The sequence below is a fragment of the Gasterosteus aculeatus genome, chromosome 7, assembly GCF_964276395.1.
Source record: "Gasterosteus aculeatus chromosome 7, fGasAcu3.hap1.1, whole genome shotgun sequence".
NCBI lineage: Eukaryota > Metazoa > Chordata > Actinopteri > Perciformes > Gasterosteidae > Gasterosteus > Gasterosteus aculeatus.
In genome coordinates, this window is record NC_135694.1 from 19,627,867 (window position 1) to 19,744,847 (window position 116,981).

The 116,981-nt window shown below is 44.1% G+C and overlaps 4 protein-coding genes across 17 annotated transcripts in view; 2 read left to right on the forward strand and 2 right to left on the reverse strand.

Moving 5' to 3' along the window:
- Positions 1-10,961, reverse strand: part of ksr1a (kinase suppressor of ras 1a) — a 21,835-nt gene extending 10,874 nt beyond the window's left edge. For 4 of the 5 annotated variants that reach the window (XM_040181574.2, XM_040181573.2, XM_040181572.2 and 1 more), the window contains exons 1-2: positions 10,334-10,961; positions 2,033-2,173 (exon numbers count right to left, since the gene is read on the reverse strand). In XM_040181574.2, coding sequence (XP_040037508.2) covers positions 2,033-2,173; positions 10,334-10,546 — 354 coding nt within the window. In that variant the 5' untranslated portion in view covers positions 10,547-10,961. Of the gene's footprint in view, positions 1-2,032; positions 2,174-4,458; positions 4,661-10,333 lie in introns of all 5 variants that reach the window. The other variant, XM_078107411.1, reaches the window with a different exon arrangement.
- A 12,428-nt stretch (positions 10,962-23,389) lies between these two features.
- On the reverse strand, positions 23,390-35,700 carry LOC120822593 (vascular endothelial zinc finger 1). The gene is made up of 5 exons (XM_040182376.2): positions 35,531-35,700; positions 29,892-30,652; positions 26,968-27,037; positions 26,720-26,882; positions 23,390-25,728 (listed from the first exon to the last, which is right to left on the reverse strand). Exons 1-5 carry the CDS (start codon positions 35,561-35,563, stop codon positions 25,412-25,414), a joined length of 1,344 nt encoding a protein of 447 aa, XP_040038310.2. The 5' UTR covers positions 35,564-35,700; the 3' UTR covers positions 23,390-25,411.
- Positions 34,586-38,875, forward strand: LOC120822594 (gap junction gamma-1 protein). The gene is made up of 2 exons (XM_040182380.2): positions 34,586-37,191; positions 37,725-38,875. The coding sequence occupies exon 2, from the start codon at positions 37,727-37,729 to the stop codon at positions 38,612-38,614; it is 888 nt and encodes a 295-aa protein (XP_040038314.2). The 5' UTR covers positions 34,586-37,191; positions 37,725-37,726; the 3' UTR covers positions 38,615-38,875.
- A 630-nt stretch (positions 38,876-39,505) lies between these two features.
- On the forward strand, positions 39,506-95,283 carry LOC120822112 (unconventional myosin-XVIIIa). 10 transcript variants are annotated; one of them, XM_078107418.1, is made up of 48 exons: positions 47,126-47,267; positions 47,919-47,983; positions 48,120-48,145; positions 48,580-49,410; positions 51,115-51,228; positions 51,408-51,479; positions 52,299-52,325; positions 53,179-53,238; positions 53,911-53,998; positions 54,368-54,474; positions 54,562-54,738; positions 54,822-55,032; positions 55,135-55,277; positions 55,628-55,728; positions 55,872-55,935; positions 56,245-56,389; positions 59,014-59,184; positions 59,978-60,068; positions 60,469-60,661; positions 62,757-62,843; positions 64,862-65,000; positions 65,563-65,722; positions 65,802-65,988; positions 66,542-66,767; positions 66,884-66,993; positions 68,088-68,153; positions 69,604-69,732; positions 74,414-74,557; positions 74,764-74,853; positions 75,002-75,121; positions 75,212-75,329; positions 76,458-76,585; positions 76,764-76,918; positions 78,206-78,323; positions 78,468-78,674; positions 78,918-79,028; positions 79,410-79,514; positions 79,706-79,852; positions 80,063-80,176; positions 81,085-81,201; positions 81,642-81,725; positions 83,673-83,810; positions 84,198-84,383; positions 84,469-84,608; positions 85,255-85,299; positions 89,385-89,507; positions 90,049-91,492; positions 93,265-95,283. In XM_078107418.1, exons 2-47 carry the CDS (start codon positions 47,947-47,949, stop codon positions 91,475-91,477), a joined length of 7,581 nt encoding a protein of 2,526 aa, XP_077963544.1. In that variant the 5' UTR covers positions 47,126-47,267; positions 47,919-47,946; the 3' UTR covers positions 91,478-91,492; positions 93,265-95,283. The 10 variants fall into 10 exon arrangements, with proteins under 10 accessions (XP_077963545.1, XP_077963546.1, XP_077963544.1 ...); XM_078107412.1 differs by lacking the exon at positions 47,126-47,267 and having other exon boundaries at positions 47,754-47,983; positions 78,206-78,329; positions 78,474-78,674; XM_078107413.1 differs by lacking the exons at positions 47,126-47,267; positions 85,255-85,299 and having other exon boundaries at positions 47,754-47,983; positions 93,265-94,195.
- The last annotated feature ends 21,698 nt before the right edge of the window (positions 95,284-116,981 follow it).

Here is a 116,981-nt window from a genome sequence, read left to right on the forward strand (position 1 = left end):
TTAGAATGTAAATAAACCGTTTGGTCACTCATATGGGGTAGAGGGTATGATTTTAAAAAACGTATGTAAAATGTATTCACTGGCAGACCGTAAAACACTCAAAATCCTAAATGAGATACATTAATAAAATAGCAACAAATCCATGGTTGGAATAAACAGTAATACCAACTTTGTATATCTGTAATTTTCAATAAAGAAAAGAGAGAAAGATCATTTAGTTAGGGGCCTGATGAAAGGACCTGTATTAAAATCCCTGGCTAATATGCCATACATGCGATAACATTTATTGGCGTAGCCCCAACCTCCATTTGTAGATAGTACAGATATAGATAGATTAATAGATATTAATAGCCGAGCACAAAGTGTTTCTTGGATCACAGGAGGAAACGGGAGAAAGTGAGTTGAGGATGTTTTTTGGACATGGGAAGGACGCACACGCTTATCAGTCTGGTTAAACCCTTTGCTCCGAGATAACTAGGGCAGCCCCCCCCCCCCTCGTGTGTTCACTGTAAGCAAAAGGAATCACCCGCATGCAGGACGCACAGACACGCGAGGGATCTGATATTCAGAAGTGGCTGCGGAATCCGCCGCTCCCCCACCGACACAATCACGGTAACATAACAATTAATAACCGGGAGCCGCACACAGCTTGCGCACATACTTGCTGCACTGAGGCCTCCTTGACACAGTATTATTTGTATGTGCACACATTAATTAACATCCTGTGTTTATTGAGTCTACACTTCAGCTCGAGTGGTTTTCCGTTAATACGGGCCCATTATAGAGGCCGTAGAATGTGATACTCATATGCAAACTCAAAATAAAAGAGAGGAGAGCAAAAATAAATAAATAAAATTATTGTAACGTGTTGACGGTTGTTCGGGTTAGAACTGGAAAGCAAATGAGCAAAAAGCCTGAGAGATACAACTAAACCGCCCAATTAATAATCAGAAGGCAGCAAAGCTAAAGAAAAAGTGGGCCCAAGCTTGGGCCATATTAAAGAATAACAAGTGCACGAAGGATTTACAATAAGCAGGTTACAGTTAGGTCACTAAACAAAGACAAACAGACAATAACAATGCAAACATTACAGTAGATGAGAGGGATTCAAATAGTTCACAGCAGCACAGGAAGGGGAGCTGAGCGGAAGGGGACGAAGTTACAACAAAATCAAACAAACCCCGCGGTGGAATGAGAATCACGCCGAATGTACGGAATGGGGAAATGATGCATTTTAAGGATGTAGGCATGACAACATTTAGTGCAATGCAATAATAACTTCAATAGTCATAGCAATTTTTTTGTATGTTTAGAATTCTAATCAGATGTATTGATGGTAATGAAAATGTCTCTCGTTAGGATGAGTCCGGGTCCTGCACAGGGGGGAACACAACTCAGGCTCTGAAAAGTCAACTCTTACAAGTCCACCGTGACATACTTCCATGCAAGCTGACTCCTAACAGGGTAGTCACTTTTACAATAGACAACATTAGTAGTCATTTTATGACCACCAATCTGTAGAAATAGCTCCTCTTCCCTCTCATCAACATCCTCAATTACATGCAAAGACATTTGGCATCGGTAGCCAGGGTTTAAGAATGAAACTGAAAATGAGTCAAAATCCTTTTTCAAAATATATGTGAGATTTTTTGGAGAAATTCCTCACACACTTAAATAAAAAGCAGTCATCTCTCTCGCCATTATGACACAGATATTAATTGCAGGAGGTTAGGAACTAGAAGTTTATTTGAGCTACAGGGACCATTCCTTGCCCTCGCCATATTATTTAACAGAAGAAACACGTATTATTCCGTTCATGTTTGGATTTGTTGCCACTGTCTGCAGCTTAATAACGATGGTCATGAAAATGACATAGCTCCTCTTTTAGAAAGACATTTTGATGGTGACCGGTCAAGTATTCCTCATGCTCATGTGAGCAGGGACTGAGTACACAAACTGAAATCCACATAAATGTGACACAAACAAACGAGACGGACAGGCAGAGTGATATTCACACAGAGCAACGAGATACCTCGATGAGCTCCGGTCGCAGGTTGATGGTGCGCAGCCAATCTCGTAGGTGCGGGTAGCTGTCGAGGGCCTCGGGCCTCTCTGTTTCGGGCACTTTCTGCTTGCACTGCAGCTGCTTACAGATGTATTTCATCAGCTTCACCTGCAGGGAGCAATAGAGAACACAGCGCAGACGGGAGGGGCGCGTTACAGGGGAGCGTGCTGAGAGCGGCGGCTAAAGGGCGAGTCTTCGTTGTCATCCGTCTGTGTTGGCATAGCGTGAGATGAGACAGAGAATGATGCAGTTTGGGTGCTTTGTTTTTAATAGGTCATTGTAAGTAAGTAGTCCAGTACTTGATGCTATAGAAGCGACTTACATGATGCCTACTCCATCCCAAATTCCTCACCTCACCTGACACAAACTACTATATGTATTTTTCCTCAACTTAAAAAAGCGTATCATTTTGTACAGTTTTGCTTTCTTCCAATTTGCATTTTGCTTAAGCGGATTTTCCAGTGCCCCTAGTTAATCAGTTAATCAGATATAAACAGCCATTATCATATACAGGAACAACGGGGGCGGTCATCTAATAGGAGCATCTGCGGTGCTGGCACAGCAACCGAGTGAATTTGGAACAAAGACACAGCTCAGTGACAGAACGGCAGAAAGTGCCATACGGCCGGTCAATTTTCCAGTTCATTTCAGAGGCGATGTCCTTTCTCATCCCCCCCCCCATCACCTTCTCTTTGAAAACATGGTTCAATCCTCCAGCTCATGTGTATGCACGCCAGTAGAAGTCACATAAAGCATCGCCTCAAGCATCCCCAGCGTCTCCGATGAAGAGACATGCCGTTGGAGCACGGCAGTGAATAAAGGGGAACGAAGCGCCCGCCCGTCACTCGGGGGTAGTGCCTTACTGACGCACACAACCCCCCCTGCCCCCTCCCCTCACGCACTCAACCGTCCTCTTCTCGAGGTGGTCGTCTGCTAATCATCACATTAATCACTTAAGCCCCGGTGAAGACCTTTACTCTAGTGTCTCATGACGCACCACTTTTAACAATACCAGCGCGCCCTCCCCCCCACCCAGGGCTCCTATGGAGGTGCGAGACAAAACGCCGATGCTTTTTCCAAAGCCCATCTCAAGTGCAGTGGTCTTGTGAGTGAGTATCGTGGTGTTGGTTTGCAGCGGCCCCGCGTTGTGCAGTTCAGTGCAGACGTATACTGTGTCTCCTTATCTGTCGGCCTTATCTGCGAGAGTCCATTACAGCGGGCAGCGCCTTCGGAAAGAACCGTGCAACACCAGCCTGCTCTTGACCCCCCCGGCCACCCCTCAAAGAGAATGAGCAGCAAAGAGGGAGTCTTTTTCTCTGCTCATCCAGCCCAGACAGAAACTCACGCAGCCAAGCTGCCGCCAGAAAGTGCGGCCTTGGGATGTGAAAAAAAGGCCGCTGCGTGGCGGATAACAAAAGCATCTCTACTGAGGGCCGCAGAGATGAAAGAGAGTAAAGTAAAATGCTCTTGATTCTGATGCAGCTTTTTAGCACCGAAGTTACTCAGCTATTATCAGTTGCACTCGATAGTATTATAAAATAATAAAACGGCTTGCATTTTTCAACGTCAGCTGATGACAAAAAAAGTGCTTTAAAAATAAATGCGAAAAAATAAGAAAAGCAGATTTCCCCTTAATGTAAAAAATTGGCACAGCAATTTCCTTTAGGAAGAGTGAACTCGTATCTCATTACAATGTCATTGATACACATCTGTGGCTGTAAAGAAGTATCCATGAGCGCACACATGGAAGCGTTTTCTATCCGGTCCATGACAAGCAGACATTTGGAATGACTCTCAGTATTCACTCTGCTCAGCGAATGCAGTGCTCCTGGAGATGTGCACCAGCAGCATGGCCCGCAGTGAGAGGCCTGTACTCGATGTGGCTAACGAGCTAGCTTCCTGCTTTGCCCCCGCTGCACACCAGAGCAACCCTGTGACGTCAGGTTACCTAGCAACCCCTCTTCTGAGTCGTCAGCAACATTTCAGTGGGATTTTCCCACACATGCAAAACACAGAAGATTAGAAACAATACATCTGCGTATTCAAATGTCACCGAGTGTCTCCGCGGGCCAAAACCTGTGGCAGCGGCAAAACACGACTGACGTGTTCGAATCTTCGAGCTTTCGCGTTACCGATCACCACCCTGAACAAATAAGGTGGATAGAGTTACACAAGCGCACACCCACACACGCACACACGTCCCTAAACCCCGCAAAGATGCCAGTAATGCGCGCTGAGAACACATACAGTCTCGGCAGATAACGACAGACCCCTCTGGAATATATTTTTGGTGCAGAGTGGAGGACGCAGCGTTTGACGCGTGGCCTGGAGGTGGGAGGAGCAGGAGCAGCAGGAGGAGGGGGAGGGGGAGGGGGGATGGCGTCAGAGCCCACCTGTCAGCGGCAGCGCTAAACAACACCATGGTTACGGCCTAATGCGGCGAGGAGAAGAGTGACAGCCAGTGTTTCCGCCACCCAGAGAGGGGAGAGGTGTCCCAGCAGCAGCCTTCCCTGACGCAGCCGGCTTGGAGGAGCAGATCCCGTGGCTCCGATTGTTTGGTCAAGGCTCTCGCTGACACGGCCTCTTTTGCCGCACCTGCGGAGGAGAGCATCTGAGAACTGAGCCACAAGGCTCCATCCCGGCAATTGATATTTGCACAGGAAGGTCGGCTGCTTTCTCCCAGACTGGAAACACTCACAGCAGGGAGGCGGTTCCACGCCTGGTGTCATGTTAGCTATTGATCATTAAAGGGCTGAGCAAGACCCACTAATTATTAGATGTATCGGACAAACATTTGCAATAAATGCAGTTGGAGAAAAGCCCATCTATGCACAATAATATCACAATTACCAACAATGGGAGACAAGGCCATATATATATATATATATTCCTATATTTTTTGGTGGTTTTAGCCTGTAGGCCCCTCTGTCTTTACATGTGGCCGCTCCGGTCATTCAAAATCCGCATGGAATGCGACAGCAGCAACACGATCGCACTGGAGCTGCAAGATGATGCGAATTCAAGGCTGCTTTCAGTTCTAAACGACCCACTTTGTCACTGGGTCCTGCGAGTAGCGGGTCTGTGTTGAGCGCCTTGATGTTTTATGGCTGATGGACAATTTTATCCGCAGAAATGAAAAAGAAATGCAACAATGAACGTGTCAAAAGGCAGAACCACAATGAAGGCAGGCAGGCCGAGTTATACAGCGGGCAGGTCCCATGGACTTCTGAAGGTGGTGGCGGTGTTGGGGGGAGGGAGGGGGGGGGGGGTTGCATGGTTGACAGCACTGGACAATGGCTTGCTACCCCTCCTCCATCATTGTTACTACCAGTGCAAGTTGACCCCTATGCTTGGCTGGGCTGAGCTGGGGGGGGCGGGTTCTTTAGGCCAACACTGGGACATATCTGACAGATACATGTGCCACTCTGACATATGGTGTCAGTGGCCATTTTCTACATTTCAAGAGATACCAAAGTACCAATTTGTAATGCAACTGGAAAAAACAATGGACAACTGAAAACGAGAACAAAAATTACATAAAATTGAAAGTCCTGCGCAGTGCTCTGACGTGACCATTTAAAACCAGCCATCAACCTCACTTCCTCACTTCATTTGGAGCACACAAACTGCCCCTTTTCCAGAAAGGAAGTGCAGCGGACCTCAGAATGACAGGATGTAGTGCAACTCATCCTGAGTTAGATAAAGAATAAACTATAAGGCCGGCCTGCACTCTTCAAACATGCTGATTTCCACATCATGCTGCTCCTTCCTTTAGACTGCACCACAAAAAAAAAGAAAAAAAAGGAAACTGAGACATGGTCGCCGTTGCCAGTCGCTTGAGTTGTGTTTCCTCTGTACCCTCCTGCGAGCGACATTTTCCATTGTCTTCTCCCAGGCCTCACACACACACACACACACACACACACACACACACACACACACACGTTGTCATGTCACAAGAAGCAGCCCAGCGGATTGGCTTTGATTCTCTCCTCCCCTTTCCTCCTTGCTCTCCCCTCTTTCACAGGCTCTTTGAGCGTCATTTGATTTTCTTATTTAACAACCAACCCTGAAAATGCGTAGGAAGAAAGATGTCTAAATATAGATGCAGCCACAACAGCTCGCACCACGAGCGCATAGAAAACTCTCTCCAACACAGCGAGGACACAAAACAGAGTGACGCTTTGCCGTTGCTGGCAGTTACCGAGAGCAGTGATTAGAAGAAATGAAGACCCCTGCGTCGCTTTTACTTTAAGACCGACAACCATGAATAAAATCAGCCGCGCTTGATTTCAGTTTGTGAGATAAACCCAGCACATTCTACCGTTAAGAGGATGCCTTGAGTTCAGCGTCTGAAAGCTCAAGACAAGCTGCAGGGGCGCTGCAAGTGGGTGAGAAAAGGCAAAAGTCAGGATCACATAAAGAGCAGTAAAAGTAACGCAGAGGCAGCACGGGAGCCTGAGTGGGATTAAACATGTGAACCAGTACCAGTTAGCACTCCATTTAAGAGGCCAGCATCATTATCCTCTCACTGGCGAGGCAGGAGAGAAAAAACAACACACACACACACAGTTCAAGTGGAATAATAAAGCTCTCTGAATGAGAGTATAAAGTGAGTTCAAGCCCCTCTCGATGGCCCTCCAGAGCGGTATGGGAGCCTGCGCAACGTTTTGAGACGACGAGTTCGACCCCGCGGGGCATGAAGCGCTAGACGAAACGCCACCCTTCACGTCTGGGCCGCTGCAGAACGGTTTACACGAGGTCAACTGGACAAAGGTGAGTGAGCTCAGCAGCGAGTGCAGGCGTGGAGTTTTGAGAGGGCCGTCGGACACCGCTCACGGGGGTCGGGTCGAAGGTCGGGCACAACGGTGGTGATTTCTCATCGACACCTGGCGCGTGGGCCCGGGATTTGGAACCGCGTTGGTATCGGGGTGTATGAAGTCGTCCTGAATCTTTGATTAAACTTCAGAATCTGCTGAAGGAGGGCTGTGGCAAGAAGTGAAAGTGCAAAACGATGTGGGGACGTGGTTTCAGAGTGGTGTGCCAGTAAAGACATGGGAAGTAAGACTGCCGATCAAGAGAGCGCCCCAAACAAAGCAAGCTCCAATTAAAAAAACTCTGTAATGGTGACGAATACTTGACTCTTACAGCCAGATCAGTAATCAGCAGCTTTTTAGTGCGCTTAAACTCATTTGTGCTAATTCATAAAATGTATTCTACAAGGTGGCCAAATAAAACTGTGCGTTGCCTTATGAGTAAACTACTGTTGTGAACTGAGAGATTCTCTCGTCTCGTGTCCCCTCACACGGGGCTTCAAAGGTCACAGACAGCTAAAGAACAGCAGCTATGAAGCCGCTCGGGCCGACTTGACCACATTTCTAAAACTTTGCTTTAAAATGTCACAACGGTTTGAATGCACTCAACAATAGACAACGGATGTATTGCAACTTCATCTTAGGAGCTGTGCACATTCTACAAGACGTTTTCACAACTCTCCTCTCGGCTGCTTTCTTTAAAATCCAAACTCTTTGTCTAAAGTGTTGTGACTTCTCCCCTTGTTTAAATGACTGGAAAGAACTTTCCAAGAATCTTCTGGTTTGATGATTAAGTGTTTCTGAATCAATGAAGGGTATTTATCCACTCACTCAGTATCTAGCAGACGATCGGAGGGAGAAAAAAAGAAAATAAGAAGCGCAGTGTGACAGTAAAACATTGTTGGGAAACAATGATGTAATTTACACGTCACAACTGGAACCGACAACATGAAAAGAAATTCAATTCAGACCTTGCAAAAGAATCAATAATTCAACGTATCCACGACGACAAATAATCAGTTCAAGGGACGTTTGTAAAGCTCTTGACATTTGCCACTTCTCAGACAGGACGATGGAACTCAATGTTACGATATAGACTTTGGAACACTCCAAACAGCACAAGTTACATATATGCTTTGAAATAGCACAAACCATTGAAAATAGTTAAAATCAATGAAAGCATCTTTCATACAGCAGCAAAAAAAAAAACGTTTCAGAGCCGTTTCAGGTTCTCAACATCTCAACTGCAGGAAGTGGTCGAAATTCAATACCCAAATTTCAAGGATACCAAACCTCGCTAAACCAGAGCCAACTTAAAAGGCAACCAGATCCCCTATTTGCATTTCTGTCTTTTGAGGGGAACCCCCCCCCCCCCCCCCCTCTGTCCCCCGCCCCCCCACCTCACAAAGGCATCAAACTACAGAACAGAGGTTTCAGAGCAGTTCGCAATAGCCTCCGAGACACATGCACGACCTCCTCCATTGGTGTGTAGAACAATGCAGGTGTCAAACACACGTAGAAAGACCTCAGGAAGTACTCTGCCTGATCACGTCCTGTTCCACGCGGTGACGCAGAGCGCATGCGGAAGAGTTTGAAGCTTCTGCAGACCAGGGACGGGCAGCAAAGGGGACTGCACTTTGTGAACATTGCATTACATAACATTCATTGTTTCTTTACTTGAGCGTGTGAAAATGTGTTCCCACACAGCGGGCCAACTTGCAGCTTATGCCTGCCGGGGCCGACTAAGGAGCTGCCAAATTATCATGTGGATATTATGAATATAAATATTTTTTAAACCGCCCCTAAAAACACTGACTTTAGTTGAACTTTTGTGGTGCGTCCTGGCGGATAGCAGATCCGTCCGGCCGACCCACCGTCTCCCCGTGTGGCCGAAACTAAACTCTCTGAGCTTTATGCTACATTAGTTTTTCGTGGGGGACGGCGCAATTGTTCAGGGGGGTGTTCGGTTATACAGGAATAAAACAGACATGGATAATTGATAGCCTGCAGCCAATCAGGAGTGAATGTGTGCTTTTATCCAAGGTATAACGCTTAAATAAACCATGAGCCAGAAAACCCTTTTACCATCTATCATGTCTCGAGGATGTCAGTATGTCTGGAGCACATAGGCGAGTTGTAGGCATTAACCTCGTACTATTCCACTATTTCCCCCAACTCCACTTCTCTGTGGAAGTGTGCTGTAACTGTGGCTTTTACAGCCTCACGTGAACCCCCTGTTCCCATCACCCCTCCCTGCCCCGCTGTGCAGGAAGCCGTGGCCTGATGTCCCCTCATGGCATTGTTTCTGGAGACACCGAGCTGCACTTTCCGTGACATGATTCCTCCAGTCGTCTCGGGGCTGCGAATATATTTACGACAACAGTATGTGACGGTAAACATCCCATGGGGTGGGAAAACCTGCAGGCACCGACAAACAACTGACCCCCACCACAGAATAACGACGTAGGAGTGACCATTTTGAACACGCTTTACAAATACAAAAAAGGCATCGACGATGCGGGTGTGATTACATACAGAATACTAATTATAGCATGTATCTGAAAGACCCACGGCGGTGGTTGAAATGGCTATAAAGAGAGAAATGGCAGGCGACCGGGCACGAATTTCTATATCACGCCGCCTGCAACAGTGCCGAGGCGGCCGTACTGAGCCATGGTCTCCTGCGCCAAGAGATGCCAACACAACTGGCACTGGATCCGCATCCAGATGCGCGGGGGGGGGGGGGGGGGGGGGGGGGATCAGACCCTGTCCGCTAACGCCCGGTACGCGAGAAAAAAACAACAACAACGCAGAACACGTCGTACATTTTTTTGCTTTGTGCTCGTCTCACGCGCGTCTTTTATGCGCGCACGCGAGAGGCATCCCGCGCGGTAAGGGAACGCGGTAACATACATTGGGGCCGAGCGGTGGAGCACATTATTGAATGTGTGCCATTAGGCCAGGCGACATTTGGCAGCGCGGCGCCGTGAACTGCCAAACTGGAGAGAAAAAAGGGGGTCGCGCGAATAACCGGATCGCTCCCATCTCTCCGACAGGTTCAGGGGAGCATCTGTGGGCAGAACGAGGGCATCGACGGGGTGTCATTTTTTTTTGTTGTTGTTGAGCCACCTGCACCCTCGACGCATCGACCTAGTAGTGAGTCTGCGTTGTGCAGCGAAACACAATGAGCACAGCTCGCGGACAGTGGCAGGCAGGGTTGTGCCCGTGCGAGGCGGACATGGTGCGTTAAGGCGGACATGGTGCGTCGGGGCGGACGTGGTGCGTTAAGGCGGACATGGTGCGTTAAGGCGGACATGGTGCGTCGGGGCGGACGTGGTGCGTTAAGGCGGACATGGTGCGTCGGGGCTTTATGACTCTGCAATTTGACTCGCCTGCTCCGCTATCGCAGGACGAGCGGGGGGGCTTTGGCGTGTATATCAGGAAAGCTCGTTACCTCCAAAGTGCGTATTTCTTGCTGAGTGAGGTCGTTGGACGCGGCGCATTTGGTCCGTAGTCCCTGCAGACTGGGGATGGAGATTTCAATCATATTCTGGATGAGTTCGCACTGATGTAGCGCGGCCATCGCTGCGCCACCGCCGCCGCTGTCCCTCTCCGGCTTCTCATCACTCTCGACCATCTTCGCACCTTTAGCAGACGCACTATCCATTCCTCAGCATCGGGCACGGCTGGGAGGGCTGGAGTCAAAGTCTTAAGCTGAAATAAAAAATGAACAAGAAAAGAAGAAGAAAAAAAAGGAATGCAGCAGTCCAGCGACGCAGCGACCTATTGTGGAAGTTAGCTGACAGCAAATGCCCCCCTCTTTCTCTCTCTCCCCCTCCCTCCCTCTCGCTCTCTCTCTCTCTCTCTCTCTCTCGGTCAGGAAAAAAAGTCAGGATGCAAGAGGAACTATTTTTCTTTGGTGTGTGCAGTCAAAGCAACACGCTCGCGGGATAAAAAATGGGGGCGGAGCGGTCCGAAGTCCGGGAGTGCTCGACTTGTGTTCTCGGTGCGTACAGGCTACCGACGACGGGCTACTCTCTCTCTCTCTCTCTATCTCTCTCTAACTCTGTCTCTCTCTCTCTGTGGCAGAGGCTTCCACCGTCTGTCAGCTGTTGGGATGATCACGGGGCGCGAGGCACTCTGGGAAATGAAGTCAGCCGGGCTTACGATAAACTGCACTCGCACGCTACACCACCTCTCGCTCCTCCAACCTCCCCCCACCACCCCCCCCCTTCTCGTTTCGCGTGCTCACCCGCATGCAAATGAGGAAGATAGACCAGTGCTGCGCGCGCACACTCGCTTACTAATTGTTCTTTGAAGGGAATTTGATTTGTATTGTGGCGAGCTTGGCTAGATGAACGAGACAGGAGACTGGTATTAATTTTGCTGCCCTTCCTGTGTTTCATACACCGCACGACCCCAGGAAATAGACACTTTATTAAGGCGTCGAACTAAGAACTTCACCCACAGCCATACCAAGTTGGGTCATGGTGCCCACACTCCTACACATTAAACTGTAACAAAACATCAAACATTTAATTAAAACATTAAACAGTAACATTTGAGCACAACATAACAGACCCTAGAAAACACACATAATCTTAAACACCAGAACATCAACATAACAGAAATGCATCTAAGGATTGTCCCATCATGCAATGCGCCCACCAGCGCCGCCCAACTCGATCCGCCGCTCCGATCGCTACATAGCCCCCACCTGAGGGGTCAGTTGTCCTCAACGACCCCATCACCTAGCACAAAGTCTCTCCAACGTCCCGGTAGACGCCGTTGGCGTACAGGCCGTCGTCGGCTTGCAGAAGGCACATTTGGGGAACCACTTGTACCAGCACATGGTCTGCAAACGTCACTGTCCTCTCCAACCGTGGGCGGAGCTAGGGGGCGGTACGGTGAAAGTCTGTCCCGGTGTAACACCACTGTGCGTCCCCGGCCAGGCATGCGCACCCGGTACACCACCTCCGACAGGCGTTCCAAAATCTCGCCGGGCCCTTGCCAGTGGCTGCAAAGCTTGGGGGAGACGCCCTTCTTCCGGACTGGACAATACACCCAGATCCGGTCCCCGGGTATGAGTGCTTGCCCCCGGCCCCTGGTGTCATAGGCTCGTTTCTGCCGCACTCCGGAGCTGGCCTGGGCCTGGCGAGTATAGTCATGGACCACCTGCAGGCGATCCCTCAATCGACGACAGTAGTCCATCGCTGTCCCTCCGCTGATCTCGGGCTCGGGGGGAGCCCCAAACACCAAGTCGATTGGGGTCCGTAGTTCTCGCCCAAACATGAGGGCAGCAGGTGTGCATCGGCTGGACTCCTGGACAGCTGTCCGGTAGGACCACAGGACCAATGGTAGGTGGCGGTCCCAGTCACGCTGGTGTTGGCTGGTGAGGATAGCAAGTTGGGTGGCTAGCGTGCGGTTGAACCGTTCCACCAAGCCATCACTCTGGGGGTGCAGGGGTGTCGTCCTGGTCTTGCTCACCCCGAGCCGACGACAAACCTCGCTGAAGACCTGGGACTCAAAGTTTCGCCCTTGGTCGCTGTGCAGCTCAGCGGGGGCCCCGAAGCGGGCAAACATCTCCTCCACCAGTCTCTCTGCAGTCGTGATGGCGCTCTGATCCGGCACAGCATAAGCCTCGGGCCACTTAGTGAAATAGTCCATGGCCACGAGGACATAACGGTTGCCAGAATCCGTGACCGGAAAGGGCCCAAGAATGTCCACTCCTACTCGCTCCATCGGAGCCCCCACCAGGTACTGCTGCAATGGGGCATGAGAGCGCTGGGTTGGCCCCTTCTGGGCAGTGCAAAGGTCGCAGCAATGCACATACAGCTCAACGTCCCGTCGACAGCTAGGCCAGTAGAACCGTTCTCTGAGGCGGTAGAGAGTCTTGGTATTCCCATAGTGCCCCGCCCCCACCGAGCCGTGGGCAAGCTTCAGGACTTGGGGGCGGAGTGTGCGAGGCACCAGCAATTGTACAAGGTCGCGTCCTCTTTCGGGAGCCCTCCACCTCCGGTACACCACCCCGTCATGGAACTCGAAGTTACCCCACTGCGAGTGGTAGGCCTTTACCTCGGGCCCCAGTGCTGATACCACAGCCCACTCGGGGCGCTGCCCTGCTTCCAGCCAACTTCTAACTAACGCCAGAGTCCCGTCCTCTTTCTGCTGCTGCTCCAACTGCAGGCTTGTCAGTGGGAACAGGTCTGCTTCGTTGTCAACCGCCTGCACCATCGTCACTGCTGGCATTGATTGGTCCTGTTCCTCCTGTCGCTGACAGTAACGGCACTCGACAGCCTCGCAGGGGCGTCTGGAGAGTGCATCGGCATTGCCATGATGTCGCCCTGCCCGATGCTGAATTTCAAAATCATGCTCTTGTAGGGCCTCCAGCCATCGAGCAACCTGCCCTTCCGGATTTTTGAAATTCAGGAGCCAAGTGAGCGAGGCATGATCAGTGCGGATCAGGAAGTGGCTGCCGTGCAGGTATGGCCGGAAGTGCTGTAGCGCCCGGACCACCGCTAGCAGCTCACGTCGTGTCACACAGTAGTTCCTCTCCGCCCGGCTCAAGGATCGACTGAAGTATGCCACTGCACGTTCCCCCTCGTCCCCGTGTTGGGAAAGGACAGCCCCGATCCCCACATTGCTGGCGTCAGTGTCCACAATAAAGGGCCGGCGGGCATCAGGGTAGGCAAGGATCGGGGCTTTGGTTAGCGATACCTTGAGTTGGTTGAAAGCTACGGTGCAGGTGTCATCCCAGAGGAATGGCTGGCCCAGGTTAGTCAGACGATGGAGGGGACTGGCAATCGAAGCAAAATCTCGGATGAAGCGCCGATAGTATGACCCCAGGCCCAGGAAACTTCTCAACTCACTGACGTTAGCTGGGGTTGGCCAGTCCTTTACTGCAGTCACCTTTGCTGGGTCTGTAGCTACACCACGAGCACTGACAATGTGGCCCAGGAAAGCTGTTTCCCTTGTTAGCAGTCGGCACTTCGCAGGGTTGAGTCGCAACTGGGCATGGCGGATGGCATTGAAGACTTCTTGGAGGTTGATAAGGGCTCTGTCAAAGTCATTGGCATGTACCAGCAGGTCGTCGAGGTACACAACGCAATGATTCCGGGGAATGCCCGCCAGCACCCTTTCCATCAGCCGCTCAAATGTAGCCGGCGCGTTGCAGAGTCCAAATGGCATGACGCGGAATTGCCACAGCCCTTGCCCGATGGTGAAGGCGGTCTTAGGTCTTGCGTCGGGGGACAGCTCTACCTGCCAGTAACCGCTGCGCAGGTCAAGGGAGCTGAACCAGCTGGACCCCGCGATGTAATCGAGAGCATCGTCAATACGAGGTAGGGGGTACGAGTCTTTTTTGGTGACATTGTTGAGACGTCGATAGTCCACACAGAACCGCCAGTTGTTGTCCTTCTTCCTTACCAGTACGGCCGGGGCTGCCCATGGACTGTCCGAGGGCTCAATTACTCCTGCAGCAGCCATCTCGCAAATTTTCTCCTCTGCAGCTTGCTGCTTACTGAGGGCCAGTCGATTGGGCCGCAGACGGATGGGCTGTGCAGAGCCGGTATCGATGGAATGCTGGACCAGCCCTGTCTGCGTGCAGTCTTTGTCTTTTGCCGCAAATATGTCCATATAATTTTCCAGAAGGCACTTCAACTGATGCTGCTGTTCAGGGTCCAGGCCAGCACTGCTGCGCTCCCACAAATCACGGACGGCTTCCACAGTCTCACTGGAGGAAGAGACAGCTGGTGCAATGGAGGCAGCCAAGGTGGCCTGTGGATGTGCAGGGCCACTGGCGATGGACGGCATAGGTGGTGGTGCGGCCCTACCGGACTGGAGTGCCACAACCTCTGTGCCAAGGGTGATGGTTTCTCCTAACACGTTGACACAGGCACCCCAGCGGGTCAACAGGTCCAAGCCGATGATACATGGGTCCCGAATATCAGCAAGCCAGAACTTGTGCACCAGCTCCTGGGCCCCAGCCTGGACTTTCAGTCTCTTGGTCCCTCTCATGCCAGCTCGTTCCCCCGTTACCGTGAGCATCTGAGTGGTGGTTGTTGACCAAGTCTTTGGGAGGTCTCCGCTAGTACCAGGGAGGATGCCAGGTCGTACCAAGGAGATGGTGGACCCAGTGTCGACCAGCGCCCGACACGGTTGGCCATCCAGTTTGCAGTTCAGGTACAGCCCTTCAGTGTGTCCGAGGCGGCCGACTAAAGTGCATCGGCCATGGAGGGGGGCTGGAGGCCGGAATGGTGCACCCCTCGCTACACCATTCCTCTGTCGTTTCCCGCTGGTGAAGTGACTCTGGGTTTCGGAGTTGGGGCTGGGCAATTTCTGGCTATGTGACCCGGTTCGTCACAACGATAGCAGCGGTCAGTAGGCTGGGGGGGACGCCGCCTGGGTGCTGGAGGCCAGGGCTGCATTCGTTGTGGTGGAGGCCTCACCTGACGGACCTCTTCTGCTTCTTCTTCCTCGTCATAATCGGTAAGCCTGACGCATGGCTGTTGGTGGAGAGTTCTTTTCTGGCTGGGCCATGCGGTGAGTACTCCCTCTGCTCGTTCAGCCTCGTGGAGTGCATCACCGAGGGTCTGGGGTCTGATGAGAGCGACATGCTGACGCAACTGCTCAGGTGCAAGTCCTCTCAGGAAGGCGTGGAGGGCTAGTTCTTCTTGTGCCGCTGCTTGGAAGTGCGGGTAACCCAGTCGAGCGTGTAGCTGCACATCTGCTGCGAAGGTACCCAAACTTTCTTCTCCTTGGCGGCGGCGGCTGGCTAGTTCCTCCCGGCTCTGGTCAACAAGGAGCCGCTGTCCAAATCTCCTCTTTAACGCCATTTTTAGGGCCTGTAGGTCCCCTTGTTCCGCTGGAGCTAGGTCACGAAGCACCTGCACTGCCTTGCCTTCTAATGCTAGGGCTAGATGGGTGGCAGCCTCTTCGCTGTCCCAGCCGCTGTGTTGGGCTGCTAGATGGACTTGTGACAAATATGGCTCCAGCTGTGTCGTCCCATCGTATTTGGGTAGTTTGACTGATGTCCTTGGCTTGATTGAGGAGCCTTGTAGGCCAGGGGTGAAGACCCGTGGCTGGTCGGGGGTGTTGGTAGGTAGCAGGCCCTCGCTGGTAGTAGCCGTCCTGGGCAGTCGAGGGTCTTCCGTAGCCATGGGTGGTGGGTGAGGCCTTGAGACGTTCCCCTGCTGGCGTAGCCGTCTGGTGCTGCAGCCATCAGGGAGGGCTAGGCGTTGTCCATCCTCATTAGACTCCATCTTTTGCCGCATCAGGCTTCGCAAGTGGCCCTGGGTCTGCCCTAGGGCCCTCTCCAGCTCTTCAATCTCCATCTCCATCTGCATTCTAGTAGCTATATCCCACTTCTGACACCAATGTGGCGAGCTTGGCTAGATGAACGAGACAGGAGACTGGTATTAATTTTGCTGCCCTTCCTGTGTTTCATACACCGCACGACCCCAGGAAATAGACACTTTATTAAGGCGTCGAACTAAGAACTTCACCCACAGCCATACCAAGTTGGGTCATGGTGCCCACACTCCTACACATTAAACTGTAACAAAACATCAAACATTTAATTAAAACATTAAACAGTAACATTTGAGCACAACATAACAGACCCTAGAAAACACACATAATCTTAAACACCAGAACATCAACATAACAGAAATGCATCTAAGGATTGTCCCATCATGCAATGCGCCCACCAGCGCCGCCCAACTCGATCCGCCGCTCCGATCGCTACAGTATTATTAGACGGGAAAGTGTTCGGCGGCCGCACGAGGCGGCTGGAAAAGCGCGCGCATAATAGCATTGATTATAGCGGCTTTCAATCTAAGAGATGTGGTTCGTTTCCATCATGTTACACTGTTTTGATTGAATTATTCATGTTTATGAACTATTCGGGCTTCTTGCAACAGGAACAGCAAAGGAGTAAAACTAGTATTATTATTTAAATCAACGGTTGCTGAATTGCTTTTCTATCAATTTTTTTTTAAGTCAAAGGTGTCGACACCTTTGACTTAAATTGAATTGTATTTAGCGATTTTCCAGTCCTGGAACTGTACACTCACTGTTACATTACGCCTGAGCATTGTTAATGTCACACCTGCAGCTTTTTCCTATTTCTCTCTCTCTCTCTGTATATGCGCGTGTGTACAGAACAATTAAACAAGTGGGAGGCGGTTCAAGGAGGCAGTGCAATTCTTGGGCCCCAAGAATAATGACCACCTTTCACCTCGCCCACAGCACCATGGAGCACAGCTGTATTTCTTTCGGTTGGGTTATAAAGAAATGCACCACAAGGCCTGCAGCAATGCAACAGATTTTAGCGAGCCGCATGCGGGCTCCTTGTATTTTATTGTTGGAAATCGGTCTGTGATCAGCGTTCCGCCCCCTCTGCCCATCTGCCAGTCCAAGTCCACATAGTTGACATTCTGCTTGCGTGCAGTTCAGTGTACATGGTTTGCATTTAAATGCAGACCCTGCACTTTCCTCAACGCTGTGATGTTTGGTGTGGAGCCATATGCCTCTCGTAGTACATGTATCCGTGTGTTGTTGAGGTTATGTACTCTCGCTCTGTGGAAGTCTCAAGAGTTACAAATGAGACGGTTGAATTTCAACCGATCGCTTCATCCTCCCACTCGTGCTCTTATTATTTTCACACCAAACGCAATGAAGCCAGGGTAAGAGCGTGCGGGCGACCATGAAAAAACAGCGATGTCTTTAAGGAAGCTCGTCAGCGATGGTACTTGTTGCAACTTCAAGAGCAAGGTACACACTTTGTCCTCATATGAGCACAGTGCATATCATGGGGGTGGGAGGTGTGCGCATGGTTTCCACTACCATGAGGCAACAGTACACATGGCTCATTGCTGCAATGAGGGTGTGATGTTCCTTCCTTTTAATATACCCTGATTATACAATGGAACGTGAGTCACTTCTCATAGAGCCTTGTGTTCCTCCTCTCCATCTGTCTATCTCTCTTTCTCACCGGCTTTCTTATTGCAGGGTAAATGATACTGTATCTTCCTGGCCAGACATGCAGAAGTCTATCCATCAGCTTTGGAACATGTGGAGATCAGGGCAAAAACCAAACGGAGGAAGTAGAGACCTTATGTTGACCTCTAATCAGCTGAAATTGTGTAAATACCTTGAGACCAACTCAAAAGTAAATCAGTCTAACGCAGAGGTTCTCTAACATTTTCAGTGGTTTTCAAAATTGTATATTTTGACTTGTGAGACATTTTGTGACTCCTCCACCTGGGATTTTAAAATAATCAAGTAAAAAATTGATATCACTTTTAAGTAAACCACATTGCTCCATCAGACAAAAATAAATAAATTGTACAACCATCTGGTTAAAACAATGCAATGCTTTTACTCTGTAAAAGTCCAACTGAGCAAAAGACAAACCTATACTTGGCAGAAAATTGTTTATTGTTGCTGTCATTAACCAATTCTGCACCAAACAGATTAGATTGTTGCTAAATAGTACACCCAGGTCAGAGCTTTGTTAGTGAAACCTTGCATAATAAGGCCTTCGTATTTAAGCTGGTCTCATACCATCCATCTGTCTTATCCTCTATTGCAGGTCACACAAAGGTGAAAAACAGTGCCCCCCCCCCACCCCCTCTTCCGGGCTACTTGTGGATCATTTTGTTCTGTCGTTAATAATGTGCAACGGGGAGGCGACAAAAAGTTTCTGCAAAAAAAAAAAATATATATATGTATAAAATACTAGATTTGCACGAGTAGAATGTTAAGATAGGCACTCTTGACAGCTTGCCGACGCGCCCCACCCGCCTGAGGCCCTCCGGGGGCCTTTGCCTTACGGTCTGCAAAAACACTTTGCACCATTCTTTCACCAATCCTTTTTGGAAAACCTGGGAGTCACTGCAATCGTCCATAGTTACACGTAGGCACTCGCTTTAACGCTCCGTTGTAACGAAAAGAGAGTTGAGCCTGAAGGCAAAGCTCTCAATCTACCGATCCATCTTTGTTTATACCCTCACCTATGGTCACAAAGGATGGGTGGTGACCGAAAGAACAAGGTCACGGGTACAAAGCGGCCAAAATGGGTTTCCTCAGGAGGTCGCCTGGCGTCTCCCTTAGAGATGCGGTGAGAAGCTCAGCCATCCGTGAGGAGCTCGTAGTCGAGCCGCTGCTCCTTTGGGTTGAAAAGAGCCAGTTGAGGTGGTTTGGGCATCTGGTGAGGATGCCCCCTGGGCGCCTCCCTAGGGGGATGTTCCAGGCACGGCCAGCTGAGAAGAGGCCCCGGGGGAGATGCAGGACTAGGTGGAGAGATTATATATCTGCACTGGCAAGGGAACGCCTTGGGATCCCCCAGCCAGAGCTGGTAGATGTGGCCCGGGAAAGGGAAGTTTGGGGTCCCCTGCTGGAACTGTTGCCCGGGACACCCGACCCCGGATAAGCGGTTGAAGATGGATGGATGAACATTCAATTCCTGTGACAGAAATGATTTAAATATTGTTAGTGAGCCAAACTGAAGGGTGATGAGGGGCAAACGGACCACTTTTGGGCTGATAGTGCCCGGAACATGTTGGTAGCTGCTCGGCTACATGCATCTCAACACTTACCCTGCAGAGGACCACCACTGTGTCCCTAAAAGACAGTGGTTTGGAAAACATCCTGGCTAAATGTTGGGAGATTGTTGGCACTTCAAACACAGCCGTCGAACGATGAAGAGTTGAGAGCACAGCAAAGAGAGTCGCTCGTTCAATCTGCCTCCAAGATGATGATGATGAGTGTTTAAAATACATGCATACACAAAAAACAAACGTTTAATTGCGATTAATCTAGACTAATATCTAGACTAATCTAGACTTATATATATATATATATATATATATATTCAAAGAACTGGATTACCAACTAGAGTCCTTGGAGTCTGAAGTAACAGGGTTACACTCCACCAACGTTTGACCAGCGACCACCAGTTGGAAGTAGAACACAAACTGCTGAAGGCCGAGAGGGATTCTCTGGCTGCTTTACAAAAGAGCCAAGAGAAGACCCACCACGTGGGTGGTCGCTACCAGTTATTTAACTGAGTTGTGCCTGATCTCAAAGATCCAAGAGATGGAGGATACCATCGCCAAAGGAGATCAGATCCTTATCACCAGGATCCAAGATTTATAGGACGACAAAACAGTCCTTGAGAACATTACATGTCATTCAGCAGACGCTTTTATCCAAAGAGACTTACATTACACTTTAAACCCATGGCCTTTTCACATTTTTGCCCAGGGAGCAACTAGGGGTTAGGTGGAACATGGGGCAGCCTGGACTCGAACCATCAACCATCAACCAAGGACGTCAACATCAACGTGCCTGAGACTGCACACCAGTAAGAACACCTTCCTTCATCTCCCACTCCATCCTACCTCACCATCTACCTCCCCTCCCCTTTCACACCCGCGCTTCACAGCGCTAAAGACCCCCCCCTCCCCCGTCCTGTTAGCTTATTCAGACGGATAAGATGACTGTGACATGACAAAAAATACTTTCCTGTAATAACTAATAGCTTAAATCACTGAGACCGACCGCTGTTAGTTGGGGGTTACTGGTTTGAAAAGACGTAAATTATTCAATGTATATGTATGTACAGTATATGTATATGTCTGTGTGTGTGCGTGTGTGTGTGTGTGTGTGTCAACTGGTAGCTAACGAGCATGGCACAGAGGTGTCTTCTTCTCCATCCCCCACCATTCAGCAACTCAAACATGAATTAAGAACGCTTTAATATCCTAAAGAACCATATGAAGAATATGTAGAACCATCTTACCGATATGGTTCATCATATCTTATTGGACTCCATCCTAAGCCCTTTTGATGACAATCCAGAAAGATCTTTATTTTCTATTTTTTTTTGTGATTACAAACAATCTGAAAACAGGGAATACGAGCCTCCTGTAAACTGACTGTAGCTGCACCAGAGAGTAGCCAGAGAAGTTGTCTCTCATTAAGGGACTGGCACTCCTCTAACATTCACTACTTTAACTGCATTCATGCAAGCAGAGCAGGCGACAAAGAGGGCAAACTACTGGTGGCTTCAGTTCCTCAGGAGCACGAGTGCAGTAGCGGTAACGTTTGACTAGATCGTAGCCTACTTACAGTAAGAGCAAAATAAAAGATGTTTACATTGCTGATTTTTGAATGAATGGTACACAATTGCCTCAGCACACTTCTTGGTAAAATGTTACATCACACAGGTATCAAGCTGGTCGACCATAAAATGTCCACCATCAGATACAGTTTTATGTATTTTTTTAAAACTTGTCAGTTGAATAGAATATAAGGACCAGGATGGATAAAATTGAAACTTTTCCATTAAGTAAGTAAAGTGGCTGCTATCGTACATCAATCGGGCCGCACTGGGGACCAGTTTACGAGGGCTGGATACAACTGGAATAAAACAATACAACAGTGAAATATGCATAGACAGCACCATCTGCTGGGAAAGTCTTATTCAGCCGGCAAGAGTGCCTTAAATGCAATTTACAATTGTTTTTCTTAAATTCACACATTAGTGCAGATTAGAAATGTAGAAATAAGACCAGAAAATGACTAGACCTGAATTCTTTAAAATGATGATGTAAAATGAAAACATATTCAGTCAAATGAAATAATCTTTGTGTCGCGTCGACCTAAAAGCCTCCAACAGAACCCATGTTGGGTTGAAGGCGTTACCCATTTCAGTGGCTTTGCTGTTTGGATGCAGCCCAGTGAACATGCAGGCAGCTCACAGGGTTCAACGGTTTTCGATCAAACAGTAGGTGAGCCGCGGGACCTCAGGGACTCTGAATGTGGCGTGATGGTCTGTGTCGGATGAGGGTGGCCCCACCATCTCAGAAACAACTTCCCTCCAGGGATTTACATGGATGCTTAGGACTGATAAATGACAGGGGCAGTAATTGCGGGTGGGAATTAGAACTCGATGGGTGTGGGACAAGACTTATTCAAGCTAACGGCAGGTATTTGTATCCCAGTCTGGCACAGCGTAGAGCTTAATCGTTTGGATTGAGGATATTTTATGCCACTCTAAACACTATAAACAAGGAACTAAGAGGTCCAATGTCGCAGTCCTTTAGGTCACTCACAACAAACACGGTGGTGGGGGACGCATTCTGGTCTTTAACCTAAAGCTACTTTGAGGATGCCATTTTGTGCTGATCGTAGCGGTGCCTGTGGGAACGTCTGTTCCAGAGCATTTCTCATTTTCACTGCAGAAGGGTCTGACAGTGTGTCCCCGGGAAGTGCTGGTTCTCCCCTGCTTGCATCTCCTTCAGAGAGTCCCAGCAATGGTGTCCGTGTTGCCCCCCCCTCCAACCAAAGGGGACAGGCGGAGCACTGAGGCAGAGCCCTTCTCCTGGCTGGAGGTGGAGTCACTGCCGGGGGCCCTGAGCTCTCCTCCAGCTGCCAGAGCTCCACCTGCAGAGTGAAGGGCACAGCGAAGCCGGATCTTTCCACAGGAGGCTGCTCGCTGCCTGAGGCCCAGCTAGAGGCCCACGCATGATCTGGCACAGAATCCTGGCCTGTGCCACCGATGAAGACAATTTTAGAATAACTACGTTGAAATAGCTGATGGTCTTGTTATCATATTCAGAGGCAATAGTATTGAAGAGAGGATGTACACGGTAAAGTAGAAATACCTTCAATTGGAGGTAATAAGATGAGATAATCCGTTCTGAATCCTGCTGCGAAGACTTAGACTCAGAGGATTACAGCAGCAAAGGGTAAAGTGCACACGGAGACGTGGTAAAAATAAAGATCCATAAATGTCCTGCATTCAAAAACGTTTCCACTTAAGTAAAGGAGTATCATCAGCAAACGTTAGCTGCACTATCAAAAGACAAATGACTAGTTCTACAGAAATAGTTTGAGCGTGTGACCGTATTATTACACACATCAGTTGATTGGTCCCACTTTTTTAAAGTCTGATGGCCAGCCCCTCCAGGATCTGCGTGGAGCACTTGCTAGTCAGAGAGGTGCCCCCCCCCCGAGAAGGTCACCCAAGACCGCCCCACCTACCGACTGGAAGTGGATAGTGCTAGAAACATCCCCTGGACTTAAAACCCAGGGTCTTTGTTATTGGTCGCTCCTCCTCCGTAGTCTCCCATCTCTACCTTTGTGCAGTCATGTCTCAGCAATAGGATGGCTAGTTGGTATTCTGTCTCACCTCGAGCCAATTTAAATACACACCGGTCGTTAACATAAGGACGGTTTCCTTTTTTATCAATCCGTTGGAAACTCGAGTTTGCGTGTTCTGAATGCACTAGTTTATATAAAAAGGGTTGATTTTTATTTTGCAGAAAAAGAAGTCAAAAGAAGTTGCAGCGTGGAAGGCAACTCTAAAAACTAGCCACGTGTTTGGATCATGATTGGGAATATGTATAGTCATAATGTACAAATAACAGGCAGCGCGTACATACGCTGAAGCTCATAGTTTCTGGAAATCTTCTGCCAAAGTGACGAGCAGTGATAAACTATACACATTTGATAGTTTTCTTTTATTTAGACAACCCAAATAAAAGGCACATAACATTGCGCATGTTTTTTGTAATAATTTGACAAACATACATTTAAAAAAAAAAAAATAATGTAGGAATGTTTGACCTTTCTGCTAATCGGTAAGCCTAGCCTCTCGTATATACAAAATTACTATGGTTAATGTTCTAATACAAAAGATTTGTAAAAAAAAAAAAGGTTATCTTTCACATCTATTGTTTCTACCATAGCCTCGGAACTAAAATAGTTTTGTACAAAGATATACATTCAACTGCTTTCACAAGGGTCCTGGAATCTCCAATTTTTTTCTTTTCCTAAAAAATAAAGAGATGTTCAATTCCACCAGAAAAGTTCAGTTTTATCACATTATTATTGTATCAAATTTGGCAAACAGGCTATCAGAGTGTATCTACGTAAATGCGTAACAAAAAAAAGAAGCTACACTAACATTTTGTTTAAAACAAAAAATGAGAAACATGCATATTGCATTTTTCAGTATGAACTGAATCAACATCAGCACTGTTGAAATAACATGGCATTCATTAAAAATAGTTCATGTTCAACAGCTACAGTGTTTGGGCTCATGCAACATCAATTATGTCCCAATAATTTTATGAACACAAACTTGCATTTCATTTAACTCTCCGCCACATTACTGAACTTTACTTCAAAAAGGAAACGGTACAGCGTGTATGCCATTGCACAGTAAAAAAGGATTTAAATGGACGGCTATGTTTAAAATGAATAGTCCTTGGACTTGTTGTCCGTGATGGAAGTCTTTTAACACAACTGAGCAAATTATAACAGGAAAAAAAAAATCAAGATACATGGTAGAAATGCATGAAAGAAACCAAATTTCCAACAGGCTTTTACGTGTGTTTCCTGAGTGAAGGGTCCTTAGCATCCATGTGGGGCGTTCACAGAGAAATGATTAAAAAACAAATTTAAAAAAGACAGTGTACAGAAGAGTCAGTCACCATGGAGACGATGACAGCAACAGCCTGAAAAAGCTTCACTGCAGGATTCTGCTCGCTTAGCCACTCCGTCGCCCTCTGGGTGCAGGCGGGCCAACCGGGCCAACACTTAAGACTCCAGTTTGATCTTTGATAATACTGCTGCTTACCTTGATGTAGGATATGCTGTCAGTGCGAGACGCGTTTAATCCCGATTTCATGGGAAAAACGAAGACTACCAACAGGCGAATGAAAATGAACCTCTGTCTTTCGATACAGACAGAAAACAAAGTCCAAATGTGTCATCATCCACGGGACATGAATGACAAAAGTTAAAAATTAAAAACGCTGGCATGAAAATACATTACTATGTCAACTGTACAGGTTAGTCACTGTACCTTGAGAGCATACCTACTATCTGAGAAGAGAAAGAGCTATAGCACTGTAAAAAAAAAAAAAAAAAAGTCTTCAATGCAGATGGAAGCTGCTGTCCCTTTTTCTAGACTCATTTCCTATAACATTAAATAGTGATTAGCAGTCTATAATAATAAAATAAAATATAAAGTAACACCGAGAGACTTTGGGAGAGAACTTGTAAAACATCTAAAACAGCAATTTACCGTTATTGCTTCAGTCTGTTTCTCATCTCCCTTTTACAAAAAGCACAGGTGTGTTTTCCTACAGAGTCCTCAGGGGTCGTCCCCCCTCCTCTGTCATCACACAAATCACAGTTTCATCACTAACTGACTACACTACGTCTTACGGCGGCTGTCGTGATTTCACGGTAAATCCTACTCGATTTCCTACTCAAGTGTTCTGCCTCTCATGTCGGTTACGTAACATTAGTTGGGACGCAGCTGTGACTCGGGGAGCTCCTACCGGCGGCGCAGCTCATGGAAATGTTCACCTCAGGGTAAGTAAACATGGTTCAGGGGGAGAAAGACGAGCTTGAGGTGCAAATGATGAGGACAGGAGTCTTTTTTTTCCCTTTCTCGCTGGCCAATATCTCTCTCTCTTTCTTTCTCTCTCACACCTTTCTGTCTTTCTTTTTTTTACCACGGTGGGGAAGAAGGCAAGACTTGGGACAGAAAAGGCATGCTATCCATTGACCTCATAGCGATGTTTAGCGGACCGGCCATGTTCATTGGCATGGTGGTCGTTATGGCGACCGGGTGGGCGATATTCATGCCTGCCGAGGAAGGGATGTTGACCGACCCGGTGATGGTGACCGGGTGCTGGAGGCTGATGTTAGATGTGATGTTCACCGTGTTAGTGCCAATGTTCATTTGTGCGGCTATGGTGACAGGGTTGTTGATGTGGCACCGGTTCATCGCCGAGGTGATGGGGGCAGAAATGGTCACAGGCGTAGCTGAGGAGGAATTGCAGACTCGGTTAGCCACCGGGAGAGAAAGAAACACACACACACGATCAAAAGTGTATTTAACTTAGTTATTAACGGTGGGGTTGGGCAACCGATATCGATATTGTGAAATTAAACTGGAGTCTTACATTTGATATAAAATGTATATTTTAAACGTTCGAATATTCGCTTAAAAACCCCCACATATTTGAATATCTGGTTGCGCATTAGGCACGTCAATAACTGGACAAATTTATCCAACGAGATATAACTACTTGTACAGGTAATTTATTTTAGTTTAAACATATTACCTACACAAAAATAAGTAAATGAACTAATGGCCAAGACCAAGATCATTTTCTAAAAAAAAGTGATTGGGACGTCATTCCGTTATCTTCATTCAGTGATTGAGACGAATATTATTAACATTAATTGAAGTTTTACAGTACCGACATTGAACGAGCTGTGATGTGGTAAACATGGAACTTTGCCTTGGCATGAAACAGCAAATAATCAAACTAGTGCTTGAAGCCGTTGTAGCCTATCTAGTCTTTTTTCATGCAACACATAGTCAGGCGCGCGCCCACCCGCAAAGCAGACTTTTTTCAAATCAAATATTGACGAAATCAAATATTAATTTTCCCATTTGAATAATTGTTAAAAACAACTATTCGAATATATATTTGAATATAGAAGATTCATTGACATATATTCTTTGCCCGATTTTACAGGTTGCACTACAACATCAAGATGTCGTTTCCTGCAGTTGCCAGACTGTTTTATCTAACCACAGAGTATTCTATATAAAAAATGCTCTTGTGTAAAACATAACTAGGGGAGTTTCTTCTAATCATCCCAGTCCTGATTGTTAGGATCAAATCCAACAGGTCAACTGCCATTCTATTTGATCCAAACGATTTAAGATTGTTCCAGATTTCTGATGAACACCTCGCTGTTGTGGCGAGGGAGGGGGGGGGGGGGGGGTGTGCAGGCTGCTGACCTTTGTTACAGGAGTTGAAGTTAGTCTGTCCGTGAGTCTTCAAGTGGCTGGTGATGTAGGCTGCGCTGAGCATCTTCCCACAGATGCTGCAGGTGACCTTGCCCTCGTGCCTGATCATGTGGGAACGCAGTCGGTCTTTGGTGGCGAAAGCAGAGGTGCAGGCCTGCAAGAGGGGCGGTCAAAGGTCAGCGGAGTAACGCAACAACGACAGTAATACTCGCCCAGTGGAGCACAGAAACGGCTCTTACCGTTACTTGACACTTAAATGGTCTTTCTGAGGAATGCACATGCTTCACGTGGCAGCTCAAGTGGTCTGGCCTGGATTCAATGAAATGAAAAAAAGAAGAAAAAAAACATTTCAGCTTTGAAAAGGACTCCGTGAGCTCTGTGGGTTGTAGATGAGATACACAGCATGGGGTTTTGAATTCCTTACACTCTTTGAAGCACAGTGTTTCCACTTCCAGAAAAATCTGTTAGAAATGCCAATTTAGATTGATTAATGATACAATTTGAGAATAGGAGAATCCATTGAGCATTAAACGCATTAACTACGTATGAAACCTCGTCATTGCTGCAGATGCAACAATGCTGTGCTTCCTAATTACAACGCAAGTATAAGCTACCGGCCAGTTGGTTGACTATTTGGTTAGTTATTTCAGTAACTTTGCATTAACTGCATTTGTTATTTGATATAGATAATAGTTTAGACCGTTGTAATATAGGCCAGATGTACAATTTGAAAGCAAAGGGGAATTTACATCTTTTCCACGCGTTGCGAATGCAAAAGTGCGGAAGCTTATGGACGTGCTCTGTTTGCTCTGGTAATGAGGTGATGTGCACAAAAAGAAAACCTAAGAGTTCAGTCAACAGCGTTTAATTCACTATGATCAATCATGCGTGAATCAGTTTGACCTAGTTTCCAAAACGCACCACACACAGACGCCAGATTTTCCACTTATTTCAGAATAAGTCAAAAGAATAGAATGTATATTTATTCAGTTTATATTCTTGCAGCCTTGATTGTACCTACAGCGATATTAGAAGACTTGAGTTCCCTAAAATTTGACTTTTATCATTTGTTTACTTTTTTCACAAAAACATCCACATGCTCTATGTATGAATGACATGGCTGAAAAACAACCTCACAGGTGATGTTTAATTACTACCGATGACATTCATTTAAGGAACACACACACACAATACCAATAGAGCTGTTGAAGTCCAAATGTCAGTATTCCACAGCATAATTCAATGCTCAGTGCCCATCAGCAGTTGCTAGAAAACAGCTCTATCCCTCATGACCTTTACAGTGCATTCACAAACGTGTCTTGGCACTGATCCTCCTCTGTCAGCTTGTTAGTTCTCTTGGAGCTCGGCGCTGAATCATGTTAGAAGTGCCATATGAGTAAGGGCTACAAACTAGCAGCCCAAACAGGAAAGCTTCATGCTGCTGGATTCTGTTGCTGTTGTTGTTGTTGTTGAATACAATTGAGGAGTCAAGTGGAATCTTCTCTGTGGCTCTATGAACCGGATTCTTTTCTCCTCTCTTTTATTTATTTTTGGCGGCTGACAAGGAGAGCGCTCTCCAGACAGTGCGTGTGTAGCTGAGTGGCACGGACTCAGTGCCCTGTTATTCAGTCCCCATTCTCACTTTCCGGTATGCTGATGAATCCCGACCCCACGTCACCGTGCTGGAGGCCTGCCTGAAACCGTCCTCCGCCGCGCTAATGTTACAGCTTGGCTAGGCTGCGCTGCTGATGTTTTTTGTAGAACTTGTGTGGGGAGGTTAAAGCAACAAACTCAGACATCAAGCAACAAACTGGGCAGAGAATATCGACTCGCATAGATATTCTCTGCCCACTCGTTGCCGGGTTACATATCGTAGCATGTTGAATAAGAGCGCGCGTGTGTTAATGAATTGAAATGTTGAGGTAACAAGAGGCCTTCTTGAACCAAACACTGGTTCCCTACACGGTGCATACGTTGCCCTGGACATTATCGCATAGTTCACTGATTTCCCGGGGGAAACAGAGCCTGTGACACGCTGGCGGGAACCGCAAAGTGACAAGTGACGCCTCTACCCCTCCCCCTGTTAATCCACAACTGGGGCTCTCCCATGTGCGACTGCTTAAACATGTGGTTGAAATGGCGGGGGTCAATACCAGTACAAATCCATCCTGCCTGATCATTAAAAGAAAAAAAAACAGCCCGCTTGAAGCTTCATTGACGATGCACGGCCTTACAATAATACGACATCATGGTGCAACTGAATAATCCCAACAGACAAGTCTATAAGCAATAAATAGAAAAGCAGATCGATGAAAACACGAGGTCATCTTAAACCGGTCAAAAAAAAGTGTGCTTGTTAGAAAATATTTATCCTTGTGTTATTTATTACTTCTTTTTTTTCTTTCTTTTTTTTTTTCCACGCAGACAAGCCAAGATGTTCCCCTTTGACCCGGGAATGGATCTGTTTGAGGGTGAGAGGAATCTAATGAATTAGATGTCAGAGGCATACTTCCTGTTTCTAACAGCCATCTTACTTTGTAAATGGAAGCATATTAATGAACTAGTCTTGCAAACACGTCCTCCACTGCAGGGCCCGTCTCAAGAGGCAGGTTTACCGAAGTAGTTCGATAACGGCGGTGAATAAAAAGGTAATTGCTTCAGTCTTGTCGGAATTCTTCTTATAGCTATCCAATAACATTTTAGTGGATGTTTAAAAAAACAAAAGAGAAATTCCACATCAAATGCCTGTTAATAGGCAGTGTTGTGCAGGTTTATGTTTATACATGATGTTTCTAGTGTAAGAGGGAACACAACATCCTATTCCACCGCCTCAGGAGCTATATGAGGAATGCACAAGGACATTTGAAACGGGTAATGTTATCTCTCCACAAAATCGTTTGCCAGCACTGCTCGGGCTTCGTTCGCCTGACTCCCTATGAAAAGTCTCTCTGGCGACATTAAGTAGGAATATCTTCACATTTGACATGCAATATATTTCAGCCTTTCTTTTCCACTTTTGGTACAGACATTTTTTTCTGGAAGTAGAAACCCTCTTCCAATACCACTGCTTGCTTCTCATTAGCTTTGCCTACAGAAATACTGCAAGTGGCCGTTCTCAACTTGAGAGCAAAACAACCGAAAGGCCACAGAGTGCGCTCCTTACCTGGAGAAGCCTTTCCCACACACCGAACAAACGTAGGGCTTGTGGACCCCCCCGTCGTGCGAGCGGACGTGGTAGGTCATGCGGTCCTTCCTTTTGAAGCGCTGCTGGCAGATGGGGCACTCGAAGGGCTTCTCGTCCGAATGGGACAGCTTGTGGCGGTTCAGGTGGTAGACGTCTCGAAAGGCCTTGCCGCACATCTCGCACCCGTGGTTTTTCTTGACGGGCTTGGCGGGTTTCTTCGGCGCGTTCTGCTGCTGCTGCTGCACGTTGCCCATGGCGGACGACGTCATGATGCTCGCGCCCGAGGAGACGGAGGTGGTCGCCGTGGAGAGGATGCCCGCCACCGTGGAGATGTAGGAAGGGTGGCCGTTGTTCTCCCGCGACATGGTCGATATCATGGGCACCATGGTCGGGGCCGCCTGGGTCGTCGTCTTCTTCGGCCGCGACACCATTTTGATGCCGGTGTGGCTGGACTCGTGGCGCCGCAGGTGGTAGCTGTCGCGGAAGGCCTTGTTGCAGTAGCCGCAGACAAACGGCGTTTTGCCCTTGTGCTCCTTCTTGATCACAGGCATCGGCGGCCGCCCGCCTCCCCCGCTGGCCACATTGTCTTTGAGGAGATCCGCGGCGCTGGTGGGGGGCTTGTGGTCTATGTGGATGGGCAGGATGGGCTTCTGGTCGATTTGTTCGGCTCCCGCGTTAAGCAGTGGCAGCAGGTTGTTCTGGGCCACATGGTGCTGGTGGTGGAGGGCTTCGTTGGCCTGCTGATGAAACCAACACACACACACGTCAATATTGAGGATTGTGATTTCAAAACAGATGGAATACCCCGCTGCCATCCCAAAGCCTGCGTGAGAATTCAATAAATAATAAAAAGGTAATTTTGTCTTGGACCAGTTCTAAGACCACAAACGGTTAAGGGGACGTTACAGAAGACAGAACGAGCACAGCATCCGCCATTAATGAGGTGGACGCAGCATGACACTCGTACAAAAGAATCCAAATACACGGGATGAAAAACGATCCCATCATGGCGGTGGCGAGCATGTGACTGCAAAGCAGGCGTACCAAATTAGAGGCAAAGCAGAGTCCAGTGCTCAGAGGAGCGGACCATTAGCTAAGGAGCTCAGCTAGCAGCCACAGTGGAGAAAAACCAATAAATAAAAACACTAAAATACAGGCACTTATACACTAGACAAACAAAAAACAGTGGCTTTTGTCAGCTTTGGTCATTTCAGCTCTGATCAAGTTTAGAATTGTGTGTCTGCTAACATGTAGATTTAGATAGAGTTGTAAACACAACCAGCAGGAAGATATGTGCACAACAGTTCACATTCCTTGAGGGTAAACTCCTAATGGACCTGGTAAAGACAGCATTTCCACTTCTTCACCGTCTCAAAACATAAATAATAAATCAAAGTCAACGCTAGTTGTTCCGGTAAGCGGACGCAGTCAGGACGAACGTGTCGTGAAACCGCAGCAGGGAAAGGGCACGGTGAAATGCTTGACCTTTCCCTTTGAGGCTCAGTCATCCATCGCAGAGGGCCGGCCCAGAAAAGGAGCTGTGGCAGGGCACAGAAAAGAAAAATGAACCGCACAGTGTCCTCCTTATGTCGTCCAGCCCATTGTGAGAGACACAAATCTGAGCAGTGATGCCTCAGCGGGGGATCTTTGTATGCTCATCTTCATTGATTTAGCTCATCTATTCATGAGACGGGGGTGGGGGTGGGGGGGGTCATTGTTTTTCCACGCACACTACCGCCATTCCCCTCGTTCGCGATGGGACCTGGGAAACTTGTGGAGAATGCCGCTAAGCCCACCGATCCATTTGTCCGAGCACCTGCTCACGCTTGCCACCTTCCAGGATTAGTCATCATCATGCCAATGCAAACCCGTCCGCTGGCACACCAGGTGGGCCTGCAGGGAGGGCCGGGGTAGGGGGGGGGGGGGGATACCAGCCGGGAACCCGCTTTGTGAAGCTCGATGGCAGCAGACACGGCCACTGCAGACGGCCTGCCTCTATGCAGAGGTGCAGGGCCTGTAAGCTGCTGTGCCTTCATGCAGCTCTGACCATTTTGACACAAATGGGCTCTGACAAGCGGGGCTGCTCCCTCATAAATAACATCAAAATGGAGGGAGTGCCCGGATGGCTCCATGGGCCACTGTAGCCTTGAATTGAGCTCATGGTCTGAGTCAGATTACGTCTTTCGTCAAGCCTTTATGTCACACTCTACAGCTGCTTACCGAAATCCCCCCTTTTCTTTAACAAAACTATAATTGATGAACAGAAAGTGAAGGGGATAAAAAGAAATCGCACATCGCAGCAAAAACCAAAAACATGTTGTTTTTTTTCTTTTCTCTTTCTGGTATTCTAACTCTGCGAGTTTTCGTTCTAGGAGGTTCTTCACTTGTTTAGTAATTTATGAAATCCTTGGCTGCTACCCAGAGGGCCGAGTTGACACAAGTTCCTACAAAACACAGATTCTGTAATGTTTGTCATCGTTCGGGATTTATTTTCGTAGCCTCTAAAGCTTTACAATTACGGCAGGGATTCCGTGTCCTGCTTGCTGATGCTGCAGACTGTACATAGAGGTATTTTCAGTTCTGATCGGACTTTTATGCGTCAATTCTTTCAACTGGCTTCTGACTGCATCATGTGAAAGAATGTTACGGGCCTTTTCGAAGCCGCTCACTGCGTCATCCGTCTTGCGAACGCACTAGAACGTAGGTATGCTTAATGTAGCTCGTGTGTGGTGCGCGGCATAGAAAAAGATCAGTTATCCGTTGACGCTTTGCCAGCTTAACCAGTGACAAAAACAGCCCAGTGAGTGGTCTTTGAATCTGTGCTGTGTGGCTCGGCCATCACAATCACCACAATGGCCGCCAACGGGGACCAACGGCGCTATTGCGACATTCTGAAGGCGAATGCGCATTTGCGCGAGCGGACATTCTGGCAATAAAAGCACAGGCGTCTCTGCCAACTGATTGGAATGCAGTCGGTTTTCATTTAGGTGAACATGTTCCGGGATCCGGGTGACGAAGCAGATACACGCCAACAAATCAACAAAATGGCTGCCAACTGCAAGGTGCATCACCCCGGCTATTTTTAAACTATGTTCCCGTGTTTTGAAGTGTTGTGTAAGGGGAAGTGGTATTAAATTCGGATGAGTCAATGAACTTACATTTACAGAATAATGTGTTGCACCTGTTGAATGTTGTTTTCTTTTCGGCATTTATATAGAAATATTTTTTCTGTTATAGCAGTTCATTCAATGTTTTTGTTCTTATTACTACATGTTCAATATATTGCACTGCACATTAATCAGAAACAGGGAGGGGACGGCAGCTGTACTTGGAGCATTATTCAAGCTCATTTACACAACAATATGGATCATTTAAAAACCCTTCGACAAAGTACAAGAACAGAAAAGCCGATGGGCATCTTTTTAATAAGTTGCCTTTCTGTAAACAGCAGCATACTGAACTACCTAAAAACTTGACTGCTGCAAAAACACGGCCCAATTGACGGTAGTTGAATGAAACACCCATCTCCTTACGTTAAGCGCCCCAAATGATAACTTTGCGCTTATTTACGAGCGATTTACCGAGAAACGGCGAGCAGGACATAATGCATGCAGAGCGTCTGGCTGGATGCCAGACGCTCAACAACAAGCCTCACCATCCATCTGCCCCTTTCAGCAGGAGGAGAACGCAAGTAAGTGATCGGTCTCTGACAGCGGAGCGGAACGTCACTACCAATGGCACAAAAAACAACGTGCGACGTGCCCCAACGGCTGTGATACGCAATCGAGCTCGATCGCCAACGCGGCAAAAGCAGCACATACTTTTAACTTTTGGTTTGAGTAGGTTTCCTCTGCCACATTGATGACACAATTTTCCCAACTGTAGTTTCTCCTGGGACCGGTGATGGTGACACACATGAACATCTATGCCTCCTTATCGGCCCTATTATGTTGGTGCTCCCTCTGTGCACACGTGTGACACATTAGTATTAGATTTACTTGATAAACTCATCAGAAGCTAACTGATGAACACGTAAGTAACTATATTTTACATTTTCCACGAACATGGAAAATATGAAGGGCAGCAAACAAAACTAAGATTACATACTTATATATGAAACATGGCCTGAACATTTCATTTAAAATGGGTTTATTTCATAAAAATCTGAAGAAAAAAACAACAACAACAGTTTAAAGTAATTTGTGAATGATGCTGAACGTCTGCAAAGCTGCTTGAGGAGTTTGTCACACCCACTAAAAAAACCCACTGGGTCATAACTTAAGAAACAACCCCCCCCCCCCCCCTAAAAAAAACAAATACCAGACTCGGAAATACGTGAAGGGGAAAAGCTACAACGTGGGTTAATATACTTCTTAGCAAGGCCTAAAAAGACTGTTTTGAGTAAGATATCAGATGCGCGGCAAACCCCCGCCGTTTGAACTGTAACGTCATCCTCGCCGTGAGACCCTGAACGCGTCTCCGAGTCCTCGCTGGCCTTAATTGTTTTTTTTAGGCTGTGTACCGTCAGGGGAATCAAGCGGTTTCATTCATTTTTTATTGAATAGCCTCACATCTCGGCACGCTTTGGGAAGCACTAAACCGTGGCAGATAACCACTCGCGACAGGAGCATTCACTTTCTGCCTGAATAGAAAAAAAAGGCATCACACATTGCGTAATGGCTCGTTGCTCGTTTTTTCGAATGGGCTTCGTTTTCTTCTGCTCCGCTAGTGTTAGCTGCTGTTGTGCGCATAGTTTGAATTCCTCCCCACCGCGGGCTTCACCAAATAAATAGCTCGCAAACAAACAAGAGAGCCGCGCAGCCGCTGCCCGTCGTTTCGGGCAGCGCCAGTTTTAAGTAAATCTCGTTGCGTCAGCCTCGCCCAAATTAAGCTAACGTTAAATTAGCCGGCGAGTTTTGCTGCGGGCAGCCGACACGCCGTTAGCTAACTTGGCTAACGTTAGTTACGGCCGAACCGGCTGAGGCAAGCGGAAAGTTCGCCGCGGGCTCGCGGGGTCGTCGTTGGTTACAAAAAAAAAAAAAAATCACAGCATCCGATAACCGAAGAGCGACTTGTTCAACGTTTACCGACGTGCGCCACTTCAAGTTACGCGCGTTAAGAAGAGAAAAAAACAACCTTCGCCGGCTTTATATCTCATTATCCTACGGCGTCCGATCGCGACCCCTCTGAGGGGAGAAGGATGAGAAAAACAGGTCCGTCTCGATTGTAACGGTGCAGTGGCGTCTGCAGCCTCACTTCAAACCATCCCGCATGTTTTGCTAGCTTCGACTTGGCGAAACAAACTTGGAAGAAAAAAAAACCCGAACGCTGTCGAGTTATTCAACGTCAATGACACAATTGGTCGTAGAATAGAAAAACAAGCCACATTTTTCACACGCACGTTGTGAAGAATAGATTTTTTCTTCTTCTAGCGTCATTCCCGAGCCTCACAGCTGGACGCCTGGATTCGTATACCATTGTTTTGCTTGGTTACTTGATCTTGGCATTAACGTTACTCGTTTAACAAACCGGGTTCGCCGGTAAGGAATCCGGCGCTTACGATTTCACGAGGCTTTTTTACGAGCCGTCCCAGCCCCCCTCCGAAAGAGCCAACTTACTTGAAAAAGAAACGTACTCCAGCTCGGCTCCATTTCCACTCTTACTAATTCTGTAGGAAACCTTGTAGAAGCCTACAACAAAGCAACCAAACATGGCAGCTGAAACAACTTCCGGTAACCTCGAGGACTGAACCATTTCACATACTATTTAGGGGTGTGCGTTATATTTAATACTTAGTGTACGCGTGTTTGCGGCTTATAATCAACACATAAATAGATAACGACGGTTAATTTAAAGTACTTTCTGGAATATACATTTAAATCATTATGTGAGCCGTTCACCCTCTCCTTTCACAGACCTAATTTGATGTGGTTGTACTTCTTGGCACCCTCCTGGGTGTTTTTTTATGGTGTTTCGGTCAGGGGGATTTTTTTTACCATGATTTGTCGAACCGCTGTCGCATGTGGTTTGGATATGAATGTGTTCCGTTATACCACAGTAATTTTTACAAGAAAATAATTTGGAAAGCGATTCGTTCTGCGAAGCAAGCATCTTATCTCACTATTTACCCATACCGGGAGGAGAAATAGAAATAATCTTCGCTTACGGATGTAATTTTCATTCATGTGATGGGGTGAATGAATACGACAGCATCTATACAATGGTTGAATTGCCAAAATAAGATAAATTATGGCCACTCATTGACTGAAAATAAACACCTGAATTGAATTAACAACTTTTATTTATTTTTTCCCCTGTTAATATGTGTTTTCATTTGATAATTGTGAGATGGATCAGTTGCTGCTGATGTTTCTAGGCTACATTTATTAAGATTATTTTCTTTGGCTTTAATGTTAAGGCTGCTCATATGTTAAAAGGTACAGTTGAGTGTTTGGAAAATGGGAATTGACACTTTCAGTGTGTGTGTTACAACTGCCCTCGTCATTTTTTACAATAGCCTATGAAAATCAAATAAGTACACATAACACAGAATGTACTCTGCAGAAACTACCTGGGTGTCACCGCTGCTCAAGGGCTCAGATAGCTTGGCAGCACCAGTCAATGACCACAATATGTACTTGAATGCCAAACGAAGTAAAATTTGCATTATGACAGAAGGACCAGTGTATTATACAGGTTAAAACATAGTTAAAACAAGAGGCCTATATCAAACTAGGTAAGAATTTAATGTTTTTTCAAAATTAAATGCAGCCAAAGAAAAAATGAATCGCAAACTATGAATGGAAATGAAATGCTTACTTCTGTACCTTTATTTCTGAGTCTGATAAGATATATATTCTTTGCTTCAATAAAACCAAAAGTACACAGGGATTCTTCACCTTTCCACAAATACACACAACTTTTGGCTTTAAAAATGAAAGGTGGACACAGGTCTGGCCTTCAAACAGTATTGTGCCCTCTCTTTCCAGTAGGTTCTTTGAACTCTCTGCTCGTCCGTGAATGGCCGTTCAGTAAAGGTGCCCCCATTGTTTATGCCAATCTTTGTCCCAATGTACATTGAAAGCCTTTATTCACATACACTGCAACGAATGTTTCAGTTGGAGGTTGTGAATATGTGTGGTCAGCCCGTTGTCCCCTCATCCAGGTCAAAAGACACGATACGGTCCAGCAACGAGCTCCACTTGAAAATACAGTTATGCAGATTGCTTTCCCTGATATATTTCCAGTTTTGGATAAGGAAAAGTCAGGTTCTCCAAAGGTAAGCTCTTTCAGGACAGGAAAACAGAGTTAATATCCAAGAAGATTATTATTGTTCAACTTGTCTTTTTTTGGGAGTAGAATATGTATTACTTTAAAAAGTAATTTGTAAAAACACATGGTGTCTCATTATGGTGTCTCATCAATGTTGGTAAATTGGTGCAACATCTGAGCGCTTTTTAAAATTTCTTTTAAGTTAAAAAAAGGCATATGATTTGACAAATAATTATCGATTATCTCTCAGTCAGTTTATAATTTTATAGAATTCATAGTGAAAAGTCGACCCTCAAGATTACATGGCATGCCAAATTATGACACTCTCATATTTATTTTATATTTGTTGTTGAATTCTAGATATTATTTAATGTAAATTGTATTCTAGCCCCAAATATGCAATCTTGGTGAGATTGAGTTACGCTTTACGGACTGAATTTCTCCTTAGAAGTGCAAATCGACCACTTCAGTTTCTTTATGATTCTGTTACATTCTGCCTGACTGCTGTAAATTGGGTTGTAACTACCATGTTCTCCCCAGAAATGGGAGACTGGTCCATTCTTGGCCGCTTCCTAACGGAAGTCCAGAACCATTCCACGGTCATCGGCAAGATATGGCTGACTATGCTGCTAATCTTCCGCATCTTGCTTGTGGCTCTGGTGGGGGATGCTGTCTACAGCGACGAGCAGTCCAAGTTTACCTGCAACACCCTGCAGCCCGGCTGCAACAACGTCTGCTACGACACCTTCGCCCCCGTCTCACACCTGCGCTTTTGGGTCTTTCAAATTGTGCTGGTCTCCACACCCTCTATCTTCTACATCGTCTATGTCTTGCAAAACATTACCAAACATGAAAAACTGGAGGACAGGAAGCTTCAAGTGCTGCCCGGGGCCTCACTTTCACTTGAACGGGACAAACACACTGTTAGAGAACAAGAGAGCACACTGGACGCCCGCAGTCCTCGTGAAGGGGAATGTGATGGTAAGAGCCAGCTGGAGGAGGATGCGAGAGAGGTAGAAAAGGACCCGACCCAGCTCTCCAGCCAAGTGCTACTTATCTACATCATCCACGTTTTTCTGCGCTCCATCATGGAGATAATCTTTCTCGTTGGACAGTACTGCCTCTTCGGATTTGAGGTCCCAAACCTTTTCCGCTGTGAGACCTACCCATGCCCAAACAGGACCGACTGCTTTGTGTCCCGAGCAACAGAGAAGACCATCTTTCTCAACTTCATGTTCAGCGTCAGTCTAGGCTGCTTTGTCTTGAACATTGTGGAGCTGCATTATGTGGGCTGGATTTACATTTTCAGGGTGTTGTTCTCTGCATGCTGTCCGTGCTGTGAAACAGGTAGAAACCCTGGGCAGCAGGGGGACTTGTACTCTGACAACAGGCAGGGTTGCCCTGCAGACCACCTTGTTGACCCGTGTTGAAGAAACAAGGGTCAACAATGGATCCTTTGTATGGACAGATGACACGTTTAAACATCTAAAACCACATACAAATTTAATTGTTCATGTTGATAAAAATGGCAGTTAGCAAAATGTACTGACTGTAATATGTACAATGGGTTACCTGTACCCATTGTACGCATTGTACCCGTACCTGTACCCGATGGTAGTAGTGAATAGTAAAAGTTTGATTTTCCTTGACTTGATAATACCAATTATGATAATAATAAAAAGTACTTTTCCAAAAAATGAAAGACATTTTACAACGGGAATAATTAAGAGAGACATATTTAAAACATAAACAAATGCATCAGAAAAATGTTGCTTTCCAATATACTAAAATGTCACATTATATAACATTACTTAGCTTGAAAAATATAATATAATGTAATGTAACGTAACATTCATAATATAACATAACGCAACATAATATAATATAATATAATAACATAATACAGTATTTACCTGTGCTCCCAACTGTATACCTTCACATTCACTGAGCAGAACAGCCAGGAGGGGGCACTGCTGCCCGGTTTACATTTGTGCTGCCTTTATGTGCTGTCGGAATTCATACATTTTCATAGCAGTAGAAACATTTTGGACCTAAACAAAATTTTAAAGGCTAGTTTTGCCAATAATTTTGGAAACTACATGTGTTACATATATAAATGAAATGCATGAAAGCAGCAGAAGTAAACACGGGGAGGTATGCCTTGGATACTAATTTATGCAGTATTGGGGTCGTCTATGCATAAGTGTAAGTTCCGTACATTTTCCATATCTAACTATATAGACTATAAATTTATACTAGCGGGGTGTTTTCTTTCGTAAATTAAAAACACAAACATTACAGTAGGTGTGTCTTTAGTCAATGGTTGTGTCCTCAGGTCGTTGAAAACCTCCTCTACAGCTAATAAAACGGAGTTTACGGTAAGCAAGTGAAGGCATCACGAGCTACATTTCTCACACCTGCTGTCAATACCAGTGAGAAAAATGCTGAAAACTTCAAAGAAGACAACAGCTCGGTCACTTCCAGGTAGGTCAGCGTCATATGTGCCGATAGCCTCAACGTGCAACTGTGTTGTTTTATACAAATGACATTGTTACACTCTACCGAACGTGTTCCCTAAGGCACACCGGTGCTAGAGAATGAGGGCAAAGCCGCTTAAAGGGCGAGCATTACGGCCGCGCTGGACCCGCCGCAGTAAGTTCAGCCAAAGCTAAGCATCAAGAACCTTCTTTCTCTTCAATAGTCACCACGACGAAACTCGCAGAAGTTAAAAGTGCTTTAAAAACAGACTGTTGCAGATTCATAGCCGGTCTGACCTCAGGAGAGGCGATTAAGTGCGAGTCTACTGTTTAACGAGGCGGACCCAGGGGGTTCGGGAGGTATTCGGGTTCCACGCAGAGCCTCGTGCACACATGTTCAGATGTCCTGCATCACTTTTTGTAATGGCGATGCTCAACATTTGACAGCAATACAGATGTGGTCCAAGCTCTTCAAAAGTGTGTCTGTATGTAGGGCAGCTTGGACATGTGTCAGTGTGGAGGACTGAGCGGATAAATCCAAAATATAGACTATGGTAATGTTTGTAGGTCGCATCCTTTGTTGCCACTGTAATGCAGTGTTCTTTTTTGTGGATTTTTTTTATTGGATTGTATTATTGATTTGTCTGGGGAAAAAAGGCGGATTACAATGATACAAGGGTAGTCAAGTATTTGTTTAAATGTTTCATATGCTGCAACATTAAGATGTATAGGAACAATATTAGTATTGGTCTATACATACAATATAACAGTAATAAAGTTAAAGCATTAACAAAAGCATCTTCTACAGGATTAACTGTCTGGAATTTTGTTTTGCACGTGATACTGTGTATCACATATGCATATTACTGTTTAATACACATGCGTATGATAAAACAACAATCAGCACGCCAGTACCATATTTAGCCCAAACTAATTCAGACTGTTTCTAAATCAAACATTTTCTTAATTTACTCCTTGTTTTCCTTACAGATATTCTCTCTCTCTCTCGCCATTTCTATGACACTGCCCTTTTGTCGCTGTGGACAATATAATCTGGTATAAGACTATGATAATATAGAAGCATGTTTCACTTAATTAAGAAAGACAAGAAGGAGGAGAAGGACTTGGGCAAGAAGGAGAAGAAAGAACGCATGTCCCAGGCGGAGTTAAAGAGCCTGGAAGAGATGAGCATACGTAGAGGCTTCTTCAACCTCAATCGAGGGAGCTCTAAGAGGGACTCCAGGAGCAAGTTGGAAATCTCTAGTCCCATCCCCATTAAAGTCGCTACCAACGCGGAGCTGAGCCTCACGGACCTGGAAGCCGAGCGCCTTCACCACCCGTTGCAGGATGTTGGGCGAATGAGTGCAAGCGTCTCCAGCGACGATGTGAAGGTAAAGGAGGCGGACCGTCATGGCAGCTCTGTAAAGGAGAGAGCAACCAAGTTTGGGGAACTGGCCGGCTTGAATTCGGCGGTCGGCCAGAGGCACGTGTCTTTTTCCCAGAAGAGCTGCGAGGACGACGCTTTGGAGGCCTCGGATCTTGCCGGGGAGAACTGGACGACTTATTTGAAGTCCTGCTCCGACCCCAAAAGCGCCTTCGTGGTTGACGTCCCTCAGATGGTGGAGAAGACGTTCCCAGGAGCAGACCTCCAGTTGCCCGAGCTTGTCCCACCGCCAATACCGGAGCCGAGGGAGCTGGAGCTGCAGCGGCGCAACACTGGGGACTTTGGCTTCTCTTTGAGGAGGACCACCATGCTGGACAGGCAGCCCGATGGAGGGGTGTGTCGGCGCGTGGTGCACTTCGCCGAACCGGGGGCCGGGACCAAGGACCCGGCTCTGGGCCTGGTGCCAGGAGACAGGCTGGTGGAAATCAACGGGACCCATGTGGAGACCAAGAGCCGGGACGAGATTGTGGAGATGATCCGTCAGTCCGGAGAGTCCGTCCGGCTGAAGGTGCAGCCCATTTGGGAGCTGAGCGAGTGTAACCGCAGCTGGCTGAGGACCGCCGAGGGGCCCCACAAACCCCTCTTTGATGTAAGTAGTACTGTTGGAAAGTGTTCCATCCACCCAGGGGGCTGTATTGTAACTTGCAAACACAAATTCCACATTTGTTTCTTTGGCGTCACAGAATTCATATATATGAGTGAGTGCATCTAAATGCTGCTCTGTTGGTGGCCAGGAATTCAGTTTCAGACTGAAAAATGTAATAGTGAGAAACGATTCTCTGTATCTGCTTGTTGCTGTGGTGTGTTTCTTTTCTAAATATGTACCTGCGGTAAAACTTCTCCATTTGTGAAGTACGTGTTTTGCACCCCGAAGATAATTTGGAAGATCTCTTGATCCTGGGTAGAACTGTAATGACACTGATAATGGGCTTTTGTGTGCTTGCATGTTTGGGGGAGTGTGTGTGTTTTGAAAAGGGGAATGTTTTGTGTATAAGCCTGTGGCTCCCCACCCTCCCCCACTCTTTTGATACCAAACAATGGGAAGCTGAAGGAAACAACGGCCCAAATGCCGCCACAGACCACGGGCATATGGTCTTGTAAGACTCGGCCCGCGGCCCCTTTATTTCTTCTCGCTCGGATAATCATGTGCAACAAGTAGACGAGCATCAAGTTAAACGTTTTATTAGGTAGCACAACAAACACCCACATATCAGCATTTGTCCGCAAGTGTCTTAATTGTGAGACTTGAGATGTTATACATTTTATTTTGTATTTAAAATCTTAAAGTATTAACAACTTACAATTAGACTTTTTTTGGTTAAATCTCTCAGCATGTTTCACAATGGGGATGGATGTTAATAGAACATCAGATAATGTAAAATAGAAAAAAGGAGCATAATTTTGGATTATGATCATAATGATTTAACCTTGGAAATTCGAAGATCTCTGCCTTGTTCTCTTTGGTGGCACCTATGGTGATAAGTTCTACATGTAGTGTGTTTCTGCATGTCCCTTCCCAGCAGTCCATACAAGAACACTTGTGATTGTTCTATGGAACAAGTTTGTAATACTACAAATGCAAGGCTGGCTGTATAGGCTCAGTCACCATTATGTTACCTAACTCTCTGAGTCATGGATGTATATGTAAATGACAATATTTGAGATTGTTTCTATGTACTCTTAACAGCCTTACCTCAGGTAAATTCTGGGTTTCCATAATCATCGCAATGCATGAAATATTTTCCACTTATATCTGTTGAGACGGATGCTTCAGCGAGGACATGAAGTACTTTTTGACCACCACACAGCGCCATTTGTTGGATAGATTGATTCAGAATCCCACTGTACGAGAGCAGATTATTGCCCTATTGTGTAAAGGAGATTATCTCCATTCCTTTCAAAGCCCATTGGGATGAACACCTGGGTTAGATCTGTTTTGGCTTGGTGTGAAACTTCGCCGCTTGTAATTCGCACAGAGTTTGGTTGTTCACTGAACAAGGCTGCTGTGTAGCACTCGGAGAGATCCCAACGGTGAAAACAACTATTTGACTGAACAGAAGTGGTGTGTAGCCTACTCGTGCAGCAGGTGTGAACTTGAAATGGGCTTTTTGTGTGCACAACGTTCTCTTCCCTTCCAACGGATGCTTTTACCCACGCTACCATCCTTTTAGAGGACATCGGGCCGTGCCTCCTTAGGGAACGGTTTTTCACAGCCGTCAACACGGCTCGTTGGCTTCGTCCTTCATTCAACTGATCTTGACGCTCATCATGAGACAGGCCGTTGTAATAAGCAGAAAATGAGAATGTGACCTAGAACCAGCAGCACTATTTATAGGTGCTCCTAATGAGGTCTGGGTTCTTGGATCTAGAGCTCTGCGTCACAGGTAGAACTATACGTAATGCGTGAGCACATTCTGCACGTAGGCTGAATTTATTTTCACGGGTTGAGGCCGGCGCATGTTTCTGCGTCTGCGTTGTTGCGTCGACGCACTCGTTTCAATTCATGGTTCTAAAAGTCTTTAGTGTGTTGCAGAGCAATTTACCGCCAGAACAACAGGCGGAGTAACGTGTTTTTGTTGAAGACGACCTAGAGAGTCACGTCTTTGTGTGTGGAAGTTGTTGGTTGGTTTATGTATTTATCATAGACTTTATTGCCCCGTGCATGAACACTGCTGCTTTTCATCGCGGGCAGATTTGTCCCGTATTTTCCTCCACAACTTTGTTCACTTCTCGACCAGCAAACCGGTGTTTGCGGAGATCTCCCTCCATGAATCCAACCCGCTTCTAAAGCCTAGAAAAATGGGTCGATGCACGCAAGCACGCAAGGAGGTGTGAAAAGGGACGCAAGGGACACGCAAGGGGGTCTTGCGCCTGCGTCGCTCTGAAAACGCAGAAGCATAAACTAGGCTTTAGTGAAAACGCTTTGACATTTTGGGGAATATGTTGTTTCTTGGAGAGTGTAATAGTGAGAGACAATTCCTACCGGTCTCATATCTGTCCGTGAACAATGACGTCACAGCCAGGGGACTGTTAGCTTATCTTAGCATAAACCCCAGAGCAAGGGGAAACCGCTAGCCTAGCTTTTTCCTTCAGAATAAAAAACTGGTGACTTCCTGAAGTCTCTCTCTGTCTCTGTCTACTTCTTTTTCTCTCTTTGGTCAGTAACATCAGATGGTTTGCTTTAGGCTGCATAATACACCGCTCAGATCACCCATATTACTCTTTCTGGCACTAAATCAATAGAATCTCAAATATTTGCTTGTTTGCCCCTTTCAAGGGGTCAGCAGTAGATTACCAGACATTACCCCGGGCCGAAATTAGAACATTTGATGGCGAGGCCGAGTGTGCATAGCTGAACGCATGAACCTTTTGTCCATTGGGTGGCAGCCATTGTCCACATTACATGAGGCCAGAACAGCGATTTGTCTGTTTTATTCCCAAAGCTTTCAGTGCCTTCCCTAATTCACTGTCAACTCCGGTTTCACATCACTGTTAGGTGAAGCCACACTCACAGTGGATGAAACTGAAATGGAATGTAAGGATATGTTTACGGATTTAAAGCTCTTTAAACAAAGCGGTGAATTTATTTATTTTTATTTTGACATAGTGTCTCCGTGAACAACACAACCACTTTTTAAAATGTTTTACGCCTTAGTCTATTGGCTGACTAAACATTTCTTATATACCTTTTTAATTCCATAATTGAAAATTATTTCGACAATTACATCATCTTTTCAAACCTGGCAGTACCAGAAAAGATGAATGAACTGAAATTAACTAAACTATCAAATCTATTTAGGATAAAAAACCCTGGTATAACAATGGTAAACACATGGTAAAGCTAATCAAGAGAAAGCTGATCCATGTATTTATTAAATTCCACTCATCATACCTGTCAGCAGCTAATTTGACATGTTTACACCCAATGATAATGAGGGCCTTTATGCCAGCGCGGTCCACCGTTGACCGGATGTTCCCATGTGGTTGACTGAATTGCCTGCGTCATTTATCTGCCACATACTACATTTCCTGCCTTTCTTCAGCCCAGACACCGTTTTATCAGTAGGAAATTAGCAAATGGTGTAATCTCCTTCCCAAGCTGCCCATTTAAATCACATCACCCCCCCTCCAGTGGGCCGTTGCTACAGCAGCCCAGAGTATTAGCACAGTCATGGATTAGAAAGAGGTGGGGCTTCCAAGAATAAAGAGGTTTGCTTCATAGAAGAGGTTGTACTTAGTATCCCCTCCGTTCCTAGCGTATTATATTATTGAATATTTCATCATTTAGTGCTTCACCTCATGTTCATGTGTCAGATATACATATAAACTATCACAACTGAGCCGCAGTGGCAGTTTGACGGTACCTTTATTTGTGGCACAACAAGCGGATAGAATTTATAGTATTCAGTATTGAGATTACAAATCTGTGCTGTTAATTGGTTGTTGTTTTTTTTCATGCAAACATCCAGCGTCATTCCAGATTCTCTATCACTGGCCATCATCAGGCCATGTTTGCTTTCTGCCGTACTGGTGAGTTAACACCTGATTATTAACCTGCGGCTTCACGGGGCCCATTCGCAGAGAACCGTCTGGACTCTCAGGTCCTTTGGCTATCACTCAGGAAAATAAGGGAAACTTCCTGGAATTGTCAAAGGAGTGCAGATTGTGATGTCCCATGATTCATTTCTGCTCTGAGCTCCGAAAGCATGGACGCTGGTCAAACATCTCGATGATCCCTGCCTGCTTTTGGGGATTATGCTGTATGGGGATTTGTATATGAAATGACCAATAAATACAGTCATTTCATTTCGGGATTTTGTTGTTCTTATTGTATCTTTTGCGTTTGCTCTTTTAAATTTCTAGCAACTAAAAAAATGAAATAAATAAAGGTTTGGTAAATAAAGAAATTGCACATATAATTTCAATAATTTTCTATAAGCATTTAACTGGGTCAGAACCAACAAAGATTACGGTTTATAGAGTGCTTAATCTTTGGTCTGCGTTTACCATGAGTAGACGTACAGCCGACACGATGCTGTGTCCCAGTAACTGACTCTGGGGATTAGCAAACTGTGCTAGATCAACGGGCTAGGCTGTGTGTTTGGCTGGCTCTTCCTGGGTGTTAAGAGCTTGTGGTTTTACCATAAGGAAGGAAGGAACGCTTTATAGCAGATTATGTCGGTGTGAAGGTTTCATTTTTGCATTTTCAAATTCAAGTGAAAAGTTTTCTCTTGATTCTGAATGAATTACTTCGACATCTCCCACTTTACTTTCTACATAAGGGCTGTTGATTTGATAAATGAAGCAGTTTATTAGAGGAAAATAGCACGCTAAGCAGTTCATTCCTGCCCAGCCAAGCCTGACAACTCAGCTACGCACGTATGTTTAACCAGCTGGTTATGCAGTGCAGTATTAAAAGATTTCATTTTTCAAAATTTGCTCCTCCACACAGGAGCACCGTTTGTCCCACGTCTGTGCTCGTGCCACTGTTTTGTGCACGTTTTAATGTTTGTCCCTAAACCATACAACATCTCAGCTTCAGGTCAGAAGTGTGCACAAGCAGACCCCGAGGAATCAATACGTTACTTTATAGCTCCCTCTTGTGGTTGAAAAAGCATATTGAGGAACATTACAGGAATGCTGTGGCCATAGTTTTTTCTGTGAATCAAAGCGTGTGTTACTGTAGCCATTAGTTTGCTGTTGTAATGCTTATTTTGGATCGGTGAGTTGAAAGATGAAATACACTATCATTCAATTTGGAGTCCATTTGGAGAAGGACAATGTTGAATTGAATACTGAGCCACACATCTCTTAATTGAGTTATTGCAGCTTTTCTGTTCTTTTGTGTCCCACCTGATGAGGGAGACCCCCCGGCCGTGACAAAATGGGTGTGGCAGTGAAAAGTGTTAATTGACGGGCCTCTGCGAACACTATTTATAGCCCCTCTGTATCTCAGCAGCTGTCCCTTCCTCTATCTCCGCGCCCAGCTCCTCTCACGTTACGGCCCTCCACTCCTCGGACTACAGTGTCAGCGGGCTGTGCTACCCTCTCCCTCTCCCTCACAGAGCCCTTTGCAGACCCAGGTCACTAACCCTGCCTCGAGCCCCCGGTCGCACCGCTCTGGTGGCGGAGTGAAGATTGGAAGGTTAACCAGCAGAGAAGGTAATGGGCGCGTGGCTTATGGCGGACGGTGTGTGTGCGTGGTGAGCGAGAGGTGTGATCCGCTCAGGGTCTGCATGCTCTGCTTAGCACTTCCATTTGGGCTCTGATGGCCTCTGAGAAATGGCCTCCTCCTTCTGCTGCTGAAACTATTTATAGGAGGGGGCTCTAATGAAAGCAGGGCCAGACACAGTGAAGCAGTTTGCTGTGCTCCGTCTCCCTCAGTGAGTAAAAGGGCTTTTAGTTTTGTCTAAACTGTTATTGAAATGTTGTAATACGTTTGTCTAGTTACTAAGTAGCTGTACGCCAAATATTATTTGATGCCTTTGTCAATTGACCATTATTCTTGGTGGCTTTAATGGATTTTGCGCACACATTAAGTGTGTCCAGGCCCACATATATTAAATACTGAGTACAGACATTCAGTCCTGTCTCTTGTTGTGTGAAAAGCTGTAGTTAAACAATCAATTTCATGTGTTCTGTCCTCAGGGCCGCTTGGTCCCACCGCCCTGTTGTGTGCAGGAAACAAGCTCACAATTTCCCACCGCTCACCCCTAAGTTGCCGTTCTTGAACGCTACTCGCGATACATCGTCCTCTTCTCGGCTGTCTTTTTATAATTATTTTCTGTTTCATTTATTTTACACTCCATCCAGCTTGTTCCATGACTTCTGGCCCGTGACCATGGCGTACAAATCCCGCTTTTCATTCTGGGAGAAAAAGGGAAGTTTTGTTTTTCAGTCTGTCTTATATACATTTTCAATTAAGCATCTGTGGTAGTTTGATGAACGTGTCGACCTTTCAGGATTCAGTCTTCATGTGTGGTTTGATCTTATTCCCCTTGCTTCCTCTCGTGTAGGTTAAAGTTGAGAACAAACCAGATGTGAGTGCATTTCTTCCCTCCCCTTTTGGCCAATAATTCATATGACGAAGGAACTGTGAGGTGGCACGATATAACAAAATGATTAAGTCACAAATCAAGATCATAACTCTCCGCTAAATAATAATATCACGGTTTTGGGATAAGCAATAAGTTGAACTTGGGTGCAGTTTCTTCATCAATAATTACCTGAATACTATATAATAATAGAATAATACTGATAGGACTGGGGGTGTTCCTTGTAGTCTGACAAATGTTTTGAGCACATTTGCTGATAAGCTCCACAGTAAAAATTGAACATGAATGTTGAATCTTGGAATAAGCCCTTCTGCGGCGTTTCTGAGCCTAGAACCTGCTGATGGAATCTTTGACAGTTTATCTTCGCCAGCCGCAGGTATAATCTGTACTATTGTCTGCCTTGCTCTGTTTGTATCTAGTCTGATGGAGACAGCAGTCAGCCTCAGGCAGCTGCTAAATCTGGGTTAGACCCAGGAAGCGGCGCACAGTCAGCGGTGTCGTCGGCTGAAGAGTCAAACCGCAACGCTGCCATGGGCGGCTCGGACAGTCCGGGGGAGGAGCAGAGCTCAAGCGGCAAAAAGGTGGTGAGGGTTGTGAGGAGAGTTGTCAGGAACGAGGTTCCCGCTCTGCCGGTTGAACAGAACCTCCCCGCCGCCTCGGCGGCTGCAAAGGCCGCCTCGGCGGCTGCAAAGGCCGCCTCGGCCGCAGACTCCCAGTACCTCAGAACCGGCACAGCGGCTCGGCAGGACAAGGACGACATCTCCATGGGTCTGACTAGCCTGATGGGCAGAGGCAAAACCAAGGAGCACCGGCCTCGCACCCGCACCCAGGAACGCAAAGAGGACACGAAAAAGGAGGCGATGGAGGAGGAGGAGGGGAAAGGAGAGGTGGAGCAAGAGGATGAAAAAGCTGCCGTGGAAAAAAACGAGGTTGTCACATCTGTGCTCACTGCTGGGGAACCAAACCCGGCACCGCCCAAATTCAACCCCCTCACCCCTCCGGCTGGATTCATCCCCGCTCCCAAACACGACCCACTGGCCCCGCCTGCCGGTTTCATCCCGCTCCCCAAGCAGAACCTGATGACACCTCCACCTGGCTTCATCCCTGCCAGAAAATCCAGTGCGGGGTCCACGCAGCAGAATCCCCTTGCGAGACCCCCGGGATTCATCCCCGTCCAAAGAACGGACCCCCTGGCTCCTCCTGCAGGGTTCATCCCGAAACCCCGTCTGGTTGCTGTAAGGAAGCCTGAGGTATTGAGTGGAATAAACGCACCTCTTCTACTTAACCTCTGGGGGGAGCATGCTGTTTGATAATAACACAGACATTATGGTTCATGTTCATGCAACCTCCTCTCAGTGTTTTACCCTGAAGGGTTTCATACAACTACCCTTTTTTATTATTCATTTTGTAATCTTCAAGATTAACACAATTATCATTTTACATTTTCACAAAAATCAATTTTGGAGCAAAAAGGAGCCTTGACATAATCAAGCCTGCCTCAAAAAGTGAAAGCAGTGTCAGCTGGTGATCACTCCATCAGCGGACGTAAGGCTGTACTCGCGGCCCACAGCGAGCACTGAGTCGTGACTCATTACAGCCACTTCCTGGAGGCTGACCACTGATGGTGGGGTCAGGGGGGCTTTGACTGTTCTTTTGGAAGATTTTTAGAGAAAAGGGATCTGGAAAAAGAATACAAATAATATTCTCACACAGCAATATAACCACCAGCTGCTGCTAATTAAACAGCTCAGGACGGCTGACCAGAAAACCTAGATCCCAGTAGCTCATGCATTACCTGGATGTGATGGCCCTGGCTGGATTATTGGACTCACCTTCACCTAAAGGTTTACATCAGGACTGTTATTGTGTAGCCATCCTTTCCAGTATTTAAAGTCATGGTCTCTTTTTCAAGTTGTACCTGAGGCGAGGTTAGATTTTTGTGCCGTTAGTCTTTGGCATTTTGTCTGCCAGTGGGCGTTCTAACAATCCGATCAACAGATGCCCATAAAATCTGGAGAGCAGTCGGCTGTGGAGCTGAGGGATTTGATTTTGGAGATGTGCACGTGGTGATTTCTCTGAGGGATACCGTGTTTACAACTTCTCTAGGGAGACTATTAGGTCTGTAATATTAAGGGAAGGATCAAGATGTGAACTCAGGAATGCGTGTTTGTGTTTGACTGAGTTTCCTTAAAGCTTTGTTTTGTTTTACGATTTTACTTTTCTGCTCTCGCAATAGACTCATATCGACACGTCATGTGTCTGACATCAGCCATTACTATTAGATGCAATTAATAAAATGAATCAGGAAAGCCTTTGGTATTTAAGTCAGTTGGAGTCTCACTTTTAGCACAAAAAGTCACATTTTTAAAAAGCATTGAAATGAGCCTGCTTAGCCTGATTGTTATCTGAAGATACAAATGTATCAGAAGTAATAGTTTTGTTACGTTTCCAAACAGTATTTTAGCTGCACAACCTCAACTTGAAATAGCATATCTAAACAGAAGCAGATACAGGAAAAAAATAATTACTGATCCACAGCTGAATGCAATTGGAGAGCAAATGATGAAATTTACTTGATGATTTGACCCCCCACTTCCTCGCATCTTGTTGTGTTTCCGTGATAATTCCCACAGCTAGTTACTTAAGGAAAACCATTGAAAAACAAAAGCCGTGAACCATTATCTTTGTGATGAAGCGCTTAACGATCCGTCTTTCTTTTGATAGTCGTTTCCCCGATACTCATTTCCTGATTGAATAAACTGGAAAATTGAATTAGCAGGAACAAACATCCCTTTGATGTTGCTCGTCGTTCTGGATGTGTTGAATTGAATACAGAGTTTAAAGAAAGCTGCAACATCAATATCATGCTCATTGTCACCTTCCCATGTCATTTCCATCCCCTTGCGTGCACGTTTGTGTGTCTTTTGTGGATGTTGGCGTCTCATTGTGTGAAGGGAAAGGAGACACCTTGTCCCCCTGCGGCCCCCGACGGTAAGCCGCCCCCCGTTGCTCTGCCCCCGGCTCAGTCTGCGCCGAATGAACAGGCGTGTGTTCATCTAGCTGCGAAGGTACCCGCCACCCAGTGTGTTTCTCACATTTCATTTTTTTTCTCCATGGCATGCTTCTCTGTGCCCTCAGTTTATTTTGGGGTTTATTTTTTGTAAAGTGGGCAGTAACAGCAATTTTCTCTGCGCAAATTGGTTTTACTTCCTGGCGGCAATGGCTGGTCCTGCTTATCCGACTGTAGGTCCCGGAGCTGGTGCCTTCTGAGGAGGACTACAAGCGCATGAGGAGGATCTTCGCCACCAGTGTCAATGATGTAACTTGTCTCTTTGTGACTTTGCTTTACCAAGACTTACCCTGCTACCAGCCTGTCGACTTCCTAGCTCCCCCAGATAAAGGGAGATGTGCTAAAAGGACACGGTCCACGGAGGAGGGGGTGGGGGGAGGGTCTCTGTTGCAAGTTATTGGATGACTTAAAGGATGGTAAAGGCCTTTTTGGTAGCATGACCTGAACTTAATGTTCAATGGATGTTGATGGTAATATACTGGAAGTAGGACGCTATGTGGAGGCTATGTGGACTAAATCTTCCATATTGATATAGGTAACTTTTTTAAAACTGTATATAAATCATAATAAACAATATTTTTTTCAGGTTACAAAAAAATATCAACATTAAATAACCAGATGAGCTTCCAGGGGGGGCTCTTGTTGTATTGAGGCTCTCAACAGGAAGTATTTTTTTGTCACTTTCAATTTTGGATCAATACATGCTATCGTAAAGGGTATTCCGTGTGATTGATAGCTAACACTTTTGTGTCAGAATCAGGTTTAAACACTTTAATTGTACAGCTGTAGCTGTGTTTCTCCTGTCATTCATTCTGAGGTGTTAACTGCTTTGTTATCAGTTCCAGAAGTGCACATGTGTGCTCTCTGACTTCTTACCGTGCCCATTGCTATTATTGTGGCAGTGTCCGGTTATTTCTTCTCTCAAAGTCCAGAGCTCTTTCTGAAAGGCCTCGCTGTTTAATCCCTCCCCTTGTTGTCTCAAATGGTGTCTCATGTCTCCATTTTGGCTTCTCTACCGGTCATTGGATCCCGACTCGCTGCCGTCCTCTCTGCTGTTTGCGTGGCTAGCGTGCCACAGGGCGCAAATCCTCTCAGGTACGGGCCGGCGCGACAGTCGGCTCGCCGCCTGTAGAGTGCTGGAGTCTAAGCTTGTTGTTGTCTACTGACCCCTCTCTGCTTTGTCTGCACCTGCCTGCTCGTCTTTGTCCTCTGGCTGCTCCCTTCGGTCTGTTCAGGGTTCACGCGAGGGCCCGGAATGTCGTAGCGTGACACAAACTAATGGGTCGGGGCTTCTTGATCTTTTTTTTACATGCACCAAGGGAATTACGAACAGCTCAGTTTGAATTCATTTATATTCAGATTACGACTACCACAACATGCAGCTTGGGTGGTGGTCGTGCTGTCTTTGCGGTTTACACTCACATACTGTATATTTTCTTAGATGAAACTGTAGTAAATGGTTTCTCAAAATTCTAGAACTGAAAAGGTTCTTAATAAACTCTTTGAAATTGCTTGCTGTGATACAGTATTCATCACATGTCATTATATCCTTGTGTTCATGCATTACCAGATCATCTCCGTAGCATTCACTGACTGCATGGTGCCGTGCATTTACACCTTACTGTGCATAACTGATCTCATTAACTGTGACTGGTAATATGGCGGATCATTTATTTTGTGCCCCACAGAGCCCACACACTGTTCTTCAATGCTCCCTGTAATCCCCGCTCATTAATGCATTCATATTGTAATTTCTTATGGTGAATTACTTTAATGATGCACTTATTCTGCTGCCTGTTGCTTGCTATTTAACTGCTGATGGTCTTGCCGCTGTGTTTAAAAACAATTAAATTGTGTTTCTTACAGATAAAATGAGGTGCTACACATTTGTATTTGTGTATTCCGTCATGTCTCTACATTGTGTCATTGCTGTCCTTCCCTTCTCCAGTCCAAGCCTGCTGAAGACCCCGTGGCCATCCTTAAGGCAGCGCACTCTGCTGCAGCTAAGGTCTGACCATGGCTACAAGTGATCGTAGTTTCTCCGTGTTTCAGAGTGTGTTTTGTGGTGTTCCTATGTGATGATCAAGGAAAGGCGTAAAGGGGTGAGGGCGGGAGGACGGTTCAGTAGTAAGTGATGCAATTACAGCCCGAGAAAAGCCCAATTTCCATCTTTCTCATAGCCCCAGCTATTGCAGTTCACTTCTTGCTGTCTCTGCTGCCTTAAAGGGAGAATATCCAAACAATATGCTGTCTGGGTGCAGCTATCCAATGCTTGTTAACTTGATTACATGTCTGTTTATGTTTTTTTTCCTTGCATGACCCACTCCTTTTAGTTCGTTTCTGTTTGTTATGTCTGGAATTATTTAGATGTATTTTTGGTGTTTGTGATGACACATCGCAGCCTCACACTGTTGTCCGTGATGTCTTTTCAGAAAACACATTTAATGCACGCTTCACAAGCGCACATTCTGGGAGCTCTGAAGGGGGCTTTAAAAGGGGTCGGGGGGTCATGAATGCTGTTCCCTTGATATGTCTAATGGGAATGTGAACTGCATGTCAGTCCGTGCCGGTGAAATCCATAGTATCCTTGTGGTGGTCCATTATGAAGTATTTTTTCAGTTTTAATCGTTCATTGTGTTATGTTCTTATATTTATTGATGTGGTAACCTGTCCCTAACAGGGAAAGACTGAGGAGCAGATAACGGCAGAGAGATCCTGGTACAACACTGAGAAAGTATGGCTCGTCCACAAGGACGGCTTCTCCATGGGTAAGAACTCTGAAACATTTTTTACCAGTGTTGTTACCTCAATTATCTTCTGCAATAGCCAATTCTCAACATACCATAGCATACATGTTGGTGGGCCTGTTTCGGGGGTGATATTTGAATGTTGGTCTATGTACATAGATCATTGAAGCTTAGAAAAAGCTTTGATATTTGAACGTTAAAAGTGGGCACCACTCTACATTAGAGCAACATGCCTAAGCATGCTTGTTTAGTTTCAATGAAGCTCATGCATTATTGAAAGCGGCACAACTGCCATGAGATATGAGACGTGTGAAAATAAGGTGAAGCTCCTGCACTCGACTGGAGATCACATGTCAAGTTGAATTAACTCCAGACTTTGTGGTGCTGCAGCAACTCTTCTGAAGACGGAGGCGGGCAGCCTGCCAGAGGGGAAGGTGAAAATCCGCCTGGAGAGTGACGGATCTTTATTGGATGTGGATGAAGACGATGTAGAAAAGGTATTTTAATCATCAAATCATCTCTGAACCGCATCAATTACTGACGACACCGGGTGAGTACGTGAACGTTTTTACTTTGAACCCCAGGCAAACCCGCCTGTGTTTGACCGAGTGGAGGACCTGGCCTCTCTGCAGTATTTGAACGAGTCGAGCGTGATGCACTCCCTGAGGCAGCGGTACGGCGGTAACCTGGTGCACACCCATGCTGGGCCCAACATGGTGGTCGTCAACCCCATTAGTGCCCCTTCGATGTACTCTGAAAAGGTAGGCAGCAGCCTGTGGATACGAGGGCACATCTCTTAAGGAGTAGAAGAATATTGGATTGAAACTATTTATCTTCTATCCAGGTGATGCAAATGTTCAAGGGCTGCAGAAGGGAGGACACTGCCCCTCACATTTACAGCGTGGCCCAGGTTGCCTATAGGAACCTTCTGACCACTCGACAGGATCAGTCCATCGTCCTGCTGGGCAAGAGTGGGAGTGGCAAGACCTCCAACTGCCAGCACATCATCCAGTACCTAGTTGCCACTTCTGGCAGCACCAACAAAACATTCTCCTGTAGGTTGGAAAGGAACTCGAGGTACAAAACGTGTAGGGCTTGTTGTGCTGTTGTTTTACATAGACCCCTGGCCCCGTTGTTTGTCTCTTTGTTGTCTGTAGCAGAGAAATGGCAGGCGGTGTACACGGTTTTGGAAGCATTTGGCAATGCGTCTACCTGTATGAATGGGAATGCCAGTCGCTTCTCCCATATTGTTTCCTTGGACTTTGACCAGGCAGGCCTGGTGACCTCAGCCTCTATTCAGGTACAAATAAACAAATCCATCCATCCATCCACACTTCAAAGCTTTGTGGAGAAACTCACATTTACAAATCTATTTCTGTTGATTAAATTAACTAATTGAAAAGAATGATTGATCAGTAGACCAAATTGTGCGAGCGTTCGTAGACTGATAATTTTTTGGTTGAGGACGGCCATGATTCATTCATTCATTCATTCCTCCAAATCACAGGTGCTCAACCGCTGAATTTCTTCCTCTTGCAAATATACAATGATCTCAGAAAGTGTGTCATAAATGATCACTGTTACACTCGCACTGCCTCCAGTGAACGGCACGTCCTCATGCTAACATCCTGTTCTGCTGCGGCCTTGTAGACTATGCTTCTGGAGAAGATGAGGGTGACAAGAAGACCAGAGGGAGAGTCCACTTTTAATGTATTTCACTACCTGATATCTGGAGGAGACAGCTCTCTTAGGTCAGGATTAATATTATCATACCAATGTCAACAATTCTGTACTGGATTAATATGCTGATGTTCCAATTATGTGTTTCTGCTTCTCTATTATGAAGACATGGGAAATGTTGACGTCTTCTGTGTTATTCTAATATATTTTTCAGAACGGAGCTGCACCTTAATCACTTTGCTGAAAACAATGCATTTGAAATAATGCCTCAAACAAAGGTGATTCCTATTTGTTTGAGGGATGTTGGCCTGTTTTCACTGTACCTTGTCGCACAGAACAGGCTACTAATACGTCAATTGCAATTTCAAAACAAAAATTGGAGCAGGTCAGAAAGTGTGTTTTGAAATCAGGCACAGACCCAACAGCCGGCAGAGTAATCACTCATATCTATCATCAAATATCATGAGCCTTTGCAGGAAATAATTTTTCTAAAATCCCATTTAAACTTAATAATATAACATCTTTAAGGATTTCTTTTAATCGTAGTTCTAAAAGAATTTTTTTTGACGTTGTGTGCGATCTGCCAGGCTGAGGATAAGCAGCGGACCTCCCAGCTGTTTTCCAAGCTGCAAGCAGCCATGAAAGTCCTGGGGATCAGTGGTGATGAGCAGAGAGCCTTCTGGCTCGTCCTCGGGGCCATCTACCATCTGGGGTCTGCAGGAGCTACAAAGGGTAAGAGTCTATAGCTGCATCACTTATTCCTAAGGGTAATGTTATTAAAGATGGAACACAAAACCGTGAGATCAACCTTTATTTATACACAATACAGAACACAATGTAAAAAAAAGTAATTATCACAAAATGACCCTTGAAAGCCCAAATGTTTTTCACAACACTTTGGATAATCTCAAAAATGCCTGTTTCGTCTGACTATAGGTAACTTGAGTGTGATGCAAGACCGCTGTAATCCAGTAATACGTGCTCCACTGCCCTGATTTAAAAATATAATTTTCCAGGATATCTTTTCCAGAGGAATCATTTATAAGAATCACATACCCACAAAACAGGACCTGAAAGAGCCACAATCCCCCCCATGACAATATCATAATCTATTATAGAAATCCATAACTAAAGATCGTCAATAGTTTTGCAATTATATCTTCTAATACTTCTAATACTTACTCTAATGCATATATCCCCGAGTATGATTTCAGTTACAGATTACAGTATTTGATTGTAAAATAGCTGCACTGAAAACAACCTTTATTTCTTTGTGGTGTGGTGAGTGCTGTGAGTCGTCTTGTAATACGTGATGGATGCATTGGCACTGAGATTTTTACAAGGGAACTAGCAGGAGTACCTACGGTTTTATTAATCAGTATAGAGTCTTTCTTTGTAATCATTTAGTGTTAACTCATGCACTGTTTCACAAATGACGCACCTGGTCATCAACAAGCAACTTCTGCTTTGAACAGAAACACCCCAGCATCTCTTTTTTTCTTCTTTAACAACTCAGGTTATTTTTTTTCTAATGAAAGCACAGCTGCAAACACTGCCCAGGTCTAATGGTCAGATAAACATTGTAATTGGCTTTAAGCCTTGACAATTCTTTTTTTTATTGTCATAAGAAAGCTTCCGGGGCCTAATGGGAAGAGCGGTTTGAGAGGATTTGTTCTTGTCTTTGAAGCTATTTGCATGATGAAACCTAATGCAAGAGAGTTCTTTTCTTTTTTTTTTGCCTTTTGCTATAAAGCGATAGATCTGCACCCCACAGCATTTGACTTTCAGTTAAAATGAGATACCTGCTATTTTGAAAGGCTGACGCTGTCAAAAAGATGTGTAATATAATGAAATTAGCATATATATAGTATTTTCTCTGGATGATATGCCCTTGCTTAAGATCAGTTACAGTGGGCTGTTGAAAGGTTGCTATTTCACTGTATTTGCAATGTAAATGTTATTATAATGCACATCTATTAACTTAATGACTTTCTGTGATTTTGAAGCAGCATACTAGAATGGTTTACAATTCAAAAGGAATATATTGTAAAAGCGACCATGTATTTTGTTTCTTTGACATGTTCGCTCCTCACCCTCTGTCTGCAATGTAATTGCCAAATTATTTTTACTGATTCCCTGCAGCAAGCTGCCAATCTTCATGATGGCCCCACAACACCATGCAGGAACACTTTTCAAATCTTTTGCAATTATTATCGGCCCATAATACAGAAACTTAACAACATCTAATCTGGAAACGACTGGGAGATTTATGGACTAAAACTGCTGTATCCGGTTAAACCCACAGGGGTTCTCATGTAGAAAAAAGACATGATTGGATAAAAGTTCTCCCTGTCTAACGGAATATTGAATCTATTCATTAAGGTACTCTAGTACCAATATATTCCATTAAACAAACGTTTTTTGACACCTGTTCTTTCTTTGTGATAGATACAAACATTATGGACTGTTATAAATATTTGATGCAGCTTCATGGTGTAACACAAGAGGGCAGCACTGGTCTCTGATCCACCAGAACTAATTAAAGGGACTACCTGAAGTGAACTTGCATCTCCTTCTATAAACAATTATATGTAGTGAATCACAATGTGAGTCTGGGTACTTTAAAGGGCAAACATTATAATTTTTTTTTTTAATCTTTAAAAGTTATAAACTCAAAATTTTTCAAAAATATTGACAAACCTAATTTCATGTTTTTGATGTTTACCGAATTTTAAACCTGATTTTTTTTTTTACTATGTTGGCAAATGTCTGTCAAAGGAAATATTCAAATGAATGTACTTGTCCCGCTTATCATGAAAAGTAAATGGGGCTGCTGTGTGCTTTGATGAATTAGATAGAGCCCCCTGCTCTCTGCATGAAATTCCCCAGTTCCTCTCAAAAGTCTTAGAAGATACCACTTCATGGTGGATTAAAAATGAAGTTTGCACTCGTATCTGCATGTTTCCATCACTCAGCCGCTAGATTAAAAGAGAACACTTGTGTTTCCTAACAGAGTACTTTATGCAAATACATTAATCATGTCTGCTAATTCTAACTTTTGCTTTCATTCTCAGTAAATAATAAGGGCATTTATTACTTTAACTTAGCACAGCTTAACATAGACTTCTTTTTGAGTATGAAACAGTAGTTTTTAAGTGGAGACGGCTCCATTATTTTTTAAGAGAAAATTTTGTTTAGGCCACTTGCACTTGAACATGCTTTTTAGTGCATTTTCTCACCAGCTGTGGCAGTGTCAGCTTGACCGAAAACAGGCTCGTCACAAAGCTACCCGGCTAGTCGTCTGCCCGGGGTAGTTGGCCGAAGGTCTAATGGAGGTTTTCTTCCGCGTGTCTCAGCTGGCAGGAAACAATTTGCACGTCACGAGTGGGCCCAGAAGGCTGCCTACCTGCTGGGCTGCACCCTGGAGGAACTCTCCTCCTCCATCTTCAAGCACCAGGCCAAGGGCACCCTGCCCAGAGCCAGCTCCATCCGCCAGGCTCCGGACGAAAATGGCACAGCAGATGCAGGTACTCCACAGGCCACAGCGTTTACCAACAGACTATTTCCTCTTCGTTCCTCACACCACACCTCCCCCCACTCTTTGTCTTTTGTCCCACTGTTTCCACACACACGGAAACGCATACGCCTCTGCTCATCACTGGAGGGAAATTGCATGCTCCGGAGAAAGTAGAGCTTATCTTAGTAATGAATACCACAGCTTTACAATGCCTATTGACAGATAAGTACACACACTGTGTCGGGACAAGCAATTTTGGATCTGCTCCTCGTTCATTGTCCTTGAAATCATAATTGCCTCGCATTGATTTTTCACACGTTTTCCGTCAAGACTGCAACGCGCTTTGAAGGGCACCAGGATACACTTAAAAGTCTGTCACGGAAGGGATGGACAGAACTGACCTCCGCTTCACCTTCCCTGCACATCCCTTTGCACATGAACTTGTCGAAGTGTCTGTGCCCACAAAAATATCCCTCGGGCAGCATGAATGCCCTATTTTGAGGGATACTGGGAGAAATTAGGAGGAGTTTAACAGGTGGCTACTGCCGCCAGGCACAAACGTGAGAATGAAACAGTTTATCTGAACATTTTGGAAACACCTGAGTCCTAAAAGCCACTGCTTTACAGAGACTATTGCAGATCCAATCTGGATACTTTGTACCTGCCCTCTGGCATAATATGCAGTTATTTTATCAACAAATATTTGAGGTTGTTATTGTTCTTTCTTCCTCCAATTCACCCAGTGGAAATGTTCTCGTGTGCAATTTCTGATCCGCTCTTGTTCTGGCTGCCTCTCATTAAAGGATCCAAGGCCTCCGCCATGGAGTGTTTAGAGGCCATGGCGTCGGGGCTTTACTCGGAACTCTTCACAACCATCATCTCTTTAATAAACCGGTTAGTATTTCTGATCTCGCACTCTCCCGAAGCTTTGTCAAATTGAAATTGGCATGTTTTTTGCAGCACCGTCTACATACACCTTGTGACATCTTTACAAAATCTTAGCATCTGGAATAAAAACTTGCACAAATGCAGTTTTGGGGCGGGTTTAAGCAATGCCTGAATAGACGATGTTGGTTTTTAACAGCTTTTATGGATACTTTGATTGTATAAAAGGCTATTTTGACTTACGGCCTTGGATTTAGCTTTTCGAATAGAACTAGGATTATGTTTGGTGAGGGTTAAAGTTAACGTGCTGGAGAGCGTTAAGGTCAGAGCCAGGGGTTGTATGCAGCAAACGCAATCAATAAAATGTGGTCTCAAGCATCTCAGCGTGTGTTTGCCATGTGTGCTTCAGGGCTTTGAAATCCAGCCAGCACTCCCTGTGCTCCCTGCTCATTGTGGACACGCCGGGCTTTCAAAACCCCAGGCTGGCAAAGCGCGAGTGCGGCGCAACCTTTGAGGACCTCTGCCACAACTACACCCAAGAACGGCTGCATTCCCTCTTCTATCAGCGCACCTTTGTTCAGGAGTTGGAGAGATACAAAGATGTAAGGACTTGAGAAGTGTGCACACACAACAAAAACCCAGCCTCGCGATAGCTGTCTCTTTCGTCCTCTCACCTCTGTCTTTCTCTCTCTTCGCTTGTCTGCGGCTTTCTCTCAGATAAGTCAACTCCAATAGCGTATGCGTTCGCACGTCAGATCCCTCCCACCTGCCACAAGCAGTGACAAGCCAGCGTAGCTCATGTGTTAGACATTCTCATTAGCGATGCCAGTCTTCAACTCTTCTGCCAAGATCAAAGGAAAGTCACTCACAACTGCCTTTGGGAGACAAACCCAGCTGCACAGCGCGGGCTTTACAATTCTTTTGTCCTATTAGTCGTCTGCGGCAGTGGACCAATATAATAATAATAGTATAACAGACCTGCTGTAATTTCTAAAGAAATTAGAAGATAAAGAGATTTATTTTCTTTCTTCGCTTGCGTAAATATATATCCATCCATTACAGCTGTCACAAAATTTAATATCCATTTTTTGAATCAAAACTCAGCTGATCTTAATCATGTTACTTTTGATACAGTAAGCAAGGATCCTGGGATTTCCCACCCACTTTCCCACCCACGCGCTCCGCCTGGGAGAAGGAGAATTGGAGCGAAATGCGGTATTGCATAAATTTGTGTGTAGTGTAATTCTCTCGTCAGTGCAACTTTAATATAAAAGAAGCTGTGAAATTGTCATTGAAAAGTAAAACTAATTTAACTCCGTAACAACAGCAGGGGCATGCAGGTTAAACTGTGAGGCCCACAACAGGCACATGCTTGGAATTTTCTTTATATTTTAAATGCTGTTGAGCTGCAACTGCCTGGACCTTTTATTTTTTATATCCTCTGCATATTGAGTTTACGCAGCAGAGAACAAACATTTAAAATACTACACATACAGTGGAACATTAATATATGTCGCAGCCACACTATTAGTATTGCCAAATTTCCCCCATATTCCTGGAGCCGCCAGCACTTTGTCACTGCGAGCTGCCTTATGCCCGCTTTGCTCCGGTAAAGGTAATTTACTGTATTTATTTCCCCCGAAATTTAAATCTGTTACAGTAATGAAATCTTTTAGGGTTTCTATTTACCTATAGAAAAGCAGGCTTAGTAAATGTCAAATGTTCTTGTTATTATACTAGATTTTTTTTTAATATCTACTAGGCCATTGTTTTATTCCACTTTAATATCCATAAATATATTGAGAATTATTATGGATGTCTGCACATTCATGAGGGGCATGGGTCCAGCCGCCCCAACACAATGAAGTGGAATTGAGAATTTAAATTAGTTGCATGACAGCACTGGCTTCCATTGTCTAATTTTGAGAACGTCCAGGCCCTGGGGCCAGGCTTCAAAAAAAGATAATTTGTTCTTATAGATCAAATGATCCGACAATTATTAAACTTAAATGTTTGGTCTATAAAATATCAGAAAATAGAAACTATAAATGGCAATTATTATTTTCCACAAGCGAAGGGGTTCAATTTACTAGTTTCTATCATACAAATCACAGCAAATACTGGTCATTTTTCTGAAACAATATATAAAAATGATTAATAGAAAATTCTTATTAGAGTTCATCAATTTATTGATTAATCGTATGGGATTACCAGTTTCCATTCTCAGTCATGGGATAAGCATTGCGCTTTACCATCAGCAACGTTACACCATACAAAATCCTGAGTTTCTGGGTACCTCAACACCATGGATTCGTCTTGGGACAGGAACTACGACCAAAAGAGGAATGTGAGCTGTGGCGTTTCCTGTGCTTCTGGACGAGGTCTTAGCGTTAAAAAGGGGATGCTCGGAAAAACATTGCATCCAACAGTCTCATTCCTCATCTTCCCCATTACTATTTCATGAATGTTGCAGCGCGCTCGATTAAACCAGCTTTTCTATGTCAGTACACGCCTCAAAATGAACCACCATGATGAAATCTTTGTCAATACCTGAGTGACTTTTGAAATTCATTACATCTAAGGAGATCTTTTTCTTTAATATGAACGCTCCAAAAAAAAGTAACACTATTTCTATCTCCTGTTTCTTTGATTTTGAATCCTCACAAATCATTAAAGGGTCTGTCAATCTGCCTTCAGGAGAACATCGAGCTTGCTTTAGATGACACAGAACCCAGCACCTCCTCGTCGGTGGCCGTCGTAGACCAGACCTCAAGCCAAGCGCTGGTAAGTTCAATGTCTTCATTTGTCAGTTGTCTTCATCTCTGGCTCGAGTTTCTGGATATTATCATGCATAAATATGGAGACCTTGAAAAAGGATTCAGATAACTATGTGAAAATGTCAATCTGAATCTTTTGTTATTCAACAATAAATACCATATTTTAGCATACACAGTTTTGGAATAATGAAAGGTGCTTGGCAGAGGCTCAAATGTGAGGGTAGAAGCAGGACAGAAAGGTTATGGCAGTAACATTAGGGAAAAAAATCAATGTTTGGCCTCTGCAGCCTGTGATACAACTCATGGAAACAGAAATGGCGAGAGTTTAGAGTCATAGATCACTTTGGTGGGATTCCAATGTGTTTGCCTTGAGTGCGTTAGGGTCTGCAGTCTAATGGGAATGTCATCAGAGAATCAAACCGCAATGCATCTCAATCAAAACCAAAGTTGAAGAAACCCACATCCAAGTCATTTTTGAAGTTAACTTTAAATATCTGCTGCTCAGAATGAGAAGAGAGTTGGATTTTTCTTTCCTCTAATCTGTCATATATCTTTTTTTTTGTGCTGTACTTGCTCAGATGTCCGTTATCTCAAACAGCCCTAATGCTCACTTCATTGCCTCGTAGTTGTCATATGTCTCCGTCCGAACTGATACTCCGTGTTGCATTTGAAGTCAGCACAGTGTGCGCTGCTGATAAGGATGTTTCCAGTGTAACTTCCTGATAGCTGCTAAAAACAGTTTTGGGTTTTTGTGAGTTTGGTTGCCCCAGCTCCCCGGCTGAATTCAAGCGTCAGCCATGCCAACCGCGCTGGCTGCCTCAGCGTGAGGATCAATATCCCTGGAGGTCATTTTCATCTACAGAACAACAGTGGCAAAAAAAGAAAACAAACACAGAGTGCATTTAGATTTCAAAGTAAACTTGCACTGTCCAATAAGGTCCCACATAGTTAATTATTTCATATGCACACAAACCTTTCCTAAGCGCTTATTCCATTATCATCAGTTCTAGAGTGGGTTTTATATCTTTCTCTGTGCTCACACTAATTGTAATACTAATTGTATTACTTTTTAATTCTCCTCCTGCCCGCCCCCTTCTTTGTATTCATGAGCTCTTTTTTTTTTCATTTCATTTGTAAGGAAAAGCTAAATTGATTATGTCATTATAACTGCTGGAGGGTGCAGAGACCACAAATTATTTTTGAAGCTTTAATTTGGGAAGCTAGTTGTGTTGATACGCCTGTCACAATCGGCTCATACTGTTGGCTCAAACATACAGTGTAACTTTAAAACATTTTTCTTTTAACTTTTTATTATACGATTTTGTTCACTGAACAAAAAGTGCAACAAAACATTGTAAATGTCAAAAAAATAAAGATATAATGTAAAAGAAATTATGTAAATTAATAGCGGGTCGGCTATCGCTCTTTATAATTTTGTATCCACTATTTTCAGGTCAACGGATGAGATCACTTATCTTTTCCCCTTGTATACAGTCCATTTTCCCCAGCGTTGCTCACGGGTTCCTGCTTTGATCCTTGGAGAAAATGTCAATTTTTTCCATTGAGTATACTTCCTCTACAATGTCCACTGTCCTGGGCTTAAAGAATTTTTCCCTCTAAGTGTACATACAGCTGTTGTACCCTCTCTCCAGCGTACAAAAATCTATCTGTCACCTGTACGCGGGAAGCTGGTGGAGTGAGAGGGCTAGATCAGAAGTTCACGGTCTCCTTTCAAATTTTCTGTGAATTATCTTCCTATTGGTCAGTGTAATCTATCACCTAGCTTGGTTTGGGTTGACATTGTCCCAGATTTAATTCCATGTGTTTCCATCCAGCTTGATACTGCGAAATGGAAAGTTATCTTTCACAGTGAAGCACAGAGATCTTTTTTTTGGCCTGGTGTTTTTTGACTCCTGTGCCATTGTTTCCGAAGTTAAAATGGAACATTTTGCATCCCCGCTATGATTTCACGGATGACCTTTTGCAAATGTGAATCTTTGTGGCGTGAACGTGTTCATTCGACAGGTGCGGCCGGTGCGTACTGATGATGCCCGGGGCCTGCTGTGGCTGATGGAGGAGGAGGCGCTGCAGCCCGGGGGGTCAGAGGAAACCCTGTTGGAACGTCTCTTTAGCTACTACGGACCTGCTGAGGGGGAGAGCAAAGGCAAGGATTGAAGCTGATACAACACCCTTTGGTGTACAGAAAGAATAAAAGAATAAAAAGTGAATATTTGATCCCAGTCTAATTAGCGCCACATTAATATTAATGTTGTTGCCAAACCAAATGACGGGGTCCAAATAAGCATGCTTGATTTCAATTTTGATCTGTTTGTTTTGGCAGGACATTTTATGTGCAATTTGTGATCATATGTGAGCACAGAATCATTTTTCGACTTTCACATTTTTCGCCAACTGTTTGATGATTTTATTTCAGATCAAGATATTTCACCATGCATTTTGTCCTGCGCAGTCCTACAGTAAAGACTCTATCACCTTATTCTATCACTAATGGAAAATCCAAACAACGCTGGAAAAGTTTTGTTTTGGACTTCCCAGCGAGATTTGAGGGTCTCTTGTTTATCACCCGTATCTTTTTGATTGCCTCCCACGTGAACAACTCCGTTGAGAAGAGAACTTTTCCATTTTCCTAAAGGAGACAACTCTTCACTCTGCGTTTATGTACCACGAGCCAGAGAATCTTACACTGCCTCCTGCATTCCCATCAGGTCACACTTTCCTCTTGAAGAGTGAAAAGCATCGTCATTTCCTGCTGGGCCACAGTCACGGGACTGACTGGGTGGAGTACAATGTGTGCGGGTGGCTGAACTACGCCAGGCAGAATCCTGCGTCCAGCAACGCTACAAACCTGCTGCAGGACTCCCAGAAGTAATCGCCACACATGCATGAGGAGGTGGAGGTAAGGGAGTTTTAGACCAACCGCTAAAAGTAGTGTACCCCCTTGCAGGAAGATCATCAGCTCGTTGTTCATGGGCCGCGCTGCTGGAGCCACCGTGCTGTCCGGCTCCATCGCGGGCCTCGAAGGCGTTTCCCAGCTATCCTTGCGACGGGCCACCAGCATGAGGAAGACCTTCACCACAGGTGTGGCTGCCATGAAGAAGAAGTCCTTGTGCATCCAGATAAAGCTGCAAGTGGTAAGAGGAGAGGATGGAAATAATCAGTCAGACTTTGTTTTTTTACGCGTTTGTCCACAGTCAAGTCCCAAGGCGTCACGTGTTTGTAGTGCCAAGGACGCTTAGGCGTAACATCCCAGTCGGCATCTCTTTTCATTAATCCTGTTTGTGGTGGGAACTTGACAGCTTGATGTGATGAGTAAATCAAGGCTCATCGTTGTATCAGAGTGTCCTTTGGACACCATTGCCGACACAAATTGCCCTACGCAGCTTTAAATGAAATGGATGGGATAAAAGCCAATGTTTGGGCTGCACCCGGAGACAAATTTAAAAATGATATTAGGGCAGGTGTTAGTGTGCTAGGAGAACAGCCATGGATTGTATTTACAGACTGCACTATAAATCTGAGATGTCGTTTTGATACTTAAAACCTAGTTCTTCTTAGCATACACTTAGTCAGGCTCTACAAATTGCGATGACAATATCATTAGGTAAAATAAAGAGATAAGATTTAACCTTCATGTGACCATTGGAAAAACAAAGTTGTTAATTGATGTAATTCTTTATTTTTCAGGATGCCCTCCTTGACATGGTGCGGAGGTCCAGGATTCACTTTGTTCACTGTATATTGCCAAAGGCAGATGCCCTCAAGGCTCTGAGTGGATCCCTGTTCAAAGGAGGGGAATGTGAGGCTCAAGGGGAGACTGGAGATCCCGGCTTAATGCAGCTCGATGTAGCCTTGCTCCGTGCCCAGCTGCGCGGCTCCAAGCTGCTGGATGCTCTGCGGATCTACAGGCAAGGTGAGATTGCTGCCTACCTCCCATGCTACAGAATCCCATAAATAGAATTATACACCTCTCCTTTCTTTTTTTTCTGTCCAGAATCTAATGTTGTTATTTCATGCCGGCCTCTACAGGTTACCCCGATCACATGGTGTTCTCGGAGTTTCGACGGCGCTTCGACGTGCTGGCACCGCACCTCACCAAGAAGCATGGGAGGAATTACATTGTGAAAGACGAGAAGAGAGTGAGTCAATCAACGAAGGAAGGGAAAGATGTCGCACCGCCAGTGGCCAAGCGGAGTGAAGATTAATGTCACGAGGAGGCAGCTGCATTACATCTCCCCCTGATTTGTCAGCAGTCAACTCGCAGATAAATAAACCCTCATTCATCAGTGCCTTTAGAATTATCTTATCATCTTAACCGTATCAGGAGGACTCTTGTTAAAGAGGCAGGTCTGTGGCTTAATATTTAGAAAGTGCGCTGAAAACTACAAAATACCATCCAAGAAGATGTTTGTGATCAGGGCATTGGAAACTAGGAAGGTTTTTTCTCTGCTTTTTGGACATTGTGCTTTACATCTTTTCTGTTGAAAATAACAAAAGTATGAATAATGAGCACAGTGCCTCTGTGAGAGAGGCCCTGCTTGAAGTGCACTGGAAACCCATACAAAAGTTTGTTTTTCGAAAAAGAAAAAAAAATGAGAGAGTGGGAAAGAAGGGGGTTAAGGGAGAGAAAAGCTGTTTTTCCTCCATGTCCCTGTTTTGAGTTTCTGTGGAAACGCAGCAAACAAAAGCCCCCTCAGTGCTCGGGGCCGATCTCTCCTGTTGTAATCTAGATGTGGTCTTTCAGGCTGGAGGCTCAAGTAGAAAGAGGCGGCTGAGACAACAATACACCTACAGTATAGAGGCATGTAGATGGACAGGGGGAGACTCCAGGCTGACTGATGGTGTAACTCTATGTGTGTCCGTAGCTGCGATAAAGGCTGAGACCACAGAGGTTGTTGTGAGAAATATGCTCGGAGCAGGTGGATCTGAGGGGGACCAGTTGCAATTGCTTTGTAGTTGGGAGGTTGTTAGGTGACACATTTTTCCTGCGCCTACTGAATTCCTTGCAAAAACAAAAAATCCAACCTCGAATGGACGTGATGGAAGACTGGTGGGGGGGAGGACTGTACTGTACTGTACCATTAGCTCAGCATGGCAACCTAGGGGAGCTGTGGACTAGTGAAGTGTTGCGGTGTGAGTAGACGTTCCCACTGGATGCAGCAGTTGAAAGAGTGTGTGTGTGTGTGTGTGTGTGTGTGTGTGTGTGTGTGTGTACATGTGTGTCTTCACCCAGGCTGTGGAGGAGCTCCTGGAGTCCTTGGATTTGGAGAAGAGCAGCTACCACATGGGTCTCAGTAGGGTAAGTCACGCCGCCACATCAACCGCAACAATTAAACCTCTTTCAAACGATGGAATAAACCGTGAATCGTGGCTCTTAAAGCTCTGTACACACACACAGCTGCAGTGCAGGGCTCTCTTTATCCTTATTTTTTTACTTAAAAAGACACTTACTGTCTAGGGAGAGTGTGTCTTTCATTACACCTCTCCCTCCTCAGGGCGGTTTTTCCATCCTTTTTCTTTTTTTTTTTGGTGGAAGGTTGCCAAGCCTTTCCTACTTTCCAGTCGCGTAGCCAGTGGCAACGCAAGAGAAATTTCTCTACCCTGCCTGACCACAATACTCTCTTTATATCAAGTCATTAGAGCAAATTCTCACAACTGATGGCCCTCTTTGTTTTTCCCCACGACCGTTGTAAAAGTAATCACAGTAAACACTGTCTGGCACACTGAGGTCTAATCCTATCAGCTGGAAAGAGGCAATCAGCCAAGAAGGAAATCAAAAGGGAACAATACTGTAGAAAACAGGGGAACACTTGTGCTTCCAGATATGTTCTCTGCACAGGGATCCTTTTTAAAACGCACAACTCGAGAACGGTTCAGAGGCACCTTTGCATGAAGCCACACTTTGGAGTGTGAAATGGGCTCAGCCGTAGACAAGCACAGTTGGCCATCCGCGAGGCATTCCAGTGGCATCCCAGCAACCTGACTCACTTACATGCCAATTACGCCGGCCCCCATGTAATCTTACGGCAGCGGAATCACAGCTTTCGACAGCCATTAGAGATGGCCACGTGTCGAAAAACAGCACAGCCAAAGACATTTTTACAAAGTACTGCGTTCGCCTGATGATGATAAATAGCTTCTGCTCAGGCCCCCACCAAGCAATTTGAAAAGTAATTTTCACTGATGTCATTGAATGCATCATTCCTCCCTAGCGATTTGCAGATTCCCCACCTGAAGCTGCTCTAGCATTTTCAGCTTTGTCTTTTTAACAATCACATATGGATTTGGCCATTTGTAAAGCCTTGGGACCAGTGCAGAGAGAGCTCGGGGGGAGGCAGTCCGTCAGCCATCTGTTTGAAATGCTCGCTGCCGTCGTGTTTGGAATGCATTGACAGTGCATTATCCTTCTGAGGTATAGACAGGCCATGGCGCGATCTGCTTTATATCGGATGTTTAGCTGTGTTTCACCTTTGGCCTAAATTAGAAACCGACAAGGCTGATTGTCAAAGATAATAACTTAATCACAGCTTTCCCACTTAGATAGACTCACTTGTCCCGTGGATTACACTGCCTCTTATTGATTAACTGCTTCAGTGCACTTATTTACTTTAAACAAAATTGTTTATATTTTGCTCTGAAGTGTTGCCTGTTAATCTAATTTCCCCCTGGCTAAAATAGGTATTGCATAATCTCTCACTAATGCCATCCATCACTAATAAGTTAATTTGGTTTTATGTGTTTTGTTCAAGCTGTTCTTCAGAGCCGGTACCTTGGCGAAGCTGGAGGAGCAGAGGGATGAGAAGACCAGGCGTAATTTCACCTTGTTCCAAGCTGCCTGCAGGGGCCACCTGGCACGGCAAGCCTTCAAGAAGAGGAAGGTAGGAAAGACGTCACATGAGAAGAACAGCTTTGTCTTCAAGTAAACCACCGAAGACATAGACCTTAGACTGAGTTATTGATCATGTGTTTATCTGGCAGAAAGTAAATTTGATACTTGTGTAAAAGTGTCCATCAATCAAGCTCCATTTTGCTGATCCTCCCTTTTTTCAAAATAAAGTCAGTGGAGAATGTGAGCCCCAAAGCCTTGTTCCCTAGGACTCCGTAAGGAGTTGAGAGCTCCTTGTTGACGGCTCATTTTAGTGCACATTTGCTCCGCTCTTTGGGTAGAACCAATCCGCTCTGCTGTAAATCTTCCACCAATTATATATGTGTTCTCTAAATCTGTTACCCTTTCCCCCTTACCTTACCGTAATCCATCCAATCAGCGCTCCAAGGGGGATATTTGAAAGGGACTAGCCCATTCCTCTTGCGTTTTATCAAACCGCTTCCCTTGAGTGCAGCCTTATCAAACATACTGCTGACTCACCCACCCATCTGGTCCACCCATCTTCCATCTCTCTGTCAGCATGTGATGGGTCCATCTCTCTGGGCCTCATACATGTCCCCCTGTGATGTATGGCACCCCACAGTGCTTCTCCCTCTGTGGGATTACTATTTAAGTGAATATGCCGCTTCAGCTGGCTAGTGATGAACCAGCAGATACAGAATCAACACCGCTGCTCTCCATCTAGTATGACATGCTGTTAGTAGATATCTTATATATGATGCCAGTAAACATATGAAATTGTCATCTTTGCAGTGAAGTAAATCAATATAACCTTCTATATGACTGGACTTCCAGTTCTCTTTTGTGGTTGCTGTTGCTGTTTCTACCAGAAGTCGAGTCTTGAGTAATTGATGGTTGAAAATGGGAAACCAAGAAAGGCCAATGTCTTTTCTTTATGAGGTTCATAGTTCACATTCACACAATCAAGCAGATTATGGTGCTGCTGCTCCATAATCTGCAAGAGTGAGAAATAAATCAACAGCGAGAAGTCATTCAAAATTGCTAGGCAACTGTGCAATTACAGAAGTCATTAGCAAAAAGGCAGTTTTTTTCTGTTTGGCCCCATGTGCCCTTTATTTCCCGCAAATGCATCCTTGGAGATAAGTTCACAAGACATTCTAATATCATTGCTCTTCAACTCAATGTTACATACAATTATGAATTCAACCGCAAATTCTATGAAGTCAGGGTGACGCGTGGATCTAGTGTAGTGGCTTATTCAAAATGTGCAGATGATTATACACATTGCTATCATTGTCATATCCGTTTTTTTCCCTCAAAGGTTAAATTCAATTAAATCTCAGCCCCTCCAACTGGGCAATCAAGAAGTAAACATAGCAGGTCATATAAAAAACAGATATTTCTCATATATATTTCGAGTCCAGTTACCTTTCAGAACAGTTTTGAGATGGTTATGTTATCATGTCTGTATGGTAAACATCAAGCTACTGCCGACAGTTGGTTGTGATAGCTTAGCATAAAATCTGGAAAGAGTTTCTTTTATGGATTTAACAAGAAAGAGATAAGACAGATTCAGCGATCATGATGCAAATTAGCAGGAAAAAGTGTTTTCGGATTTGCAACAAGCCTTTAAGTCATTCCCACAGTGTTGTTGAAATAATGATACCTGGAGATTACAGATCAATGATAAGACATTTTGGTAAATAACAGCCAGTAAGCCTGAGCTGTGTCTCATGCTTCTAAACAAAGAGTCCTGTTCCTAAAAGTAAAAGCTAATTCATAAGGGCCAAAACCTGTTTTTATGGTCTCCGGTTTCAAGGTTGTTTCTTGACATGTCGTTTCCACATTGTTGTTTTAGTCTTATAACTTTAACCCTTCTGCAGTGTGTTTTCAGTTCATGAAAGTTAATGGTTAATAATTAAGTATTTCCGTGAGTACTTAGCTACTTCCACTCGTGTCACTTCTGCTTACAAAAAACGCTAATAGTGATGGTCAAAATGCTCAGTATTGAGGTTCAAAGTTGCTCGTCACATACAACTGAACCTATATTCTAAACACGCAGCCAAATATGATTTGATTTCATGCTCGGCTTGGTGCAGGTATTCCCGGCATTAGAACAGTTGGATCATCCAATATCAAACTCCAGTCTTTCCAATAACGGTGATTTATCATTTGTAACCCTCTAAAAGTCTAAATTATTAGACATTATTACATTAGCACCTGCAAGAGTCAAGACATTTTTTCTGTCTTGTTCACTCCCTCTTCTTTTCTCCTGGTTTTCACCTACTGCTATGACTGGATTTATTACATATGTAATATATGTGTGGTATTTCCTCTCTTCCTGCAATGATTACCCACATTTAATTCTGCTTATATTATTCCTGATTCAATTAGTCGTCACCAGATTAATGGAACATAAGCAGGTCTTTGGAGTGATTTTCATCTCCCCTTCTCTCCATGATTCACAGAGTGTGTTGCTGTTCAGTCTTCAGTACAATAATCACATAATAGCATCCACTTGCGCCTTTGCTGTTACCCTGTTATCTCTCTGTGAATATTGATAGGGCTCCATAGCCTCTTGCTCTGATTGAAGTATCCAGTCTTAGCAGGTACAGTGGATGATTCTGTGCCTCTGTAACAGTGTGGGTGTGTTCTTGCCAAGCTTCTCCGACACTTGCTGGTTGATGTGTATTGATGTGACGGACAGTCAGCAGTTCCCTTGATTGATATTCCTTGGCATGTTAACCTCGTGAAGCTGTGCAGAGCCCATGTGACATTAAGTGACAAAACCATAATTTTTCTTGTGTTTTTACCCTGCCCCCGTCCAACTGTCAAAGCTTCCTCAAGGGGACAACCTGACATTTAACAAAGTCTGTTATTTTCCCTCAGCAGGCACTCGCTGCATTCGGGGCATTTTTTTCTTCTTCTTTGAATTATTTGCTTTGAAATCGGTGTAAAACAGAAATCATAGGCTAGCTTCAGCTTGGAAACATGATACTTACTCAATGCAACAGTGCTGACTGAATACACAGAATATCTCAAACATAGTATTATCATCCATGAATACCTCTGACTGTAACCGCATGGTTTGCATCTGTGTTAAAAAACATTTCTATGTACATTTACTTGTGAGTCGAAGTGTACCTCCTCATTATCGTACCTAAGAGGCCAACACGTCCTCTGAATAGTCAGGGTCCTTTGTTTGTGGTTGAAAGGTTTCACGAGGCTGTGATAATCACCATTGGTGTCTTGATAGAAGAAATATTCAAATGAACAATTCTGGGAATAAATTGCATGCAAAAGAAATGGACACATTTAATGTGGGTTGTTCAGTTTCACGTCCCTCTAGTTTTAAGACTGAGCTGCAGTTTTTAAAGACAGTAATGTTGGTCTCTGAGTGTTCACATTGAACACATTCTGAAACCCTGAGCATATACGCATGCTTGTTTCAGAAGCGGTCATATACACTATATTGCAGCACCTGGATGTCTGACATATGTACAGACAGGACTGCATACATGTGCATGCGCACACACTAAAACCGGTTTGTTTGAACTCTAATGGAAATGTAGAATACAAGAAAGGGAACAGAAACACACTTTAGTCCTAATCTTGGCTCACAAGCCTAATTCACATAACAGCGTCTTACAGCTGTCACACCCTCTTAATGGGATGTGAATACGAACGCGTTTATCCACAATGTTAGTGGAGTATAATCTTTTGTTTGTTTTCTATTCAGTTTCGACTAAATATGACAACTGAGACCTGTTTAAATCTTCTGCCAGAAATGCGCTGCATTCTGCTCGATGTTAAGGCTTTTACTGTGTGACAAATCCTAATTGGTCATAGAGAGTACCTTCAGGGTAAAATGTACCTGATGCTGAGAATTGCGTTGCTCTAATTGGGTTTGCCCATAATCTGCTGCTGCTGGAGAGCCTCATGAATAAGCAGCATTGAAATCGTGTAATACTTGGAATTAGCTGCCAACATGTTTGATTTAATTAATGCGAAAATTTGCTTCCAGCCTTGGAAAACATTCTCCAGAAACTCTCCAGAGGAGGCTGGCAAGTCCCGGGTTAGCTGCGGGTGCCCAGACACAGGCAATATAGCATAAGAATGAGGAGTGAAATGTTTTTCAAATATTGTTTATCGGTGTCGAGGATGATATGGCAACAATAGACAAGCTCGATAAAACATTTATTCCACTGGGTGATCAGGATTTTCCTTATTTTCCGGGATTCTTTCATGGCCCCCCAGGAAACCAGCTTGTGATATCTGTCCGTTACATTAACTCTTTCCATACACTGCATATAACACCATGTACTGCACAAATAACAGTTGTAAAGCTTGGATAATCTCATTTGTTGTAATTACGCTGCACTCATTTGTATTGAAAAATCAATTTACAGATACAATTACAAGTGATTACATTGATATTACACTACCACATACTCAATCCGTGTTTCCCTGTGTGTGTGTGTGTACATCACACGAGCCGTGCTCAACCACTGGGCTGCCAATTCCAACACATCATCAGGTAGAGACAACCATGCCACCGTTAGTTGGTTAACGTACCGTCAAATGAAGTAACAGAAAGTAATTCTAAAAGATAATGTCTTTTGTTTAGAACCAATGCTTCACCAAAAGAGCAGACGTTTTTCCAGATGTGTTCCTTCCTGTTCGGTGACTTTGTTTCTGTGTGTGCTTTTTAGATTCAGGACCTTGCAATTCGTTGCCTCCAGAAAAACATCAAGAAGAACCGCGGCGTGAAGGACTGGCCATGGTGGAGGCTCTTCACCACAGTGCAGCCCCTCATTAAGGTCCAGCTCACCGAGGAGCAGATGCGAGGCAAAGACGTGAGGAGTCTTTCTGTGCGATGCACCCCGACTCGTAGATCCCTCACAGTCGGGCAGCCTCTAGTCCCCTTTAATGAGGCGCTGCCTGCTACCGCAGCATGGAACTTCATGTTAATCCTATGTGATGTCTCTTGATACGCTTAATATTTCACAGTTTTACCTGTTACATTACACATAACATGTATTGGCTGCATTCTGTACCCAAGGACGAGATACAGCAGCAGAAATCGAAGCTGGAAAAAGTGGAGAAAGAGCGGAATGAGCTGCGACTGAACACTGATCGATTGGAGAGTAGGGTGGGTTCCTTCGCCTCCGGCAATGCATGCTGGGAGAACTATGTTTGAGATTGCCAGTGAAATTAAACTTTTTTTTCATTTCTTAGTTGTAAAAGAAGAGTGGTGAGTGTTTTGTAGTTTTGTATTACACGCTGTCTTGTGTGTTCAGATCTCAGACTTGTTGGCAGAACTGGCTGACGAGAGAAGCACCGGTGAGTCCGCATCCCAGTTGTTGGAGACAGAGACTTCAGAGAGACTCCGCCTGGAGAAGGAAATGAAGGATCTACAGGTACATACGAACAGACACTTTTTTAGAAACTCTCATTGTGAAAGGAAAAAACAAATCATTTTGATTTGTGTTCAAACGTTTGCATTCCAGGCCAAGTTTGACAGCATGAAGAAGAAATTAGAATCACAGGAGTTGGAGCTGATAGAAGTTCGGCTCATGAAGACGTCAGACCTCAACGGCCAGATGGATGATGACGACGATGATGCTGGTTAGTTGAGCTGCGAACTCTCGACATTTCTTCTCCCCCGTAGGAATCACAGTCTTGGTCATCAGTGGTTTTAAACATTTGTTTTCTATTCCCTAATTAATTGGCCCTTGTGACATTTGCAGCAGCTTGCCAAGACCTGCCTAATGGGCATGTCAGCTCAGGGCAGGAGTATAATTTACTGAGCACTCATACCAGTGCTACGTGCACAGTTTCAAACCCCCCTGAAACTAATAGCTGCTGGAATTAACGGCTTTCTTTGTCTGTTTCGGCGGGTGACATGGCAGCGAGACTTGGTCACATCTCGCATAATGCTCTTAAGTATATTACCCAAGTTTGGGATTTACCGCTAGGGGATTAAGACGTTTGCTCCCAGGCATACAACTAATGCCTGTTGCTGATTGGTCTGCACCTGCTGGGAAAAGGAGCTCCTGCTGAGAGCACATTGTCCATAAGACCATTTTTTCTTCCCTCTGTGTTCCCAACCCCCTTCAATCCACCTCAGCAGACAAGCCATTACAGAGCACATCAGAATTCTCAGATGAATGAGAGAATAATCGTTGGAATCAGAGCCGGTGGCCCTGCAAGTTGTCATTATGCTATATATATGCTAATGAGCAGCACTGATGGAGGAGTCTGGGTTGGTATGTGAAGGAGAAACGGACAGCTTCCAAAATGATAAGGCTTGGAAATAAACCTGAACCTGAATATCTGACTGGCCACTGTTATGGTTCTGATAGCCTCTGACAGCTCCAGAATTAGGGTCGGCTAAGAACTGTGGCAAGTGCCACTTAGACATGTCCTACTCCAACTACTATTGTGGTGTGCTCTGAATTCTTACCTCAGGTTTATCCAAGATTAGAGCTGAATCGCAAAGGCTGCTTTGTAGTTTCCTGTGGAACCTTTTGAACTTACAGGGTCGAGATTTGATTTTAAAGTAGTTTCATTTTTCTCATCGATTGGATTAATTCGGTTCTTGAATCCATCACAGCCAGGGCATTGTACGCCATAATCCATCATCACTGAGCTTTTGAGTATTTTTTGTCTGTTTACCGCGTTAAACCTACTTCAAAGGCAGGAGACACCTAAATGTCACACAGTCATTTTAGGAATTGTATCTCTTCCCTCCAGGAGGCGAGTGGCGGATAAAATACAACCGAGCCATTCGTGAAATGGACTTCACCAAAAAGAAACTCCAGCAGGAGTTTGATGAAAAGTTGGACACAGAGCAGCAGAGCAGAAGACAACTTGAGAGAAGGGCAAGAAACCCTGCATATAATCCTAAATCACTTATAGTTTGTTGTATTGTTTGGTTACCACACGCTTGTTGCTACTTATGTTCATGTAATATGCATTTCACTTTAATTCATCACAAAAGAAAAAATAGGAATGTTGTCTGTTTGTTTACATGTGTTTGTGTGTGTGTGCGCGCTGCAGCTGGCTGATTTGCAGACAGATAATGAGGATGTGCAGCGCTCTGTGCAGCAGCTGAAAAGGAAGTGCCAGAAACTGACAGCGGAGCTGCAGGACACCAAGCTTCACATGGAGGGCCTGCAAAGTCGCAACCATGATCTGGAGAAAAAACAGAGGAAGTCTGTAGCAGTTTCTCTATCTGTCTGTCTTTCTTTCTGTTATAAACATCAATAACAGGGAACATATTGTTCTTTTCTCCACAAAAGGCCAGGCACAGTTGCGCTGACCCACCCGGCAGAACACTAACGTTTCCTTTAATTTGAGTGAGATGTTCTGTAATCTGTGGAATTGCATTAGCTGAGAAAATGACTCAGACTTTAAGCACTTGAGAAGCTACCGCTGTGGCAGAATGTGATCTCTCCCCTGTGGCTAATTGAAGATGCTCTGTGGGTGAAATTATTTTCAGCTACGGTTCAGAGAGAAAAACAGGGAATTACAACAAGCTGACAGCATGAAACACTTAGCTCTTAAGTTCGCTAACCATAAGTGTTTCTGTCCCAGACAACTGAAGAAAACATTTTGCACATTATTACAAACCAATTGTAACCTGATAGTTGAGCCTGAAATAGAGGTAGCGCTGAGCTGATGTTGCAATCTTTGTCCAGGATAAGGTCATAGGCTTAAGGGGGACAATTTATAATGACAAATTGCTTGATGTCCCAGTTTTATCCACAAGATCGCCTGTAGCCATCCGGGAATTGTTACCATTGGCTGTATTCAAGAAGTGGACGTAGTCCCTGTCACGCCAGCGATTCGTTAGGGGACTACCGTTTTGAAGCCTTGAGTTTTATCTGTTTTTCTGCAACCCGAAGTGATATGACAAGCAAAGGCTGAATGAGATTTTTAGGCAATCATTACGTTAAAAGTCATTTTCAGTAACTGAAAATAGATTGAGAAAGGATTAGAGTTCTAAGATTAAAACATGTTTAACCCCCAGGCCGGACACAATCACAAGGTAGATCTGTCTTAAAGCGGACCCTAAAAGATCATAGTTACTAGATGAACATCATGTTGTATTAGCGACAGAGTGACAAAACAAGTCATTTTCTCATAGAATTTGATAGTCATTTTTACAGCCAGAAGAGTTGCCAAAATGCTAGAAAGCTTAAGAAGAAATTGAAATATTTGCAGCTGGATTTTGCTGTGTTCACTTCTTTTTTTTTTTTTTTTACCACATTATTCTTTTTGTGTTCATATCTGGTTGGCAATTAAAAATAATTACTTGCGCATTGGCCTTTTAGAACCAGGGGGCTACCTGATTAGCACTTGGTGGAAGTACGGATATGAAGTTGACTACTTCTGTTCAACTTTTAAGCCCTCTGGAACCCTTGTCTCATGCACGAATACCATTTATCCGAGAGGTATATTCATGCTTGCGCGTGTGTGTGTGTGTGTGTGTGTTCCAGGTTTGACCTGGAGCTGAACCAGGCTCAGGCTGAGGTACAACGAGAAAGGAGCCAGAGGGAGAAGCTGGCTCGAGAGAAAGACTTAATGACTGGTGAGATGTTTAACCTCCGCCAGCAGCTGCAGGTAAACCCCTTTACACTACACCACACACTGCAAACGTGATCGGATCTCCTCTCTCAGGGGCTGCATGTCTGGTCCACCCGCTCTCTATTTGACGTGACTGGGCTGCTCCAGATGTGCGTTTAACGGTATCTCTTCCACCTGCAGGACAAGGACGTTGAATTGTGTGCAGTGAATATGAAGGTACAGCAGCTGGAGGCCGAGCTAAAGGATCTCTCCTCCCAGGAGTCAAAAGATGAAGCGGCGCTGTCCAAGGTCAAAAAGCAACTTCGTGAACTCGAGGCTAAAGTGAAAGACCAGGAGGAGGAGCTGGATGAACAGGCTGGAACCATCCAGATGCTGGAGCAGGTAGAGGGTGATGCAGTATGGTGAAATACTTTCTACTGCTAAAAGCTGCTCATGTCACGCTATTCAGTGTTTCAAACTGTAACTCAACAGAAATCCGCCTATAAACAAAAGTAGTAGTTTGTTTAGAAAATGATTTAATTAAAGCATCTCCTTTGTGATGGATGGTAAAAATCTAATTTATTTCATTTTTGGTTGTTTGTCTTTTTCTTCCCGTCTGTGGTATGTTTGTGTCATTGCGCTCAGGCTAAGCTGCGCCTTGAGATGGAGATGGAGAGGCAGCGGCAGACCCACTCCAAAGATATTGAGAGTAAGGACGAAGAGGTGGAGGAGATCAGGCATTCCTGCAGCAAGAAGGTGGGTGCTGCTCATTCATTGTACTTCCAAATACAGGCATGTTGATTGTCCCAATTTTATACAAATACACTGTATTCATCAAAAAATTCATTTTAAAAGACCACATTATCTAAAAATATTATATCCGACTAATTACATTCATACTAATAATAAAATAAATACAGCTTTGATGATAAAAATGGTCTTTGCATTTGCCTCTCTGTGAAATATCAAATTTTCTCTGACGGATCTAGAGGCTAGCAGATCGGCTGGGGGTTAGAGGAATACATTCGTCTTTGATGTGCAAGAGCAGCCACCTCTAAAAGGATGGTCAATGTTGTGTTCGGTCAGACTGTTTATCACTGATCATCTTTCCTGACACTCTGTTACCATGTCCTGCAGCTGAAACAGATGGAGGTGCAGCTGGAGGAGGAGTATGAAGACAAGCAGAAAGTGTTGCGTGAGAGACGAGAGCTGGAGTCCAAACTGCTGAGCGCCCAGGACCAGGTACCTCCATCACTTCTCCTCTGGTGCCTGTCGGCACTAATAAGTGTGCACGATTTAGTGTGCGCCACTTCTTTTTGATGAGAAAGACAACCGCTTTGGGGTTTGGAGCGGTGCCGTGGGACCAAGAGGGCCAATAGAAAACCAGAGAGTTTATAACAAATACAGGCTAGAACAGTTTGTTTGTCATTCAGGTGAGCCAGAGGGATGTGGAGACCGAGAAGAGGCTGAAGAAAGACCTGAAGAGAACAAAAGTCCTCCTGGCTGATGCGCAGGTAATGCTGGAACACCTGAAGAGTAACGCCCCCAGCAAGAGGGAGATCGCCCAGCTCAAAAATCAGGTATGCCCCCCGTTGAACACTTTCCTCTGTCTCATTCTGATGAAACAAAAACATATACTTTTATAAATTGTCCTGGTGATGGGTATTATTTTGCCCAGGTTGTTAAATTCTCATTCCTCTGCAACATTTTGGGATAGCTCGGGATCTTGGTCTACTAATATTTGTCTTATCTTCTTACGGGTACCCTTTTCTTCATCTCGTTTCCCACAGCTGGAGGAGTCCGAGTTCACTTCAGCGGCAGCAGTGAAGGCTCGGAAGAGCATGGAGCTTGAAATAGAGGACTTGCATATTCAAATGGAGGATGTGGTCAAAGCCAAGATTACGGTAAGTTTTCACATCTGAGTTCACAAAATTAAGTTCCAATTATTCACTCCAGCATATTTCTCCATAGATTTTTGTGTGTTAATATATGTGTGTATGTTTTAACATATTAATAGATAATGAAATATACAAACCCTTTTGCATCTCATAGTGGAAACAGATTTTTTCACTCCATAGTTCATATGGTTCATATATTTTATACTCTTCCTTGGATGAGCAAAACAACCACCAATATTTAATTAAGGGAGGGCTTTTGCCTCGCAAACATTCACTCTTAAACAAATGCAGCCGGGCTCGACACATTATTATGCGCGGATCATAAACCCATGGTGGTATATTAGAATAATAAATGCCCTTTGGCTTATATCTGATTTCAATGTTTTTTCTCTAATGGATAAATAAGCTTTGTGGAATGTTTTTTCTTCTTCTCCATCTCTCCATCTGCTCATTAATGGCTGTCTCATGAGAGTGTTGCCTCCATGTCAAACTCATAGACATTTTTGTCTCTGGGGCTGGCACACACTGAGTGCTTAGTGCCGATGCTTGTTAATTGCTGCATTTATGGCTGGGAGAGGTCCTGGAAATGTCTCCGATTAGAGAATGCATATTGGAGGTCTGAATCCCCCCCCCGGCCTCCGAACACAGAGGACGATCTGCAAACAGGACATCAGCAATGTGCTTTACTGGCTGTGCTTGTCCGTGTCTAAATGAGGCAATTGATTATCTCCAATTGGTCTCATCCCTCGGCCAGAGACCACGTCCAGATTGCATTTCACTGCCATCAGCTGAGATTTCAGGACTGCCACGGCCTGGCCAGCTAATGACCATTTATCATATTCCAAAGCTCATGAATAAGCCCTGTCATTCAATACTCAAATGTGTGTTTCTCCTCATCCTCATTTTGTCCTCAGTTGGAGGAGCAGGTCAGCCGTCTGCAGAGAGAGAAGAATGACCTGCAGTCCCGAATGGAGGAGGATCAGGAGGACATGAATGAGCTGATGAAGAAACACAAAGCTGCAGTTGCCCAGGTAACCCCACATGCCTAATACCTCGGTGAGCAGTTTGACAGCCTCGAAATTATGAATTACTTATGTTGCCGATGCGCCCCCCAAAATCAAACAAAAAGCAGTGTAATTCCTGTAGTTTGAGAAATTGTGGTGTATTGTCTTTACTATCATCATTAACATTCCGTTCTTCTCTGCATGTTTAAGTAGTGTGGCTTTGAGGTTTGGAGGACATAGTCCCCTCTAAACACACTGTGCGCTCTGCAATCAGGGCGAGGCAAGCTGTTCTGCAACAGATCACATGACAAATGAATTGGCACAAAAGTACAACGTTCATTAACCGTACATTTTTAAAAAGGGAAAAAAATCTTTTGCATAAAATTGACACACATGAATATTATTAATAACCTCTCCTCTCCCACACATAAATATCCTGATTTTCGTTTTTTTTTGTGGATATGTAGTCTGCCAGGGACTTGAGCCAGATCAGTGACCTGCAGGCTCAACTGGAAGAGGCCACGAAGGAGAAGCAGGAGATCCAAGAAAAGGTACAAAGAAGAATTTAAAAAAACACGGAAGTTTCCTGCTAGGAACCCGCTTGCTGCATCAACACTCTTCTCACTGCACACTGGCCTCGCTGGATTGCCAATGTATATATTTTCTTTTGTTTTGAACTTTAGAAAAAATGTTCAAGGCAATGAGAAGGTGACTCTAGGGAGTGGATACTATTGTAGTGATTAAATAATTGGACACAAAATCAGCAATACCTTGTTATTGTACTCTGATGCACTAGAATGGAAAAACAGTGACGCCATTTTACTGTCAAACATAAAAAAATCCCTTCCAGCAGATGCACACAGCTGTCATACACAAAATGTCAAGCTGCTGCCCCGTGACTTCTGGATTTACTAGCTGCCTCGCACACTCAGTCACTACAATGACAAGAGGAGTGGCCCTAAGATATTCATTTGTGTGCCTTTTTGTGTCATTCCAAGAAGAATGACATACTTGCATCATGAACATTTAATACAAAATAATGAATCTTTTATGTCTTTGAAACGACGCTTTCTGCATAGTTTGAAGTGAAACGTCTGTCAACAGCTAATAGTTGGATTGCTGTAACATGCATATCAATGTTGCAAAGGAATCCATTAATTCATATGGGCAAATAGTGAGCCTGCAAATATTTTGCTGTACTTCAGATGCAATTTGTGTTTAGCACTAATATGCAACTGTTAGCATGCTAAGACAGCCTTTGGTGAACATTAAATCTGCTAAACAGCATGTTCATTGTGACTATGCAAGCATGCTGCACAACTGGCCCACAGCTCACTGTTAAAAGATTAATATTTTAGTGTCATGGGGGTCATAAAACTTGTCTGATTTAGCATGTTTCTGGGCTGATTAGCTTAGTTGTTGTATTCTGTTTTTGATTCGTCAGCTAAATGATTAAGGCTTGGCTTAATGTGTATTCATGTGGTAAAAAGGTTAATGCACCTGATTCAGGCTTATGGTGATAATAGTGCTTTTATGGTAATAATGTTTTGATAATAACAGTGTTTTTTCAGAGGATAACCTCTAACGTATGTGTCACGCATTAATAAATGCTCATTATTTTTTTTAAGGCTTTTCTTTCCAAAATGAATTTCCCCATGCACCATCAGAGCTGGTTTTACCTCGAATAAGGCAATCTAGTGCTTTGTTTGCCTGCACATTACATACGCTCAGGCTCAGAGTGACAGGACTCCCTGAGGAAGTGTCGACATGCATTCACTGAACAAAATCAAACCACTTACCTTGGAACACAAAGTGTCTAAATATAATTCCACTAAAGGACAGAATTGATTTCTTGACCATACTAACAGCAGACCCTGTTTCGATTGAGCAATACAAATGCTAAAGCTTTGGTACACTTAGTTGTGTGCAAAACCATCCCATCAAAACATCTTTGGCCGCTTTAGAGATACATAGCAGTATGTAAGGCATTGTTAAAACTGCCAGAGAAGGCGACGATAGTCATCCGACGCATTTGACCTTGAAGTGGTTATTGCATCACCAGTGGGAGGGAAATCTAGCTTCTTTAGTCATTTCAAAAGGGAAACTCGGATGCAAGTCCCCAGTTAGGTACTGCCTTTCGGACCATTTTTTGTGACGTATCTTTCCTCTTTTTATCAGTCATGAGAAGTTCAGATGGAACAAACGTGCTTTGAATGAATGCATGCTCATTACCAAAGCCTGGGACATTACTGTGACTTCGGTAAGATTCGGGGAGCTCATCTTGAGTTCATCATTCATGCTGAATGCATGTTTCCCCCAAGATGGATAACCTCTTTGCGAAAAAGGTTGTAACGGTGAAAATTAATTTTGTTTTACACGTAGCGCGCAGCATTTTGTGACTTAAAGACAAAGTGAAAACGCTGAGATCAAGAGGGTCAGCACTAGTCCCTAGGGAGGGAGCGTTTGTATTTACGTGTGTTCGTGTGTGTCTCCTCCAGCTTCATTCGCTGCAGAGCCAGCTGGATTTCCAAGAACAGTCCATGGTGGAAAAGTCTCTTGTGTGCCGTCAGGAGGCCAAGATCCGTGAGCTGGAGACCAAGCTGGAGTACGAGAGGACACAAATCAAACGCATGGAGGTGAGGTAGAGACGTGCTCTACGAACCTAGATACGCTTCTGTTTTCTATTTACCAAGAGGTACGCAAATGGATGCAAATATTATTTTATTAAAATGACTATATCAAAGAGTACAGAAGATTCTGGCAACTAATTTAGATTGCTATGGACTATGCTAAAATATAATTGTCTGTTTTTGTTTTTCCGCATGACAAAAATAACTCATTTTGTCGTGAGAAGAAGTTATTTTTGAATATTCCTTTCATGTTCAATATATTGACGGGATAAGAGGTTTAGACCAGCTATGGTGAGCTAGCAGCAAACATTTAAGGGTAAAAGGGAGATCCTTTTTGTTCACTTGACTGCTTGTAAGAACAAGTTTTCTCCGCTCACCTGGAATCCTCCCCAGAGCCTGGTGGGTCGTCTAAAGGAGAACATGGAAAAGTTGACAGAGGAGAAAAATCAACGGATTGCTGCGGAAAACAGGGAGAAAGATCAGAACAAGCGAATGCAGAGGCAGATAAGGGACATGAAAGAAGAGATGGGAGAGCTGTCGAAGAAGGAGGCCGAGGCGAGCCGGAAGAAGCACGAGTTGGTAAGGCTGCTAGGTGATACTATTTAACTGAGCTCACATTAGAGGAGGTAACTGTACTTCTTCTGTGCTGTCATCCATTCAACAGGAAATGGACATCCAGAGCTTAGAGGCAGCGAATCAGAGCTTACAAGTGGACCTTAAGCTGGCCTTCAAGAGGATAGGTGACCTGCAGGCTGCCATAGAGGACGAGATGGAGAGTGATGACAATGACGACTTAGTCAACAGGTAAGGCCCAGACGTAGCCGTCTAAAAAGGAAAACACAGTAACTAATGTTAGGTACCTCTGGTGATACTGTGCCGTAGTTGAAACACTGAACCAGCGCAAGTTATTTTGCTGCAAGAAACTAAAGAAAAGTGAACTGCTGTTTTTTTTTTTTTTAATGGCCTGTCAATCACAACTTGTATTTTTTTCCTTATTTGTCTCTCACATCTTCCTACACCAGTTCCTGTCTAACCTTTTTAGTACTCTGTGAGTCATAGTACAGTTTGTCGGTTTATTTCTCTCACACGGTTTCATTCGGCTCCCTGCTTCTGATCTTTTGTCTCTGCGTCGGTTTACCCTGTTTTGTTGCTCCTTCCCTCTTTGCAAAGGGATTGAGAGCTATGCTCCCTCTGAGCCCGCTAAGGTAACTGCAGTAATACAGACCTCTTAAAAATGGAAGACATTACACGCGCTACCTCTGTTTGAGGAGGCTCAAGGCTTACCAAGTCACTGCTTTACAATGGATAGTCATTTCATGTGCGTGTGTAAGTATGAAACTATTTATTTACTGTTATCTCAGCTGGTTGTCTTCTTTCAGTATTGTTTGTGTATCTCACCTTCTCTTTTTTCCCTTTGTTCCCCCTATGGTGTTTTCCACACTTCTGGCAGTTTGCAAGACACGGTGACAAAATATCAGAAAAGAAAGAACAAAACGTGAGAATGGAAAAATGCATCCTTTGTCTCTGTCAGAATGGTTATTTGCAAGTTGTGTTTTTTTTTCTCACACGTTTTTTAACCACAACAGAGAATAATGCAGTATTTCATAGCCTCTCAGTCTGTGTTGTTCACAACACAGCGAGAAGAAGTCTCTTTAAATAGATTGGAATAGCTTTGTCTGTGGTGTATATCTCAGATAAAAGCCACGCTTAAAGGATGGCCCCGGTGTTTCCTTTAGTTTCATTTTATTTTTTGCTAACGGTCCTGATGTGTCTGTGCACAGACGGCTAGTTGGAGATTTTGGGGCTTATTTTACTACATTGGAGAATCCTAAAAAAATCGGATGGCCCACAGAAGACCTCACTGTCTCACTGCTGTTGAAACACACACCGGCTGTAATACTGCATCATTGTCTCTTTACGACCGTCGCAGCTTTATAATACACCTTTATCATGCATGTGCTTCAATTTTTACCCAGCAAACTAAGAAAATGCAACCAGCCTGCACGTCACAGTTGGTACAGGGAATGTACTGCCCATTATTTTCATTTAATGATACATTCATGTGAAATCAAAACTAGACAAGATTTATCTGTATAAATCATTACAGTACAGCCGGTGGGCCGACTCAGCCTGACTACAGTGATTGCAGGCAATATGTCCATGTGAAAACATACATATCAAGGAAACCCCTTTTACAATAGATTCCATGCATTGTCAAGGCATCTCATGAAGAGATGGCCTGTATTGTGCCTTTAACACAAACTAATCATGTTGAGGAGAAACTTGCACGTGCTCTGGAAGGCCTGAGGCGGAACTGTGTGAGCGATGCTGGTGACTGTAAAATGATTGCAGCCCGGCTGTCTGTCCACAACTGCACCGTCAGCAAGTGTTGCAAGACAGTGACGGCCCACAGCGCGCCACTGAAAAGATTAGACCCACAGCTCGGTTGTGGATTTCCATGCGTGCATGCGGATACTCCACTAAGTCAATGTTGTTCCATAGTGCTGTGAAGGATTTAACTTATAAAATCTCATTGTTCACCTTGTCTTCCTTGTAAAATGTGTTGATTGTATATGCTAATTAAGTTCCTTTGACTGATTTGAATACCACTTTTTTCAGTTACTATGCAGTGAAAGGAATCTTTTAGGAATGTTTCGTAATTTAAACCTTCATCAGAGCAGAGTGAAGAAATCAAGTTTTTAGTTTGTGCCAGATGAACCCGTCCATAATTTCCTGCTTTAACCTCTGATTGCTCCTTTATAGAGTTGTGGCATGGCGCCCTTTTTTTTTTATCAACGCTGCTTTTCAGTTTGTGCAACTCATGGAAAAGAGCACAGCTTTTCTGTGTTATTTAATGGCCTTTTCTCTCTCATTATTTGGCATCATTGCATTAGCAGGATGGGTGAACTATAATGGAGGAGGTGTTTTCTTAGAATTATGAGGTGGATTTTCCAGATGATTTACATCCCTATTCAATACGTTTTTATGCTCAATGCTAAAAAACGTTATGATAGCTCGATTATTATTATTGCATGAGAAGATAACATCCCTTGCCAGCAGGGTAGCAGGCCAAGTACAGGAGTTACATCTAATGTATAGGAATATTCATCTGTGCGTTATTTCCTTCACCTTTAATGCTAAATTCCCTTCAACATGTGATGAATTACCTCACAGTGCGTGCACGCTATTTCATTAATAAAAGCGTATGCACTTTGATCTTTTTTATGTATAATTAGCCAATATGGAGCAGATACTGGTGTTGGTATCGCAAGTGCTAGACCAATAACACCAAGCCATACGAGATTTGATGCTCAGTGTAAGTATTTGTGACAAAGATTTACAACCAGTGCTGGCCAATTGTCAGAAGCTATCAATGTTCACTTCTAAATTCCGGGGGCTTGTTTCTATCTGAAAGCCTCAGGACTGGTTAGCTACCAGTGTGCGGCCACGGACAAATCACTTTTGACACCATTTGCACAGCACTCAATTGCAAGCCACCTTTTATTTTGTGTGTGTAGAAAGGAAGAGATGATTTTGCTTTGGGCTGGTTTCAGTGTTTTGTGGTGCAATATGTCGGGTTAAAAGAAGTCATATTATCCACAATGACAAATTGGTAGCAGCTGTCAACAATTTTTGAGCATTAATGAGCCTATTATCTTGTTGTGGCTGGTGTCCATCACTAGCATTCAGTATGACGTTTTGATATACTGGCTGAACTTGGACTGTTGTTTTTCTCTCGCCGCCACTTAAAGCCCCTCTCACACAAAATTATCATACATCATCATAAAAAAATATCATCATCAGGTCAATTCCATTCGGTACATAAGAGTCTGATGCTTCTTTACGTCTCTGCTTGCTCTGTCACAATGTGCGAGTGCACACCACTGGCACTAGCACCGCTTCCCTGTGTATGAAAAAAAAAAGAGATGCTTTTAGGCAAACCACCGAAAAAAGGGACTGGAGCAGTGGGGACGCTTTGTTCTCTGAGCAAACATAACTGAATATGAGATACAAGGCACTGTGACAAAGGAAATGGTACGCTGCTCACTACATAGATGGATATGTGGACAAATGATAGAGCTCAGCTGTCTGTCATCTCACAGCTCTTTGAATATTGTGTTTTGCAAAATAATACTTCTAAGGAACAAACATTGAGCACCATGTCCCAAGGCGAAGATAGAGAAGCTTTGCCGAGGATGAAGATCTGGGATTAAAAATTGCACTTCCTGTGTTGCAGCCCTGCCATCGTCGCCGCGGATTGGCCTGGTATTTGTTTAACGTACGCGGTTGTCCTGCTCTGAAACCCAAATGATAAAGAATTAAAAATTGTATTCTCAAACAAGTCAATGGTAGTTTTAGGACTTCTGAACATATGCATTGCTGTACAATTTTACTTTTTTTTTTACTCACACATCATGTAGCCAAGGACAACGGCGTATCAGCGTTGTGAAAGCAGAGTGTCCTCAACCACACGGAGGAGAACATTCCGACTATGACTGCGGGATTGACTTTGAAGTCACACCACTCTGCACACTCACCATATCCTGTCACATTAACCCCCGAGAACAACGCAATGCATTATTTAAAAAAAAAAAAAACTCACCCTGGATTTCAAATGAATGAGGCTTGACCTTATCCAGGTGGGATCTACCAAGATTTATCATCCGGATCCACAGGTTTCTCTATATTGATTGTCATGTCAAGCGTAGGGCCCACAGGGCCGCCTCGTGGCTCCGCTCCAATAACAATCACCAGAAGCCGGTGACATGCCACACAGATGCTTGCAGCCCCGAACCAGCCAAACAAGTTAATTATGCCTCCAACAGTTTCATCCACATTCTGCCCAGATCACTCCTCTGCGTCTGTGTAATGTTCCGTCAATCTTGACGGTGTAATTTCCGTATCATATTATCATGCTTGTCTTGCATCTTCCTGGCCTTTTGATCGAAGAGAATGAAAACAACTGTAACATAACTAACAAAACGCCTGTGATGTGTGTAAAAAGAACATCATTTTGCATGTGTAATTCATGTGATGTTAGGCTGCTTAGAATATTAACATAATGAGGGATTTTTATTGTCAGAAAATCTACCGTATTTTCCGCACTTTAAAAGCCTTTAATTTTCTCGAAAAACGACAGTGCGCCTTATAATCCGGAGCGCTTTATATATGGATCAATTGGTTAATTGGTTGATCCAGACTGGTTGTACACGGCGCTCAAGGCGCTCTGCATGCCAAACATGCCAAAGCTCGGTCTACGACGGCAAGATGCTGAGCGGGCGCTCAAGCGCGTGATATGGAGCTTGTTTCAGGAGAAATAAAGCAGTCGTTCTTGCCGAGCACTTCATGAGATTAAAGAGCGAGAGACGGCGCCCTTTTCTTTACAGTAGCTGAACCATCTTAACGGGGAAAATAAGTTATTCTAAAGGGGGCCCTTGGCAGACGGCGTGGCTGGAGAGCAGCCGAAGATTTAAGGCGTGGATGGCGAGTGGGGCGGCGGGAGCGGACGCACCTCGCATTATCGATCGAACCCTGAAAGCACCGTCTCCTCAAACTCAAGCTGATTCTGTCCCTTCGCAGTGGGGACGAGGCAGAAACCGATTCTGAGGTGGAGGACCGCGTGGACGGGGTGAAGTCTTGGCTCTCGAAGAACAAAGGCTCCACAAAGACCTTGTCGGATGAGGGAAGTTTGAAGAGCACCAGGTGAGTGCCCACATCCTTGTGCATGACGACAGATAAGCATGTACATCCCTGTGGAGACGCAGTGATAAATGTAGCCCGGCCTTAAAGAAGGCCCAGGATTACTTAGGGCAGTTTGCAACAGAAGGATGGGTATTTCATGTGATTAGGTGTCGTCTCTTTTTCACTGTAATCTGTCTAATGGCAGGAGGCGGAACGGGGAAGCGGCTGCTGTCAAATTTATTGAAGTGGCCTGTGGCCAGTTGGCACGGCTGCTTAATGACGCCCCTGCCACAGTTAGATAGATCTCCTCACAGGGAGATTGCTTCACTTTCGGCAGTGTATACTGTACATAACAGCAATAGACTCTTGACTGGTCCCAAGGACAAAAGGAAAATGACGAATACAATATTCTGTCAAGTTACCAAAAGTCCTTGTTAACACATGGTGCATTAAACTAAACAGGCCAACAATTTGGAATTTCTTAAGTATGTAGCGATCTGATTTTCTTTCTTTCTTTTTGTCTTGGTTGTCGCTGGTGTCCATTTATTACATAACCTTTTAGATATTCAGCAAATGCTGACACACAGGAGGTGAAAGAGGGTAAGGAGAAGATGAATGACGGCGGTAAAGACGGGAGAGAAGTAGAGCAGAGCAGATCAATGTCTGTCATGAGTTCCTTAAGCTACAGGAAGCGTTCCAACCTAAAAGACTCTATAGGGGGGACAGGCGATGACAGCTCCCTGTTCAGCACTCTCAAAGAACAGCCTGACGGACCGGACCAGGCCTCCATGCGCAAAGCTAAGTCGAAGTCTGGCGTAAACCAGGAGGATTGGAAGAAGAGCCAGGCGCAGGAAGACTTGGACGACAAAGGCTCCGTCATCTCCCTGGCCTATTCTGAGGCCACCAGCAGAGCCAGGAAGGGCCTGGAGTCCCGCTGGGCCGCCCGCAGCAGCCCGGAATTTGACAAGGACTCCACGGTGTCCTCGTTGGCTCCCAGCAGGATGTCCACCAGAAGGGAACTGCTGGACACGGACGACGACAATAAGTCGACTGTCAGCAGCGTGAGCCGCGCCAGCCCCCGGTCGCTGTCTCGCAGCAGCTCCTGGAAAGAGGACAGACGCGGCGGCTCGCGCATGTCCGTCGCCCGCAGCTGCGGCCTCAGTGAATTCGGCCTGCGCGTGGACGACGACGACGACGGCCACAGTGTGGCTTTCACCGAGGGCGGGAGATCCTCTTTCAGTCCCCGCTCCTTCAGTCGTAGCTTTTCTACCCCGGCCCAACCGCGCTCCTCCGACCGAAATCCGCCGGATTCATCGGACATCAAGACGGTCACCCACCGCAACTACCTGGACCCCGACTTGGAGGCCGCCATCAATGAGGTGCTGAGCTTCAAGCCTATTAAGTTCAAGCGCAGCAAGCTCGACGAGTCAAGTGGAGAGGAAGAGGATGAGAAGAAGGGGTTAGGAAGCCAGGACGGAAGGAAGAGGGGAGAAGACGGGGGGCTCGGCTGCAGCACAGCCAGCCTGCTTCGCTCGGCGTCAGGCTCCGCTCTGGACTACGCGCACCGTCCGGCTAGCACCCTCAGCACCAGCAGCTCCCGCAGTCGGAAAGACAAGAAAAGCAAAGTCTCGCCGTCCGACTCTTCCTCCTCCTCCTCCTCCTCCTCCTCCTCCTCAGACGACCGGCACAGCAGAAAGAGCTCAAGGGTGAAGAAGGCCAAGAAGTCCAAGAAGAGATCTAAGAAGAAGCAAAGCAAGTCAGATGATTCATCTTCCTCCTCCAAGTCGTCTTCCTCCTCCTCCTCCTCCTCCAACTCGACCATCTCCTACCGCAGCTCCAGCAGTGTCAAAAGGGCCCCGGAAAAAAACTCTGACGATGATGAGCCACAGCCTGCGGGTCGGGGGCCATCGAGTAAAAAGGATTCCAAGAAGAAGCAGAAGAAGGTGGAAAGCCTGGTGATGAAGTACCGCTATAAGCCCGACAGTGACTGACGCGGATGGTGGAAGGTGATGCACCGTGTGACAGTAACTCAATAGCATGGCCGAACCGAGACTGATCTGGGATGCCTCACTAAAACAAACTAACTTGTTTGGCGTGGGAGATTTTTTTTTGTATTTAATCTGATTTAGATTAAGTCAAAGCCTAATTACGGCTCACATTGTCCTGGATAAGCACCAGCTACGTTTGCAGGAGTCCAATTAGTGCATGCCACCGATTGTTTTCCCAATGCTCCTGCCAACATTTGTCCTCATCAAAAAAAAAAGTCAGCAATCTGCTTTACTGTAGTCACGCCCCCAACGTTCACTACCGACAAAATCCAGGCACTTCATTTATCCATTTCTAAATGTCATAATAAACGGATGCGGATGCATTTCATACCAATTTCATGACAATTCATCACCGTTTTACTGCAACGTTTCTCAGAAGCAGCGCAGCATTGTCTCTCTCCTGCTTGGAGTGTTTCTCCTGACGTCGTGCTTGATGCTGTGTCGTGTTGAGAGGGGGTGATTTGGCTGTGGCACAAACAGATGTTGGCAATTAGGCAAAAAACTTAAATGACACCAGTTTTTGTGTTAACGTGTTAACCGAGCAGAGTTAGAAGAGGTGTTACACGGCTGGTGACATTACTTGAAGGGAACACTTCCCATTAAACTTAAAACACTAGCACAAAGCTTCAAAAGCCTATCTGTTATGAGAGTATGTTCACTGATCGTTTGAGCAGCTCTGCCTCCTGTGAGAATTTGAAAAATGCGTGCGGGCTTAAGTTTTTTTCTTTTTCATTTTTTTTTTCATTTGTCCCCGTTTGCCTCTCTAGTTGAACACTGGATCTCTGTTTTTAATCACAGTACAGTAAATTAAGAGAGTTTTGAGTTTGAAGGCATTAGAGCAGTTTTATGATTTGTACTGAAAAAACTAAAAAGGGTGAATGGGAAAAATGTAATCTTAACACCCCGAGAGCATCCACGCTACCAGTTTGCCAAGACGAGGCAACACCAGCTAAATACCCCGGCCCCCCCCAAAATGATAAACCCCTCCTTCAAATTAAATATCACTGGACGAACGTTGCTGTGAGTCATTTCAGTTCTCACCCATAGTCCTCGTTCTAAGGTCCCATTGCTGTCTAGACGTAGACATCTTGAAGCACCAATATGCAGGATTTGGTATGGCCGAGCACTCTGAAATTAAAATATCCAATAATCACAAACACATGTACTAGTGGGGGTTATTGTATTAAAAGAAAATATTGTGTGTTGTTATGCTTATTTTCCTTAAAGAGCACTGTTCATGTTAATGTGGACGTATGGAATCTCTTCATTGGTAATTCAAAGAATGCATTGTGTGCTTGTCAGGCCATGCGTCGTCATGACAACGCTATCTAAGGATTTTAAAGCCCTGTTTTGAAATGACCTTTAAGGCGATCGGTAGAAGCAACGTAAAGCAGGGTTATGCTAATGCATGACATTTACCTTATTAACTATAAACACAACTTACTAATATGTAGACATCTTGTCATAGTCTCAATGCTGGTGCATGGCTTTCCTGTAGATTTGTTTGTGTTATGTAAGTGATTTTGTAGATTTCCGTTGTTTATTCCAGTAACGCGGACCAGGAATAATTAGGAGAATATTTACAGCCAAAAATGCTTCCCTTTTTTCTCCCCATGGCATAATCTTCTTCTCTACATTGTTTACTCACATTTGTATTTCAACTGTATGTAGCCAACTAGTAACATAATGCCGTATCTGTGTGTGTGATTCGACCCTCCTGTGTGCCGCAGACACCTGAGTCTCTGCAGATCTGACGAAGAGGATGAGGTGGACAGAGACGCCGGCAGGGAGTCGACCGGGCCGAGCGGCAGACAAGGCACACCGGCAGAGAGCACATCGTAGCCCCGACTCGGGCCAACTCGCGCTTCCCAGTGACATCAGACACACAGAGGCGAACAATTCTTGTTCATGGCATGGACAGACGCACAAAAGATATATAATATAATATATATATTATTATATTATATATATATATATATATATATATATATATATATATATATATATATATATATATATATATATATATTCCTATTACACTTAAACTTCTTATTACACTTAATCACATAACAAAGTGATGCTGCCTCCATGTGCTGTTGTGTCATTTAACACCGCATATTGAATAAGTTAGTTCATACGGAGCAGGGAAGTTCTATCAGAAGAATGTCCTGCTCTACTTAATTTATAAGAGTAGCTTTTCAGGCAAATATGTGCCCTCTTCTGCACTATCCCGACTTTTCAGATAGCTTGGCAAAGAGGATTTAGATAAGCCCGCTCTGGCTTCGCTCCTCCAACAAGGTCTGACTGGCCATCAACATCCCCCCCTCCTCACACCCCCATCATTGTGGACTGCAGCACTTGGGAGAAGTTGGCCCCTTTTTTCAGTTAAATCTCTTGGTCGGTCTATAATTAGGGGAGGCTCGGTCATGATTGCTGTCATCAAAGTGCGATCATTTTTAGGAATTACATTTCTATTCGAGCCAAGCTGTTAGATGTGATGCATATGTTTGAAAATGATTTTAATGTGTATTTATATGGTATACATAGATATATAATATAATTTATGCGGAATATGAAGAAGATACAAATTAAGATTGTTTTAAACCTCGTGACTGAAACACTATTAAAATAAGGCTTATGTCATATTTCATGCCACAATAATTTTGTTCTTTTTGAGGCTTTTCTGCGCTTTTGTCTGCTTGTGTTGGATTTCTCAAGTTCAAAGGGAATGTGTTTGTTTGCTATTTTAAATTAGCTTTCCTTAGAGCTGTCGAGACCATGCACATTTACAGATGCATTTTCTTTTCTCAGAATGCACAAACTCTGGACCTCATATCATAAATTAAAGCTCCTTTTAATGTCAAATACAATAACAGAATAATTTCAGAAGGATGATTTATTTTAAAGGTTCATTTGCTTGTTTCTCTTACATGGTTGCAATATTGGCTCAAGCAGTACAATAATAATACCCTTTTCAGGACAAAATGGTTCTTTAAATTGTAAGTTGCCAAACACATTTATTTTTAAACTGGTAATTTCTGCATTTGAGAAAATTTGGGTTATTGGAGGTTCTGTTCATGATCATGAATAAGTAGCTCTCATGTTGTTATTGAGCTATTCCCAGACTGTTTTGGCCGGGTCGTCCACGTCAGACTATTCATTTATTTGTACTCGATTAGTCTACTCAGTATTAGAAAACTGCCAAAAGCTCTGTTAATTCAAAGCCTGTCTGCTCTTATATTTAGAGATATTTTTTATTTTTAGCTTTCCACCCATGAACCTCGTTGGTATTCTCTATTTTTGGCCTCGCAGATGATTCTGAGCTTGTGAATTTAAAACTGTTTTCAACTCGCATGTAGGTAGATTAAAATGAGAAAGCATATACAGAATATGTGCATGTCTGCCTGTGTGCAAAAGAAAAGCGTGTCTGACTTCACATTTACATATCTTCTCAGAAAAGGCTAATCTGCATTTCTTGTCTTATTTTCTCCTTTTTTTTTGCTTCACATGAATATTAATGTGGAGCACAGGAAACTTTGATGTCAGTGATTTAAAATAGACTTGTTAACTGGAAAAAACTAAAACGCTTTGAGTTGCATTGCCTCAAAGTTGGAGTTGCTGATCATGTAAGTTGAATAAGTTTGTACACTTTGTACACAAAAGGCTTGCCTATTTTGGTTATTCAACGGATCCGTCATGATGTGAGTGTAGGTTTTTTAAATAATAAATGTGTCTGTTTGTTTCCAGAATCAGTGTTTGCTCACTGTAATTGCGTAGAGGTGTGGTTTGGATGAGGTCTGTTTCAAATTCACCGAAGTGAGAGAAAAGGAGGTTAGAAAGGAGGCAGGATGTTTTTAGCAAAACAAGCCATTGATGTGTTTGATTAATTTTAGCTCACCCACCCCAGAGTAACTTCTCATCATACCCATCCACTTTTCCCAGGAGACCACGAGGGGGGGGAACAAACAATTCATTGAAATGATTAATCTGGAGCCGTTGGAAGACTGAATTGCTTGCTCTACCTTGCAACACATGGCTTGTTAAAACTGTGCTACACCGCTAAGCAGTTCAAAAAAACGAGCTTGGGGCAAATTCAGATGGATCAAAAACCCGAGAGCAAACACACTGTTTCTATTCTACTTAGTTGAAGCTTACCTAACCTCAAAGGGAATGACGCTTTTAGATTACCACCTTGATTGACATTCACACTCGGTGTATTTTGCTTTCAAGAATCCCCTATTTATCCAACCAATCTGTAGTCCTCCTCATCCCTGTACACAACCTGTTTCGGTGCTTCACTCTGTTCCAGGGAGCTTTTTCTGTTATTTCCACTCACATTGCGTGCACCCTCTGGGTGGCTGCGTGTTTCTGCTTAAAGGCTTTCCATTGAGTGACAGATTAAATTCTGCTCCCGATTTGACTTATTTCGGCTCCAATACTGTTTCACAAGCCACTGGAGCAGGAAGTCATTAGCTCGACAAAGCCAAGCAAGTCTGTGTTTACCGTGCCACTCTCCCTGTGATTTAGACAGAACGGTTCGGCCACAGACATCTGCTGCACTGGAAGTCTATTGCGGCGCCCCCACGGACAGAGAGGGCTGCCCTGTGCAACAACATAGAAGGCCAGTGGGGTTTAACATTAATGCACACACAGTTCATTCGGTTTGGTAGAGCTTCTGAGTAGGTCATTTTGTGATATCTTTTATATTTTCATCTGGGATTTGTATGGAATTGTGTACTTTATATATTCATGAAAACAACTTTTCTCCTTCAACAATATTATGTGCCAGTGTGGACAGAAGATGCAGTTTTTAAATTTGCAAAGCAGATGGAAAACAGCCAATCTGACTGGGAGCTGACTATCAACTAAAACTGCATGCCATTTTTCTTTTTTTATTTATTTATTTTGCTCAAGCTGCTCTGTTTGCCAAGCATCCCCACATTTTGACCTTGTTTGGAGGCCATGCTGCCAAGCCGTACAATGATATTATATTAGTTATATGGGAGAACATGTTTATCAGGCATCTTCTACTATTAGCGCTCCCAGTTTTCTGCAGGAATCCTGCTGTCAAAGAAGTAGTGATTGGAGACTCTGAGACCCTGCCTGCAGGGACCAGGAGAGGAGGCTAATTTTTTTTGCTATTCTGAGATGTAAAGACACAGTAGCCTCTGTGTTTCTTGGATATCAGTTCCGCTCCCATGAACACTGCACAGTAGTTGGCCCCTGTAACGAGGACGGTTCAAACATTGTTTACATTTTACACAGGTCTTCTCTGGAATCTGGGGAACAATAATAGCTGTTTTTGTTCTCTTCCTGTACTGTAAAGGTGCCTAAAGTATTGGGAAACAGATTTAATTTGTCTTATGCCTGTCCTAATATCTAAGCACAGTTTAAACCTTAAAAACAAATTGCTAAAATCCTTTGAGTGGGGAAAACGAAATGTTGGCGTGTCCATCACCAATTTCAGTGTTGGATATGTCTCTCTAGCGCCGCTCCACAGTATGCAGGTGGCCAAAGTCTCCCGCTGTGCTCAGAGCTGTTCAGTACTTCATGTCCCTGCCAAAGTAGAGTTGGTGTGTTTTAGGATGTACTCCATAGCAGTCCACTTCATCTGAGGGATTTAGAAAGGGCACAAATGGTCCCTCCCCCCAGCCTCTCTCAGTGGGGAATCATTGGAAAGATCGTTTGCCTCTTTCGCAAAATTCCTCTAACACTTGTTTTGGTTGTTCCATTGATATGGTTTATCTTGCAGGGACATCTTTTTGCGTATGACATTTGTCTCTATAAAGGCTGTCTATGTTGTACATCCAGCTAATGGGGATCGATAATGGCAAAAGAGTGGTAACAAATGCATACAGTCCCTAAATTCAGAGGGGGTTGTGCTGCAGCAATGCACGGAACAATTTTACGGTAAAACAGTTTTTTTAACCGCACAAAATATAGAATGCATGTGCTTTGTGCATATGATTGCTGATCATTTTTGATTGCTCCATTATTTACAGGAGAGGAGAGAGAGGTTCAGAAAGAGAGAGAGAATATTTGTTTTCCAGCCCAAATGGCCCCTGACAGAGCAGTTTTGTGCATCTCTTGAATTTATTCTTTCATCAACTCGTCACTTTTTTGTCCATATTAATGTGTGGGGCAGATGGCAGGATTGACGTGGATTGTGCTGGTGACAGAGACTTGTGTAGGAGGCTGCTGCTCTAGCTGGACTTCCCTCTTACGCTAATCAATCGGAGCGATAGATTGCTGAATAGCACTTTAACACTCTAGACAATGGGAGCGTGAGAGAGAGTATTATCTCATTAACCAAATCCTCACTTGCAGCAGATTTTTTGAATCGACTTTCTCTGCAGCTATATTTCTGTGTTAGGGGTATATTTCTAAGGATCCTTGAATCTCTAGATGCCGCTTGCAACCAGAAGGCCATGTCGTTACCCGAGGGCTGTTGCTAAGCTGCCCAGTTCCACTTCATGGTCCTCACATTCTGCACAAAAGGCTTGTGCCCTGTCCAAATAATACCTCAAGTGGCCATTGCAAATTGTTCTATATATTTTCTATGGTAAACTCCATACACTGCAAGAATATTTCCTCTCGATGAAACCGGGAATTAATGCATTTGTAAGAATCACAGAATAAATGTGTGGAAACTGACTCGCCAGGCCTTTCATACATTCTCCAGCTCCGTCACTGCACGAGTCATTGCGCCGAGAGATAAAATGTCCTCGACTTGGTGCCAGCCCTTGACAGCTTGGTGGTCTTTACCACCCAACTCACAAGTTATGAACAGATAAACAGCAGGAATTAACCATGCATCTAATGCAAGCTATTACAACTATAAACCACTTATCAGATGTGGAAGTCATCTGTGTTTTCGGAGTCACTTTATTTAAAACCGAAGATATTGCACTGCATCAAAGTCCAGAGGAACAAATTCCTCTCCAAAGGGGGATGTATTTAAGCAAAAACAAAAGCCCAGGGGGCTTCTTGGCTCTTGTTTGTGTCTTTGAGCCTTGGCATGTGCAGAGGGACAATGACACAGCACTACTGTAATCCATACCAGATCTGGATGGCTGAGAGAGACCATATGCATATCCTTGTTGTCAGGAGGTCGAGACATCTGAACCCAGTGTACTGTTTTGTATATTCATGCATAATTTAAATGTTCCATAGAAAACAACCTTCTGTGTTCGGGTTATTTGAGTCGGAGGAAAGCAGCTGAAATATTTCAGACTTTACTGTGTCAGCTAATAAAGTGCCATGCAAATATTCATAGGAATGAACTTGATTGTTTTTTAGATTATTCATAAACTGAACAATTTACTTTGTTTTCAAAAATAGCTTCTCTATCTCAGAAAGTCTGCTATTGCTGATTTTCAAAAAGCTTCTCTTTCTTTTCTGTATGTGATTAGAAAAAATATCTGATCACTGAATTTGACCCGTGCGGTCTTTTCCTTTTCAACATAACCCTGCTGAAATTGGGGCAAGCAACAGCTACAGCCAACTAGAATGCTTGAAACACTTTTTCAAGGGGGGACAATCAACAACCAACCGCGTGGTACTGAATGGGGGATAATCGGCCCCTGAATGGAATTTTAGAAATGCATGAAGTTGGAAAGATTTACACTCTGAGTGAGACTGTCGGGGTCGTTCCTGTCCGGTCATCCATGCATTCAAGCACGAAGCAGAGTTGACATACACATACAAATCATGCGTCAAGTCTACTCAAAGGATTCCTCTTTCTGGCTTCAAATTATAAAGCCTTAGGTGTCACAATATGTGCCCCCCACCCCCTGAAGAAGGTGGTGCTGAATCAACTCCCACAGGTCACCTCCACATCAGAGAGGAAGAGAGCACATTGTTATTCATGATTGAAGGACATGAGAGAGACGCGTGAATAAAACCTTACAATATGAGTTCCTGGAGTCACTATCCTGCTCCTGCCAGATGAAATCAGCCTCTACGTGTGTTTATCCCCAAACACTACGTGTCAGTTCAAAAGGTCAAAAACTCTAAGGGAAAACATTATTTGAGTGCTCCCAACGCTTCCCATTTAGCAAAGAGTGGGCCTGCATGCCTCTATCAAATTGCGATGGAAGTGGATCATTATCATTCGTGTATTCCGTATATAATAAATGTACATCGTTCTATTACTGCTTCTTCATCATTTTCTGTTGATAGCAAATGATGCCCCATCTGCTTTCAGCGCAGCAGAGTATCTCTCTGTGGAGCAGAAGGTCATCCTTCGTGTCGCATCTATTACGTTACTTTGAGTGTTTGACGCTTCAAGCGTACCTTCTGGAGGATCTGGAGTAAAGCTCATTGGGAGAAATAGTGGGCGTTATGTAATCCAAGTCACCTTTCAAGTAATTCTCAGAATACATATCCATTACAGACAATGTGCAGAAGTTACAGCCTGCAGTTTGTGATTATATATGGCGATGTTTATTGTGTGGCGCCTACCTTCATTCTGAAGTGCTTCTGTGACGGAACACCTTTGGGTGTCTAACAATGTTGCTAGGAGACCTAATAACCAGGCAAATGGTCGACTAATAGGCACTGAAATATTCCGCATCTGTACTCGAGGTTATGCTGTTAAGAAAGGTCACATCAGCACGGAAGCCCCTTTTTCCTTCCCGAGACCTTTGCAAGCGTAAAATGGGCTGCATCCGTGGAAGTGCAGGTGGAACCATTTGCGTTGGATATTTCCTCGCATTAATCCTTTACGGTACACATCGAAGGGCATGCTGTCACAGGGGGCTCCTACGCTCCCGCTTTCTTTTCCAAATTTCTGCTCCGGCTACTGTATGGGCGTGGAGCATTGGCACGCCGGTGGCTCGAATTAATGGACACCGGTTTTCCACCTGCAACAGATCTCATACGGCACAAGGGCACGTGCATTCGATTCATTACTTCCTACGGGGCCAAACACAAGGAGATAAGTGATTTAGAGCTGTCATCGCCTGTCACACTATCTGCGGTGGAAATATATAATTGCAAAACTCCCACTGATGTTTTCTGCAGGCACTCTATACATATGGGGCTTAAATCTGTAAATCCCGGAACCTACTGTTGTGTAGTTTTCGTCGCGAAGAAGCACTTGCAGTTGTTTCTACCTAATCAGGAACTAAATAAATTACTTTTCAGGAAAATAACAAAACGTTCAACTTGAGAAATAGAGCCTGAGAGCTTCTTTGTGTTCAGCCTGTAAGTCATTATGTTTAGTCGGCCAAAGTGTGTATGTGAATATGTAATGTATTTGTTGGAGAGGTTGAATTAAATTTTCCCATGTTAGAAATAAAGCTAAAGTACTTGATTGTCCCTCTCCACTTTGCTTTTATCTTCCCACACCATAATCGTTATATCAGGGACAATTATGTGTTTTGCAGATCCAAAACTCCAGAACAAGCGTAATTTATCCCATTTTATAAAAAAAAATTACATTTTAATATTCTGAGCATACAGTATTATTTTACTAGATACTAGTTAAAAATGTATACAGGGACACCGCAGGCCTCTTTAGTTTTCTACTGCTTGTTGGTGCAATGTAGACAATATAAGATCCTTTAATGAGGAAGTTTGGGAGAAGGAGCCTTGTGTGTCAATACCAAATGCCCAAGGATTTGACAAAGCGTTGCTATTTGTCGCACTGGGAATGACACCAGACCACCCCGGGTATCGTAGAACGAGACTACACTTCTGTAACCACTGCCAGATCCTTCCTGATTGCACCATGAAAGGATGATTCGCTACGCTCGGGCTCACTGTGCAAATCCTACCTGTCGATCACTGCAGCCGGCTCTATTTAGATATGTTTTTTTCCCTCAAGCACAAAAATACCAGCATCTGTCCATCTGTTAAAACACAATTGCACTCATACATACATTTTTCTTTATGTAAGGTAATGATCTCGAAAGGTTTTTCAACACCAACTAATCCAATGAGAACCAAAATCACCTCAATATTTACCTCCCGACACTTCTGGCCTCTATAGATATGGTGTCCAGCTGGCGAGAGACACAGAGTGTATTTGTTGCAGGCTTGGTTACCAGCTTGTCCCCCGGGGGCCAAGTGGCTGCAGCAAATCTCAAAGTGGGTGCCTCAAATTGAGCGGTTTAGGTGAAGGATTGCCTTTGGCGTGATTTATGCCTCGTGGTTTTCTTCCCACAGGCCCGTATAGGTTGTCTTTAGTTAAGTGACCTCCGCTTGCCTTCGCATCCCATCGAGTCCCCCACACCTCCTCTGCTGTCTGGGTGTAAATATGATCCATGGTGCTACATGGCAGGCGCTGAGTGATGAGCCTCATTGTCCGTGGGATGAAAATCAGATTCTCCTCGGTTTGTTCCAGCTGCCTTTGAACTGAGCTGAGGAGTTTGGATTCAATCCCTCCACATTTGTTGAGTGAAAAACAGAATTCATTGCCAGGTGATGCAGAATTATTGTTGCGGATGCCTCTATTATGCGTAGTGTAGCTTTCACAGGACGAAACGGGGATAACAATGTAAAACTTGCTCATTGGGATTGTTGTTTTTAGATGCATGGCTGCACATTTATACAAATGTTGTTTATAAAAATGTATGGAACGTGACTTCTAAACATGTGACTCGATTAGCCTCTATGAATTCACACATTTATGTCTGGATTCATTATTTCTAGTCGCAGGACAATTCAATTCAAGTATTTTAAAGTATATCCATCAAGTAGTATTGAGTAGATATCTTCCTGTCGGTACAACAAGAATCCATCTACAGCTTGACCTTTTATTGTGTCCAACCTTTAATAAGCCAGTGTTTGCAGCAAAGGGGTCAGATATGTACTTTGTCAGTATCTCATCAAGTCATTTGATGATGGTTGCTGTTGGTTTCTATGCACTGCATTGCACATCACACCACTAAATAATGGGTCACTGGAGATTCATAACAGAAAGAAGTGCAGAGCGCTGACATAATACATTTCCCCCTGCAATTGCCACTGTGGTAAATACACACACTGAGAAATTAGATTTGGCAGGTCATTCAACTCCCCCCTCGGGATCTGCAACTTTGCGACTGTAATGCTTTTTTTCTTTCTTTCACCCAGCTCAAAATAAACAGTTCACCTCAAGTGCTCCAAATGTTTTGCCGATTTGGCGGTTTCCATTTACCTCTAGATCCTTCAAGGCAGGGTCACGAACTGGAGCTCAATGTATATCTCAGCCAGTAATAAAAGAGCATGTAGGGGTGGAATTGCAATTTCATCCTTGACTTTCAACTGTTTTTAAACTATACGCTTTTATTGTAAAAGTATACAGAGAGAAATGATTGGGTTGCAAAACATGCCCAAAACTCATAAATGGTGAATTTTTAACTGTGTTGAAGATTTTTCTAACTGCCACATCACTCTGGCCCAGCAGTGGAATACAATTGAAAAAGATGCAGGAAAACGAGAGAGATTTTGAAGCAGAAGTTTTCTCCCAGGAGAAGCTGCTGCATATTTTGCTCCCCTGCTCGAGTACATTTCTGTGGCATTTACCTCACTTCTTTCTTTCCAGAGGTGGCGGCACTGCTGGAGGATAAAGTCCTGCACAACGATTCCAGACTATTCATGTATGTCCACTTTAGCTCCCTTGGCAACCGTGAACGCAGAATCCAGTCTTTTAACGCCGAGGCTGTGCTCTCTGAGCAAAGTGGTTGTGGGCGAGTGGGACATCATTCCCTTTAAAAAATCAAAAGGTGTAACTGTCCTTTCACCATTAATCAGTTCTCAGATTCATTATTGCTCCTCAGGTGAGCCTTGAACTGTTGTCAAGACAAAGCCCAGAGGGGCTTTGAGCCGTTTCCACAAGTCCACCTGTGTGGTTTGTTTATCCTGTGTAGCAACAGGCATCTACACTGATGACATGACCGGAGCAACTAGTCTGTCCGCCTGCCGGACAAAATATTTAGATTTTTGATTTTATACAAATTATACAAAGGAATTCCTCCATCAATTAATACATTATAATTAACACAATGGCACTTCCTACTTCTAAGATAACCTGATCTTCATGCAGGGATTGATATTTTTGTTGTCCTTTTTAAATCCTGTCCACCAAAACCTGATATACTCTGAGATCTTACTTTTTCTGTGTTGCCAGGAAGACATTTACTGCTTAATGTGATATTTCATAAACATTTTAACAGACATTTATAGTGCTCTGAGTTTGAGCCCAACAGAACATGGTGCAGATTAAATTTTCACTTTTCCTGTGCAATATCTTAATATCTTCTCAATATACCGCCACAGAATCGCGTACAACGTTCAAGGTTAGAATATTGGGTAGGTTGGGTATTTTGCATTCAAATGATAGCAGTATTTGCTATTACTGTGAAGGTTAACCAGCAGTAAAACTAAATACATTTTGCAATCATATTCTATCTGTGTTGATTTTGTATGTCTCCACTCTGGCAGTCTGAAAATATCTGTTTATACAAAGTAAAAAGATGACCTGCTTCTTTTTTAGCATAGCAAGAGCAGTGTAATGGGAAATAGTAGTTTAAACCCACAGCTTTAGTTTAGTGTCATACACATAAAAATAGTCAGGACAAATAAGTGGAGGACGGATGGAGGTTATGAGCCTCATACACCTCCAATCCATTTCTCTCACATCCCAAAAAAACTACAGATAATCTGTTGAAATAGTTTTTTTTGAGTTTTCAAAATAGTCACTATGCTTTGAGGCCATTTTTGCATATTTGAACTTCATAATAAACAAAGAAGGGGCTCTCAGAGTGGAGATCTTTGTGCTGTGAAGCTGCAAAAACAAGCTGTATTGTGTGATTGAACAAATAAAACCTATTATTAGCTAATTGCTGTCTAGACACGGACGTGCTGTCCGGCGTTATAAAACGTAATTTATTCATTCATTCTTCAACTGCGGGAGGGGACTGTGTTCAGGTCCAGTAAGGTAGACTATTTATTTTTGAATTGCACGTTTCACAAAATGTTTTCATAAAAGTTCCCTGATGCGTGCTTGTTTTTTTTAATTCATTTTTAAAAATCACTTCAGGAGCAAACCACTATTTCCCCCAGACCTATTTGATTTTAGCGTGCCGTTATCTAATCACTTGAGTACGACATTTTCTTGTGGGCAGAGTAGCCATATTGCATAGTGTATTTTATTGTGTGTCCCACCTTAGCTTGATTATATTGTGTGTGTCAGGTGGTTTATTCATAATTTGCCTGATGTAGTGACATTTTCCTTTTCCTACACGTACCTCCCCACTGACCTCCCTGGTACAGTTCAGCCCCACATTGTTTATTTCTTTTCTTTTCCATTTGTTGGTTTGATTTAGTTATTTATTCGGTAGTTTACTCCATCCATTCTTCATTTTCTATTTAAACTCACTTAACTGTGGAGACAAATCTTATTATCTTCTCTGACAATAAAATCTATATATTTTTGTACAGTACTATCGGCTGCAGTTTATTGTGGGTCTTGTCCATCGTGTGTCAGTGGGTCGAATATGCATGATTTGCTAAACGGGACATATATAAAATGTTTTCTTTGTTCAGAGGAGAAAATAAACACACAAACACACCTCTACACACCAACACACACACACACCGACATCTGACATGAAAGTCAGAGTTGATTAAGTGTCCTCCTTGCTGCTCCTCTAAAATTACTTTCTGGCCGATGTAAAAATGTTCTTTGTGAGAACACCGCACACAGTCTGATTGTGCGCCTGCTCGGCTGTTTCACAGGCGCTATTCGTGTTGGCAAAAGACGGCGACCACCTCATCTGGATCTGGATCCCCAGTCTCAAACCATTGAGTTCTGTGCCTTGCAGCACGATTCAAGCGCTCACTGAATCAGCCGTAGAATTGTATTTCTACCAGAGAAGTGAGCTTCATTAACTTTTTCCCCCCTCGTTCTGTTGCCCGGGCTATGGATTCTCAAGATCATTTGCCATACCTGAAATGCGATGAATAATTAAACTGTCTGGGTATAATATTGAGTTTGGGCCTTCCAGAGCCTTCCAGAGCCATATCAATATTTCTGTAACATCTTAGAAAACATGTATTGCTACTGCAGCAATACCAGCTCAAACTGATTCATCATCTCACTTGTATTGCTTCATGTGCATCTGTGACGTCGCTGGCCACAGAAATGTAGGCTACCAAATGCTAAAAGGGGGCACGGCCTAGACGTTGCACATGAAAGATAATTCATTTATTAGAATCCCTAGACTGACTGGGGACTCTACTTACCTTTAATCCCTTGACAAATACTCTCCAAGTGCCACCAACAGCATTTAACCTCCCATTGTGTCAGCTCCAAAAGAATGATGATGATGTTTATCCAATTTAGGCTGCGAAGCATGAATTTTCCTTCAATATCCCAATTATTAATCTGAATATCTTTTCTTCGGTGTACCTGCTTTATACTTGCTTATATATTTGGTCTATTTGTTTGCTACCTTTTCACATTCATTTTTGTCCATGTTCATCACCTTTTAACTTGTATTTTACCCAACATGCAGGTATCCTTTTTACACCAAGTTCTCAAATACAACTTAAACATGGCAAAAAAAAAATCGAGTAAACCTAAAGAAAATATTATGGTGGGATCAGAGCCAGCCTATTCATACCTAAGGTAAGGTAAGTTAAACTATCATATATACTTTAAAATATATACAGTATAAAGTATTACTGTAGCTGGAAAATGCCAGTGTATTCACTGACGAATAGATTGAGTTCAGATGGTGATTAAACCTCTAAAACACTGATGCAAATTCAGTGCAAGAACGTGAGTGGCTTTTATCCTTGAGGCATCATACGTGTGCAGGCTGCAGGAACACACATCTTAATTACCAGCCACACGCATGTGCGAGTCCCATCGCTTACTTTTAGACCCGTTCAAACGGCTATCTGCTGAATATTAATAGCGCTCGCTGGGTTCTGCACAGGTTAATGTGCGTCCTTTCTGATGAATAACTAAGGGATAATGTATAATGCATGACTCTCTGTTCCCTGCCCTTGGCTTTGCCGTTGTCTCCCGTTTCCATGTTGAGAGGTGATGAAAGTCACCATCAGAAATGTTTGTGAATATCTAATGCATTGTGACTAGAATAAGGAAATACTCATTGATGTTCAATAAGTCATGATAATCATGCTGTCGCGGTAATTCTAGCATTCTAATATATATTTCTTTATTTTCTGCTGCTTTTAAGATTATAGTCATCCAGATTTCAGCTAAGAAAACTGCGCACCAAATGTATTGTTGTACACAGCATATATTCCCATAAGCTATTTACATTTCAATGTGTTCTATAGAGTTTATGCTGTGGGCAGTTTTGTGAAAATAATACAGCCACTATCCTGGATGAACTCTAAATGTATTTCTCAAACATTGGGTGCTCTAAACCGGCACATGCCTCCCAATCATAGAACCCCGACACAATCATCTCATCTCCAGCCACTGTTTTGTTGGTGAGAGTTGGTGGCTTGAGAGCCAGATGCTGGTGAAATAATGGAGGAAAGATATATACTGTAAGAAAAGCTTGAGGCACTGGATTGTTAGCTGGCTGAGTGAAGCTGCTTTGCTGTACTGGTTTGCAGACCTCGAGGCGCCTGGTCCATGTAAACAGAATATTTATTTAATAGTTGTCTTGGCATGTGGGAATTTTCCAACTCAAGTAAAATGCTGCACATGGATTTATTTTACTCCCGCCGCTCGCAGAGCTGGTCTTCCGATAGCGTGTAAACCTTTCCCTGTTTATTGACTCGTTGGTATATCGATTCACGGGAGCATGTCAGTGGAAGATGCTGTTGTTAGTTTGTTGATGAAAAGGTATTCAACTTGAATGAACAATTTGAAATGCGTTATTTCTGAATCCTTGAGAAAAGGAAGACGCATTGTGTGCGTGTTTTCGCTCGGCCCTATCTTGTGATGGCACATGTCTTGCCCCATGTTGTGAGTGCTCCCACTGAGCTGTAATAACACACCTCGCTGCTGTCTGAAATATTCATGGCCAGGTAAGCCCATCACTCTGAGTCAGTCACATGGATTCCTTATTATCACCCCCCCCCCCTCTCCCCTCGAGCCTCCAGGTCACTTTATTCTACCTTCTGCTTCATTCCACTCCCTCCTCAGCTTCCAGCTGCACCCTGCAAAGAGTGTGCAGCCTTTAAGCTCAAATGCCGCGGCCCCACTCTACATTCATTTATCGCTATTTGTTTTTATTTTGTCTTCAGTATTCATTTTTCATTTAATTATTATCAGTCTCAACCTGAAGTGGACATCTGTGACAACCTCATTAATGCATTTTTTTGTATGAAAAGATGATACCACTATTATTTTAGTGGTATCATCTATAAATATCTATAAATATTTCCACAATAGCCATTCAATGTTTATACATTCTGTGAATACCATCCAGTCATTTTTGCCCTGGAAACAAATTGCTTCCATTTGCGCTGCAAAACAGATAAACCAGTTTGCTCCTCTCTCGTTTTCTCAACAAAGTGGCTGCACTCGCTGTAATGAAAAAGGTCGATTGGCTTCAGGCAAGTCTATGCATTTATTGTAGATTCATATTGTTTATTCCGCTCTTATGTGCCAGAGTAAACATGTACGTGCAGCTGTGTGAAAATATGGTATGCAAAGTCCATAAGCTGCGGCCCTTCTAGCAGAGGTGAGGCCTCGCAGGTAAGAGCAAAGCAGTTGCTCGTTCAATAAGCACCTTTTCTTGGCCAAACTGCGCTGATCACCGCTCGGCAAGGTCAAAGTCAATTTTTTTCCTTTGATCGTCATCGTTTATGAAAGAAGATTGATTTTCTTATAACGCCTAAAGAAAAGTTCACAAATAATCCCAGGTACGGAACAAAAATCCTGCTTCTTTTTGCTTTGGCAGTAATCACTAGAATTATCTGTGTAGTGTCAAATATTCAGCTTTAGGACACAGACCTCTGAGGAAATCAGTGATTCAGAATTTTAAAAAATCAATCACTAGAAATGTCATGTCTCTAGTCAAAGTGGCGGATTATAGTGGACACCAAAACACAAAAATCCAACATGTTTTTGGTCTTTTAGAGGGAAGGGAAAGTCAATTGTTCATTATCTGCCTTGCAAAATGCATTGAAATAGAATCTCACTCACTACATGCTCACTATAGCTTGATTTATGCCCACAGACTTTACACCAGTCGGAGTAATTTCTTTGCCTCGATATTTCATCAGTCAAAACATTTTTTTTTTTTGTGTCAGCTATTACATCTGGTTTCTGCAATTAGAAGAAAGGGTTTCTTATCCGATATTTATTATGTTGTAGTGCGAATCTTGCCATCATGTCACTGTCATGCATGCAGGAAAAAGAAGAAGCCCAAAAGCGCCGTGGAAGTCTTTGCTACTTTATGTTCTCAATGAGAGAAAAGAGTCGACGACCACAGAAAAACAGGTTCACTGTTAGCTTGACTGAGCCTAGCATATGGAGGCTATTAAGAATCCAAATCCTCACATGGTGAAGGAACATTAAATGAAATAGTGAAGCGTCAAGCAAACACGTGCTGCTGGGAGGGCCAAGTGCAAAACCATACCATACATAATGAGATATTTTCTGACATACTGGAGTTCCTATTGTTAAGCACACAGTGTTACCAGTGCTACAGTTGAAAATGCTTCCTGATGTTGAGGCTAAAAAGATGAAAGATGAAACTGAAATTGTCAGCAACCTTTTGGTTTTGCTGTGGAGCTCTTGAGAGGTTTTGTAGCCTTTGATTCAGCAGACAGTTCACATGTAGCAGGACCGACAAAGGTGAGAGTTAAGCATCTACAGGGAGATACGATCTGAAATACTGAACAACCGTGTGAGAAAAAGCAGTGGCAGGGCAGGACTAGAAAGCAGTGTGCGATTGTGCATAAGGGAAACTTATTCTTTATTTATGATTATTTGAAGAGTAAGAGTAAACTGAAACCTCTCTATGACCTTAATGCAGTCAGATTGTCCCTCACAAGTCTCTTCTCCATGGAGAGCATAGCCAGAGCATTAAGGTGATCCTTGCTTGGAGCAAAACCAATGTTTCCCCAGGCTGTGTCTAGGACGCTGATTGGCTAAACCGACGCTGATTAGGTAAATTGTATGTCAAACCTTTTTTTAATTAATCAGCAAATGGCCAAAGTGCTTCTTAGACCTGCCTTCTTGCCCCTAAAGCAGCCACAACGCGGATGAAGACGGGACGTGCGATTGGCAGGGATGTGCGGGAAGATCATATATTTTGCGCATATATCATATTTAACAAAAATGACTGGGTGGATTATATATTTCAAAAACACAAATATTTACATGTTTTCTTTAATATTATATATTTTTTCTTTTTTTGGGGGCTCCAGGTTTGTCGACGCCCCATTGCACTCTAGGTCACCTGAATTCTGGAGCAGCTGCTCCGAGTGTCCACTGATGTTGCAGATGTGTCAAGACTGGAATTATTTGACAGCCAGTTCCATCTTGTAGACGCCAAAGGTTGCAGTGTGTGTCAGCCTCAGACAAAACGTCTACGTTTGAGGCCCCAGGAGACTGAGCTAATAAAGCAGACGCAATGCGGCAAACATGATATGAAGACAGCAAGTTGCACTTTCCCGTAATGTGATTTGTGTTCGGCGTTCTTTTTCGAGTGGTTTGTTAACGCGGCAGCTCTGGGAGAAGATAAAAAATGTAACTGAATGACCATCCTCCTCCTCGAGTATTTGAGAAACACTTCAAAGAGGTCCGCTATTACCTCTGTGTAGCTGTCACACCCTTCAGCAGGGTGCACTACTGAACCTCTACAACAAGACTAGTGGAAGACTCTTGATGATCGCCTCATGTCTCAAGCGAGTCCCTTTCACAGCGCTGACTATAGTTATATTCTTCTTCAGTTTCTTTTGATGCGCTTCCTGTCTGTTGAGCAAGAGGAGGGATTTCCTACAGCTACAGCAGATTTCTTTTTCCTCAGCTGAGCAGATGGCTCGCTGCTGGTGCTGCTAACACTACTAACTGTGCTAACAGTAGTAACATTGCGATGAGTACCAACAGTGCTAACCGTACTAACAATGCTAACAATGCTAACAGTTGCAATATTGCAAACAACAATGCACACAGAGCTAACCTGTGGGGGCTTTGGAAAAGGGCACTTTTGCTTTGACAATGTGGTAGACTTCCTTCTCTGGTCAGGTAGATATTACTCCATTATATATTTAGCTTTCAAATGTGAATTTTTTTGTAACATTCAGGGCAGTGATATGGCAGCAAAGAAACTAAATGTTCTTTTGAATCGGAAATTGTATTTCCGTCTGTGACTAAATATAAAAATTGTATTGTATATTGTATAAAAATGTCATAGCACTTTTACACTTTGTTTTTGTATTTAATAGTATATTATTATAATAATGTAAACAATTTTAAAATGATTGAATCAATAGTGGCAACGCATTATATATTAAGATGAATATCATATGATATTATAATATTTGGTTTAATCTTGCAATTGCCTTTGCATATTGAACGTTTCACTAAATTATACACATCTAAATTATATGTGTGTGTAGGTGTGAGTGTGTAAGTCAGAGAGCGAGAGCACAAGCGAAAGAAAGAGGAAGGAGCTGGAAGGAACAAAAGAATTCTCTGCGGCAATTAAGTAAAATGGCCTTTTGAGCCTTTTCAATAAAGAATGATGCTCCATGAACAATATTCTTTTTAATTCTTTAATGTGTTTTGATAGAAGAAAAGGTACATTTAAAGGCAATTTAATGATAACTAGAAAAGAGTTGGGACAAAAAAAGCACTCTCAAATGTGCCCACTGCCGCTCATTACAGCAATTGCTAAGACCTTTTGAAGAGAACAACATAGCTTCCCTGTCATCTCAGCTGTCAGTTAGAGTCTTACCATTGGACGGTGATTTCCGGCTGCAGCCCCTGCTCTCACAAGGCAGCCAGCACCTTTTGTGGCTGAGAGTGGAAAACAGCCATTGAATGGAGCAAAGCGAGCTGCACAGCAGGCAGAGATGAAAGCCAACGTTAAAAGTGGCAAGACTTGCATCCGTGTGACTCAGAGCCGGCGTGGTTTGACAGGCTGTCGCTGAACTCCAGACGTGCAGACGCCTTGGACGTCAGGGTGTCGCCAGCTGCATATTGCACCGCAAAGTGCGTTTTGGGCGCACATGCGGAGGCAGATCTGTTGTCTGAGTGCAGCCACCCGCCTTCATCCCCACTTAACTTCTCATTAGGGGCTTGTGTGACAGAAGGAAACAACCGGTGACCAACTACGCAGGGTGTATGGCTGAGGAGAAGGGGGGGAGGGGGTGAGATCAGGGGGATGGAGGTGTGTGTGACTTGTTGTCACTTGTCAGGTACCGCGGCCGCTAGCCTTGAGATACTCGGCTGTTGTCTGGGAGTGCTTTATCATCTTGATAAATGCAGCCTTGGAGCAGTGCGCTATCAGCATGCTCAGGGGCATGAGACACACTCTGACTAATGAAAAGAGAAGGTCAAGGAGAGGGAGGGGTGCGGAAGGGGGAGAAGCCGTGAAGAGAGATGTGGGTGTAAAAGAACGGAACAAGATGTCATTGAAATGTTTGTGGGTGTGAAATAAAATGCTTATTTTGTCTCTTGTGTGTGTGTTGCTGCCGCAGTGACGTGCATGGTGGCCATGCAGAGTTTGCCTTTGTGTGTAAATGCTGTGTAAATGAATTGTTCGGTAGTATACAAACGCCCCTAGCGGAGCACTACATACCTCAGGATAGAAAACGCCATGTTCACATTTGCCTTTGCAGAGGCACACTTTATTTTTAATTGTAGAGCATCACTATCTGAATTCATCGCTGCAACAATAATTTCATACTTTTTAAAACAGTCACTGCGCCACTTCCAGTATCACTATGCTTCTAATTGGATTTAACAAGAGGGGTTATGTTAATTTCCTCGTACTTGTAGTACGGAGGACATATTCCCTCTCTCTTGAACGTTATTACAGCAGGTGTTGAAAATTGTCGAGCGCAGTGTTAATTTCGGAGTCGTCAAAGTGACACCACTGAGCTTGGGAATCGTTTGGGGCTCATTACCACGGACTGCTGAATCCATTGGCAGGGCCCCCGCATGACTGTGCAGACACTTCTCCTGCCTAGCCGTCAGATAGACGCAATGATCAGGGGGGTTAACAGATGCTGCTCGGCCTTTGAGGTCACATCCACTCTGGTCCCCCTGTTGGGACTCAGGCTGAGCAGAGCGAACGCAACAACATGTCCACGCACAAGTCGGGCCGCTTAGAGGAATGTTTTCATGCCGCAGAGACCCTCCAAACGCTCCCGCGCAGTACACAGCGGAAACAAATCCAAGCGGCAGTTTGTGAAATTCATAACCTGAGGTCAAAGGTCCGGTGAAGCATGAATTCCCCTCTCCTGTCATTTTTTCCCTTTTTTTTTTCTTTTCCTCCTGCTGAAAATGGATGTGTACCGAGAGCTTTGAAAATCTGTCTACTGCGCATTTGACTCGCTCAGAGCGAGCTGTTCCAATGCGTGGTAATGAGGAGCGAGCAATTAACTGGGCCTTACCAGGAGGAAGTGCACAACAAAGGGGGGAGGAGAAGACAAAGGAAGACAGCACAATTCTACGAACTGCACTGAACTATTTCTGCTTCGCAGGCCTGGGCGATTTAAGACGACTTGATATTTATAGGGAAATTGGGTCATTGCAGTAATAAGGACCACAACACATGATGTCAAGCCCAATAAATGAAAGAAAAGACACAATACCTACGGCTCCTCATAGTGGTTGGATTCATATTAGTAAGGAAGAAATTGTACCTGTTGTGCCTGTAGATCTATTTCAGATATTCTGCTGCGATTGTTTAGTTTTTCTTTAATTGAGGAGGATTAACAATAGTGCAGATTCAAACGGGTGGCAGCGCATGGTTACTCAAGAAGCATCATAGTATCAGTATTGGTAAGAGTGGTTAGTTATAGATGGCTAACATACATGTGTTACTGTAATTCACCTATATGTGTCTATTTTTAGTTTATTTTTAAATCTTAAAATATTTAAGAATTTAATTCCTGTATCGATTGATCGGTCATACCGACTGTGTAACATCATCTTTTGCAACAATAGACGTCAATTACTGTGTCAGACATATTAGTTAAGAAGCAGCATCTTCAAGAGCATCAGGAATTGATTTCCACATTAACTAATTTCCACATTGGGAATCATCTGTATTTTTTACAGTTTTGTCTATTAAATGCATAAATACAATGGATACGTAATGCTTTAACCTTGAACGGTCAGTTCCAGCAGAGATGAGAAGCATACGAGTGAACAGAATGAGTCAATGTGGTCTTGTGTTAGTCTGTCTCTCATCATCATGGATATGGATTAAACTCCCCAGTTTCTGTCTGTTTCACATTCCAAGGTGAAGTTTCAGAGTGTGCCGTTAAAATCAAATTATTAAAAAAAAGAAAGATTACACTTCAGTCTTGCAACGTACTAAGTCTAAATCCAAACATGTCAACATATGAAATCTATTGGCTAGGGTGTAAAAAATGTTTAAAAAAATGAATCGTGCTATTGGGAAAAATATCTAAGCGTTTTCTTTGAATGTTGCGTTGAAAAACTTATACACAAATACACACGGCAGCAATCATTAAAATAGACTCAATACTATTAATTAATACTATCAATAACATTAAAGATTCTTTCCTTTTCTGTTTTTCTATGATCAGACCAATCTGTTAATTCACTGTAGTTATACAGTTACGATTTTTGAAAGTACTTCGGTAAAAATTATACATTTTTTAAGTCCTAAAAGGAAAAAGCAAAAACAAACGCATTTTTTAGAAAGCCAGAGTCTACGCTCATGTTGCATGGAGTGGCATCAGAGAAGGTCTAACTAACAGCAGCAAGTCAGGTATGTATTATTTCCTTCAACAAACTCTGTTTCAAGCCATGAATCTTTCACGTTACAGTCTGATTGGCGCAGGCTAATACAAGAAAAATAGCTGTAAATATCGGTGAACTGATTTCGGATCGGTACTCTGATTGCGACTGTTGCCTGAAAGGGGTCACAGTTCTGCACTGCGAATATAATGTGCGATGATTAGCCCCGCCTGCATTTGTGAGTCCTGTTACTGTGATATTGTTGCCACCAGTGACTGTAATGTGGGCTCTTGTTTGTTGCTCGTAATGCTACATGGGCAGGGATTCATTGATAGCGTTTGGCACCCAGCCTTGCATTGATAAAGCACTTAGCCCAGCCAGTCAGTCTAATATCGCAGACAGTGCTTTGAGTTAGTGGGAGTGTGTTTGTTAGCTGAGCATGCCGTGTAATAATCAGTCAGTCCTTAGCCATCTAATGAACAGTCATCATAAAAAGTTTTTTACATAATCCTGCCATCTAAGATTACCTTAATGCATGTAAAGGCTTGCTGCCGACATGTGCCTCATTACCTTGGTACATTGGTCATTTCATTTCAAGGGTCTGATTTTCATTAACTGCTCTGCCCCCCTACCCCATTAGGAGAATGAAAGCTCGGCTGGAACCATCTGGCTGCCAACTAGACCTCAGGGCTTCTTTATGGCTCCACCGAGCTTCACGAAAGGGAAAGTTGCACTATTAGAGCCTCTTCTGAGTCAGGCCAGAGAGAAATACGGGAGTGTGCCGGGTTTGGGGATTTGGAGGGAGGGGAGATAAATTTAGAAGGAAAAGAGAAAAGTTGGTGCAGTGACAGAGGAGACAGGCAGGGAGGCAAAGTTAGACAAAGTCAAATAGAGCCTGAAAGAAAAGTACTCATGAAAAAGAGAATAAAAAGGAGAGTACAACTAGCGTATTCGTGCAGTGACAATGCAATTATTTATATCTTATTTCTGAAAGGCAGAGTCTTGACACAAAGATGGGAGATTCATCTATCGATTGCCAATAACACATTGCACTTATGGCTCATACGAGGATACCGCTCATTTAGACCTCAGAAGCCAGGCGAGAGGACTCCCTGCTCCTCTGTACACTTTTTACTTTTCTGATGAGTGGTCTTGTTTTGAAATAGCATCTGCTTACACGTACCAGTTTAGAGTTGTCAACGATGCCTAGTTATCTGCCAGTGCTTTTATTCCCCACTCCCCTTTGCCATCTCTATTCTTGCCTTCTAATTGCTTTTATTTTGATACCGTTCTTCTCTCATCTCGCACAACAGACTGCTGTGTAATCGACCTGGCGTATCTCCTTTTTCGGTGGGTAATAGAGTGCAACACAACAGCACAGAAAACTATCCAGACCATCCTGGAAAGAAACATGTTTTGTTGCTTGTTTTTGTGAGCCTTATCTGATTTTCAACCATTACTGTCCATGCATCATTTATGTAGAAGTTAGCAGTTGGATGAACAGAATGCATAGTAATATTCTTACTGGCTATAGCAGGCCTCTTCATTTAACAGGCTATTATGACCTAGATTACTAAAAGAGGTATAAAAAAGATTAGTAGATACTATCTACTTTGCTTCATACTTTTTGGTGACATCAGGGCGGAGCATATTTAGAACAACTTATCAGACAATCAGCCAATTTCCAAATATTAACTTTTTTTCATATTCATTCAGATTATTCATGAATTAAAGTATAGTACTTTGTTGGCTAAAAGCCTACATGCAGATTTGTCTCACTTTGATTAACAACAGGACAATTACTTAATAATTTATTGATCTTTTCACTTGCGCAGTCTCCACAGGGAGGTCAAAGGTCAACCACACAACAGCCACCTTGGGTCATGGGGGAATTTCACACCTTGTTTGTTGCTTCACTCAGCAACTGTCTCCCTACACCTGCGACTAGTGCTAATACTTACCAAACACTGTATTTACCGTTAGCTTTGCCATTCATGAACCACACAATGTATTCTTTAAAGTGGAGCTCTCCTACAAACACCCGGCCGACATGCCCAACTGGCAAATAGATACAGCTCCGAGACAAATTCTGAAACTCGAAAAGGGCACATAAAAAAGGGACCCAAGACACAGAGCATCGCATGATTAGTTCCAGCACCTGATGACCCACTCACCTCAGGGTTAAGCTTGCAGAGCTTCAACCAGTAAAGCTCAGAACCTCAAAAAAAGAGAAGGAAAAAGCTGCTGTGCTGACCCGTGTTGGCAAAATGATAGTAATAATGATGCATGTAGTTTAATGGTGGCATGCAATGGCATACAGCGCATATAAATACTTATTTATTTATCACATATGAATTGGGAGTTCCACTGTACATAAGCCCCCCATCCAAAATGTTTTGTAAATATCGGCTCACAGGCTTACTACAGTAAACACGTTAAATTGTGTTGCTTTCAAAAACTATTCTTAGCCTCACACGGAATACGTTCTACTCTGCACATATATGTCTTTTAAAAGGATATTCTAGTATGATGTTTGATATAATGTAGAAAGATATACGTATACAAAATATGAGTACAACATTT

What these genes read in the sequence shown, in the direction of transcription:
- LOC120822112 (XM_078107418.1), top strand. Translation starts at nt 47,947, where the DNA reads ATGGCGTACAAATCCCGCTTTTCATTCTGGGAGAAAA. An exon ending in ACAAAGCTGCAGTTGCCCAG is followed by an intron (nt 81,202 to 81,641) that starts GTAACCCCACAT and finishes GTGGATATGTAG; the next exon opens with TCTGCCAGGGACTTGAGCCA. An exon ending in GGAAGTTTGAAGAGCACCAG is followed by an intron (nt 89,508 to 90,048) that starts GTGAGTGCCCAC and finishes ATAACCTTTTAG; the next exon opens with ATATTCAGCAAATGCTGACA.
- LOC120822594 (XM_040182380.2), top strand. Translation starts at nt 37,727, where the DNA reads ATGGGAGACTGGTCCATTCTTGGCCGCTTCCTAACGGAAGTCCAGAAC.
- LOC120822593 (XM_040182376.2), bottom strand. Translation starts at nt 35,563, where the DNA reads ATGGAGCCGAGCTGGAGTACGTTTCTTTTTCAA. An exon ending in TGTGGGAAAGGCTTCTCCAG is followed by an intron (nt 27,038 to 29,891) that starts GTAAGGAGCGCA and finishes CATTGAATCCAG; the next exon opens with GCCAGACCACTTGAGCTGCC. An exon ending in CATTTAAGTGTCAAGTAACG is followed by an intron (nt 26,883 to 26,967) that starts GTAAGAGCCGTT and finishes CCCCTCTTGCAG; the next exon opens with GCCTGCACCTCTGCTTTCGC.